We start from the raw sequence: 144,179 nt of genomic DNA, 5'->3' as shown, positions 1-144,179 counted from the left end.
AACATGCATCCCTAACCCTAATAATACTGAATTAAATTCCTACACTGATGTTCATGATGTTGTAATCAGGGCTCGATTTAGATGTTTAAAAGAGGCGCCAGTGCAACCTATTTTTGAAAAAAGGCATCCTAATATTTATGTCTACATGCATCAAGTGCATGTCAATTGTTTTCAAATGTGTGTCTAACCCTTACACATCCACACAACATTGACCATTGAACACATTCAGTACCTCTAAGCTTGATTTCCGTACTAAGTCAGTAAGCCCCTGTGATGTGTAATTGTCTTGCCTTCTTGTGCTTGATGTACCCCGGGTAGTCCAAATGTGGTACTTCAAGATTATGTGCACGTTTCAACTTTGATAAATTTATTAAGACAGAGTGCAACCTGTTTTTCTTCTTCTGGTGCAACATGGTTTGCATGTTAACATGCAGTTAACATGTCCCTTAGTTGAGCCCTGAGTAATTTTATTAACAGTAATACATGTATCATGATGATAATGTTGTTGGCAGTATATGATGCTATCCAGAATTCACTGATGTTTGTTTTTTTCATCCTGACTGGTGTGTTGATCCTATTGATGGTGCTGTGTTTCAGGGAGGGCTATGTCCAGACACATCTCAAGAATGTGTACAGTAGCCTGGCCATCGGGATGATCTCGGCGGCTGTCGGAGCCTATGTCCACCTGTTTACAGGCCTCATGCAGGTATGCCATCAGGAATGCAGTTTCCAGTGTTATTATTCCAGATGAGGCATATGGTACCTTATACAACCTGTAATTTGGCTGTATATTATGTATATGTGTTATATATGTATGTATATTCTTTATGCATTTGCTTATTCAGTGTTCTTTCTAGAGTGTGCTATCACAGCTTTGTCATGTTTCCATTATATTTATACTGCAAGAATTATCACTTGCATACAGCTTTTTAGTTCATGGTTTCTAGTTCACTGGAGACCCGTAAAGGTCCGGATTAGAATAGGTCATCAGCAACCCATGCATGTAGTAAAAGGTGACTACGCTTGTCATGAGAGGCGACTAAAGGGATTGGGTGGTCAGGCTTGCTGACTTGGTTGATCCATTTTCCATAGACCGATGCTGATGACACGAATCACTGGATTGTCTGGTCCAGACTCAATAATTTTCAGACCGCCCGTCATATAGCTGGAATATTGCTGAGTGCGGCGTTAAACATCAAACAAAAGTTCATTCGAGTCTTGTATCATAAACATAACATGTACTTGTAACACAAATTTCAGACAAAATGCTTTTCTTTCCAGAGTGTTTACATCAGAAATAATTATTGAACATATGACATGTTGCGAGTATCAAGCTTCATACCATTAAAGGGACACGCTGATCCCCCTTTCTGATAATGACTCTACCTTTCTGTCATTAGCAGGCCCAAAAGGCTCTGCGCTTTTTGATGAACACTTTTTATCATTCTTTTTGTAAGTAGTTGGGGCAGAATAGATATTAAACAATTTCCATGCTGAACACAGCGACAGGGTAAGATAAGCATGATTAGGTCCCAGCATTATATTACAGGTTGTAATGGAGACTAAACTGAATCTGATGCAATATGTTTCAAGTGGTCGAAACTAAGGGATGTCCTGTGGTTCTTGAGACTTGATGCTATAGTATTTGAATAAAGACCACCTGGGGCCCCGGAATCTTTAACTTTTAACATGGGGTTTACAAGGACCCTTGTGTTCCGTGCTTGATTGGGGAGACTGATGTCAATCATGGCTGTGTTTCCCCCGACAGGCTGGCCTGATGACAATGCTGGGCTCCATTGGTCTGATGCTGTGGCTGGCCTTCACCAAACATGAGAAAGGGAACCAGGGCAAGAGGCTGGCCATTTTCTCTGGCTTCACCTTCTGCAGTGGTAATATTTAAATTTCAGTTTATCTATTTTCAATCATTGTGTAATTTTATATCCGATGGTCCGTTTGTTTTGTCAGTGTTGACACATCGATTATTAACCCTTCTGTGATTGCCAATCATTGTTTGTTCTTTTTGATATTGTAATTTGTTCCTTGGCTTATCCACCCCATGCTCATGAGTATCACCAGAGTTGTAAACATCTAGAACCTGCATCATTTCAGGATTCCTCTACATTAAGCTGACATTCTGTGTTATCACTGAAATACTCTTCAAAGTAGCATTTAGCATGTTAAGCCAAACGTACTCACTTACTCTTTTGGTTATGCCAGAAATGGAATTCTGGGCCAAATATTGCAATATTGCTGACTGAGACTCACTATTTGTATTATTGTCAGGCTCTTGTACAATTCCTATGCTGATTCGACCGCCTCCGTGGTCTAGTGGTAGAGCGTCCGCCCGGAGAGTGGAAGGTCCGGGGTTCGATCCCTGACCGCGTCATACCAAAAGACGTTAAAAGATGGTACTTGTTGTTACCCTTGCGCTCGTCATTAAGGGGCTAAAACAAGGACTGGTCGGCTTGGAGTCAGTATACTGTGTCTGAGTTGGGTATTCATGTTAAACTGCGGCATGGTATCTCAGTGAGCTAGCACTATAAATCGGCATCACTCCGGACTAGAATAAGCAGCAGCAGCAGACACACACACACACACACACACACACACGTACATGCATGTCGCTATATAAGTGCAATAATCTTGAATGCGACGTTAAACCCCATTTCACCTCACCTTCTATACTGATTCACACCCTTCATCATGTTCAGTCACTCATGTTCAGAGAGGAAGCCATATGCTGATTAATATAATGAGTGTCTTCACATTTCAAGTGTTATATAAAAGGAATGTTGTTCCCGTCAGGTATGTCCCTGGGTCCTCTCCTGGACATGGTCATTGCCCTGGAGCCAAGGTAAGTCGGCCATGTGGCTGGAGCACTAGACATGATAATGTAATTGTCCTTGGCTTACTGCACTTCTGCCTTCTTTCTGTCTATGATGTATGATGTACAGTCCATCCCTGTGGCCATTCTACATTTCACTTTGTTGATGTCATGTAGCTGGAATATTGCTGACTGCAGTGTTCATAATAAGATGTTTGGCAGATGTTGCCTGCCCATCTTCAAAGTTACCGGCCTGCATTCACACATTATAAATTTTGACAAGTTGCTTTTGATTCAGTTGAAATAATGCAAAACAATTACTTTAGAATCTACGAGGAGTTATGATAAAACTGAATGTGTAAGTTGTCTCAAAGTTATCTGCCAGACAGTCGCGCAGGTGGAGGAAAACTTCAGAAAGGTGACAAGCCATGGGCCGGCGGGCAGGCAGTTATTTTGAACACTGGTGTTAAGCAATAATCAAGCATGTCAAGCCATTGGTATCAGGCGCCACAGTGGTATTTGGATGTAAGAGAGTGCCCTGAAACACTTATTGCAGATGAAGACTGTTACTACATGCTAAATGTATTAAGTTTAAGAGGATGTGATTATTTCGAGTACATTAAATAAATAACTGCATGCATGACTATACCCATAAACCTGCTGCTACCTTATGTAGACCAGTGAAATAAGTTGGATGTACTGAGTGTGTTGACAGATTGTTGTGTTAACAAGTAAGGGTTGGTCAGACACATATTTGAATTGTTTTTACTTGTACTTGGTGCATGTAGACATAAATATCAGATTGCACTTTTCAATAATAGTTTGCTCTGGTGCATGTTTTATGTAATTAAGTTGAGCCCTGGCAGTTCAGAGACTTGTTCATGCCATCTTTCTCCCCCTTCAGCATCATACCGACTGCTCTGATGGGAACGTTCGTCGTGTTCATCAGTTTCTCCCTGGCCTCGCTCTACAGTGCCCGGGACAGGACATTCCTCTACATGGGAGGTGAGCACACTGTTTTCTCAAATGAATTTTGGATGTTAAAAGTGGAAGCAGTGCTTCAGATTTCAAAGGGCCTTGGTCTTCGACCTAATGGACTCTCCATTTTGAGTGAAATGACCCTTGACTCTGTTGCTAAAGTACTCACGGAAATGATGAAAAAAAACCTGTTTTTTCGACCTCAGATCTTAAATTATTGCAGTTAATATACAAAATATGTAAATATTCAAACAACTAAATTAGTACTAATTGGGCCGTGGCACAAATACAGCGTATCAAATGTTTTTATGCCTTTTTACACGTAAAAATGTGAATAAAAGAGACTATTGTGAAACAGGGCATAACCAGGTGTAAGTAGATCAAGGTGACCTATGACACCTTGACGACAGGTGAGAACAGGTGCATAATGCCTATAGTCTGTTTCTGCTATGTCAATTTGGACTTAGTTTTATTTTTGAATGTTGAAAGTGCCGACAAATTACCTCCTGTAAAGTACATTTTGTATTGTTCACTGAGATCAAACTAGCAAATCCAGACTAGTACTTTTCGAGTCGTTTTGTTATTTCGTATTTACAGCTACGTAACACCTTGTGTTGATTTTTAAATTGAGAAAAAGTTTTTTTTCCATTTCCATGAGTACTTTAATTCTTGGCCCTAACACCATAATGCCCAGTACAGACCTAGCACTGCATGCTCTTTGTGAAATGGGAACCGAAGTATACACATCTAAGCCTCTCTATAATAATAATATAATAACGTTTTGAGATGCATTTGATTTTTAGTCTTATGTTAACAATATTTATATGTAAGGCTGTTTGAGGTAAGCCCCCAGTATCCTGGATGTCTGAAGCATCTGAAGAATCACCTGTTGATAAACATAGTCTTATTTATGTCAGTACAGTCCAATGATGTTATTTATGAATGTCCATGGTCTTCCAGGATTCCTGATGTCTGCCCTGTCCTGGATGTTGATGCTGGGTTTTGCTAACATCTTCTTTGGCTCCACCCTGCTGTACGAGGTAGGTGTGAGAAGCTGCTGTCAAATATACATGTAAACACTTAGGGAATGTACAAATGTCATGTTGGATTTACAATATGTCATGTTGGTGTTTACAAAATATTATTTTGGAATTTACAAGATATTATTTGCAATATTATTAATTTGTGTAACATGTTAGACAAAACAATTGATAATAGCGGTATTTGTATGCATTCCTATCATGCCTATATATGTTACTGTTTGTCTTCAGATAAATCTGTACGTTGGCCTGGCCATCTTCTGTGCCTTCATCCTGTACGACACACAGCTCATCATTGAGAAGCGTCGCCGTGGAGATGATGACTACATCTGGTCAGTTCCTATGTTTTTTAAAGGAAACTACAAAGATTGAATGCAAAAGACTTGATTGCAAGATATTATTGGAACTTTGAGAGAACAGAACCAACTCCCATGGGCACCTGAGTTACCTGGTTACCTTTGCCTGTAAAGTTGTTGAAAGATGTGACCAGATTGGATCATGTGGTCTACTCTGTGACTTGCTTGCTCATATGTCCTCATACTGTAGCAGGGCATGGAGTCACCCCACAGCTCTTACTCGGTCGCCTTGCTCACAGGGTCTTTTGTCATGTGCAAATGGCATTCTGCCTCAGATCAGGAGGTCCGTGGTTTGAATCACACCGGGATTATGGCTGCTACAATACCCTGATAGTGGGGACATTGCTCGTACTATCAACCACTGTTTGGACTTGATTAGTAACAGGCCAAAGTGACTTAGGTAAAATATTTCAAGTTAACCAATCATTTTAGCTGCACTGGTACTGCTAGCCTGAAGTACACAAGGTGACACTTTTCCCTGGCTTCACCAGTTGTGTAGCTGTGAGGCATGAAGCTCCAGACATCTACATAACAACTGAACTGCCTCATCAGAAAAACATTTATCTATAGCATGCCATCGTCGACTGCTCCAGTGTATTCTGTCCCCATTATATTATGATACATACCCCGAATCCATTAGCCAAACTCAGCACAGGATTTTCTTCCCTCTTGGGTTCAATATGGATGGCTAATTTTAGCAGTGTGTCTTTTGAATTCAAAAGAAAATGTGGTAGCCAAGGAGTACAAAGGATATTGTATGTCATAGTGTGTGTTTTTTAAATGTATATTTCATATTATTTGCTATATTTTTCTTGTTTCTTTTCCTCGAGACTGGTTTAAGACTTATGCTTTACAGGTATTCCAGTCATGTTACAGGAGTATTGCCCGACGTTGTTACAAACTGAAAGATGTCAATGTTATGATCACACATCCAACTGGTTATATGTCATGTTCATCCTTGTATAATTGCAGGCACAGTGTTGATCTGTTCTTGGACTTCATCCAGGTTTTCCGCAGGCTCCTTATTATCCTCTCCAAAAAGGTGAGTGAAATTTATAGGAATCCACATCAGTAGCCACCATACCCTCCTTTCATGACCTACTGATCCACAATGAGAGGTGCACAGTTTGTGGTCCATTAATATCGAGGGTGGGATGTGTTCTTCCCATAATTCCCTGGTAGGGGCAGGTCCATGATGGTGATGGCATTTAATGGTGTATTCTCTGAAATTACATGTTGACTCTCAGCTCACTGGGGAGCATACAACCCAAGCAGACTGGGCACAAAAAGTTTAACAGTTGCATCTCCTACTGGGTACCCATTCAGTGCTGGTTGAACATAGACATATTTTGAATACAGTCCCATGTCGACAGGGACACCGCATGTGTTACAATTTGCTTCAGTATGGGGCAGGATTGAAGCCCTAGAGACTCAAGGTGCCAAGCTCAGACACACATCCACTCGCCACAACTGACATTGCTTAACTTCACCTGATTTGTGCACTGTACACAGGACCATGTGCTATTTGCCTCTTCTTCATTATTAGGGGGGGGGCATGGGTGGCCCAGTCGTCTAAGGCGCCGCGATTCGCTGTGCAACCTATGATTGTGGGTTCAAATCCCCGTTCGCCCCAATTATGTGTCTAGGTTTGTCAGCACCATACCCGTGCTCATGGGTTTCACTGAAGATGTAAACGTCTGAGACCTGCATCACTTCGGGCTTTCCTCCCACATTAAGCTGACACGCAGTGATATAACTGAAATATTGTTAAAAGCGGCGTTAAATCCAACTCACTCACTCACTGATTGATCAGGGCGCACAGGAGGCATAGTCGTCTAAGGCAGTTGGGCACACCAGAAACCTATGATTGTGGGTTCAAATCCAAGTTCACCCCAATGATGTTTCTAGGTTTGTCAGCACCATACCCATGGGTTTCACCGAAGAGGTAAATGTCTGAGACCTGCACCACTTCTGCCTTTCTGCCAACATTAAGCTGACATGCAGTGATACACTGGAATACTGTTCAAAGCAGCGTTAAGACACAACTCACTCACTCTCTATGATCGGTTGGGATTCCGGGGCAGATAGTCCACACTGTTTGTTGACAATAATAAAATAAGAAACATACGGTCACAAGGTGCTGATTGTTATTTTAACCTAGCCGTGTTGATCATTGCTCATTTAACATGTTTAATCAAACACTCACCCGTGAAGATCCTGGGTAGAATTGGTCTTCAGCAACCCATGCTTGCCGTAAGAGGCGATGAACCGGATCGGGTGGTTAGGCTCGTTGACTTGGTTGATGCATGTCATCGTATCCCAATTAGGTTGATCGATGCTCATGTCAATCTCTGGATTGTCTGGTCCCACCTTGATTATTTACAGGCCGTGGTCATATAGCTGGAATATTACTGAGTGCGGCGTTGAAACGTGACACAAGGGAGTTATCTCTGAAGTTGTATGTTTTATGGCAATTAGTTTTTAGATAACCCTGCACCAAGCTAATTATGGCTCTTTGTTTTCAGGAGGGAAATAAGAAGAAGGAGAGGAACTAATTTTGGTGATGAAAGAGACAGAATCACATCTTTCATGTTAAATGTGGAGGTTCTTGAAAGGAACACACCTATTTGTTTTTATTATTATTCTATTTCTCTTTAGTAATATAAAATAGTTTATTGAAGAAAAAAACTAAGAAGAAGAAAATATTCATCAGAAGAAATATTATCAGGAACAATATTTGAAGGTACATTTCAAAAGACAACTCATTTACATACAAAAAAGAAGCCATTTCCAACAGAAATAAGCATGGTTATGAGAAGTGATGAGTGATTTGACTGAAAGTGTTTTTGAGACAAACCGCCATTGAGAAGTGTGCCTTTGAATTATTTGTAACATTTACTCCAGTCTCGTGATTCATGTATTCTTCGTCTGAGAAAGCAGCTTTCAAATGCTGAATGGAATAATGTATCTTTTACAAGTACCCTCAGAGTAGATGTTGGCATGCCCTTATTGTCATGTAATATTGCACTTGGATTGCAGCTGGATTGTATCACTGGATAATGATATTATTATTTGTGACACCACTAAGGCAACTCTTGTCCAACCCGTTTGTGTCTTTGAATCATCTTGTCCAAGGGTAATGGAGTACAGGATATGTACATGTTGCAATAATATTAACCCCATCTTGATCATAGAGATTTGAATGTTTTTGCCAACCTAATTTCACTGGGAAGTGGGAAAGTGATAGTATCTGCTTTTCACATGGTACACGTCATGCTTGTTAATATTTTGTATCCAATTTGGACGCTCAGTATATGTCAAAGTCACACAAAGAAGAAAATCTTACTCAAATTACCAATCTGTAATTTAGATATGTATTCTGGGTTGTCCTACATGTTAAACACACATTTTCATTCCACGCTGTTCTTTTTAAGTAAGCGATGTTGGTTCACTTCTTTCCTGTTTTTGATGGTGTTCCTTACTGAATATCCCCCCGAAATCTGTTAGTTCATTATTTACATCCGTTTGATGTGTTGGGTATTTAGGTTTTTTTAAAATTCAATTTCTTTTTTAAATCTAGATGTTGTTCCCAATTTGTTGTTTGCAATAATATTATATATATATATATAGCAATGTCAGTTACCTTGGCTAGCTTCACTGATGTGTTTAATCAGTTTTAGTACTATATAGATTTGTGTTAAAGCATCATTGTATGTAAGCAAATAACCAGTTATTAGGAAGCTGACATTTTTGGATGATGAATAAGTTTGCAAGATGTCTGAAACATCACTTTCAATCTTAAGATGACTGAGCAAGTTGTAAATTCTTTATTGAAGCGAATGATTGTTATTATATATTAAATTGTGATCAGTTTGTATGTTTTTGTGTCATAATAGAGAGTAGTCAGCATGCCTGAACTGTTCCATTGTCCCAAGTTTGTAACCTTGTGTTGTTACTCTCATTGTATGTGTGAAATATGAACCAATAAACTTTATTCTATCGTATGAATTTGGGGATGTAATAATACACTTTGTTGTGATACGATACATTCGATGGTCGTGAGAGTCTCTGCCTGGAGAGCAGAAGGTCTGGGATCCGTCTCCCGGACGTGTCATACCAAAAGAAATTACAAGATGGTACTGTGCATTAATGGGCTAAGACAATGACTGGTTGGCCAAGTGGGGTATTCATGTCAACTGCGTCATAGTATCTCAGTGGCCTAACCAAAATGTATTTAGAAGATTTCAGTTAACAAAAGAGGTTTGAGACCTTGTCTACACAAGCAGAAAAGAGTAGTTTACCATTTTTGTCCTATGTTCCTCTTGTATGAATATAAGACCTGCAGATAGGATACTGAATACTCAGTGCACAGTATTGGCATGCCCTGAACACATTTGTGTACTGTTATACAGATGTATGCTTTGCAGACAAGTTGTTAGTTTGTGGACATAAGATGGAAGGTGTCTGGGTTAGAATTCCTGATACCCAGCAGGTACCTAACAACCTTTCCTGGTTGTTTGGTTTGGGTGATCAGACAAGTGACTTGGTATATTGCGTGTCATCATACCGTGACTGTATGGATTGTTGCTCATGACATCAATCACTGGATTGTCTGCTCCAGACTATTATTTACAGACCACCATGTAGCTGGAATATTGCTACCTCAGTGGTCATTAAACAACAAACCAAATATGATATAGTTAGAAAGTGCAGTTACAGGATTGTGAAGATAAGAGTAAATATTAGTGCTAGATTGTTCTTATCAATTTCAGGAGCTGTCATCGATCATAAATTGATTGTAATCAGTTTAAATCTCATCAGGGTCACAAATTGCCAAGTCATCGAAGGCAGGGTTTTTGGACATTGTTTCTAGGTTTGTCAGCACCATTCCCCTACTGGTGGGTTTCTCCAAAGTGGTAAACCTTTAAGACCAGTACCACATCTGGCTTTCCTCCCACATCAAGCTGACACGCCCGGATAAAACTGAAATACTGTTCGAAGTGGCGTAAAATCTCAACTCACTTTAATTATCATCATTGTTACATAACAATTAAGTGAGGTTTGACATCCGCTCACAAGTGAGGTAAGCCTGACATGAGGACGGAGTAAAACTGAAGAGATTAAGTATGCATAAAGCAATATCAACACCCACCCGTGAAAGAAAGTTGATTGCAGGTGTTAGATCTCCTTATGGTAATTGAAGTAACAATGATTGGATGTGTTGTGGCTAGGTGTACAGCACGCCATTCAATCCATGAAGACAGAATCAACAAGTTTGAATAACCACCAACACTCATCCTGCTGAACCATTTGAGAAGGAAGTAGCAGCATTCAAGGCCAAAAGACCTGGCACCACAAGATCAACCGGCTAGCCACCACAACATCGAGGTGGTGCAGCTGTTACAGAGACCAAGTCCGCGTCCTGAGATCGGACGACAACAACCCATATCTGAGGATTTTACGACGCATCATTTACCTGACACTACACTTAATATCAAACGCAGTCACATTCGACATTCACAATTAATTGAATATAATATTTAAATATGAAGAAGTGCACTATGTGAGGGATGAAGCTCAAAACAAACATTCATCAAAGTGGACGACGGAGACTGCTCCACCACGAAAAGCTTTGATTACTATGTCTTCCCACATAGATTCCGTTTAGAGTTGGTCTTCAGCAACCGATGCTCATCGTTAGAGGAGACTAACGGAATAGGGTGGTCAGAATCGCTGACAAGTTGATGCATGACTCGTTGATGCATGACACGTTGATGCATGTCATCGTACCCCATTTGCTTAGATCGATGCTCATGATGTCAATCACTGGATTGGCTGGTCCAGACTCGATTATTTTCAGACCAGTCATGCAAGGAATATTGCTTAGTGCAAAGTCAAATAAAAACACGCTATGTCCATACGTTTCCACTTGCATTTATGTGGGATAGGTCATGGTAGTCAGTTGCTATGCAATCCAAGTTTACCGTTTACTTCCCCAACTACCATTTCAGTCATTGGTGGCACTTGAAGTGGAAGGACCTATCTGACCACAATTATCTTGCAGAACTTACAACACTTTTGATAAGAGACCAGCCACCAGTGCGTAATGTTATGGTGCATGGTAAGACCTGTACAGACATACACACACTTCTCTTTTAGATGTTCTATTTCATGAGAGTCTACCGACTGAATATGATCTGTATTCATGGTCTGAAACCTCTCGCAGAGACCCGTGAAGGTTCGGGGTAGAATAGATCTTCAGCAACCCATGTTTGCCGTAAAAGATGACTATGCTTGTCGTCGGAGGGTACTGATGAATGGGATCGGATGGTGAGGTTTGCTTAGTTGATGCATGTCATCGTATCCCGATGATCGATGCTCATTATGTCAATCACTGGATTGTCTGGTCCAGACTTGATTATTTACAGACTGCCGCCATACAGCTGGAATATTGCTGAGTGCGGCCTTAAACAACATACAAACAAACAATACCTTTTGCAGAAACATCATTTCGGTGTCAGATGATCTCATGTTAACCTTGCATATACCACTCTCACATCATCTGGGTATTCGGAATTATTCCACAATTGGCCACCCTTAAGGTATTGTTAATCTCGTATACACTACAATGCAAAAGTTTGTTATCGTGTTCTGTAAAAGTGCGAATAATCCGCGGAAAAGTTGCAAATAATTCGCGAATAATTTGCAAATAATTCGCAAATGATCCGCGGATGTCTGCGAAAACTAATTATTGTTTTATGGCACTAATTAGGAGTTTTATTGGAATACCACACAGTTTTATTGGACTACCACGTCCCCGTGAAGATTCCGGGGTAGAATAGGTCTTCAGCAACCCATACTTGCCGTAAAAGGCGACTATGCTTGTCGTAAAAGGCGACTAACGTGATCGGGTGGTCAGGCTCGCTGACTTGGTTGATGCATGTCATCGATCCCAATTGCGTGGGTCGATGCTCATGATGTCAATCACTGGATTGTCTGGTCCAGACTCGATTATTTTACAGACCGCCGTCATATAGCTGGAATATTGCTGAGTGCGGCGTTAAACAACAAACAAACAAACAAACAATTGGACTACCACGCCATCTCTGCGTGGCAGGCCATGGCAATACCCCCCCTACATGTTCAGTGTATACTATGGTGCTACGCTGTGAATGGATTGCAGGTACATTTGATAAATACATGAGAACACCAGTTTGTAAAATATTCCTGCTATGATAATGTTGTCATTAAATATTCTTTTTGACATGAATATTTCATTTATGATCAACACGCATTGTATCTCTTGTCTTGTACACATCTACATAAATACATGCAAGTATACTAGCATATACTTATGTAGTGGTTTGATAAATACCACTTTGACACTGGTTTTATTACAGTTGATGTACATTTACTTTGTTAAGTTAAAAAACACAAGGTACATATATGGAGGGACGTAATCAGAGTTAACGTTGATGACGTAGAAGTGGTGGTAGTGGTAGTGGTAGTGGTAGTGGTAGTGGTAGTGGTAGTTGTAGTTGTAGTTGTAGTTGTAGTTGTAGTTGTAGTTGTAGTTGTAGTTGTTGTAGTAGTAGTAGTAGTAGTAAAATGTTTTTTAAAGTGTCACACGCACAACATGTACAATATAAAATCGATGCACATAAGATAAAAGGTGTATGGAGTGCATCAAGCCAACAATTGGCATATGAGATACTATATACAATATAAACAAAATATATACATAATATATATAATGTGAGAGGTGGGTAATTTAGCTACGAAATCAGAAGACTCACATGAAACAATAACAAACTCCTCGATTCAACAACGAAAGAAAACGAAAGGATAGGTAGAGATAGAGGGGTAATTTAATAATCATAGCGACGACTCTCGTCTCTTAAACATTTTAAAACGCGTTGCGGCAAGCAATTTTTGTAAAACGTTTGAATTCATTAAGTAAATATATTTCTCTTCTTCGCATATCACATTAAAATTTCGGTTGTTTTCTTCAGCGGCACAATGTAAATCATGCCGTAAATCTTCATAAAAACTGCATTGTAGTAAAAGAATGACATTCATCTTCCACCAAATCACAATCGCAATATTTACATAACCTCTCCGATAGCGGTATAAGAGGCCTGGAATATCTGCCTGTCTCAACAACAAAAGTAAAACTTCACATCTAAACTTGGCTAAAATACGGCGGTGGTCTCCATACAATATATTTTTACCATAGAAATCAACAGAAGGTGTACACTTATATTTTCTGTAGGTACGTAACTTATTTCTATCCACATTACCCGTAACATTCCAAAGCGAAGTGTGCCAATTAACTGCATCGTCTTGAAATGATACGTTTTTGATATACCTAACACAGCGTTTAACACGCCATCTGATTTCCAGTAAGCGAGTACAATTATACTGGTTCAAAAGGTTCATTATTTTACTATCCCAAGATGTGGTAAAACATACAGACCATCAGGGAATAATATTAGGCAGGCGCTCTTGCTGCATAGATTTAAGTCTGAAGATATCTGAAACATTCCATTTTCTGAGTTACCAAAACTGAGCACCAGCCCATCTCCCCTCTACTTGCAAGAACAGGAGCATATTTATTTAAACCAAGAAACATCCTGGCAGCCTTATTTTGCATAACCTCAACTTCTTTAACACTATGTAAGCCCCATATACTGGTACCATAAAACAAAACTGGTTCAACCAGCGATTTATACAACTTCGTTAAAACATCATATGGCATTTCACCAGCATAAATATACTTAGTGTACTGAGCAGATAACGTTCTACTACCAATATGAAGTGCATTGCATGGACTCCTACAAAACCGATTATTATATACACAATTGCACATATATTTCAATTCCCATGTTATTAAAATTAAAACCAACTATGGATTTTCTGTGTATAAGTGCCCGTGTCATTGTGATATAACAGTAAACCTTGTACATTTGAGCACGCTTTGCACGTACTGTACATGATATTACAATCAGACAGACGGTCAACATGACAGCTAATTATCTTGTATTTGTTTGTAATTACTCGTCAGTGCACCCCAGTAGTTTCCTACACCTTGACATACCCTTTCCACTGTATGTTTGGTCACGTGTGCCAACAAACAATGTTTGTTATAATTGATGCCTTATCTGCCTGTATCATATGTTTTTGCAAATACGCCTTTCAAGATTTTCCATATTTCCCCTGTGCTGTGTGATACCAGGGTCAGGTAATTATCCTCAGTCGCTCCTATCACATGACATATGTCACATATTGTCTATTAAGCTGTATACAAGGGTCAGATGAATAATCTTTGTGGTTTTCTCTAGGTATTAAACATCGCAGTATGTTTAGAATGATCAGTTCAGTGTGGCGAAAACAACACAATGTACATGTATGTGTACAACTTACAAGCGAAAATATTGTATACTGGTTGTAGTTAAATGTGTGAGCAAATATTGTTAGTTTATTGTAATCAAATAACTAGGTTTGGGTTGTCTGATCTTTGGTATTTACGAATTGTGCCTACAAAAAATACATGTAGTTATTACACTCGTGTGACAAATCGCAACCCCCTTTATATTCCGCGTTGGGATAAGCTTTTGAACTTGTTTTGTGATTCAGTTATCATCACGTCCCATATATATTAATTTTGATTTCCATCCATGTTCATTGTTCTGAAGAAATTGTGTACTAATCATTTGTCACAGAAACAGATGATAAACTCCAACAGCATGTTGGCTGGGGTTTTGAGGAGTTGTGAAATGTAGAACCCTCAATTTAATGTACCATGTACATCGGTAATGTTTGTGTGCGGGATGCTCGAAAATGGGTGATATGATATTCCGCCAGTTGATGAAAACGTGAGTGAATATTTTGACGGTTTGAAATTGGGAACAGTTCGGAAAAACAACGACAACCTTCTCATGATAATTCCAATATTCACACAAGTACGTCGTGTAACGTCTAATCCGTATATACCATGTTGCTATTAGAGCATATAGAAACATGCTCATTAAGTGAGATCCTTAAGAGTCGATATTGTCTATAGTTTGTTTTTAAATTTGGTTAACGATTATTCAATTTGTTTATGAATACACGCACATGTTGTTAGTAATAGCAAGTCATTTTAACTGTCTCCTTTTATGGGGATTGACTAATACCTTCAGTAAAATCTCTTCTAATCAGGTCAGTTTATTCTTAACTACACATTGTCAAGATTCAAGAGTCTTTATTTCAGTATTGGAGGCCTCGTGGCCCAGAGTACAATACATTTACATCTAATTTATTTGTGGATCTCACACAGTTGACTTACAATGTTTCCATGATATGTGACATAATACATAATTATGTTTGTTTGTTTCTTGTGTTTTTCAAATTTCTCTTTAGGTACAAAGCAAGACCTTTGATTATTGAATGTGTTGTAGGGGACATTAGTTCAATTAATTTTTGACGAGAAGGATGTTTATGGTTATATTGTGGAATAAATGTATTTCTACTTTGCTTATAGTATGAACAGACTAGTACAAAATGGTACTCGTCCTCAACAACTAATTCATCACAATGGTCACAGTATAGTATCAACTGATCAACATTTGTTTTCGCATTATTTTTACTATAATGCAGTTTTTGTATTTTCAAACTATGCGAAAGAGTGCGGAACTTAGCTAATACACAGATCAAGCCTTTTTTAAAACACCCGATGTGATATACAATGCAACTCGCCTACGAGAAAGTTGTATCTAATTACAGAGTCGGCCCTATTTACAGGTCAATGAACAATACCTGCTCTCGTAATCATAATGTTCAGTTTCAAACTGCCACACCACGCGTGAATAAACAGTCGAACATGTGTTTCTGTGGGCAAACATGTTGTTGAAATCAGTCACTGACATGAACAATATGATTAAGCAGCATACACATACATAAATGGGTATATAGAGTTTAGTGCAAACAAATTTAAATAGATTTTGTTGTAATTTATGACAACTAAAATGAGAGCATGATACTTCATTAGAATTACATATTATTTTATATGTCTATAGTATATGTGTAGGTTACGCTGTAGTCTATATATATGTTTACGTATTTAATTGGAAACATACCTTGACAGTGAAAACTCTGTAAAACGTGCCCACTTGCTGTCGCCTGTCAGTGACTTGTCTGTGTGGTGACTGAGGTGCAAGTGAGGGGTAAAAAGCATGCAAAGCTGACCCCAAGGAGAACAATAGGGCCAGCCAACATTTGCCCTGGCTAACACAATGGAGCTGATAGGGTAGTGACTGACCCAAGCTTGACTAAGTTATAAGGTGTAGTAGCAGCACCTCTTCATTAAAATCCTTGAAACCCATACTGCAAACTAATACTAAATACTAATATTAATAATAATACTAATAACTAATGCTAATATTAATACTAATACCAACTACACTATGTACTATATACACTGTATACTTACACTGACACTAATAACTAATACTGATATTAATACTAATACTAACTACACTATGTACTATATACACTATATACTTATACTTACACTAATAGCTAATGCTAATATTAAGACTAATACTAACTACACTATGTCCTCTATACACTGTATACTTACACTGACACTAATAACTAATGCTAATATTAAGACTAATACTAACTACACTATGTACTATATACACTGTATACTTACACTGACACTAATAACTAATGCTAATATTAAGACTAATACTAACTACACTATGTACTATATACACTGTATACTTACACTGACACTGACACTAATAACTAATGCTAATATTAAGACTAATACTAACTACACTATGTCCTATATACACTGTATACTTACACTGACACTAATAACTAATGCTAATATTAAGACTAATACTAACTACACTATGTACTATATACACTGTATACTTACACTGACACTAATAACTAATGCTAATATTAAGACTAATACTAACTACACTATGTACTATATACACTGTATACTTACACTGACACTAATAACTAATGCTAATATTAAGACTAATACCAACTACACTATGTACTATATACACTGTATACTTACACTGACACTAATAACTAATGCTAATATTAAGACTAATACTAACTACACTATGTACTATATACACTGTATACTTACACTGACACTAATAACTAATGCTAATATTAAGACTAATACTAACTACACTATATACTATATACACTGTATACTTACACTGACACTAATAACTAATGCTAATATTAAGACTAATACTAACTACACTATGTACTATATACACTGTATACTTACACTGACACTGACACTAATAACTAATGCTAATATTAAGACTAATACTAACTACACTATGTCCTATATACACTGTATACTTACACTGACACTAATAACTAATGCTAATATTAAGACTAATACTAACTACACTATGTACTATATACACTGTATACTTACACTGACACTAATAACTAATGCTAATATTAAGACTAATACCAACTACACTATGTACTATATACACTGTATACTTACACTGACACTAATAACTAATGCTAATATTAAGACTAATACTAACTACACTATGTACTATATACACTGTATACTTACACTGACACTAATAACTAATGCTAATATTAAGACTTATACTAACTACACTATATACTATATACACTGTATACTTACACTGACACTAATAACTAATGCTAATATTAAGACTAATACTAACTACACTATGTACTATATACACTGTATACTTACACTGACACTGACACTAATAACTAATGCTGATATTAATACTAATACTAACTACACTATGTACTATATACACTGTATACTTACACTGACACTAATAACTAATGCTAATATTAAGACTAATACTAACTACACTATGTACTATATACACTGTATACTTACACTGACACTAATAACTAATGCTAATATTAATACTGATACTAACTACACTATGTCCTATATACACTGTATACTTACACTGACACTAATAACTAATGCTAATATTAAGACTAATACTAACTACACTATGTACTATATACACTGTATACTTACACTGACACTAATAACTAATGCTAATACTAATACTAACTACACTATGTACTATATACACTCTATACTAATACTGACACTAATTACTGGTTAGTTGACACAATCAAATAAAATCTGTGTTTGCCACATGTGCACTAGCGCTTACCAAGGATAGGATATTGGATCACAGACATGTTTGACTGTTTTGAGTTGTGTACACTGACGAATAGCAAGTGTTTTTCATGCTATATGTATACGTATGCATTGTTACAACCGTTAATGTAAGTGGTTGAGTTCGGAGTCCCATAACATGTCAATATACAATATTTGAACGAAGTCGGACATTTTCTAAATTTCGACCAATCAGAGGCCTCCGTTCTGTTGCCATGGTACCACAATGGTAATGGAAATGAAGGCATGTCGTACTTTGTGCGTAACTACACCTATGTACATATCTGAAAGACATCGATGTCGTAGTTTAGAAGTTGTCCAGACAAATTGAAATGCCGAAATGAAACAGTAATTGCAATGTACCCAGCTTCATGTTGAAGTGGTCACGTACAAAGTTTAATTGAAATCAGTCAATAGGTTTAGAAGGAATTGTCCGGAAAGTTATTTTATGCGGATAGACCGACAGACAGGCGGACACGCTGATTCCATTATATCCCCTCACTTCGTTGCGTGGTACAGTAAACTAATAATCTACTGAAATTATATTCACGAGGGTTTCCAAAAGGACTTCATAAATAGATATTTACTCATTTAGATGTTTGGGACCTGTAAATTCCAAAATGGCGACTGTGAGACCTTCTTGGATTTCTGAATGAGGCTATATTACTGGACCTTGTGCTGATCATCCACACCTAGTTTCATACAGAGCACTTATTAGTATTGTCTTAAATAGGGTTAACTATCTAAATTTGGACCAATCAGAGGACATCATTCCGTAATAAAATGTGCTTTGTGTGCAAAAATATATCTAAATATCTTTTAACGAAATCGAACAACTAAATTAATCAGATGCCTCGGTAACATTGCCATGGGGGTAAGAAAAGCTATTCGGCTGAGTCCTGAAATACATTGTACCTACATACCAAAGTTGAACGAAATCTCTGAATATCAATCAGCTCTTCAGATGCCGCTTTCCGTTCCCATGGAAGCAAGCTAGTAACGTAAATAAAGCCATATTGTTTGGTGTCTCTAGATACACCTTTGTACCAAGATGGAACAAATTCGGTAAATGACATTCCAGTATGGTGCAGTGCATTTACACAAGTTCCATGGCTCTACTATATGTTGTTCCTGAAAAAAACCCGGGAAAAGTTGAAGGAAGAATATATTCTATTACGAATAATTATAAGAAACCGAGGGGCGGTCGGGTAGCCTAGTGGTTAAAGCATTAACTCGTCACGCCGAAGACCCGGGTTCCATTCCCGACATGGGTACAATGTGTGAAGCCCATTTCTGGTGTCCCCCCGCCGTGATATTGCTGGAATATTGCTTAAAGCGGCGTAAAACCTCACTCACTCACTATAAGAAACCGAGGAAAAATATGAAAATAGCAAAAAGTACCATATATTTCCAATCAAACTTTGTTTATAATATTTTTTTACAATAAGCTGCGATGTGTACGATATTAACCCTTAAAGTAAAAAAAATAATTTTTACATTAAGGGTTGCGGGTTGTTACTATTAATGTAATTTAAACGGTTCCATCAGTGTCACCTGACCAGGACAAAAATCAATGCCTCCAACAACTTCATGAATGTAACAGATACCTGTGGACTTTAAAACGGAAAGGAGTTCAGTTACCTAATGCACCGTTAACAGTAAATCATGAAATGCTAAATACATAATTTTATTTAATAGACAAGGTTCTAAAAATGTTATGAATTTTATGTTATTAAATAAATGTGATACAATGTTATCAATTGAATGCTATGAAGTGATCACTGCTAATAAAAGTCAATGCTGCAATTACGTGTATTGTGTTTTGTTTAATCCAAGTTGGCGGACGTTTCCGAGCGTTAACGTATATAACGAACAATGTATATAACGAACTGATTTCTCCGGGCCCCTGTAGTACGTTATATCCATGTTCTACTGTACTATTGAATACAATTTGATTACTAAAACTGGTTGCCTCCTATTAATATGATTGACACTTTATTGAAAGCTTTTTGCAGAGAATTGTAGTACTATTGGATATAACTTGATTACTAACACTGGTTGCCTATCTATTGATATGATTGACAGTTTACTGACAGCTTTGATTTACATGTAGTCACTTTCTCTAATTTATCTGCTTGTTAGAATTGTCAGTTGTCATGTTATAGCACTGTTACAAAAGAAAAAATAATCGGTTATGAATAGTTGGTTCGTCTAGTCATACATTTTACAATTCATATCCTATCGAATAATTGGCACCACATAAATTAGCAGAGAGTTTACTTCTTTTACTTTTTTACCTACATGTATTGTTAATTGTGGTAGATACTTACATCACTGTATCTCAGAATGCAGAACTGATGACATCCCAGCATGTAATTAGTACACAGAGAATTGTTGCATAGCCTATCCTGTCTATTCCTGCTGGAACAAAGTGCCGACACGTCAGCTGTAATCGGTGCAGCGTGTGTCCACATGCACAGTCTCAGCTGGCTAGCGTCACATAACTTCTCAAGCATGTTATTTCCGAAGACATTTTGAATGAAAGGAATTAAAAAGAAATTCGTTTTATAATCATATTATTTTGTATAATCAATTAAGACCTGGACGTGTTGCCGTAAAGTGAAGCGTTCGTAGAATCAACACATTTTCCTCACATATCGGAACGTCTACATGTTTTATATTGCGACCAGTACAGCTGGCAAAGTAAAGCGACATCTTAATCGATATCGATATTTATTAAAAAACAAATGCTGGGTTATATATTCAGTGTCAGGTTTTTAAGTGTTGTGTGCGTGTTAACTTATTTATCCTTGTTTGCAGTGGGTAGTCGGTCCAGATGTAGCTTGTTGTTTCTGGGGCGGTCGGGTAGCCTTGTAGTTAAAGCGTTCGCTCGTCACGCCGAAGACCCGGGTTCGATTCCCGACATGGGTACAATGTGTGAAGCCCATTTCTGTTGTCCCCCGCCGTGATATTGCTGGAATATCACTCACTTGTTTCTCGTCGCACTCAATGAGAACGTCTGTACAAAGTCATTTATTTACAATGTATACAAAATCCGCGACGCCAGTATAGTGTGGCTCTGGTAAACACGCTCACGTGCAGCCAGGCACCACGAGGACTAACGACGCACTCAGCAACAGTCCAGTTGTATAACGGCCGTCTGTGTATAATCATTCAAACCAGACAAAACAGTAATAGTCATTGATATCATGGGAAATGGTACACACTGTCTGTGTGCGACGTCACGCAATCAACCAAGTCATCAAACCTGGTCGTCCGATCCATTGAGTCCGACAAGCATAGGTTCCAGGTCAGGTGAGATGAAATGGGGTTTAGAGTCACGGCCAAGATTATTGTACTTATATAGCGACGTGCATGCACGTGTGTGTGTGGCTGCTTGTACTAGTCCGGACTGATGCCGATTTATAGTGCTAGCCCACTGAGATACCATGCCGCAGTTTAACATGAATATCCCACTCAGACACAGTATACTGACTCCGAGCCGACCAGTCCTTGTTTTAGCCCCTTAATGCCGAGCCCTAGACAGGGTAACAACAAGTACCATCTTTTAACGTCTTTTGGTATGACGCGGCCGGGAATCGAACCCCGGACCTTCCGCTCTCCGGGCGGACGTTCTACCACTAGACCACGGAGGCGGTCCATAGGTTCCTGGACCAAAATGAAGACGAAGAGTATCGATAATAATGAATGTATGTCAGTCAGTGAGCATGGCTGTGCACCGCTTTTAACAATATTCCAACAATATCACGGAGAGGGATGTCAGGCATGGCTTCACAATGCATGGAATCGAATTCGGGCCTACGGCGTGATGAGCGATCGTTTTGAACCACAATCGTGAATGCATGTCCTATCTACACGTTGAAACTGGCAAACATATATGCTTCATCACAATAAGGTGTCCGGCCCGTGAAGATCTGGGGTAGAATAGGTCTTCAGCAACCCATTCATGCCGTAAAAGGCGACTATGCTTGTCGTAAGAGGCGACTAACGGGATCGAGTGGTCAATCTCGCTGACTTGACTGATGCATGTCATTGTATCCCAATTGCGTGGATCGATGCTCATGATGTCAATCACTGGATTGTCTGGTCCAGACTCGATTATTTACACATTGCTAAGTGCGGCGTTAAAAACAAACAAACAAACAATAAGGTGTCCGTTGAAGTGGTGTTGCCAAAACAATATGCAAGTACTAAAAGTAACAATTTCTTGAACCCTATTTGTTTGGGTAGATATGGTATATTACTAACTTCTTACGCACATTCGCATCATTTACGCGATCTAGTAATCAGATAATTGGGTTTAATGTAGCAATTCCCAGCGGAGTAGAGTGAACGGGTTTACGATTGACAAGATGAATAATTGTGAGCGAGTTAATGGCACTTGCGCAGTGAAATAGCGCCTTTATTATAGGCTTGCAAATTGTTTCCATGCCTGTAACAGATATTATCTAAACCAGTGGTCGATAGGTGAACATCGATCCCTGCCACTCAAATACCCACAGTCAATCACACCACGGTCTTCTGTGTGAGTGCAGGCTTCTTGTAGGCCACAGTCAGCAACATTTGAACCTTAATGTGAAGAATAGATGCTGTAGGCCACAGTCAGTAACATTGGAACCTCAATGTGAGAATAGATGCTGTAGGCCACAGTCAGTAACATTTGAACCTCAATGTGAGAATGGATCTTGTAGGCCACAGTCGGTAACATTTCAATCTGAATGTGAGAATGGATCTTGTAGGCCACAGTCAGTAACATTTCAATCTGAATGTGAGAATATATGTTGTAGGCCACAGTCAGTAACATTTCAATCTGAATGTGAGAATAGATGTTGTAGGCCACAGTCAGTAACATTTCAATCTGAATGTGAGAATAGATGTTGTAGGCCACAGTCAGTAACATTTCAATCTGAATGTCAGAATAGATGTTGTAGGCCACAGTCAGTAACATTTCAATCTGAATGTCAGAATGGATGTTGTAGGCCACAGTCAGTAACATTTCAATCTGAATGTGAGAATAGATGTTGTAGGCCACAGTCGGTAACATTTCAATCTGAATTTGAGAATAGATGTTGTAGGCCACAGTCAGTAACATTTCAATCTGAATGTGAGAATAGATGTTGTAGGCCACAGTCAGTAACATTGGAACCTCAATGTGAGAGTAGATGCTGTAGGCCACAGTCAGTAACATTTGAACCTCAATGTGAGAATGGATCTTGTAGGCCACAGTCGGTAACATTTCAATCTGAATGTGAGAATGGATCTTGTAGGCCACAGTCAGTAACATTTCAATCTGAATGTGAGAATAGATGTTGTAGGCCACAGTCTTCATGTGAGAATGAACGCCATTGTGCACCACAGTCAGAAACATCCCAGCCTTTCATGTGAGAATGAACGTCATTGTACACCACAGTCAGAAACATCCCAGTCTTCATGTGAGAATGAACGTCATTGTACACCACAGTCAGAATCATCCCAGCCTTCATGTGAGAATGAACGTCATTGTACACCACAGTCAGAAACATCACTCTTAATCACGACCAAATGAGTGACTGTTTCACACAATTTATGCTGTAAATTTGGTAATTTGTGATGATGTGAATTCTCATTTTCACTCCGTGACCACAGTTACAAGACAAAGTCACGTTTTGTAACCACCCGACAAGAAGGACTGGGTCTCAGCTCTTAGCTCTAGGATGATCATAACTCCAATACTTAAACACAGACTTCCAACAATCGTAGCGCTAAGATCGCTTTGTGGAACAAGACCCATGTTATGTAATCATTATGCAAATACTTATTAAAGGTGCTACAACTGAGTTTGCTCAACAAAACAAATATCAAAGGTTGGATAGAGAAAACATAAACATCATACTACATGTATAAAGGGACACGTGTGGCCCAGTCGTCTAAGGCACCGCGATTCGCTGTGCAGAGTTGCGTCCATGGGCACGCCAGAAACCTATGATTGTCGGTTCGAATCCCGGTTCGCCCAGATTATGTTTTCTAGGTTTGTCAGCACCATACCCGTGCTTGTGGGTTTCACCGAAGTGGTAAACGTCTGAGACCTGCATTACATCGGGCTTTCCTCCCACATTAAGCTCACACGCCGTGATATAACTGGAATACTGTTAAAAGTGGCGTTAAAAACCCAACTCGCTCGCTACTACATGCATATTCTGAATTAAAAAAAAGATATATTGTAGAATTAGTAAGGTTGGTTGGTTTGTTATTTAACGCTGCACTCTTAACAAATCTTCCAGCTATATGACGGCGGTCTGTAAATAATCGAGCCTGATTAATATCATGAGCATCGATCCACGTAATTGGGAGTTGTCGTTAGTCGCCTCATACGACAAGCACAGTCGCCTTTTACGGCAAGCATGGATTGCTGAAGACCTATTCTAACCCGGATCTTCACGGGTCAAATTAGTAAGAATATGGCCTGGTTGTTGTATGAGGGAATACAATTACAGAATGATATTGTCATCGAGCCACTTCTCAAGGGTAACACTGAAAGCGAAATAATGCCAAATGTGAAAGGTATGACGTGAATAAACTACAATAGAATATAATCAGAGTAAAGAGATAGTAGCCCTTGGACGTCAACGCCTCCTACGTACACAGGATATTTTGTATGCCTTGTCCCAACAATGAGAACTTTAGTGTTATCTGAAACAGCTGTCTCTTAGAATCATTGCGATTAGCATATATGAAACCAACTCTGAACTGTGAATTGTAGCACTGGTCCAACAGTGCCTCCTTGAAAATAGTCTAGATCTGATCATTCACGCAGGAAATGCTCATTGAACAGTCCAGCAAAAGAGTATGTTATCAACCGTTTGTAGTGTATTGTAGTGTAGATAAAGAACTACCTCTCCCAAACCATTTCGTGAGGTAAGTGTGTGTGTGAGTGTGTGTGTGTTTGCGCACGCACGCACGCACGCACGCACGCACGCACGCACGCACGCACGCACGCACGCACGCACGCACGCACGCACGCACGCACGCAAGCACACACAAAATTAAATGAACGATCCAGTGTTCTTGATGCCTTTTGCTTTATATGTATTTTATTTATATGTGTGTGTTTTTATAACACCAGAGTTAGTATTCGAAGCCGTCTATACACAGCGTTGTCCTTTGTGGCTATATCTTTTGGAACGATGAACATCTTTGAATTGTACATGAATATGAGCAGTGAACTGAAATCCCGATTACTGTTAATCCTATATAGGTTTTTCTACGTTTTTTGTACCTTTTCATGAAACTATGCGTGATACATAGATGTTGATTTTGAACTTCTCTAAGGCTGTAAAATAGTGCTATTTATGAATACACCGGGGCGCGAAAATGACAATCATAAGTGCACAAAGTCTTCAGGTAGTCCTGTTTGGCTTCCACACGTGTAGTTTTTTAACAACATGTTCCCAAAATGCCATCCATGCCTCCTGACAAATCAGAAAGAAGCGAGATAAACATAACAGAATTCATGCAAAGAAGAGTCTCTGAAATAAATTATGTCTAAGGTTAAGGTTATATGTACAAGGTTAAATCAAATAATCCTGTTAAAGAACCCTCCAGTACTTAGTATCTTAAGTTCAAGAGCTAGTATGACTGTGAGGGATGAGTAATGGCTGTTTTCTCTCTGTCCTAGTTATTGTTTGTTTGTTGCTGTATGACGGCAGTCTGTAAATAATCGTGTCTGGACGAGACAATCTAGTGACTGACATCATAGGCATCGATCCACTCAATTGGGATACGACGACATGTATCAACCAAGTCAGCTTCGAATCCCGGTTCGCCCCGATTATGTTTCTGGATTTGTCAGCACCATACTCGTGCTCGTGGGTTTCACCGAAGTGGTAAACGTCTGAGACCTGCATTACATCGGGCTTTCCTCCCACATTAAGCTGGCACGTCGTGATATAACTGGAATACTGTTAAACGCGACGTTAAACTCAACTCACTCACTCATACAACAACCAACGAGGTTGGAACCGAAAGTAATGCCGTGCGTGGGGCGCAGGGATGGGCTGTGCAGATTTATAGGAAATGAATATGCTAGTTTGACTTGGTGAACCCTAACCACTTTGCCATCTTAGTTAGTTGATCGTATTTTATCCCAAATTCAACAAAGCATTTCAACAAAAAACAAAAACTGTAGGTTTTTAGAACCTTGTATTTATAACCCTTGTGTTTTTAACTTCTGAAAAGATTTGTCGACACGGTGAAGTAAAGAAAAAAATAGGTCAAAGGGTCACTTCGCTGCCTATATGGAGAACATAAACGTATTTTTTTCATCACTGAAATTATTTAACTTATTATAAGAAACAAGACATTTATTAATTTTGGGTTGGCCGATCATAAATCCAAAGCACCCACCTAATAACAATTATCTTTTAGCCTGTTAAGAGGGCGGTGTGGTAGCCTAGTGGTTAAAGCGTTCGCACGTCACGCCGAAGACCCTATTTCGATTTCCCACATGGGTAGAATGTGTAAAGTCCATTTCTTGTGTCCTCCGACGTGGAATATTGCTAAAAGCGGCGTCAAACTATACTCACTAAAGCCTATTGAAAATAATCAAATGACAGTACTACTCGTGTAATTCATAGTTTATATGTGCCAAGCCCGAAAGTTTCAGAGTAGGATAATATTTTCTCAGTAGTATAACAGAGGGCCGTGATACAGCAGCAGATCAATTATTGAAACTTTGCATCATTCAAGTCCCCGTCATCATCCTCCCTGTCGTCAGTTGACACGAGCTGCTAATCGAACACGCCTCCTTGCTGAGTCGGAAATCCCATTGTAGTCTGGGTGGTGGTCTTGGTGGCTGTGATTTGTACAGGCCTAGTTGAGGGAGCACGATATGATTGAGATTACTGACTGATCGATACTTTGTTATGTGGGCATGGTCAGCGAGAACTACTTAAGTGACCACGGCAAAATGGCCTGTTGATACTTGATCAAGGAAGCGAGTTGCGCGCATCAGATCAGAAATCTCACCATGAGATGCGACATGTCAGAAGTTTTCACCCGTGGAACTTTGGAGATATTTCTTTTGGACTAACAATGTGATTACATTAATTCTTGAGGAAATAGTCATGACACGGTATCAAATATGCAAGAATTTTATTCAGTAGTGTCTGATTTGATCATATCTGGTTCCAGACAGTTTGGAGACATTCTATAAAGATGCTCCTGAAAAGTTTGGAATCATTTGCATAACGGAGTTTTGATCAGACATTCTTTTACAAGATCGACCGAGAAACGCCACAAACTATCATCTTTTTATCTTTTGACCAAGATGTATTTTGAATTACAACTGATAGTTTTGACTACTGATCGGTTCAGCATGTATGTGCGGTCAACAATGTACAGCTGACTGATCTTTTTACATTTTTGGGGGAAAAAATGAAATAAACACTTGGATCGGAAACTTACTAATCAAAGACGAAAAAAGAGTTCCCTCTTGAATACTCGAACCAGAGGGCAATATCTCTGATCATCAAAGGACGACACGCAGAGAAAATATTAGCGAACCATTTTTTTCTATGACTAAACATCACGTCACGATACCTTTTTTCTTCTCCTATGAGAAACTACCTTGTTTAGAACTGCTCAGAAACATCTTGAAAGGGAGATGACAAGTATTATGAAAGGTGCGAAAATGTTTCATCACAGGTGAAAATAACATTAGTCCTGTTCTATGACACACTTGATTCCTGATCTCGTGCATCAGAGCAACAGCTGCATAGCATGTGATCAGCCTTGTGCAATATTACATGGATTGGTGAGGATTTCGGAGGTCAGCTGAAAACATCCCTTAGAAATATAATTTTCCCATATCCAAAGTGCGTCGCGAAGTTCCTTGGGGAACATCGTAGGAATCCAACATCTTTCAGAATTGCTGTTGACGAGCGTCTACGAAAGAGGATAAAATCGTATTTCTTTAAGGAGTTCATTGTTTGAAAGGTAAGCATCTTTGTTTTTCTTATTTCTGGTGTTGAAGATTTACGCGTATTTGTCTTATTGAGTGGTTATATTAGACTGAAGTTCATAGCATAGTTTACGCTGCACTGTTTGGCATTTTGATAGCGGCATAGGTACAATTTAGCTCCACAATATGAACGTTACAAAAGTATAACAAGAATCGTAACCAGCATTCTCTTTCATTCACACACACACGGCGCTATACGCCATGTTAATGACTTTGTTATGCATTTGAAAGATGTGAGGCTTAAAGATATTAATCCTCACCAAGCCTTCCTTCATTTTCATTCTGTATAAGGTAAACATAAATCGTATAATTGTCTCCATCTTGTGATGATGAACATAGAGATGTATTTTCATATATTTCAGTATTGTTCCGGTTGTGATAAGAACAATGTACTCTACGCCCCTTTCCTTCTCATGTTTCAAATATTTTTGAAAGGGATATTGAAAAAAAATGTCACCTTATTATCTATTGATCGGGGAGAAAAAAGGATGATTGAACATGGCTACTTTCCCGCGCCTTTGCATTACGTTTCCATTAGCAACACAGCTTCGCTTAATTTTGTGGGTTTTTTTCGTTTCGATTTGAGTGATACTTTTTAAAAGTAACCTTCTTCTCTGAGTATGAAGCAGTTACACACAGACGGATTGTTTAAAGGTTTTGCTTGATATATCTTTAATATCCGCCGCTGCATTAACACATTTGAACATGACGAAGTGTTGAGAAATATAAAGGATATGTTATTCTGGTTGTTTTTAGCCGAAGCGAACGTTTTTAACATACCTAAAATTTAACTCAAAGGTTAAGGTCATTTTAAAAGTCATACCCTTGGAATGTTCTTTCCGGAGGAAAACGCCAGTTCTGTGACGTCCAAAACGTTATACATCACCATTGCGGTTGGTTTCGAACTGTGTTGTTGAACTGATTGTCGATGACATTCGTATTGGGTCAAGTCACCATGAAGGTCGTTCGAAGGGTGGCCGATAGAGTTACTTTTCTTGTGTGAGTATTAGTCCTATACATCTATACAACCTAGACTAGTTGTTTGTTTGTTGTTTAACGCCGAACTCAGCAATATTCCAGCTTATATGACGGCGGCCTGTAAATAATCGAGTCTGGACCAGACAATCCAGTGAGTGATATCATGACCATCGATCCACGCAATTGTGACCGATGACATGTCGGTCATCAACCATGTCGTATTTCCTGACCACCCAATCCCGTTAGTCGCCTCGTATAACAAGCATAGTCGCCGTTTACGGCAAGCATGGGTTTTGCTGAAGACTTATTCTACCCTGGACTTTCACGGGTACCTATATAGTAGAAAAAAAGCGTTCGTTCGTTCGTTCGTTCGTCACAATGCCCAACTTTGATTTCCACATGAATACAATGTGCTGTCCATTTCTGGTGTCTCGAACCATGATATTGCTGAAATATTTATTTGCTATAGTGGTACCCACTTACCATATCCACTGATGCATTCAATATGTTTCCCTTACAGTTTTGGGATTTGCAAAATCAGTATGGTAGTGAATTATCTTAATCCCAGGTTTATTTTATTCGAATTTTAATCATTATGCCCATATCATAACACACGCAACTTCCGTCTGTTCTTTACAGTTTACATTTTACACACTGTTTCGTCACTGTATAGACCTACCGGTGATGAATATGAACATCTTCATATTGCTTCTAAATTAAGGGGGCGCTCGTGGTTAAAGCGCTCGCTCGTCAAGCCGAAGACCTGGGTTCGATTCCCGACATGAGTACAATATGTGAAGCCCATTTCTGGTGTCCTCCGCCGTGATATTGCTGGAATATTGCTAAAAGCGGCGTAAAACTCACTCACTCTAAATTATGATGACGAAAGACATTTCCAGTTCCAAAAATGTTTACTTACCTCATCATAAGTATTCGAATCGCATTATAGTTATTTGTAGGGTATTGAACCATTACTTAACTGTACCAGTGAAAACCTGCAATTTTGTAGCTGCAAGAGGTTGCGTGATATCGATCTTGTTCAGACACCGCAGACCATCTTCAGATGAACTTGGTATATGTGAATTTGGACTGTCATACAGCATATCATATTGATTACCATAAGGTCTAAGTATAATTTCAAAAGTAAACGGCCTTTTGTCGAAGCCCCAATCGAAAAGGCGCACACTTTTATGCGAAAACATTGTAAACTCATCAGCTGGGGAATATTTTAGTTCCAGATATTTTTTTCAACGAAACAGATGCATTTTACCCCCTTGTTCCGGAACCTCATGACTACGGAAACAACGCCTACCGAGCTATAACTGCAGATAAATCTATATCAATAAGGGCACAGTCCAACATATCTATTATTCATTATTCAGGACATTTGTTAAACCGAGCGATCTAACATGGGACTGTAACGTCCTGGTTTTCTGGTTTTCACTTTATGTGATTGTCGCTACACTAAATTCTAAAAAGGGCTATAAAATCCCATATCTCTTATACATGAAAGATTTTCAGGCACAGGAGAGATGTGTATGTCATACAAGCTAAACTGCCGGTCGCACGAAACTATACACCCATGTTTAATGATGGCGGTAAAAATAAAACAAACAATAAATGGTTGTACGGTGGTCATGTTTTGGTCCTTAAATTTGCAGTGTTTCAGCGACTGTTTCAGCCTAGTAATGTTTGGAAACGTTTGGCAGCGTTTGTAATTGTTTGGCAAATCAAAGTTTCTATTGCCTGGATATTTATTGTGTATGGGTTTGTGTCGCTGGAGGTGTGTACGGGCTTGTGTCGCTGGAGGTGTGTACGGGTTTCTGTTGCTGGAGGTGTGTACGGGTTTGTGTCGCTGGAGGTGTGTACGAGTTTGTATCGCTAGAGGTGTGTACGGATTTGTGTCTTTGGAATTGTGTACGGGTTTGTGTCGCTGGTGGTGTGTACGGGTTTGTGTCTTTGGACTTGTGTACGGGTTTGTGTCGCTGGTGGTGTGTACGGGTTTGTATCGCTGAAGGTGTGTATGTGTTTGTGTCGCTGGAGGTGTGTATGTGTTTGTGTCGCTGGTGGTGTGTATGTGTTTGTGTCGCTGGAGGTGTGTATGTGTTTCTGTTGCTGGAGGTGTGTACGGGTTTGTGTCGCTGGAGGTGTGTACGAGTTTGTATCGCTAGTGGTGTGTACGGGTTTGTGTCTTTGGACTTGTGTACGGGTTTGTGTCGCTGGTGGTGTGTACGGGTTTGTATCGCTGAAGGTGTGTATGTGTTTGTGTCGCTGAAGGTGTGTATGTGTTTGTGTCGCTGGTGGTGTGTATGTGTTTGTGTCGCTGGAGGTGTGTATGTGTTTGTGTCGCTGGAGGTGTGTACGGGTTTGTATCGCTGGAGGTGTGTATGTGTTTGTGTCGCTGAAGGTGTGTATGTGTTTGTGTCGCTGGAGGTGTGTACGGGTTTGTATCGCTGGAGGTGTGTATGTGTTTGTATCGCTGGAGGTGTGTACGGGTTTGTGTCGTTGGACTTGTGTACGGGTTTGTGTCGCTGGAGGTGTGTACGGGTTTGTGTCGCTGGAGGTGTGTACGGGTTTGTGTCGCTGGTGGTGTGTACGGGTTTGGGTCGTTGGACTTGTGTACGGGTTTGTGTCGCTGGAGGTGTGTACGGGTTTGTATCGCTGAAGGTGTGTATGTGTTTGTGTCGCTGGAGGTGTGTATGGGTTTGTGTCGCTGGAGGTGTGTACGGGTTTGTGCCGCTGGTGGTGTGTACGGGTTTTTGTCGCTGGAGGTGTGTACGGGTTTGTATCGCTAGAGGTGTGTATGGGTTTGTATCGCTGGAGGTGTGTACGGGCTTGTGTCGCTGGAGGTGTGTATGGGTTTGTGTCGCTGGAGGTGTGTACGGGTTTGTATCGCTGGAGGTGTGTATGGGTTTGTGTCGCTGGAGGTGTGTACGGGTTTGGGTCGCTGGAGGTGTGTACGGGTTTGGGTCGCTGGAGGTGTGTATGGGTTTGTGTCGCTGGAGGTATGTACGGGTTTGGGTCGCTGGAGGTGTGTACGGGTTTGGGTCGCTGGAGGTGTGTACGGGTTTGGGTCGCTGGAGGTGTGTATGGGTTTGTGTCGCTGGAGGTGTGTACGGGTTTGGGTCGCTGGAGGCGTGTACGGGTTTGGGTCGCTGGAGGTGTGTACGGGTTTGGGTCGCTAGAGGCGTGTACGGGTTTTTTATTATGTGATCAGTAACAGGAATGGACACCAGATAACATCACTTTTAAGTTTCTATTTCTGAGAATTACGGTCATCTATATATTTCTAACTTTGTCAGTGAACTATGTCTATCAAAAGAAAAGAATTGGAGGACAGTTTCAAATGTCCTCAGTGACAAAAATGATGATACAATTTCCTATTTTGTCTTGAACCACATCTTCCCGGGTTTTTTTCAGGTGAATAATTGCATGTGTGTGTGATGGGTGGTACCAGTGGGCAGGATACGCTCAGCTTTTGCGAACACCCGGTTTCATCTCTTTTTGATAGTGATTCATAAACAAATGCTCATGATATAGTCGAAATCGAACAATGGACACTGCTTTTAGCAGAGATTTCCTATGTTTTGGGAGAGGATTTTGTCGCTTTTAGCCTATACTATCGTAGTCCCGCCGTTATCTTAGTATAATGAATAAAATGGAAAACGAATGGGACAAATTTAATATGAACACCTGCCGTAAGGCTTTTTTTAACTGAAGATATAGGTTCTCATACGAGAGGATGTAATGATGGTATATCCTGAAAGCAAAACCATCGATGATTTTGGCTCATGTTGATAATACATTTACTACCACATAAACGCTTTTTGATCTCATATTGAAATGTCCATTAAAATTGATGAAATCTTTCCAGCCATCTCAAACAATCATAATTTGATCTTACCGTCGATGTTGCAAATGATGTTGATGGACAGAAACAGGGCTTTGTATTTCGCCCGAACAATTAAATTAATATTGATTACACACGAGGCTATTAAGAACGTTATCATTGTGAGATTAGGTTACAAGACATTTACGACGAGTTAATAATTCGTGATCTTTCAAAAAGGCAATGACATTTACATTTGTGTTTCATTTAAATATTGTTTATGAATCAATATCAATCAACTTCCATTTATGATCTAAAACAATATTTTATCAATATTTTGAGTGACTTCAGTTCTGTGGTGTCTTCATTACTGTGTTTGCGATGAAACAGAAGCAAAACAGTCAACTTGCACCAAAATATTATGTTTCTCAAAGGAACCAAACCATATGCCTATCTGGGACTTTTCTCGATCTTAGTATTGAACGAAATGAGTCGTTAGCGTTATCCTTGTTCGCATAATGCGACATACTGCAGGCTCCTCGTGGGGACGACCGCCTCACGTGTTCCTCGCTATTCACTGTAGAAGATGGATGAGGTCTGCGTGGCCGAATCGTCCAAGGCGCTGACCAACGTTGTGTCCCTTCAGCGAGCCAGAAAAATATGATCGGGGAGTGGATATTTGAATTCGTCCTGATTATGATTCTAGGTTTGACAGCGCCACACCCGTGTTCATGCGTTTCGTCAAAGTGGTAAAATCTTCATCACTTCGGGCTTTCCTCCCACACCAAGCTAACACGCTAATATAAATGAAAAATACTCACTCACTCACATAGAAGTAGATTGTAAATGAATTTCTTTTGTGCAAGTTAAACCAAACAATACAAACACCTAAAATTACCTAAAATATCTTTAAATGTAAATACTGTGTATGTAAATATATTGTATTGTTTAGTTTAACTTGCCCAAAAGAAATTCATAGACAAACAACTACTATGTGAGTGAGAGCGTGAGTGAGTGAGTGAGTGAGTGAGTGAGTGAGTGAGTGAGTGTATGGGTGAGTGTATGGGTGAGTTAGTGAGTGAGTGACTGTATGCGTGAGTGAATGAGTATATTTGTATAATGAACGCTGAACCGATGTCTTCGAATATGAATATGTGTTTAATTTACACCAAGAGAGATGGCGACATGGATGAGCAAGAAGAAATTACCAGTCGTATTAAATTACCTGCACTGTATGATGAATAAGTTCTACTTGCCATCATAGGGTTAATAGACTGGTCGTGGTGGTCACATCCATCTAAACTGGGAAATCTAATTAAGTCCTCGTTGTCATTAGTTGTTGACGTTTACCAGTCCCTATGGTGATTGTGACACACAGCTTACTCTATTTAAGTTGACCGTGTAAGTTGCCACCAGCGAATACAGCCGTTGGGGAGATACAAAAATACGACTCCACATGGGGACACACAGAGCCGAGCCTCGGTCACATACGGTACAATGTACACGTCCTCTTGGTCGTGAGCGGCGCCTCGCTGAGTGGCCGACGTCTGTAGTCTCTTGCAGTTGACCTTGGGGACATCATGTCAATGTCAGTTTCCCACAGCGTTATCCCTGAAGCTTTAGTTAAACTTCTTGGCCAAATCCCCTTGTTTTGATTTTGTCAATCCGAGCAGATATTCCGATTCATTGCATACATAACCCCAGATCAGCAAGACGGGGAGCACAAATAATGCCCATGAAGATGCCTTCGTTCTGACTTAAAGGCATATCCCCAAGTTTCACATTGGTGTTATCTTTGAAGAAACCCAGCACTTCATGTAATTTTTATTTTGTTTCTTAGTAAACTTATAATGACATTTACTTTCATGTTTTGACAAATTGTCCTGAACTTTTGAAGAAATATATGTAACTGTGTCTATGGTCACCACGTACAGTGACAAATACCCCATGGGTTAATGAATGAAGCTTTTCCTTCAGTGTATAATGTGGGATAGTGGTGAACAAATATCAAATGGTTTGACATAATTGAACTTGGTTCTGTCCTGAGATTGCAACAATCCAAGCAAATCCTCTTGAGCTTTTGACAATCCACATGGTATTAATTCTACTTGTCTCAAATACGTTCTGTGGCTATAACGAAACCTCTTCTTTGCTTCGTTGTACGAATGATTATGGTAAATCTTTGCGATGGGGATTTGGTGGTACATTTGCTGGACCCAGCAACATGTATATCTCTTTTGGGGGATATTTATGGATCTTTGGAATACAGTACAAAAGGGGAATGGACACGCCTTCAGGTTTTAGAGTTTAGCTTAAAGTTCTATATCACCAGTTGATTGTAAGACGCGATACCCAGCCATGCGACTATCAAACTCGAATCGACCATGATTGCATCTCTTGATTGACCATAGACTGGCAAACCAATAACTGTTCCTGTCCAAAGCCGATTCATACTAAACCAATTCCAAAGTAATCTTTGATATTGTCGTCAATAATCCGAAACAATCTGAATTCACATCCTTACCCATATCCACATCCAAATTAGCACCCACATCCACATTCCAAGCCACATCCACATACCAATTTACATCCACATCCGCATACAAATCAACACCTATATCCATATTCGCATCCACCTCTAAAGGACGCATCTTAATACATAAAACTTCCCTTTTTAGTGGCATTCAAAAGACGTATTCTAAGTACGATAATTGAAAACTCAAATTCATTTTCGGTTTAAATGCGGCAGAATTATAGTTGTTATCGGGTCTTGACCACCCATGCAGGGACCATGACCCTTGGAGCGCAATGTCAATAATGATCGTTTTATATGCCTCATTAACAACCTGATTAAATCCTCTCCTAAATTCTGGAGAATAGCAATAATAACTACATGCATTATCAATGTATTTAGATACATGTAATTGGCTCAACCGTATTGTCGTATTTCAACCATTGTGCAAGATTATCAAGTTTTTGTCATGTACAAGTAAACATCTTCGCCATAGCTACTACAATTCAATGCTGGGTCTATTTTAAAGCACAGGATTTGTGGAATTTGACTTCAGTTACAAAAAGTACAACAATGTAACCATGTTTTAAAGCGGTACAGTTCATTCTTGTGTAGCATACAAAAACAGATCCATGTGTTTAAATTGATTTGCACGGTAGTTCATTGTAATGTTAAAATCATTAAAAGACGCTTAGTAGTTGCCCGAGTGATAAACATACAGACCTTTACACAGCTACATTGGTAAAACATAATGGGTGTTTATCAAGTATAAATTTGTGATACATTGTTTTTGTACGTTTCACAAAATCCTCATAAAATCGATTGACCTTACAATTCTACATTGTAGTCAAAGGTTGAGGACACGGTCCCATTAGAGATGTCGATAGCAACATAACAGTTAATATCATGTGCACAAGGTATGATGAAAGGAGTTTTCTTTTAGAAATGTAACACAACCCTATACAACGTAACGTGATGTACATATATTGACATTTACTGGTACAGTTGGAACGAACGTAGTGTTATTCTTAGAGGCGTTTATTTAGTAGTCTTGTGCTCTACCAAGCACGCATATGTATTGAAAACTTTCAGAAATGTACAAAAAATGTTACGCGTTTTAGGTATTGTTTCATTGACAACAGTCTTTCACATGCAAAGCCAACATTACTCAATATATTGACAATATGGGTTCGCGGGGTCTTCACGTAAGTGCAAAAACCCGGTTCTATGAAAGCTATAGCAGGAAAAAAAGGCATTATCTCGGTTAAACTCTGTTGACCAAAACGTTCAAAGTTAACCCATAGGTTTTTAGATGTACACACATGCTGGTATTTTAATGCACCCCTACCATATAAACATATAACACAATCGTATGAAATCGCTTTACTATATCTTAAGCATGTGTTCATGAATCACTATCACATAGTGATGATACCAGGTGTTCGTGTATCCTGCCCCACCCGTGGCACCCATCCTAAACACACGGCAAGGCAAGTCAATTGTCAAAATAGGGAATTACATCAGACATAAGTTTTGACACTGATGTATGAACTTTGGAAATACCCTCCACATGTCTAGTCTACAATAAATTGTTTTGAAAGCTTATCTGAGGACATGCATGTTGAGAGCCCGATCAAACAATTTTTAGCAAGAGATGCACTTTTAATTCTTATAAGAACTGCTCGACTAGTTATGATATATGGACACCAAAGGCCGGACCTGCTGGAATAATGCTCGACATAAAAGGAAGTTGACTTTTGGAAAGTTATCCCTTTTGTCAAAGTCACCCCTCTTGTCATACAGTCTTGTGGATAGTTTTACGTTTCCCTATTTTTTTTTTATGTACAGCTCTAATAACTGATGATGGGTCACGGGTGGCCCAGTCGACTAAGGCACCGCGATTCGCTGTGCAGAGTTGCGTCCCTTGGGCACGCCAGAAACCTATGATTGTGGGTTCGAATCCCGGTTCGCCCCGATTATGTTTCAAGGTTTGTCAGCACCATACCCGTGCTCGTGGGTTTAACCGAAGTGGTAAACGTTTGAGACTTGTATCACTTCGCGCTTTCCTCCCACATTAAGCTGACATGCCGTGATATAACTGGAATAATGTTAAAAGCGGCGTTAAACCCAACTCACTCACTCACTAATAACAGATGAGGCGCTTTCATTGGCCTCTTTTATTTCTAGTTCCGGTACGTGAATAGGTGGAAGGTATTTGGCTATAATTACACGACGAAGTACTTGAATGTATGTCTATATTCTAACCGTAACATTATACAAGAGATAATCTCATTATTGTGCTTCTGCAATGTGTGCTTGATGGACCGCTCATATAACTCCAAATACCTAAAAATGTATGACAAAATTATTCGAAAATACTAAGTTCATATGAGTGCAAATGGTAACGAACTAAATCTTCACCATTATCTGAACACTTGATTATCAGCTGATTAAATCACTTCACACTGAGGTCAATAGCAGCCGTCACTCTCTTGACCGCTTCTACATTCTGTAATGATATTTCAGTCATTCCCATTCATTCCCTCCAGATCAATGTTGAATAGAGTTGCATACGTGTATCTATAGTTCATGTTAAGACGGTCGTTGGAGGCTGGTCCATGCGTGGTCAAGTGGTGTTTTCGTATATTCGGTGGTGATTCCTCCAGTTTTCTTTGCCCAGAAATCATGAAAATGTTTTTTCAATATTTTTTGGCCCTTATTATTTCTAGGTCGTGTCTGCTCGAGGATCATGTTCGTGGGTTTCACCGAAGTGGTAACATCTAAGACTTGCATGACAGGTTTGATACAACTGAAATATTCTTCAAAGCCGCGTTGCACTGAACTTACTCACTCACTCACTCACGATAACTCGTTGGTATAACGTCATTGCACTTATTGTCAGGATTAGGTATAATGTGAGGTTAAACAGTTCAAGAAAAGTGATTCAGAGTTCATGTTGTGATCAATAGTTGAACAATAAGGAGGAATAATTTGTTTGTGATGGATTTCTATACATAGGCAATACTGATAGTTCAAGACTCTTTCATTATTTTGGCAAGATTCAGTTTCCCCTTATAAGAAGAAACTCATGTTGAAATAATAACCAGAGCGACCCTGGGATTCGAACCCACCGTTGTAGTATCTCAGTAAGCCCAAGGAGTGCAACACAGCGAAATGCGCTGCCGTACCCACTTTAATCACAAAAACGTGAACCCTTTATATACGTTGCAGTTTGCAAAGTACAGACATTGTTGGTTCCTAATTCCAGGATAATTATATACTCGCCCAGGATGCGATACACAAAACCTGTTCATACCTTCAGAAACATTGCCTTATCAGTTTTTATACAGTTAACTACACTAATGAAATAGATACATTTAGTAAAAATGTTAATAACAATAACAATAATATCAACCAAGCGAACTGCCATATCAAATCGGCACAGACTCACGGAGAGTATCTGAACGACCACTGCATCGAGTTTATGTGCAGTGTGTTGAGAAGATCAGCAACCCTGCAAAGTCCTCCGCTTGGATGAAGTCGGCTGACATGAAAAGTGAAATAGAAGGCTTTCTGTTTGCTGCTCAGGACCAGTCACTTCCCACTCGAAATCGTCAATGTGTGATTTTGCATCAAACTGTAAATATGAAATGTAGATTATGTAATGAATGTAATGAGACTGTCCAACACATTATCAGTAGATGCCCAGCTTTAGCACAAACACAGTATCTTAAGCGACATGACGGAGTGACTTGATCATTTTATTACCGTCTTCCCCATGCTTGTGGTTTTGACACAGAGGTCCATTCATGGTACGACCAAGACGGTCATCATTGAAATTGATAAATACAAAAGTCTTTGGAATAGGCCCGTATACAGCCTCTTCCCTATCCAGGCCAACAAACCTTGTTTATTTTGACAAATCCAAAAAAATCATTTATATTATTGAATTTTCTGTCCCTTTTGACACTAATGTTGTTGACAGGAACGTGGCAAATATGCACAGCTCGCTTTAGAAATGTCACGCTTGCATCCCAAGTACCAAGTTGTCCGACTCCCCATTGTTCTCGGTGCCTTAGGTTTGATACCTCCCAATCTGTTGACTGACATTGGGAGAGTACCCGGGTTTTCTACCAGGAATACAGCCCTTCTGCCAATCTAGGTAATGCAGAAGGCTGCACTGTTGGGGAGTCTTCACATACACCAAAAAGTTCTGGGTGGGTTTGACGAGGCAGAGTTTCCTGGTAAAAGTCCCATTCACTGTCTGGGCGGCGTGTGGGGGCAATGGCCCTGAGCTGATGACGAGCCAAACCAGCCTGACTTGTGTCAGGATCACCCAAACCCTCTTTGCTGCATTTGTTATTTTAATCTACTACTACTACTACTACTACTACTACTACTACTACTACTACTACTACTACTACGACTACTACTAATGGCGATGCTGCTGCTGCTGATGATGATAATGATTCTGATGATGCTGATGATGCTGATGACGTGATAATAATAATTTAAGAATATCACTTTCTGTAATTGAATATACCAGAATATTACCGGGTCAAAGTAAAATATGTATTACACCTCTTCTATGAAATCTATTATTTTATTAACTAATATCCCTTGTCCGCCAAGACGAGATTTTCATTATGAGACACATACATCCTGTCTTGTCCTGTCTGATGTCACAGTTGGGATCACGTTTCACATTAAAGTCATATATATTTCATCTATTTTTCAGGGACCTGTCAGGAGTCCCCCGCACAGCAGACTCGTATGTTGCGTCTCTTCACCTCACAGCAGCACAAGGTATTACAGTTGTGGAGCGGCTAGAAAAGGATATCCGCTCGTGTCTATAGAAGCAGTTGCATCCACCGAGCATCTTTCAATCTTATAAAAGCCTCCCGAAAACTGATTATTTTTCACGGACTTTTCACAACCAAGAATATCACAATATCGTTGTCTTTTGTCACTCCTGGTCATATTTTACAGAGATTTCCTTGGCGTGCCGGAGAACAATTACCAGCTGTTAAACCTCTGAATGTATGCCCAATTTAGCGAAGTGTCAGGAACCAGGCTTCTCCATGCCTCGGCCTCTGAAGTGTAATATGGTCTCATTCATTACTTTCATCACACGCCCCTCTGTTTATTGCACTGCGGATGAGACTTCTCCAGCCTTTGCTAATATACTCGGGATTTTATTAAGATGCTAAACGTATTTCTTCTTGCATTTAGGGCGCCAGCAGTACAACAGTGAGTGGTGTGAAATGGTGATGGATTAGAGACTTCAAATTGGAGGATTTTTACTGTGAAAAAATATTGTGCCAGTGTTTCTATAGACTCGATGCCAACAATCCAGTTGCTTCTCTGAATTCAAAGGGTCTTTTGGGTTTGCCGCTTTCATCGAATTATTGACAATAAAAACAGTAACAAATTCCAAACAATAACATTTCTCCCGAACTGTCCAAGGATCAAAGGACCTTCAAGTGACCATCGATTCGCCCGTGTTACGTCAATCCTTTGCTGTTGAGCTGAGATTTACTGTAGGACGTCGCAAACGAAGACATTTTGGAATTATTTGTGATTTCTGAGCGGAATTATCCTGCTAAAATGACGACACCATTATCAGCAACGATGGTGTATGACACCGGCGTCAACCACAGTAACGTTCCAACATCAACGAACGCTACGCCAACTGACGTTTTTTACTTTTACAAGGTATGTATCGAACCTATTATATTGTAAAATATTTGTATTCAAACATTTTTGCAATTGTTGCCAGTAACTTTATAAAAGATGAAAACCATTTTAACCCAATCCAGTGATCGACATCATGAACATCGATCCAAAGCAATTGGAACGATGCCATGCAATCATCGAAGCCACCAAGCAGGATCACCAGATCCATATAGTTGCCCATTACGACAAGCATGGGTTCCTGGGGCCTATAATTCTAACCCGGTATCCCTAATGGTCTGCGTCACTTTATCTTACGTTGGTTGCTGTAAACCCCAGATCAAATAATGTTCTTATGAAGACGAAATGAGGTTTGCGTGAATCGGCATAACAGACATTTACTCACGGCTTCTCAAGCGCAAAGTGTGAGATGAAAGCTAGATATAGAACATCTTCCTTGCTAATTTGATCATTAGAAAAGTCATTTTTGTGAAAATATTTCTGTTGATGGATGAATATATTACACTGATTCTCTGGATTCTGATATTTGTTTTTCTCTCTCTAAATCGTTTAGTTATATTATTCAAATGAAATACATTTTTGAATCGGAATGCGATTTGAGGTGAGCTGTGAGTAAATCCACGTAACTAATTTAACATTGTACACACATGTTAAATGCCATTCTAACTTTTATAGCTATTACTGTGTGAATGAACACATGACAGTGTCTCAGGTAACAGTTAATAATATCTACAGTTTTCTGCAGTCTTCCACCGTACCTTATGCACACAACATAATACTCGTACTTACTGTGTAATCTGAAGTCTGAAGATGAGGATGTATACGCGAGATTACAAAGCATCTAAATTGCTCATATGCTGTATGATATGGTTTGATTCAGTTTAGTTTAGTTATTGTGTGTTTAGTTAGGTCCTACGACGTCACAGAGAAGGGTGGCCTTTGATGGTTCTATCGTATAGTTTGAATACCTAACCAATATATAGATAGATTATTAACCGAGTGTGTTTCCGTGCCGTAAAAAAATAGAAATTAGAAATAAGACTGTATTATGTGCGCAAAATGCATATTTTATATTCCTATTATATGATATTTACGATTCGGATTCGAGTAATAGTGTCATTACCTTATACTGTCATGTTTAAATTAATACATAATATCACCTAATCTAGCAGTTTACAAATACTTGGTTTGAGTTAATTGCCCAATTTATCATGTAGTGTCGAATGACTTGCAGCTATTTTTGTCTACAGGAACAGGGTGACACGTTAGAAAACCTCCATCTAAGCATATTGATATTGTAAGTCAACAGTTTATTGAGAAAGAAAGCATCGATGAATGTGTTTTGAAATTAGTTCTTGCTTGGCGACCTCACCGGATGGTGATACCAAGTTTATCGGATTTATTTATCGCACCAATAACACTAGCCATTCTAGGACAAAATGTTTTTCCATCTTCTGTCCTTTTGATTATAGTCCTTTGATGTGCATATAGGAATCGTTTACGATAGTACAGAAATAACAATGTGACACCTTCCCCACAAGGGCTCACAAACGCCTGACCTCGGTTAATATGCTGTCACGTTTCCAATGTGTGTGCTTGAAGATAATAATCGTTTCACGATTCATGTAACTGAAAGTGGATATTTTACAACACTTTACCTTCCTCACATCAAGGATTTTGTGCACATTGGTTTTGGTCGAATTTTGTTCTGATGATGAATCTTTGAATATATGTCCATTTATGGCCGATCTATTTGTCCCAAGGGACAAGGGACCTCTCCTTCGCCAGCCCAATTTGGTTCTCTGTTATATTTGCGCGGCCACAGCTTGTGACATGTTGAGACACTACTAAAACAGTTGTTTAGTATCGAATATCCTGAACGAGCACATGTTTCGTAGTAATTGATAGTTCAGAATAGCAACATATGTTAGGTCTGCAACAAGAACATGAAAAACCCATAAAAAAAATTCTACCCCAGAAAACAACTGGGTTAACATCGAATTAATGCAAACTCACTTCATTTATCAATCTTTAATCATTGCAGCATTCAAACCTAACTAATAGTTTTCATTCTATCGTGGGCTTCAATGTATTAAGTCGAAGATAGTCCTACACCCATACGAACATCCCTTGACAGGCTTCTCCACGGATCTATAGTTATTATTAGACCTCCATGCCTTTACTAATAATTTAAGACGATATAACGTGCAGCATAAAGTAACTAACTTTCGTTTGTATCAACATTACCTCTTTATTCTGATTCATAAGAACAATTCTGACCATAGTTAGAAATGCAAATCTCCTATGCATCTATCACCCAATCAGTTGCTCAGTTGCAATATACATACCAATCATCGTAGTTTAAGAAATATAAGATCTACCTCATTACTCTGTCCCTTATAAAATGTGTCCATCATTAAATTTAGTGACATGCATCATCACAGGTGTTAGTTATTTAACAAAATGCTGATACTCGTGCTCTTAAAATGGCACTAAATCACGGAATTTGTCCCAACGTAATAGGAATGATAATTACTTCTCTAGAAGGTGTGTATGTACCTAAATATATGCAAAGACATGTGTATGCGTAGCTTCGTCTGGTTTTGGTGACGCATGATGCTTCGTGAGGCTGAGCGGATCACTTTCGATCAGTTAACCATCAACATGTACGCTGGGTACAAAACAATATATCGAGTTGTACCCAGATTTCAAGATTTTAATCAAATATTTTTGAACATTAATGCAAATGCAACCCCAAAAGAATTTCTTGTGGATATTTATAAATGCTGTATCTATTTATATGTTATTATGTTTAATAGAATACGTTATACTCCTGAAAGACCATGCATGTGTAATGCAATATGCACAATTATACTTTATAATTATTTTATTTATGACTTTATGCTATGCAAATATATGTTGAAGTACAGAGAATAAACAATTACATTATTGATTTGTTTTTGTGGGAATTCCTAAAACCATCATTTTAGAATAAGGAAAAAATAAAGGCTAAGGTCTTGTGAATTTCAAAAGGAGGTTTTTCCATCGTAATCAACTCAACATTAAGTCTTTGAATGACATTTAGAAGTGATGCACATAAGGAAGAGAATTTATTAATGTCAACTATTATGAGGAACACAACGTTTCGGAGTATATACTTTCACTTAATGAAGGAGTAAGTATATACTCCGAAACGTTGTGTTCCTCATAATAGTTGATAGCCACAAATTCTCTTTCTCATATATGCATTGTCAAAGCAGACTGGATGTAAACACTGTCAGTCAGTTCAATGTAAATCTTTTAATACCATCATCATCATGATGGTGATTGAAATTAAGTATAATTTGTCTTTAATTTATAAGATGAAAACGTTCAGGTGGTAAGTACCCTTGAATTTGTATCTAACTATATCAAGGCACTTCTGTGCCTTGGCAAATATGATTCAAATATTCAAAATACATCTTTGCCACAGTAATATCTACCTTTTACTTATCATACCTGAGATATAATCATGATAACAGGCAACAGGCAGCCATAAACCATTCACACAATCGTTTTATACACCATGCACAAACTATGTTACAAATACCAAAATGGCTTTCAGTCACTGTGATTTTCATCTCTTTAAGGTTGAACATTATAATTATAATGATTTGTCGTTACATGGTCAGTAAACGTTCTTGACCATACTTTTTAGCACCTATCCCACAATACCCACGAAATACTTACATATTGCTGTCAATATTCACAATTTTCTGACCAACTTTACATGCATCAAGAGACCTTCACCTTTCCCGTTCCATCACCTACAGCGTTATACTGAACTGCATGCATATGGTCTGATCAGCGATAATACGACATGCATATGGATACAGAACTATCATTAAATATGTGGAATTCAAATATCAAGAAACGTCAACACTTGATGTACCGATCGCAAAACGTGGACAAGACAACCTTGAATGAACGATCAGTTGATACGGCCGTCTCGCTTCGGACATTGGTGGTTTAATGCAGTCGTGGTCATCCCTGATGTATCACTGAATCACGCGATATATATTGCAGGACATGACAATAGATAAATTGTTTTAGAGAATATACTGACCATACACCAGCGTTAACGTTACCGTTAAAGGTGAAGGTTGGACTGGTTAGCCGTCTAAGTGTCAGAGTTACATGTACCGCTCGTATCACATGTGTTAGGTTGTACTGGATGGATCAGAACACCTGGTGACGGGAAGTTGAAATAGATATCCTATTGCTTAAACTTTGAATTTGATATTTAACAAAATATTTTGATGAGGGTTTTTAGGAAAGGATTAAAACAGTAGTATTTCTCGTGGTTCTCTTATTATCATGTTGTTACTTCACTACTTCACCTGTGACGATCTGGGTTAGAAAAGGTCTTCAGCAACCCACGCTTGCCCGAAATAGCGACTATTCTTGTCGTAAGAGGCGACTAACGGGATCGGGTAGTAAGGCTCGCTGACATGATTGATGCATGTCATCTTAACCCAAATGCGTAGATCGAAGCACATCATTTCGATCACTGGATTGCCTGGTCCAGACTTGATTATTTACAGACGGCTGTCCGTAGCTTGAATTATTGCTGAGCTTGGCGTTAAAACAAACAAACAAAGAACAGCCTTTACGCACCCAGCAACTGTTCAAAATATATTAACTCAGCACATGGTTTGAAACTTGGTGTTAAAACTTACAGTGGGATTAATGAAAACTTCTGGCGGGATCCGATTGTTCCTGGTTCGACCAAATGCTTGGATTGTCACCAACATTGTATGTCTCCGGTCAGCGTCACATTTGCTCCCATATTACACTGATGGAAGATGGCATAATCGAACTACTGTTCTAAACTTCACACTTCCTGTGTGAAAGTCTCATTGATCCATTAGAAGATTATCCTTGGAAAATATTGACAGTTGTGTTCTACGAAGCATAAGTTCATTGAATGAAATCGATTGTGAAAGTTGTGTGAGAAACCATTCCTTCAGCTTCACTTTGATGTGTTAGTGTGTGCGTGCCAGATGGGCGTTGTAAACTTTAGGTCCACAAAGGTATCATATAAATATGGATTGAAAAAATATATATATGGTACATGTGTTGGTCTTGTGTTACTGTTGCGAAGTCTCATGCTGACCATTGTCTGTCACTGGACATATTGATGCCAAAAAGGAAATTTGATCATACAACAAAGTTTTAGACGATATAAAGCTTACGCTTGTATGGATACGTTGATAAACATATGCATGGACGTGTATGTGTGTGTGTGTGTGTGTGTGTGTGTGTGTGTGTGTGTGTGTGTGTGTGTGTGTGTGTGTGTGTGTGTGTGTGTGTGTGTGTGTGTGTGTGTGTGTGTGTGTGTGCTGGTTTTATAGTGCTGGCCACTGAGATACCCTTCCGCAGTTTAACATGAATACCCAACTGAAACTCAGACTCCGAGCCAACCATTCCTTGTTTCTCCTCGTAATGCAGAACATGAGGCGGGGTATCAACAAGTACCATTTCTTAATGTTTTTGGGTATGACGCCTCGGAGATCAAACCATCGACTTTCCGCTCTCCGGGCAGACACTCCATCCATTAGACAACGGAGGCGGACTTGTGTATAAACAGAAATAAGGCTATTATTACAAACTTTGCATATGAACAGAGAGAGAGAGAGCACTCAATTGTGATTGTTACGTCCATGCTATGACATGACGCATGCAGGAATGTGAGACATCGTCTCTATGTGAGTGGTTGAATGACTTGGATGTTCAATAATACCACGGTGCGGCAGCTTAACGTAGGAGGAGAGCCCAAAGCGATGCAGATCATTGATGTTGTGTCCATAAAAGTAATTTGCCGAATATAGTGGTTGTTTAACCCGATTCAAACATTACAAGAACTGTCAGTTCTCGTGAGCATAATCCCGACTTTAAAATGACTTACAATAGCTTTGTTCAAACAAATGCGGTACTGTAAGAATTTAGGCGCTTTCACTGGAGGCATAAAAAAGATAAGAGCCAGCAATTCCGAAGGGACGAACACTTTCGCGTGTAAATATCATTCAAGGCTTCCCCCGTGATACCAGCGTTGTGTCGATAGCGTCGCGTTCTATATCTTCTCCAGAAAATCGCCCACACGTTAATAAATGATGGATCCAATACGATGAAATCACAATCGGCAAGACGTAAACTTTGTGGTCACTACAGAAGATACCACAAAATAACACCACCCAAGGCTGTTGCTTATTGGCATACACTTCATTACGCGTTCATTAATCACAAAAAGAAAAAAAATATTTTATGTGTCTCTGGTTTTTTGATTGTGCAGAGTTGCTGAGGGGCGCACCATAAGAATTAAACATCTGTTATTATTTCCCCGTATGTTTTTGTTTGTTTGTTGATTTACGCCGCAGTCAGCATCATTCCAGTTGTATAGCTACTACCTGTAAATGAGAAAGTCTGGGCTAGAAAAACCAGTGGTTTACATTACATTCAACATTACACGACGTCGAGGCACGATAACATGCAATCAACCACGTCACAGAGTTTGATCACCCAATTCATATAAGTCGCATCTAACGACAAGTTACTGGATACCAATTCTATCCCGAAACGAGACAACGCTAAAAGTCATGAAAGCTGTACGTTGTTGACGTAAGTTACCATACATCAACGTCAAACAGTAGTTCTTGACGTGTGAAGGTCGCGGTGACGCCACCAGTACCCCTGTCACAGAAATAGAAGGAGTCTCTCGTTCGATAGCGTTCGGCCATTAAGTGTCACGTTAATGTCACATTTGTTAATGATGCGCATTTAAAATAGTTTGGTTTTCGATTAAGCTCAACAGTGTGATTACTTAGTCGTCAGCATATATCCTCACAGCACGAACGTCTGGCAATATATTTGAATAATGATGATCAGTATGGGTTAAGGCATGTATGTCCGCTGGGAGAGCCTCCACTGGCGTCAGCGTTAATATTTCTTTCACTGTTTCCCATCAAGATATACAGATTGTTTTCCAAATTCACACGAAGCCTCAGCTTTGGTGAAAGTATAACAATTTGATAATAACGTTTATGTTAAAATATTTCTATCCCAACAATCGCATTGCGCAAGAGAGCTCAGCATCTTCAGCTTGACAAGCATGTAGACCAGAATTGAAGCTTTGGATATCTCCAGTAACACTTCAGTGGTTAGATTATCATAGTTAAGGAAACACTGAATTCTTATTTTCCTTATTTCAATCGTTTCTTCTAAACGTGATATTTGAATTCTAATAAATTGTTGAATGGAAAGGAATTAAAAGTAGCGTGTCCAAATGCAAATAACATCATGCTGTCTTTCCTGTATGATTGTGTCTTTACCCTTCACGAAGCCCAAGACAAATCTTGGATGCTCGCTGGCGTCTACCAGATAATCAATCAAACTTCTTTCCTGAAATACAACATATCACACAAGCTGGGTTATTTGCACAAGTCTCGCAACTTAAGAAGTTTTGTGACCTTCCAGAATAAACCGAAGTCCAGATATTTCCAAATGAGGCTTTTGAGGTCATAAGACACCAGACATGGGAAAGTGGTGATTGTCCTCCATGGAGTTGTTCATTTTCGTGTGGGTGTTGGGGTAGCCTAGTGATTAAAGCGTTTTCTTATCACGCCAAACACCAAGGTTCGATTCCCCATATGGGTACATTGTGTGAAGCCCATTTCTGCTGTCCCCTGCCGTGTTATTGCTGGAATATTGCTAAACGCGGCGTAAAACCATACTCGCTCACTCTCATTGATGCATTGATATCACCAGTTTTGTTTGGCACACATGATACAAACAGAACAATAACAACATGTGTCACATATATGGGTGAAGTGACGGAACTGTTCGAGCTTTGTAACAGTAGACAGCTGAGAAGGCTGTCAGAAGTTCTGTCAGTCTATTTACAGATATTGATATGGCGACGTTTGAAGAACGTATTTTGCTGCTTTTGAATGGTGTGCATGGAGATACATTTATGGAAAATGAACATTAACAGCTCGAAACATAACGCCCTCCAAGGTGCTACACGTAATTTGACTTCCCTCAGCATTCATACACTTAGTGCTATAAGTACAATAAATGTAAGTTTCCAATGTGTAACGGTTCGTTCATCCTTGTTTTCGTCACAGATACTACTCGTTTGCGGTGCTTGGGAACCGCGAGTGCATGGTTTTTTCATTTGTTGTGACGGGTACCACAGGTGGGGCAGGGTACGCTCACCTGATCACGAACACCTGGTGTCATCACTGTTTGATAGTGATTCATAAACATGCTCATGATATAGTCGGATTCGTGTAATCGACTCTGACTTTGGCAGAGATTTCTTATGAATACGGAAAGGGTTTTGTCGCTTACAATTAACCAAAATGATAACGTTTAATGCCCTATGCCATTTGTGGCTTTTCTCCCAATAAAGCTGACACGTCGTGATATAACTGAAGTGCTTTTCAAAGTAGCCTTAAACGCAACTCAGTCGCTTCATTCCAGAGCAAGTATTTAGTTGATTTATCTTATACCATTCGAAGTAGTTTAGATTATCACATTATATTATAAATGATAGAGAAGAACATCAAATTGAAATTGTCATAACTCGATGAATGGTATCAGGAGTTCTTCTGTACACCAGACCAAAGTTGTCAGTTTGTATCTCAGGCTCCCGCCGTGAGTACATTTTATCCTGTGGAAACTCCGCGGGCTAATTGTGTAAGCGTTGAACTTCCTAATGACGATGATCACTGGGGCGTTGAATGTTCATTGATTCAGATCAAACATAACGATCTCACTAAGGCGTTAACTATATATGTATTCGTGTCGTACATCAATGAGTCGAACAGAGAATCACATTCTAATATCTCTTCCCAGTATCGTTTGGATGAATGCTGCATTAGATGCACTTTGATTCTCATGAATTATTATAACACGATTACGGTTAATGAATATGAACTTGATGCTACACGGCAAACCTTTGTTGTGTTCTTGGTGCCAAACCAGGGTGAAAAAAAATTATATTATCAGTGGGGTATTCAGTTATTGCCTACCGTTCGACAAACTTTCACAAACCTTTGCGAGCTAATAATTATTTACAGATTAAAATATAATAATGCAGCAAAGAGGGTTTGGGTGATCCTGGCACGGTCAGGCTGGTTAGGCTCACCATCAGCTCAGGGCCCTTGCCCCCTCTACACGCATGGGATTTGTCCCATGAAGCGCTGCCTAGTCAAACCCACCCAGAACGTTTCGGAGAATCTGAAGACTCACCAACACTGCAGCCTTCTGCATTACCGAGATTGTCAGACGGGTTGTATTCCTGGTAGAAAACCCGGGTACTCTCCAAATGTCGGTCAACAGATTGGGAGGTATCAAACCTAAGGCACCGTGAACAATGGGGAGTCGGACAACTTGGTACTTGGGATGCAAGCGTGACATTTCGAAAGCGAGGTCGTTTTATTTGCTATGTTTTTCCCGAATCTTGTCAATCACAGTTATGTCAAAAGGGACAGAATATTCAATAATATAAATGATTTCATTGGATTTATAAAAAAGGACAAGATCAGTTTTGTTGGTCTGGACACGTCTGAGGCTGTAAACGGGCCTATTCCAAAGAATTTTGTATTTATCATTTTTCATGACGCCCTCTACATATTCTGGGTCCTACCATGGGTGGAGCTCTGTGTCAAAACCACAATCATGGCTAAGACGGTAATAAAATGATCGAGCTACACCATCATGTCGCTTAAGATACTGTATTTGTGCCAAAGCTGGGCATCCACTGACAATGTATTTAACTGTCTCATTGATATCATTGCATAATCTACATTTCATATTTACATTTTGATGCAAAATCACACATTAACGGTTTCGAATGGGACGTAACTGGTCCTGAGCAGCAAACAGAAAACCTTCTATTTCACTTTTCCGACCAGCCGACATCATCAAAACGAAGGAATCTGCAGGGTTGGTGATCTTCTGAACATACCGCACATACACTCGATGCAGTGGTCGTTTAGAAAGCCTCTCCTTGTAAAACTTGAGTCTGTAAGTCCTTGAGTCTGGGCCGAATTGATATGGAAACTTCGCTTGGTTGACACTCATTTCTGTACCGTCCAGCAGTACAGAACCATCAGCATAATCAACACTGACATTGAGACTATGTCCCACATCCTTGGCTCGTTTCAGAAAACCGTGGAATGCCTTGTTTTCACCATGAGTCTTGACATTCTTCACAGGAGGATCATCATAGAAATATATGTGTGCAAAAGTGCACAAAACAATTCTATCATGAAGACTCTCCCCATAAATTAAACCACGCGCTCCAATCATAATTGGTAAATATAAGCGATAATGATGTACAGATTAAAATTAAAGAATGTAGCAAACAGGGTTTGGGAGATCCTGGCACAGTCAGGCTGAATATATTATTCTGAATAGAAGATATAAACGCACACACTTTACACATATACTTTGTCAAGTAAAAACTTCGACGATCGATTGACGGTTGTGACTTGTTTTTAAAGTGTTAGAATATTCTAATATTAGAATATTCTTTTTCTATTTCATATACAAATCAACTTGATTCTATTTTATTGATTTCCAGCCTTCCGTCATCAATTTGAACAAATAAGATATTTTGCTTGGGGTCTTTCTGATTTAAAATGTCATTAAAACTACAATGAAAAACAAAACTACAAGAGAAAGGTTCAGAATAGAAACAATCATGTTTCTTTTATCTTTTCAATAAAGTTCTGAGGTATGAGAACATGTTTTTATGACAAGAAAACATAACTCAATAAATAGATTAACATTGTCTATTATACCTGATTTTCCATTGCATGATCGATTAGACAAATAACTGACGACAGCAACTATTTTTGTCAAACCATGTAAATCATCTCAATCTACTCTTTGTATGTAATTTGTATTGATAAATGATTTTCATAAATTTTGTATGTTTTCTGCTATGGATTTTTTGTAACGGTGTCACTAATTCTGTGGTCCTTTAAACTGTTATCTACGGAAATTGTATTGAGCAGAGACATGATTAGCTTCATTACTTCGAAATGTTCAGTGGCTTTAATCATCAAAGGCACCATTGTTTGGTTTGTATTGATTCCATTAGAGAAATTGTACGTACACCATAAGATGCTGGTGGCTCGAAGCCACGCGGAGAACGACGTGGTCAGCAACAGCCTGATTTCGCGCCCATACCAATCCAGGTCCGCAATAATCGTTGTTAGACAGATGCAAGAACATGATTAACTTACAAATGGCCAGATAAGACCTAGCACTGCCGCAAAATAGCCATAAATATTTCAAAGACATGATATTACAAACCCTTATCTGACTATGTTAATTCCTTTGGGACATTACACTTGGGCTTTGAATGAGAAGTATCTTTTTATCATGAACACAAATGACTTTATATCTGTATTATTTGATGTGAATTCTTACTTTTGAAAAATAACACTTAAATAATTTTATTACATACATAAATGTATTTAAAATCGTTGAATATGTTGGTCAGATGCAAGGTTGAGGGAAAATGATATGTGATGACTGTCTGGAATATGCACATATCTATCTGAGTGCCATTGGATTTGTGTTACTATAATTCTTTGGTGACATTTCATGTTCTTGTAAATAAAGATTTTCAAAATTTCAAATTAGTATTCTTTCATTAAAGGACTGCTTGATAACATTCAAGCCTAGATCAGTATGAGAGGCCGCATGATTCTCAACCCATGTGCTATAATGAACATTTGATTAAATGAAAGAAAACAATATGCTGCATACGTTCTTGTACATGTATATTTGCGTTTTAGAAGATATAGTCAGGAATATCACGTTGCGCTTTCTGAGGATGTAAAATGAAAAATAGCAGACATTACCTTCTTATAACATAAAATTAAATTGTTATTGGAATAATATATTCAACCTTTCACGATTTCATTTAGAGGATTGAAATTGTGGATGTTCTTCAGCATCAGTATCCAGATCCTTTATTTGGATTATTGCCAAGTTATCTCGATATCTTCAGTACATATTGGGAGATTAATGTAATTGTTTGCACTAACTGCATCTTTGCACAACTAATAGTAATGTCATTTCCTCATCTGTGGTCATAAAAATAGACAGTCACATACCACAGTTTGATGTCTTAATTTGGCATTAATGTCAATAAAAGTTACACTGAAAACATCTGAACTAGTCATAGAGTCTGAAGCAAGGTCCTCTGTGCATTCAATTATATTAACGTAAGCGTTGCAGTAATATTGAAATTCCGATTTCCCTCAAATGTATTAGGGTTCTATTACAAATTAACATTCGTAGGTTGATTGGGTTTGCAGATTGCTGCTCAAACATGAAAAATAGTCCTTCCCTTGTATTCACTAGCGTCAGTCGGGTGTAAGCTTATTATAAGATGGTTTATGGAGAAAATGATGTATTATACTTCAAATATGGCACAATAGCTTTGTTAGATTGAACAATGAATCAGAGGAATATGAAACCATCCATAGGTACATTGAGGAACTACTAATTGATAGTGACAGCTTGTGACTGATGTCTTCTGGGCACTGAAAGCTTACCAACAGAGATATTTCATTAGCTTGACTTGTCTCATGGTGATATTTGTGACAGGGTTATTTTGAATCCCCTGACCCAATCCTATTTTATGAACCTACTGCCATTTGTGTCTTTTGTATTGTAGATATCGTGCTATTTCATTGTTACCTTGTGAGATGTACAACTTTCAGGTGAGACCTGCTGAGATGATTCACATTTCAATTGTCAGACCTACTTTGAGGTTTTTAAATTGAATTGTCAGACCTGCTTGACGGTTTTACAATAAATTATATAAACATCCTTTTAATATGCATAAAATGTTGATTTTGTACTGGTAAAAAGTAACCATTTCTTTCACATGAAACTTTCATGATGAAAATCAAACCTGCAACCTCACATATCATGTTTAGTATTGCAGACCACCGGTTTCCCACTGAGCACCCGGGGCTGGTTGTGAAAGGGTGTTCACTCGTACATGTCATGACTTCAGTTTTTGCGTGCTGCATATGATCTTTCGCACGACCGCTGTCGAATTCGTTTTATACTGTGATTACCGATTCTTTCACAATAATGATTCCGATGTTGTATTTCTTTCTTGTATTTTTTGCCAAAATCTCGGAGCCATTAAAACATTTAATTATGACGTAACAGTTCAAAGGTAACACAAATGGACAAACGATTCAATTGACATTGAACAGGACAAATTAACTGATGATACTCGAATGTTATATCGAGACATCGCTTATTTTATGTATTGAATCGCAGATGAGTAAGTGAAACATTTGATAACAACTGCGCTGTTGTGTTGACGCGTGTTAAACTTCTTAAAATGGTATTTAGAGAAACATCACTTGCTTGATAACGGTGTTAGAATCTACACAGAAACATCGCCTTTTTTGTAATAAGTTGTATAGCCATAGAACTATTTCCCTTGTTTGGCGTCTATTGTTGAGATCAGGTCAGAACAAGCCCAGTGAACATAGAGAATAGTATATCATAGTTATGTTTCAGTGTTTTTAAATTTTTGTTGTGTTTTCACGCTGCATATAAATTTGGGACAATTTATATTTATCGTTCACTCTCCACTTTAACTGCCGTGGTCCATTACAAAACTAATATATTTATTAGGTTTCAGACATGCGTATAAATCATTAGAAAGGTTTGTCGTTTAAACATTCCAACGATTCCTGTGCCGTCAATCATTTAAATGCTTGTTAGGCTTGTGGAAATTATTTGAGTTTGACCTTTTTCTTGTCAGGTCTGGAATGCATTCATCTATTATTTGGAATACGTCCATTTGTAAATTTGAATATCATTCGGTTTGTTACTTTTGAGTGTTTTTGTTCCCATCGTTTATTATGGATGAACGAGTATTTACTGCCTTTTGACGTTTGTGAACATGTACATTTATAACTGAATTGAGGTTACAAATTAATAACAATCAACCATACAAAATATTCATGAACTATTTTGACAATATGGTTTTGCTTTACAAACAAGAAAAGGATGAAATGCAAAGCAATTAGTCAGTAGTCAATTAGTCAGTATAATTCCCGTGAACATTCCTCATCTTTTAAGTAACTACACATAAAAGCTTATGAATGTTGACAAGTTGACATTTTTGTAGTGAATGAATGTTGTTTAAAGACACATCCAGCAATATTCCTGGCATATTATTGCGGCTTGTAGATATTCCTCTATACTAGACAACCCAGTGGTTGATATTATGAGCAGCATCCCATGATGCCGGGGTTCAATGACATCAATCAACCAAGTCCCCGATACCTGTTTATCGCCTCAGAAGACAAGCATTGGCACCCTTGAACCTGTTCTACCCTGACATCTCTTGGAATCAGAAACTCAACTGTCTTGCTTGCAATTAGCATTCGTATGTCTTTGTTATGAAGATCCATTAGAGACAACAACGAAACAAAGAAACATATATAAACATACATACTATTTTATCAAACAATATGTGTCTTTCGAATAGTGTATGATTGGTGACACCATATGCATGTAGTGATGCAGACAACACACAGACAAATAACATATTTTCTACCTAATTTTGGACCTAATCAAGATCCAGCCTGGGCCACCAACATCCAATCTAAGCATCTAAATATATAACGCCGACCCCAGATACTAATCAGTCTTGATTGTCTGCCGAAACAGATTCAATTTGGTGTGAAGGCAAAATAGCGGTGCAAATAACATGAATGGATCACCGAAATTCAGATATGACACCAGGTGTTTGAAAAAAGGGTTCGCATGTCCTGCATTACACTGTCTTTCTTCCCCTAAAGAATACTTTGCCTAATGACCATTAAAGGTGTTCTATGCACTATAATCCGATGTTCATTTTTGGGCTTTTAATTAGTTACTTGAGTCTAACTACGTTGCTTGTATGCAGCTTGGGTAATCATCAACTATCAGACAGATATACAAAATATTAATTGTGTTTTGAATGACTTCAAACAAATGTGCTAGTACTGCCAATTGAGCCGAACCTAGTGCCACTTGAATATGAATGTGAGAAACTGTTGTAAGCTTTTTCTAGAACCAGTTTTTAATTGGAAAGTTGATAAATGATGTTTGTATAATTGTTCTCTATTCATAAAGGAACAAAATATGAACTGAAAATTATATTAATTCAGCTCTATAAATCATAGAGAAGAGACGAATATTTCATAACGTCAGATCAACACCCACGGGTCAAATTAGATCTCACAGAAACAGTCATCCGAACTAAGTACAACAATATTGTTTTTGACCCAATCTGTTTATTCATGAAGGATTATTCTATGAATTACTGGTGAAGATTTTGACTACAAAAACAATTTAAAATCTGCATCCCATGACCCACTTGAGTCATTATATTGATACATTGATGTCGTACTATAGATTACACAAGACGCAATACAGTTTGTAAAGGTCAGAAGATGAATGAGAATCTGCGGTGCCGCCAGCTGTCATTACGGTCTCATCAAGGATGGCACACAAGGAGCTTCTGTTAGGTTGGAAATTATCTGAAAATGTCTTAGGAGGCCTCCCTTGCCTGTGTAAATTGAACTTGAGCTTACGTGACAAGTTGAGGTGAGGTGAAATGGGGTTTAACTTCGTGTCCAAGATTATTGCGCTTATACAGCGCACGTGTGTGTGTGTGTGTGTGTGTGTGTGTGTGTGTGTGTGTGTGTGTGTGTGTGTGTGTGTGTGTGTGTGTGTGTGTGTGTGTGTGTGTGTGTGTGTGTGTGTGGCTGTTTGTATTGTTCCGGACTAATGTCGATTTTGTAATGCTTGGCCGACCAGTCTTCCCTTGTGCTCCTGGATGTCGAGTGCCAGGCAGGGTAACGACAAGTACCATATTTTAATATCTTCTGGTATGACACGGCCGGACCAGGGATCGAACCCCGGGCCTTCCGCTCACCGGGCGGACACTCTACCACAAGATCATGGAGGAGGTCGCTAACGTGACAAACGTCATTTTCCAGACCATACCATTCTTACTTATGAAAGGCACGGGAAAGGGGAAATTATATTCTGTAGGTTCTTTTAAACCTATATTTTTATCTTTACGCAGATATTCCCCAAATGGGTACAATGTGCGAAGGTCATTTATAATGTCCACAGCCTTCACTCACTTGATGTGATCGTCACACATTCATGTTTCTATACTTTCTTACGGAAATAAAAGTGGGTGTTGTTTTATAATATGCAACTTACATATCAGTATAATTGATTATCTGTCTTTCTTGAGTGAGTTGGATGAAAGGTATTCCAGTTATATTAAGGCGCGTCAGCTTCATGTGGGAGGAAAGCCCGAAGTGATGCTGATCTTAGACGTTTACCAGTTTGGCGAAACCCACGAGCACTGGTATGGTGTTAAACCAAGAATCCTTAACAGGACGAATCTGGTATTCGTACCGACAATCACATGATTCTGTGGTGCCTAAGGGACGCAACTTTGCAGAACGAATTGCGAATTATGCTGCCTTTTATTAACAACAGATGTTTTGACTGCATAGTATGTGGCGTATATATTCAAGTGACTCCAAGTGACTGGCTGGCTTTCTTTAGAGATCTTCTTAATCCCTTACAAGGAACTGATAATAATGAGTTTGATTGTGTTGTGGAGGAGTTTCTGCTCTCTCATACATGTGATAACTGTAAAGATTTACCCTTTTCGGATGAACTCCTGTCAGATGAGATCACTGAAAAAGAGGTCGCGGACGCTATCAATAACCTGAATACGGGCAAGTCCGCGGGTGAAAATGGGATACCCCCTGAATTCTTTAAACTACCATCGAATCTCTTTGCACCATACTTGAAGCTATTGTTCAATAAGATTTTAGACATGGGTGTGTTTCCCGAATCTTGGAATATAAGTATGATTATTAGAGTATAGAGGCATTTCACTACTAAATGTTATGGGAAAAATCTTCACATCAATCATAGAAAAACGTTTGAGAATCTGGATGGAAGTAAATGATTTACTGTCCGAGTCTCAAGCAGGGTTCCGACCAAACTACTCTACTGTTGATAACCTGTTTGTTTTACAAGCTCTTTGTTCTAAATATTTGTGCAGAACCAGAGGTCGTTTTTATTGTGTATTTAGTGACTTTAAAAAAGCTTTTGACTATGTTAATAGAAAAAAATTGATGTATCTACTTATTACTAAGGGATGTCATGGTAAAATGTCTGTATTTTTAAAAAACATGTATGCATCAGTCAGCGCGTGTATAAAGATCAATAATGAACGTACGGACTGCTTTATAACATCCTCCGGTGTACGACAAGGTTGTGTTTTAAGTCCGTTATTGTTTATATTTTTCAAAAATGAACTTGCTATAGAGTTGCAAAATAGTTGTCAACATGGGATATTTGTAACACAAGAAATATTGGACATTATGCTCCTTCTCTATGCTGATGATGTATTTTTTATTCCCTATTCTATAAATGGCTTGCAAAAACAGTTAAATCTGTTACAGAGTTACTGTTCAAAATGGAGCCTTGAAGTAAATCTGAATAAAACCAATGTTGTAGTTTTTAGAAAAGTGGATTCTTGGTTCGTCTGCCTTGAATGTAGTATTTAGGTCTCATGTTCTCCTCTAGATTGTCATGGTCTATGGCGTGTAAGCAATTAGCTGCTCAGGCGTCGAAAGCCATTATGCCTCTGTATAATTTATTCAGGAAAAATAGTCTTTTTTTCACAGCATGTACTATTTTTGAAGGCAAAATTATGCCTACACTTTTGTATGGTTCTGAAATAGGGGGTACTAGGTATTACGCTGCAACTGAAAAAGTTTACACTTCATATTTCAAATGTTTCCCAGGTGTTGGTAAGTTTGCCTCAAATAAGGCAATCCTTGATGAAACAGGCCGTAGTAATATTTTTGTAGCCAGCCAATTAAGGGTAATTAAGTATTGGATTAAGTTAATTACAATGATGCCTGATAGATACCCATAACAGTGTTACAAAATGTTAAAGGTACTTGATGATAATGGAAAAAATAATTGAGTTTCAGATGTGCGAAATGTATTATTTGTTTGTGGCTTTTCATGTGTATGGATTTCTCAAGATGTGGGAGACCCACAGTTAATTTTATATTCATTTAAGCAAAGACTGAAGGATATATTTGGTCAACAGTGGCACCAAAGTATTTCTGAATCACTTTATCTCAGCAATTACAGCAAAGTAAAATCATTGTTACAAACTGAAATATATATTTAACTCGTTTAAATGATGAAAGTTTAATCAGAGCTTGTTGTAAACTTAGAATTTCATTGCATAATTTTAATGTAAATATATGTCGCAGGTCCAAAGACGGTGATATTGTGAACTGTTCATCCGGAGAAGTAGAAGATGAATACCATGTCTTTCTAACATGTGAAACGTATTCCCATTTAAGGTATAAATTTCTCCCCATGTTGCAAGGTACTTTTAAAGACCGTCAGTTAATGATAAATCTGCTAAACTCTGAAAATCCTGATATGATCCATGCTGTTTCTGTATTCTTAAAACATGTCTTTAAAATGAGGAATGTGTAACTAGATTTAAAATCTGTTCATGTACATCACATGTCAATGTTAATACTAGTATCTAATCTGCATTGTACTATGGGCCTTGATGTCTAAATACTGAATAAACTGTCTGTCTGTCTGTATATATTCAGAATTTGCCATTTAGGGCCGTCAGGGTAGAAGTGCTTTCACACGTCTGGACCAGGAAGGTCGAATACTCTTATGCCAAACGTACTATATTGTTCACGAAATTCAGTAGTCGCGATGCTAAACCAGAAGTAAAAGACATCACCAGAATAGTTTTCTTAGTCACTGATATGAGAATATTAGTATTTCTGAACCCGAAGGAGAAATCAACCACACATGAAATAAGCTAAGATTCTCGTAGAAACCGACATAAATACACTTCCGATCAACCGCCGTTGGAAGATTTAGTGAGGCTTTGCCTGTTTCCTTCTAATTCTGACGCCGGTTCGCATTTGTTAGCAACAACAAAACAGTTTGAAGAAATTGGAGGTTATAAGGGAAGAATCCTCACCGGAAGTGAAAGGTGTCTCGTGTAGTGAAGTACAGGAGATAAAATATGAAGGCGTGGATAGTTTTTGTCTCTTCCTCTCTTTTTCAAACTGTAAATAAACTGACAAAAGAAACAATACACTTCATGAATTGGTTTGACCAAAACATTTGATCAATATGTTACTTGTCTGAAAACAGTCGCCGAAACACTGCAAACATAAAGACTAAACACCACTTATGATACTAGTATCCACGGCATTATTAATAATAACCATTTCTTGTTTGTTTCATTTTAACAACCGTCAAACATAGGTCTACACTTTCCTTTGCCAAGCAGTTTATCACCACAATGAAACTTAAACCGTCTGGAGTAAAATGGCTTCACTGTAGCAATATGATCTTCATTCTCGTGGTACAGATGTATGATCTAATTCACAACGTTAACGTTTTAATCCAAATGCCGTCCATCGTATACGTTTTTCAAAACCAAACCAAAATAATAATTGATCACACACACGCCCGCTCTGAACAATATCCGCTGTCTTCTTAACTTTGACGACGCATATTCTCCCCAAGGGTATTCCAGAGAGCCATCTTTTTGCGTACAACGCAGGCCAAATTGCCTAAAAAATGCACCATATTTTGCAATAACGTTAAACAGGTTGTAAAATGTAATGTTCAATAACGTTGATGAATGGTGGCAAATCGTACATCGTTTGACGTTTATAGCAATTTCTTAATGCAGTATTGATTTTTATAAGAATTATGGCTTCAATATTATCGGTTGTTTGAGAAAATCATGAAAATTTAATTGAAACTGCCAGAGTATCTTACCATCCCAATGTTGCTTTTAAGGTGATGATTTAACTCCTGTTCGAAGTTGTGGAATTAAGTGTTCAGATCCTAGTCAGGACTGAGAAGAGTCTTATTTCTTGAGTTAATAATCCCTAACTTATGTGTCTAACCAGTATTGATACTGACAACAGGCATAACAGGTTCTTGAGTTTTAATCTTTTAGAATTATATATATTTTGTCGATTTTAAATAAAAGTTTTATTTTGGAATGAACGGAGGTATTATATGAAATATAATCAAATATGATTATTGGTGGATAATCTAGGTTGGTTGTTCTCTTGCATTGACAATTAATATATACAGCCGAACCCCGTTGTCTCGAACTAAGATGTTTCGAATTCCCGGTTGTGTCGAATTCACAGTCCGGTCCCGGCTATATCAGGTAATAATATGGTCGCATAGTATGAGTCGAAGCCCGCATATGTCGAACTGTTTCTCTAGTCCCCCAGGAGTTCGAGACAAAATAGTAGTACTGTAGATTTTATATTTAGACAGTTTGTCCATTATGGTATACAGAAGCGTCTCTGTAATATGAGTGCTAACATACTAATTTGAATTATTTAGGAGAAAAAGAATCCATTATTTTTCAGGATACATTACTGTGCTCGTCACGCACAAAGATATATCAGATTTTATAATAATAATAATGATAATAATAATAATAATAATAATAATAATAATAATAAGTGCATTTATAATGCGCCAGATTCCATTCACCAAGTGGATGCTCATAGCGCTACACTATTATTACCTCGGTCAATGGATCACTGAGCACTCGATTTTCATTCTCAGCAAGCTGGGGAGTATACAACCCAAGCTGCCTGTGAGGCGCTAGAAGGTTAACAGTCTTATCCTAATGGGTACCCACTGACTGCTGGGCACATTTCGAACAAAGTCACTTGCCTTCGGAGACACCACATGTAGTACATGTGCTTCAGTGTGGGGCAGGACCGAAGCCCTAGAAACTATCAGCGCTAAGCGTGGTCTAACAACTCTCCGAGTCTTCACCTGACTTGTGATCTGTGCGCTGTGCACATTACCACGTGCCACCATCTCAAATCTGCTACACATTTGCAAAAGTGCTTATTTAATGTCTCTGCTAAACCTGAAATGGTCAGTAAAACTGCCCAAAATAACTGACAATAAATTCGATGGCATATAAATTGCTTTTGTTGTATAAACTTCGTTCTTTGATGGTCACAACCTTTACTTTGCAAAAGCACGAATAAAGGACAATAGATATACTCGTTGATTTAATAATAACGTATCTCTAAATTACGTGAAAATAGTTGTACATGCTGAGGTCTGGACCAGATCGTGTGAATCGTGGCAATTCGCTTTGCAGAGGTGCGTCCCATTGGCGTGCCAGAATCGCATGATCGTGAGTTTAAATCCCACATCCCCTGATTAACATAATACCCATGTTCGTAGGTTTCACAAATGTGTTAAACGCCGAAGACCTGCATATGATCTGACTTACCACCGTGAAACAACTAAAATTATATCCCAAGTTAAAATCATTTTACACATTCAGGAATTATGGAAATAGGATAGAAGCAAGCCTGCTGAGGAAACCCTGAAACAAAATAAATACATCATCCAATACCAGAATGAAATAACTTCCCTGAAAGCAGTGAGTTTGAAATATATTACACAAGTGAAAAAGAATACACCACTTACGAGATAAACCTAGACAAAGGAAAACATGAAACTGAGCGTGATAGTTTCATTGTCCGGATTCGAATCATGGCACGAAAACATTGAATCTGATCCGCTTAAAAGGATCGCTTTTAGATATCGCAACTGGGACTTTCATAAAACAACATAACTAGAATCTAACCACGTTTAATGGCGTGAAAGATGTACACCATCGGCAAGCCTGGAGCAGTCAGACAGGAGAAAGATACCACCATGATGAATACGTATTTGATCTCTTAATGTACATGTAATAGATATTCCTCTCCGATCTAATCATCATCGACCTTCAGTGTGACTCACGGACAAGAATTTGATACGTGCAGGCATACTGCTTTTACGTACTAAAAAGTAAAACATAATAAAAGGTTTGTGTTGATCACATAGACACGATCATTGTATAAATGTTGGCACTCCATAATACAAACGTTCTTATCTTGTTGTGGTCAGTTTTCACTTGATGGAATTGCTTGATATATTCTTGTTCAATGTAATCAGTTTTTTATCCTTGTGACAGTTACTGTGACTACTCATTGTTAGTTGATATACCACCACCACAACCGATGTCGAAAATGTCGAACAATAATACACATTGCGTACCTCGAAAATCCTTTTCACACATTCTCATCTCAACTCGAACATGTGCTCGAACAATACAAAACTACTTTATACCAGTCCACCCTCCACCTCGAACACATATTTACATTAATAACTACTTTATACCAATCCACCCTCCACCTCGAACACATATTTACATTAATAACTACTTTATACCAGTCCACCCTCCACCTCGAACACATATTTACATTAATAATTACTTTATACCAGTTCACCCTCCACCTCGAACACATATTTACATTAATAACTACTTTATACCAGTCCACCCTCCACCTCGAACACATATTTACATTAATAACTACTTTATACCAGTCCACCCTCCACCACGAACACATGTTTACATTAATAACTACTTTATACCAATCCACCCTCCACCTCGAACACATATTTACATTAATGACTAGTTTATACTAGTCCACCATCCATCTTGAATATGTTTTTACATTAATAGCTACTTTATACCGGACCACCATCCATCTTGAACACATATTTACATCAATAACTAACCTGCACAAAGTCCGTCCTTCACCTCGAACATATGTGTTCATTAATATCTTCCTTACTCACAGTCAACCCTCCACCTCGAACACATATTTACATTAATAACTTACTTACTCTCCACACTAGAACTCCGTCATTAGACTTATCTAAAGCAGTATACAGTCTAATCCCACCTCTAAGAGGTCAGACATATACTATAAACTACCTAAAATTGAGTCAAAACTTGTATTGTACACAAACGTATACCGTATAAAGCTTGTGATTGGTCGCAGGCCATCGTCATACTTTCTTTTTAGTGAAGGTTGTGGTAGGGGTAGGACATGCTAACCCTTTTCGCAGACAACTGCTGTCGTCGCTCGTTTTCGGTGGTGCATTCGTCTAGTTTTCACCGCTGTTTTATCTTTGGCGCCCAGCGGATTGTGGTGTTTGGTTGTTCAATGGCGTTAACGTTTTATATTATTCTACATATGTATAAACTATTATATACACTGTTCAATACCCACCTCGAACATATCCCCAAACTATAGTATACATAGGTCAATACCCACCTCGAACATTTCTACAAACTATTGTATACACTGTCCAATACCCACCACGAACATATCCCCAAACTATAGTATACATAGGTCAATACCCACCTCGAACATTTCTACAAACTATTGTATACACTGTCCAATACCCACCACGAACATATCCCCAAACTATAGTATACATAGGTCAATACCCACCTCGAACATTTCTACAAACTATTGTATACACTGTCCAATACCCTACTCGTATATATTCACAAACTATAGTATACACAGTTGAATACCCACCTCGTAAGTATCCACAAACTATAGTTTACACAGTACATTACCCACCTCGAACATATCCCCAAACTATAGTATTCACAGTTCAATACCCACCTCGTAGGTATCCCCAAACTATAGTATACACAGGTCCATACCTACTTCGAACATATCCCGAAACTATAGTATACATAGGACAATACCCACTTCGAACATATCCCCAAACTATAGTATACACACGTCAATACCCACCTCGTAGGTATCCACAAACTAAAGTATACACAGGTCAATACCCACCTCGAACATATCCCCAAACTATAGTATACACACGTCAATACCCACCTCGTAGGTATCCACAAACTAAAGTATACACAGGTCAATACCCACCTCGAACATATTCACAAACTATAGCATACACAGGTCAATACCCACCTCGAACATATTCACAAACTATAGTATACACAGGTTAATACCCACTTCGAACATATTCACAAACTATAGTATACACAGGTCAATACCCACTTCGAACATATTCACAACTATAGTATACACAGATCAATACCCACCTCATAGGTATCCACAAATTAAAGTATACACAGGTCAATACCCACCTCGAACATATTCACAAACTATTGTATATACAAGTCAATACCCACTTCGAACATATTCACAATCTATGGTATACACAGTTCAATACCCACCTCGAACATATTCACAAACTATAGTATACACAGGTCAATACCCACCTCGAACATATTCACAAACTATAGTATACACAGTTCAATACCCACTTCGAACATATTCACAAACTATAGTATATACAGGTCAATACCCACCTCGAACATATTCACACACTATAGTATTCACAGGTCAATACCCACTTCGAACATATTCACAAACTATAGCATACACAATTCAATAACCATATTGAACATGTGCATTGATATTTCTATGATACATTTATTACACAATCCACACCAATCTGCCATATTTTCTACTTGTTTCAAAGTTTCTTTGTTCGTTTCGTGCGATAGTATATACTTTACTCACTGTCGCCTCTAAACTTACGGCAATACTTAATGAACAACGAACTCGACTCTATTTCCGTCGAACATGTATAGTGAGACCTGCCTGTGCTATTTTAATCTGGTCATCCTAAAATATTGATTCTGTTAACTTTGATAAAGATTACGTTAATATAAACAGACGGCGGTAAATTTCTCTCTGTTAGGATTAGGATGGTATTTCTGCGAAATATTTCATCCTGCTTTATCTGGCTTCTGCATCCCTGTAAGTGTTGTGTAATATCATTATCAATATCCGTGTATCTATAAATTTGAATAAAGAGATGCCTGAACTAATCCCTGTCAGGAATAAACAGACTTTAAATATATTAGTCTGTATAACAAAGATCAAAACAAAATAAGTGGATTTCGTATTTGTCAATAATTCCCCCACACTGCAAATGATACTTGCATGTCAAGCGTCTATAAAACTTGAAGTCATTGATACAGGTTATTATCCACTCTCTCTGCTAGTAATTAACAGTAGATGATTCTGTATTCAGTAGGAAGAAAGGGTTCATCCAAAGGACAAATACTGATTTCAATTGTCATGACATACATATATGATTGAACATCATGTATAATTGAAATTCACGTGCAGTTGAACACTACTTTGTATGCATCGAAATGGATCTTCCGCTATTCCCTATTCTTTTTCTTCCTCCATTCTGAACAATGTCGATGATTCCAAGCCAATGGTTGTCTATACAATATGCCTTCCATTGCATTCAATAAACCAAAGCCTAATGCTAATGAAGGGGATAATGACTTAAGGAAGGTGTTATTGCGAGCCACAGCAGGTAAGCCGCTAAGTTCAGGACACCACCATTATGGTCAAAGACTGGACAATGGTCACTTCAGTGGGGAGGCTGGACATTGATTAATATTGACCTATCACTTCGTACACATACCTCGATGAGTTATGGCTACTCAGCTCGTAATTCAAGTACACTTAATAGCTCTTTCTGGAGCAAATCCTTTTGTCCAGGTATTTGAAAGTAGAAATTGTGGTTTCCCTCCCATGTGTAAACTGCTAGCCATCTTCTTATAATGTGGAGTTCGTTGTAAGCTTAAACCACATTTGTTCAGGATACATCCTTTCGACTGAAACATAGGGACGTGCAATTATTTATGACACAAAACAGTGGTAACTTGAAAGTGCAGGCGTTTACTGTTTACATCAATTTAGTGTTTATAATGCAATATATTGACACAAGCAAACATTCTAAGGTTAATCATAACGCACAAACTTGTGTTTGATGCAACAAACATCAAGATATATTTGTGTTGCCAAGAATTCTATTCTTCCTAAAGATTGAACACATGTATATTATTAAAATATAAAACTAGATGCTGTTGCTAACTCAAAATAGTTATATGACAGAAAATAACGGACTGTAAATCAAGCCATTTTGAGATACGGTGTGTCTCTTCATAACTATCAATGTGTCTATACTGTTTGCTGTTTATAATAACTTATATAATCATAATAGTTTATTTCTGTAGGAGGTCCATTGGCGCATTATGTTTGACATGATGCAGATATGAAAGACAGAGAGAAAGTAACCTCAACATTGCATTTATTACAGAAATGGGAGGTTACCTTAACATTGCATTTCTAACAGAAACATAACCTCCACAAACGCAATTAATGAGAATAATCTTTGGCTTCAACAGCATATAATACTCTACTACATCTGGATATTTCCAGTAATAAAATTGCAGGATCATTTTCTTTAGAACAGATTGTACGCAACATTTTATGCATCTGCGCAATGTTATTCGAGTTCATGCGGAATTAACGACATCTCTACTTAAGAAAGAGTTTATTTCGCCCTAATATGATCAACATTATCTCTTTGTTAACATAAAATGTTTATTTGGCTCATAAATACCATTCAGTGTGTCATTTTACGACACTGGCCGATGATTTTAGACTTTGTAAGCTGCGATCAGCTGACGACAACCAGGGAAATGGCAAGGCCATGGAATTGATCAGAACGGGCCAAACATGAACAGCAATGTGCCTTTAGACGTGTCACCAATAAGAATTTTTCGGGGAATGTATTGCGACAAACAGAAAAATACGATTATACTGTGCCATATCCGGTTATAGTCAACTTGTTCACCCAAACAGCCGTACACACTAATCTCTTCACAATAGAGAACTGCATGTACATGTATATCTGTTGGCATCCACTATGCACGTTAAAACACATCAGTTACATTTATGACAACTTTCTACTTGATCTAGTCCCAGGTACGACATCTTTTCAAAGTGTAGTACGAAGGACGATTTTGGGTGACATATTTTCAAATAGTGTCTAGTCATCAGTAACCTGTGCAGATATACTTTCTATTTTCGCTTGAAATGGTCCTCTCGGGAACGCGCTGTTGTGTGAACTCATCGAGTAGAAAGTCAAGGACGGAAGTAACGGGCGTCATGATAATGATAATACCTTGGATCGAACAGCAGGCGTTCAAGTCTGCTATTTCGGTTTTTGTCAAAATACAATTTACATGTGAAAACACCAGCATTACACTCAAAGAACCACTGTTCAGGAAAGCGCACACACATGGGTATGTCATAATGTGAAGTTGGTGACTGTATTTTCTTATTTAGATATTCAGTTCCTTTCATTAAAAAAAATAAATCCCGCAAATATAATTATTTCCAGCTCGTTCATTTAGATCTTTTACAAACGTTTATATATATATATCGAGATCTATTCTTGTTAAAATTTAACTTTTGTTCACAAAAGGAGATAGTTGTGGCCATCCGCTAACACAACGACAATTAACGTGACTATATAAATGAAAGTTCCTCTTCTATGATTTTTAATTAAGTTTGATTTAAAATTTGTCTAAAATTTGTCTATGAATATATAACGTGTCAAGTCAATTTCCGAAAAGCTGTTCGATGACGTTCGGCTGTAGGATATCACTGCAAAGGGTCCTTTTCAATGGCTCCAATGTCTATAGTTTTGGCTGGTGACGACCATATTTTACAGCTGTATTACGGTCTCAAGTATCTACGTCTGGATGAAGAACCAATTCTAAATATATTTCAGTACACGCAAGTTTTGAAAATAGCATCATAATATCTTCCCATTTACTTTCAAAAACAGACCATTGAATACAACATAAGAAGATTATGAACAAAATATGTTTATACGCATGCATCAGTAAATTTCAATTACTAAACGTTTACAGCCTGAAAAAGGTGAATTGAAAATAGATTAGGATTTTGGACAAATTAATATATATATTATTTTGACACGATTTCCAAATGCGAAAAAACCCCATATATATGTCTAACTATTTTCATTTCTGAAAAGTATCTGTCCTTAATTAGTAAATCATGGACCATTATCTATAAATGGTGTATCAATTCCAACATCCTAATAAAAGCTTTACCTCAAACTATAGGTGCGACTGTGGCTGTATCTTCTTTTGTATGCTAAAGTGTAATCTTAGTCAAATGTCACTGGGTCCTCCTTCAGACAGTCCATTCAATTAGCTGTATTCGAGTGGGTAATTATGTCTATAGCATGTACAGATAGGGTATATCGGGCACATAATCTAGTCTATTGTAATGACTTGGAAATAAGTGATCTAAATTTGATTGACATTTATCTGCTATTGCCATGTCTATTGCGCTTGTATGTCTGAAGAGGTCCTATCTGACATACCTGTCACTTCCAACCCGAAATCATCACTTTCACAGACGTATTTCACAGACTGAGACTTATTCTTAGTGAGGGAAAGATGAAAAGTGGCGATTTAAACAATCAGGAAGAATTTCGGCAACGCAATCTTATATTTTTTAGTTAATGAAATAAAAAATGAAAATGAATTATGTGTTGTGAAGAGTTATAATATTTATGACGTTGGCATGGGCTATCTACACCTGACTACAAATGAAAAATCTGTGCGTTCAAAGTCAACAAACACTTACAAATAGACAATATGTTTCGATAATTTCATAGATAGATAGATAGATGGAAAGACGAATAGATAGAAAGATAGTTAGATAGAGAGATAGACAGATGGATGGATGATGGATGATGGACGGACGGACGGACGGACGGGCAGACAGACAGACAGACAGATGGATTTCCTCCAGAATATGAAGATTACGATAGATACATGTTATTGGTGTTATTACGGTACAAGAGCCAGCGTAATGGTCGTGGTAATCATCATCAGTCGTATATATGCATTGTTATAACAGTGACGTCCACGTTCTTACACTGCATCATTATAGTGAGGTGCCCCAGCAGGTGAGCAGGTATACACTCAAGCTATAGGGATAAAAATAGGTCGTCTCTTCATGTTTCCATGGCTCTAAACGTCAAGTAAATCACAAACTCTATTTAAAAAGTGGTATCTTTCTTGGAGGTTGATTTGACATGACAAAAAATACTCAACGTTATCAATGCCAACTATTGGCACATGCAATGTTTCAATATAATTTCAAGGCCGTTTTTGTGTGAAGTGTGAGAACGGTGTCCTAAACCAATCATGGCTGTTTTATGTGAAATATTTGATACACATTGTAAACTTTTTAACTGGATGTCAATCGTCAAAAAGTGTTCTTTTAAATGAGATAAGCTGGTTGTCGATATCACGTAATGTTGAAACAGATTTTGTCGGGACCATAAAGTTATGTCACTAAAAAACGATATTTCGAATTAACTGAATTCAATTGCGAACAGCAATATTCACTTACTCACACTTGGCCACACCAAAATGAACTGAAAGTAATAATAAATTAATAGAACGAAAAATAACCGACTTTATAAACACCCCTCATTCCTCGACAGTATTAGTCTTTGAACAAGACAAACTCCAAGACATTGATGAGTTTTTGAAATCATCATGTCAACGAATAACACCCGTGCCATAATCGCCCTTCGATAGACAAGGGCCTTATTCATGTATATGTAAATGACAGACTATTTCATGTTGATTGAAACAGTGATTTCTTTATCCATACAGAGATCGATTCCTTTCTGAAATCTAATTTCCGATCTGTCTGAATTCAGATTAATATGCAGGAAGCTGCAAAATGTATTAGTTCTGTGTTTTACTGGATTCGAGCTAATATCGCCGTATGACTGGGTGACTTGTAAATAAACTTGGGGGGTTGTCAGGGTACGATGACATGCAGCTAACGTAGTCGCCGTGTTATTCGCGAACTATTAAACATTTTGAGTGAATAAGTTGAGTTAAACGTCGATTTGAACAGTATTTTCATATACCAGCCTGTCAGTACAATTGATGCTATCCACTTTGTCCAGACGCTATTCCTTTAACTTCAAAACATGGGTGAGTGAGGTAGTTGGGTTTAGCGCCGCTTTGAACAGTATTCCAGTTATATCACGGCGTGTCAGCTTAACGTGGGAGGAAAGCCTGAAGTGATGCAGGTCTCAGACGTTTACCACTTCGGTGAAACCCACGAGCACGGCTATTGTGCTGACAAACAGAAAATCACAACCATATTCAGGACCCATGATCGCGGGTAATTGCAGCGGTTGGGCCACCCGTGTCTCCTTAATCATACCATGTATTGTTAATGTATGTCTTATTTGCCATACATAATCGTTATTATACTTGTGCCATCACAACGTCCAGAGTTGCCCACTACACATGGTCTCGCCATGGCAAATGTATACGACCGGCTTCAATTAGGGTTTTGCTCCAAGCTTAATCTGGATGTTGCTCAAGAGGCATTACATACAACTCAGGGAAATGAGTGACTCGACTTTAAGGACGCTTCGACAATATCCACCTGTACCACTGAAACGATTCACTCATTCTTTCCCCGTCCTTTCTATGAGGCACGTGTATTCCATTACATGTGAGATTAAGCTAAAAGTTGTTTAGCAAACATCATTAAGTCGTCAAAGTCAAAATGGAATTCGTAAATGGAAAAAAAAACTATTTCGTAAAAGGAAAAAAGTCTGATGAAAAGTATTCCTCTGTGGGAAAAAGTAATACCATTCGTTCCGAAATCCATTGTTTCAGTAATCACCACAGCAACTAATACTATGTATGTTGAAGGTAAATGATGAAGTGATATTGCAAGAAAAGGTATGTCGTCCTTTTTAGGCATCTACATAGAAACGTGTCAAATATTTTCCCCTCACATACACCATGGAACCGTATACCTAAGCCAACCCAACATTTTTATATTGTGTATTAATATGAACATAATAATGCAAAACCTTTATCACAATGTTTTCACTCGAAATGGTCTTAGTGACTTATGTTTACCTCAGTGACAGGTATCTAGCATACATCTATATTTCAAACATCACGATGTTATTTCATTTTATAAATATATGTGTCAGTTGATCCACCCATATTCAGTTCAACATAATATATGTTTGGAGGTGTCTAACTTTGATTCAGTAACCACCTTAAAACTGATGCGTGTGGATCAGTTCAACATAATATATGTTTGGAGGTGTCTAACTCTGATTCAGTAACCACCTTAAAACTGATGCGTGTGGATCAGTTCAACATAATCTATGTTTGGAGGTGTCTAACTTTGATTCAGTAACCACCTTAAAACTGATGCGTGTTGTTATTTGATACACTGCTCGGCATATTTGCTCATATGTTTCCTGAGTACAAGGCAACATTATAACTTGAGTCTTCAATCCATCAAGGCGATTTAATCCTGACCTTGTTAACAGGAGTGGCTGTATTCCATTCCACTGTTTTGTGTAGATTATTACTCCGAAGACAGAAAAATCGAAAGTTGTTAATCTGGATATTGAAAAGATACCAGGTTACACATCGACATTCTCTGTATTTTTAATGCATCCCATGTGCTTGTATCTGTTTTGCAATTCTCCACAAATTCACACAGGAGTTACAATTAACTTTTTAATAGAGCCAGTATAATGTTACCATCCTTGTCGTCACACGGGACAATAAACCAATGATTAATCAGAAGTTTTTATTAGTAAAGTAAATAAATGTGCTATCAAAGATTAATGATGCTACGACTCTTTCTGCTATGGAGATCGAATGTTTTTGCCAATTGTATAGCTGGTCAAAATCAGACACACTAAGATAAATGATAGCACAAAATGAAAATCGATTTAAATATTTTTTGACAAGTGATACATCCATATTGATTTGACAGCATATAAACGAGTGCATGGGTATACTATATTTCTTCATTCTTAACGTACAAAACATTGGGCAAACGAATTTCAATCGTAAATATAGTTGCCACTGTTTAATATCAAATTGATTCGTAAACCTCTTTCCGTGTAATGAACTGCTGTCTCACCTGTGAATAAGTGAAAAATCCTTAGAAATAGCAAAAAATATTTATTACCTTTTTTCATTATCCGTTTGCAATTTTGTCAGTTGTAAATCAGCAGCTTAAAGAGTCTTTGATTGTTGAAATAAGCCTTGCTGCTCTCCAATAAACGTTTGAGAGACCATTCCAACACTTAAAACCCCTTTAAGAGTGTCTGTTGTGCCTTCTGGCGTCACTTTTTAAACCACCTCTCACGAATAAACAGACGGTTTGGCAGAAAAACCTGTTTCTACTCTTCCTTGACATGATCTAGGATATTGTGGGATTGAATTAGGATGTCCAATTTCATCGCTTTGTGTGAGAAGCCCACTCCATGTGATTTAAGTTGAGTGTGGGAACAATTTTGAAATGAAATTGCGTTTTCAATTTCCCGGTGGCAGCCGTTGGTTCTCCCGTTATGAGGTTTTCGTTATATTTCTTTTTTTATCGTTAACCGTGTGTTTCTGACAGCGTTCGCAAAGACGGTGATACATCTCAGGTCATGTGACACGTCCATATGAAACTGTATATGTCAGATTGATTAAATATTGTAGACGCTAACCTGCAGTCGCTCAATTATTATTATAACTGAGCTATATATGCAAATGCGGACATAAATGCCAACATGCCAACATGCCAACATGCCAACATAAATTTTGTCTGATGCATGCATTATGAATCACGGTGTTCGTTCAAGTGAATAAGCTACACTGCAGATATCTCAAAAACCCTTCATCTTCTTGAAAGATTAGATCGGTAACTTTCTTGCTTGTGCTTTTAAGCAACTTTACATCACTCATCGGAGGGAGGGGGGTGGGAGAAGGGGGGGGGGGGGGGTGGGAGAGGGGTGGGGGTGGGGGGGGGGGGTGGGAGAGGGGGGGGTGGGGGTGGGGGTGGGGGGGGCGCACGGGTGGCCCAGCCGTCTCAGGCGCCGCGATTCGCTGTGCAGAGTTGCGTCCCTTGGGCACCCGGAAATCTATGATTGTGGGTTCGAATCCCGGTTCGCCCCGATTATGTTTCTAGGTTTGCCAGCACCATACCCGTGGTAGTGGGTTTCACCGATGTGGTAAACGTCTGAGACCTGCATCACGAGCTTTCCTCCCATATTAAGTTGACACGCCCTGATATAACTGGAATAATATTAAAAGTGGCGTCAAACCCAACTCACTAACTTATCATGTATTGTTAACATTTTACTTTGGCAGTTTGTTCGTTTTGAACCTGAAGATATTGACTTAAAGTATAGGCATCAGCAATATAATAAAACCATATGTGCATGGTAGAGAATATCCAGATTCAGATTTGCAATTTTTTATTGAATACTTATGTAAAGTATGGTTGTATTAGTGTGCATGGTGTGGAATTCATAGTTACGCTTCTTAAAAAGGTTTCGCAGATCAAATACAACACGAACCAGTCTAGCGAGAATCCCCAGATTACTGCACATGACATAAGTTCCCAACTCAGTAGGGAGCAAGATATACGTATGCGATTCGTATTCGAACGTATTCATGTTACATGATGTTGAAATTGCATGACATTCACTTTCTTCTCGCGTGTACATATAAAGTAGGAAGGGTATTTCTCATCCTTTTCATATTATGTCTAAATATATCAACCAGTGCTGTGGAACAAATATGAATCCTGTCATTATAGTCATTTATTGCTTTTGGCAGGCCTATTTAGTCTCTTCAATGCTTTTACTGCTACCTTGTTTTATTTTATGACAAACCCATTGTCCATTGTAGACCGAGAGGGACGTCATTAATTTTCTATCAAACCAAGACAGTTTCCTAACTCACCCGCTATAAACGTTGTGCGAGGCACCGTCGTTGTGTGCTACAACGGGGATTAGTACCCGTCACTTTCAGACTATTTCTCATTACATTAAGTTAATGTAAATAGATGTTATGTCTGAGGCTTTGTCTAGACTTAATGGCCGTAATCGCCTTTGACCAAGGACTAACGCATTTGAAAGCAGCTTATCCCTTCCATGACGTATTCCTGGTATTTTACTAAATTTGTTTTCAGCATAAGTTGTTCTATTCTTCTTTTCTTCATCTACACATGGAGGATATTCAAGGTCCTTTTTCAAAATTGATTTATATTCATATGTATATGCACGGCGCGATGTCTTTATGGCATCATATAAGGATGTTGTTGTTTTTAAAAGTTTTTCAACGAGCTCTACCTTTCGGGATGGTCAAATGTCTGAGGGACGGTTATTGAAAACGCTCTGACATTCTTGATCCAATTCAAAATAAGTATTGTTTCAACTATCACTCAAAAGACCGTGATTTCAACATTTGTCCAGTCATGTCTAGTAACCTCCTACCATAAGACTACTTACTGTACATGAGACAACAGTAACTTATTTCTGCTCATCCTGCGGGGCTGGACCCGTGAAGATCCGGGGTATCCGTAAGAGGCGGCTAAAGGGATCGGGTGGCCAGACCCGCTGACTTGATGCATGTCATCGATTCCAATTGTGTGGAGCGATGCTCATGATATTAATCACTGGATTGTCTGATCAAGAGTCGATTATTTACAGATCGCTGTCATATAACTGGAATATTGCTGAGTGCGGAATAAAACAACTAACCAACCAACCAAGCCTGTGGGGCTGTGTTGTTTGTTGTTGAACCCGCACTCAGCAATAGTACAGCCACATGACGGCGGTCTGTATATAATCTGGCCTCGGCCAGATGATCCCGTGATTGACATCATGAACATCGTTTCACGCAGTAGAGGTACGATGATATGCAGTCAAACAATCACTGAGCCTGATCACTGATTGGGTCGGCTCTTGCGATACGCATGGGTTGCTAGGGACCCATATTCTTAACTGGAATCCCCATGGGCTCCCTCAATATTTTTTATGTGATATGAGATCCTTCCTCTGTGCTTCTTTTGTATTTACAGCGAATATTAACTGAGCACCAGAACGTCAGAAGGTTGTATATCTGTTCCTGCAATAAATATTTCTGTCAGAATAAATGATAAAGTTCCCGTTCAGTTTTAACGATATGTGGATGAAAAACAAGATTTATCTCTTCATTTTCAACATATAACTTTCAATTTGATCTGAACATTATTGAACGTGGATTATCCTGCTCAGACACATAAAGGGTCCATGTCAAGAAAAGTATATGTGTGTCGGATCTATTTTAACGTTCACGATAAATAAGTCAGTGCTTGTAAATATGAATACGTATGTTCTATCCCGACGTCGTGGACCGTTGCCGCCGTCATGTAACGGAAGTGTTGTCGAGCTCAGCGTTAATCAAAGCATAACAATTAATGTTGTCAATTGAATCATTTTTCAATAAACCAAGTTTAAGCCCTCAGATATCTGCAGGTGGGAAGGTGGATAAGCCTCGTGGTTAAAATGTCAACTCGTTCTGCCTTAAGTGCTGGATCGATTCCCCACATACGCTAAGCTCATTTCTGGTGCCCCACGCAGTGATAATGCTGGAATATTGCTAAAAGTGGCATAAAACCTTACTCGTACACTATTCAACAAGCATAAACAGGTATTCTCTAACCATGTGTCATCGGTAATTGCAAAGGAAATAATCTCTATTCCAAATCTACATAGTAAATTAAATGTTTTCTCAAGGATTGCACAATTTCATAATTGGTATTCAACCTGTTGCTGTACATTCACACATGCATATGTAATGTACACTGTCAGTACTCCAGGTTGACAAGGTACAGAACTTAAACGCGAATGTAAATCGAAGAGCTACGTACCAAAACATTTACATAAAATTGTAATTTATAATACTGATATAAAGTTAGCAAGGACTACATTTGAACGTTCTTGTGTTGATTGTAGGGGCGGCTTTAGCTAATTCATGAATAATGTCAGACTGTATCGTATATCTGGCTAGCTGACGCTCAGAGTTAGTTGCAACTTAAATACCTACACAGTTATTAGAATTTGCATGAAGCAAGGGGATATAGCTGTTGGCAGTGACAAAATCCATGTAGTTCCTTTCAACGTGTCAGAGAGAAGGGACCATTAATATTGCAATGACACTCAATGTAGTTACTGTGCATGATCCAATCAGTAATATGTATTGATGGACTATTGATTTCATGAGCATCCTAAAATACTGCTTGTCAAAAGAATACAATATTAAGGGGCTAGTAAAATAAAACATGATGATATACATAAAAGTGCCGGATTCGTCTTCACAACCAACGCAACGTCCCCCACACAACTAATACAACGTCTTACACACAACCAATGCAACGTCCTCCACACAACTAATACAACGTCTTACACACAAACAATGCGACGTCCCCCACACAACTAATACAACGTCTTACACACAAACAATGCAACGTCCCCCACACAACTAATACAACGTCTTACACACAACCAATGCAACGTCCTCCACACAACTAATACAACGTCTTACACACAAACAATGCGACGTCCCCCACACAACTAATACAACGTCTTACACACAACCTATGCAACGTCCTCCACACAACTAATACAACGTCTTACACACAAACAATGCGACGTCCCCCACACAACTAATACAACGTCTTACACAGAAACAATGCGACGTCCCCCACACAACTAATACAACGTCTTACACAGAAACAATGCGACGTCCCCCACTCAACTAATACAACGTCTTACACACACACAATGCGACGTCCTCCACACAACTAATACAACGTCTTACACACAATCAATGCAAAGTCCTCCACACAACTAATACAACGTCTTACACACAATGCGACGTCCTCCACACAACTAATACAACGTCTTACTCACAAACAATGCGACGTCCTCCACACAATACAACAACTTACACACAAACAATGCGACGTCCCCCACACAATACAACGTCTTACACACAGACAATGCGACGTCCTCCACACGACTAACACAACGTCTTACACACAAACAATGCGACTTCCTCCACACAACTAATACAACGTCTTACACACAAACAAAGCGACGTCCTCCTTACAATACAACGTCTTACACACAAACAATGCGACGTCCTCCACACAACTAATACAACGTCTTACACACAAACAATGCGAAGCCCTCCGCACAACTAATGCAACGTCTTACACACAAACAATGCGACGTCCTCCACACAACTAATACAACGTCTTACACACAACCAATGCGACGTCCTCCACACAATACAACGTCTTACACACAAACAATGGGACGTCCTCCACACAACTAATACAACGTCAGACACACAAACAATGCGACGTCCTCCACACAATACAACGTCTTACACACAAACAATGCGACGTCCTCTGCACAACTAATACAACGCCTTACACACAAACAATGCGACGTCCTCCACACAACTAAGACAACGTCTTACACACAAACAATGCGACGCCCTCCGCGCAACTAATACAACGTCTGACACACAAACAATGCGACGTCCTCCACACAACTAATACAACGTCTTACACACAAACAATGCGACGTCCTCCGCACAACTAATACAACGCCTTACACACAAACAATGCGACGTCCTCCACACAACTAATACAACGTCTTACACACAAACAATGCCACGCCCTCCGCGCAACTAATACAACGTCTTACACACAAACAATGCGACGCCCTCCACACAACTATTGCAACTTCCTCCAAATAACCTCTACACAATGAACTCTACACAATCAATGCACTGTCTTCCACACAACCAATAATTTCAAATTTCCTCCACACAATCAGCGTTGTGTCTTCAACACAACCATTGCAAGTTCCTCCACACAACCAATGCAATGTCTTCCACACCATCAATTCAGTTTTCTCCTGACATTCAGTGCAATGGAAGTCCCTACTGACGTAGGCATATTGGCTCACATATCATTTTCAATTGAAAAGTACAAATTAGATATTTGATGCAATATAATTTGTATATATAGTTTTCGAACCACGGTATATAACTTACATATATTAAATGATTAAAGGGTTTCATGGATATTGATTTGAGTTCAGTGAGTTAATATTCTTGCAAACTATAAATTTCGTTGAGTTCGATAGGATTTTCAAGGCCCTGTATTTTAAAACGAACATTTTCAGACGCAATATCAGTATGATTCTCTACTCATGACCCTTGTTTTGCACCTTGTAATACAGGAGCAACTGCCCAGTTACAACTGCACGGTCCCTAGGCCTTCTCTGTGTTTCAAAGGAGAAAACACATCTGAGCTTCGTTTGCTCCAAACATATCAGTGTTAGTCCATGTGTTGTTTTGTTTTTCAGACTGAACAGATCAGCTTCCTGTGTGTCCTTTTCATATTCATCATTGTCGGCAACAGCATGGTCATCCTGACCATCACGCTGACCAAGAACAGACGATCCAGGATGAACTTCTTCATTCTCAACCTAGCTATTGCAGGTAATTTAAAACAATCGTCCTATGCCAGAAATATGTCAGTTTCATTTTTTGTATGTCGGTATCTCTGTCACTCTCTACCACGTCTCTTCTGTCTCTCACTTTCTCTCCAGCGATACACTCAGTGTGTCTGTCTGTCTTAGATGACGATTGTAACCGTCACAACATACAGTTGTTGGTCGTATCAGAATAAAATTCAACAGAATAACATTCTAATCCAACTGAAAAGTGTCCTACCAGCTGACCTACAAGCATATGAAAGGTGCATATGCTTTCTTGGTATAATTCTTTACCACCGACCCATACATAGGTGCTGAGACACATAAATGGCATTAATCACCTGAGAAGATTATCAGGCAATATTTGTGGCTATTTGTGGAGTGTGTATTGCATGATTTGACATTAGTGGCTGCGTTAATTTATCTGGGTCCTTATCGACATACTGACAGCTGTTCATATCGATGTTGATAATTGCATTCTGATCACTGAGACAGTCGGCTGTAAAGTACAGGATTGGGATCGCATCCAGTAATGGCCCATGAGATATAGGGCTGATAGGATTAAACTGGGTTTAGGTCACGACCTGTCACCTGTACAGATGGTTTATGTAAGAAACGGAGATGGCTTGATCAGTATATTTACGTAAAATGTTGTTTCGAGATGATTTCCATATTGAAACCCAGAGGGTAAGCTAGAACTTGGTTTGCACGGAACTATCTTGTGAAATCTGTAAATATCCACACAAGATCAATGAACAATCAAACCCTTATTTTGAAACACGCATTGTCAGGTTTGCAATACAAAAGGCAACACGATGGGGTTAAATGCGTGGCACAAACAACAAGTTACAAACCGCAGAATTAATGAAAGTGTACTTGCGAGGGTTCAGAACATTGTCACTGTTGATTGGCCTGTCTCCCTGCTTGAATCCAGGATAGTATTGGAAGATGACAGGAATTGGTATTTCTAAATAAGTATCCAAGCCGCAATTAGCAAGTAGATTGGAAACAAGTCAGGTTAATAAGGCCTCAAATCGCCGCCTTCTACATCCCCTCACATCCAGAAACTTCTCAAACGATCAAAAACCCATATTTATATGAGGGCTGGTCAAAAGGATCAACTATTGGCTATAACAAAGTGAGCAGTCAAAGCTGTACATTGTTTGAGTAGTTCATTGCAAGGGTATTTGTTCTGTTGAGGCCGTTTGTATATTAGTGATAGCCAGTTGCACGTGACAGGGGTCCAAACGTACACATAAATCTATAAGAAACAAGTTTTTGACTTTAGAGAAAAGTACTCTCGAAAACATTTATGACCGCATGTCACAAGTATGGGGATAGGTGTATTCAACTGTTAAACGTTGGGCAGCTGTGTTTAAGGCTAAGAGAAAAATCTGAATGAAGACCCTAGGTCTGGACGTCCCTCAACTTCCATCAATGAAGATTCAATAAAGAAGAAAAACTTGTACTGTCAGATAGACGTGTTACTATTGCTGAACTTGAGGAAGACACAGGTCTAAGCCATGGATCCATTAAAACTATTATTTCATGAACATTTACAGATGAATAAGATATCTGCTCGTTGGGTGCCAAATTTTCTAAGTTCTGTTCTTAAATAGAAAAGAACTGAAATTACCAGAGAAAATATAGAGCAAGTTGAGGAGGATTTCGTCAATTCAAAAAGAGATTAGTAACGGGTGATGAAACATGGGTTTACCACTATGATCCCGAGTCAAAACGTCATTTCATGGAGTGGGACCAATCCAGTTCTCTGGCACCAAAGAAATTCAAATCTTCAAGATCAGTGAAGAAAGTTATGACCACTGTATTCTGGGATGCAAAGGGTGTGATCCTTAAGGATTGCTCAGAAAGTCAAATGACGATTACCGGTCCCTGCTATGCCGATTTCCTACATCGGCTGAGAGATTCTATCAAAGAAACTGACTGCTGGAGTTCCCCTGCTTCATGACAGTACCTCTTTTCACACCTCTTGACTTGCAAAGGCTGCTGTCCGACAACGTGGAGTTCGAAGAGCTTCCTCACCCTTTATACTCGCCAGACCTGGCACCAAGTTTCCTAAACTGAAATAACACCTTCATGGAAAGGGCTATGACGACAACGATGACCACAAAGCTGCCGTGAATGGTTATATTTTTCAAGGTAGCTCCAGAAAACTTGTTTTTGACTGGAATTGACTTCACTATCGACAAGGGAAGTGTATTAAAAATCAGGGATATTATGTTGAAAAATAAAATTAAAAACACTTTCACAATTGTTGGTTTTGTTTGTTAGGTTTAGGACTTTTTGACCAGCAACCAGGTTGTATATACAACCAGGGTCAGATAACTCTAATCACAATTCAAAGCCACACAGAAACTTCCTGCCATCGACTGCGGTTTAAAGTTACGACGCCCTCCACACAATTAGTGTTATGTCGTTCACACAAGCATTTCTGGTGTCCCCCGCCCGAGAATATTGGAGAATATTGCTAAAAGCTGCGTAAAACCTTACTCACTCACTCACTCACTCTTCCACACAACAATTGAAACTAAAACACCTTCCGAACCTAGTTTTATTTAATACGAGACACATTTGTGTATTACGCTCCTGTACAGTATTCCTCTCAACGAGGAGTGCAATATACCCAGAAACTGACATACCAAAAGCCGTGACTACTATCTATCCCAATATCCATTCTTGCCTTTGTGTCTCCCTGGTGCCTTCAGAAATTCAGAAACTCACGTTAATTAAGCGTGTTAAAATGAGCGTTGCATTACAGTGCAATTTATCTGAGTACATTACGTTAATGACACATTGTAGCAATAATAATATAGATATAGCACATCTGGTTGTCATATAAAAACTATTATCATAACATCATGTTGTCGCTGTTTATGAGCTTGTTCATGTTTCATTGGAAATGTGTCAACAGGCGTTGTGTCATATGTATGATTTTCAGTAAACGCAAATGAAAATTAACCCATATATGGAGACAAAACAAGAAAGAATTATTGCAAGAACGTCTTTGACATGAGAGGCGGTCGGGTAGCCTAGTGGTTAAAGCGGTTGCTTGTCACACCGAAGACCCGGGTTCGATTACCGACATGGGTACAATGTGTGAAGCCCTTTTCTGGTATACCCTGTCGTGATATTACTGGAATATTGCTAAAAGCGGCGTAAAACCATACTCACTCACTCACGCTTTGACATGAGGATTAGGTCCTTTTCAACACAAGGTTCCTGTCATAAGTGCATCCGACAAAGAGAAACCTCTCTCAATGGAGGTTCTAGTCAAAACGATATTCCCAATCTAGAAGATATCAGAAATTGCTATCATACAACCATGAGGGCTGGCCTTGGAGATAGCTAGATGTCCCGGTGATATCTGCTGACCTTCTATGACCCTCCTCAAAGATAATGAGATGAAAGATTTTTTCATGTACAAGATGGTTAAGTTATGATAGGCTGGGATCATACAAAGGACTCTGCTTTTAGCAGATATTTTATCATTATGGAAAGGGTTTTGTGGCTTTAAATTTCCTGCACAAGATGGTTAAGCTGGATTATTGCGAAGCCATAATCTTCATTTGCGAAACCTTTGGCGTTTAGGTAACACCTTTCTTTCCCGTCCAACAACATACAGTAATCTACGGTTATAACGTACACGCTTATAACGAACTGACCGATATAACGAACTTATTTTTAGTCCCGACCATTTGTTGTATAAATGCTGTTTATATGCTTATAACGAACTGCGGTTATCACGAACTAAAATTAGTGGTCCTTTCGAGTTCGTTATAACCGTAGTTTACTGTACTTGCATGGGCGTGCAAGACAAACATTGTGTTTTGCACAGTTGAACCTAATTTACATACTAGTACTGTAGATATTAACATTTCGTATCAATATTGTTCAAAATAACGTAGTTAATGTATGTTCACATAGAGCACATTTGTAATACTGATTTCACGCGTTCTAGAGCATAGTTGATTTACTACAGGCAATATCATTGTTGACGTTATATCAAGTTTCAGGACATGGTTTAAGATATAGGAGACACACACATAATGTTTCTTCACGACGGCTATATTGTTACGTATGGATAATAAAGAGTCTATTTCATCAGTTCCCTATCCCTCGTGACTGAATTCAATTAATTGTTGTATGTTGTACATCATTATAAGGTCGCGTCAGTTGAAACACATTACCTACACCTGTAACGAGTGGTCCAGTTGTCTGTAGCGCTACAGTTCTCGGTTGCCTCCCTTAACCGTCAAGGAACCGCTTATAAAGGTTCAATTTGTTTCGATTATGGACCTTTGTCTGTAAGTCCCATAACCTGGAGGGTAACACCAAAGTGGTAAACGTCGGCAATAAGGGGCTAAAACAAGGACTGGTCGGCTCGGAGTCCGTATACTGTGTCTGAGTGGGGTGTTCATGCTAAACTGTGGCATGATATCACAGTGACCTACCACTATAAAATCGGCATTAGTCCGGACTAGTACAGCAGCCACACACACACACACACACACACACACACACACACACACACACACACACACACACACACACACACACACACACACACACACACACACACACACACACACACACACACACACTCACACACACACACTCACACACACACACACTAACAAACTAACACACACTAACTAACACACACATTAACTAACACACACACTAACACACTAAGGGTGAAACGATACACCGATATTCCGATGCATCGCGATACATGACCCACGATACGATAAACGTAGGCCCATTTATCGATACGCCACGATACGGAACGCAAATCTCAAGTACAGCGTTTCCGTAACGCATGGCTCCCAAAAACGTACTTACATTTTAGTAAGCTCAGGTTTTACACCGACAGATGTTTTTACCCATCTCATAAAACATTATCAGCTGATCACCGCAAGCACATAACACCGAAAATACCAGTCAGCAAATCCGAAAAAAATGTCATTATGATACTATCTTGTTATTAAAACGTGTTCATTGTATATCTAGACTTGTGTTTGTAATATATTTTATTAATTTTATTCAAAATTTCATTTAATATTGTTTTCATTAAGTTATGTGAAATCGTGTGTGAAGAGATACAGCAACCACGGTCAGATTACCGCTTTTGACACATTGAAACGAACTTTAGTTGCTAGAGAATGGATACATATATTAAAAATGTCATATTTGTGGCAATTTGGCTAATATATGTCAACATATTAACGTTTCCGCAATCGAAATACATGTACGGGAAGTCCCAAGGGTGACTGGTCAAATTGTTCCATACGTAAAAATATCCTGCAACAGCAATCACCAGTACCAAAATGCTACACTTGTGGTTCTTATAATTTTAAATATATATATATATATATAGTAAAAGCTGCAACTAAGGTAACACGATATTGGAATATATTATTCCTGATAAAACAATAATTTCAGATACAATTTCTTCAACCATTGCATCAAAATTCTTTGAAGTTGTATCACTGGTGGAGTACATTAATTATTTTCTGGTGTTTGAACTTTGAATTGTTTTGAAGGAAAGTTAGAGAAAGTTCAACTTTGAAGATGAACAATTTCAGTAATCTTGTTATTATAAAATAATTTTGACTGTTCCGAAATCATGAAAGGTTCAATCTTGACATGCTTTAAGTCGTGTTTTTTTATCATTGCGTATCGAGATACGTATCGTATCGTGACCTTCCTGTATCGTTGCAGCCCTAACACACACACACACACACGCACGCACGCACGCACGCACGCACACACGCACGCACGCACGCACGCACGCACACACACACACACACACACTAACACTAACACTAACACACTAACACTAACACTAACACTAAGGGTGAAACGATACACCGATATTCCGATGCATCGGGATACTTGACCCACGGTACGATATACGATAAACGTAGGCCCATTTATCGATACGCCACGATACCGAACGCAAATCTCAAGTACAGCGTTTCCTCGCTACCGTGCCTTTCAATAAATCGCTAACTTGGTTATAGCGCGCGTGCTAACGCATGACTCCCAAAAACGTACTTACATTTTTCATAAGATCAGGTTTTACACCGACAGATGTTTTTACCCATCTCATAAAACATTATCAGCTGATCACCGCAAGCACACAACACCGAAAATACCAGTCAGCAAATCCGAAAAAATACCATGATTATACTATCTTGTTATTAAAACGTGTTCATTGTATATCTGGACTTGTGTTTGTAATATATTTTATTAATTTTATTCAAAATTTCATTTGATATTGTTTTCATTAAGTTATGTGAAATCGTGTGTGAAGAGATACAGCAACCACGGTCAGATTACCGCTTTCGACGCATTGAAACGAATTTAAGTTGCTAGAGAATGGATACATATATTAAAAATGTCATATTTGTGGCAATTTGGCTAATATATGTCAACATATTAACGTTTCCGCAATCGAAATACATGTACGGGAAGTCCCAAGGGTGACTGGTCAAATTGTTCCATACGTAAAAATATCCTGCAACAGCAATCACCAGTACCAAAATGCTACACTTGTGGTTCTTATAATTTTAAATATATATATATATAGTAAAAGCTGCAACTAAGGTAACACGATATTGGAATATATTATTCCTGATAAAACAATAATTTCAGATACAATTTCTTCAACCATTGCATCAAAATTCTTTGAAGTTGTATCACTGGTGGAGTACATTAATTATTTTCTGGTGTTTGAACTTTGAATTGTTTTGAAGGAAAGTTAGAGAAAGTTCAACTTTGAAGATGAACAATTTCAGTAATCTTGTTATTATAAAATAATTTTGACTGTTCCGAAATCATGAAAGGTTCAATCTTGACATGCTTTTAGTCGTGTTTTTTTATCATTGCGTATCGAGATACGTATCGTATCGTGACCTTCCTGTATCGTTGCAGCCCTAACACACACACACACACACACGCACGCACGCACGCACGCACGCACACACGCACGCACGCACGCACACACACACACACACACTAACACTAACACTAACACACTAACACTAACACTAACACTAAGGGTGAAACGATACACCGATATTCCGATGCATCGGGATACTTGACCCACGGTACGATATACGATAAACGTAGGCCCATTTATCGATACGCCACGATACCGAACGCAAATCTCAAGTACAGCGTTTCCTCGCTACCGTGCCTTTCAATAAATCGCTAACTTGGTTATAGCGCGCGTGCTAACGCATGACTCCCAAAAACGTACTTACATTTTTCATAAGATCAGGTTTTACACCGACAGATGTTTTTACCCATCTCATAAAACATTATCAGCTGATCACCGCAAGCACACAACACCGAAAATACCAGTCAGCAAATCCGAAAAAATACCATGATTATACTATCTTGTTATTAAAACGTGTTCATTGTATATCTGGACTTGTGTTTGTAATATATTTTATTAATTTTATTCAAAATTTCATTTGATATTGTTTTCATTAAGTTATGTGAAATCGTGTGTGAAGAGATACAGCAACCACGGTCAGATTACCGCTTTCGACGCATTGAAACGAATTTAAGTTGCTAGAGAATGGATACATATATTAAAAATGCCATACTTTGACTCGTTAAAAGTCATATTTGTGGCAATTTGGCTAATATATGTCAACATAACGTTTTCGCAATCGAAATACATGTAGTACGGGAAGTCCCTAGGGTGACTGGTCAAATTGTTCCATACGTAAAAATATCCTGCAACAGCAATCACCAGTACCAAAATGCTACACTTGTGGTTCTTATAATTTTAAATATATATATAGTAAAAGCTGCAACTAAGGTAACACGATATTGGAATATATTATTCCTGATAAAACAATAACTTCAGATACAATTTCTTCAACCTTTGCATCAAAATTCTTTGAAGTTGTATCACTGGTGGAGTACATTAATTATTTTCTGGTGTTTGAACTTTGAATTGTTTTGAAGGAAAGTTAGAGAAAGTTCCACTTTGAAGATGAACAACTTCAGTAGTCTTGTCATCATAAAATAATTTTGACTGTTCCAAAATCATGAAAGGTTCAATCTTATTTTTTATCATTGCGTATTACGTCACGTATCGTGACCAGAATATCGAGATGCGTATCGTATCGTGACCTTCCTGTATCATTGCAGCCCTAACACACACACACGCACGCACGCACGCACGCACGCACGCACGCACGCACGCACATACATCCATACATACATACATACATACATACATACATACATTCATACATACGTACATGCACGTCGTTATATAAGTGTAATAATCTTGGACGCGACGTTAAACACCTGACCTCACCTCACCTTTTCACAATACTTAACGTTCTTGCATACATCACAAGCACTCCTTCACACTCTGCGGTCACAATACATCAACTGGATAACATCCAAGGTCCTTCATGACCACTGTATATGGCGTTCTGGAAAGCAGCGGATTCAGCTCTTGACACCAGAGACTTAAGAAGAAAAATAGTTTGTCAAAAAATGGATTTTATGTGTAACAGAAAGATATATCACGCAGTTGTGACTATAAATCAACGTCTATATGTAATCCTCAAAAGACCTGAAGTATAATGTATGCACGCGTTAATGTCAAATTGGCTGCAAAACTATCAGTAAAGTTTGAACGTGTCAAGGTTTATATTTATGAGTCTGCCTATCAGATTATGAAGAGGGCACAGTCGGCCAAGCTGCCAAAAGGCACGGCAATCGTCTGTACAGAGTCGCTTCCCTTAGCGGTGCCAGCATCTACTATATAAGCACCAAACTCGATTTTGTTTTACTGAAGTGGTAACCGTATACAAAGCTATACGAGTATGTAGCTGAAGCGCCGTGGTATAACGGCAATATTCTCAAGAGACCCATCAAATTGACTACACTCGGGCTATCAGTCATACTAACAATGGACACATTTGTTATAAATCTTCACTGTAAACAGCTTTCCATACACATATGTTTGCGAGATAGATCATGTATACTTTTTATAGTACACAAATTCTTATCTTAGTAACCTTGATGCCACTTTTTGCTTTCATGTCTGTTTGCCGTTTACGCCGCACTCAGCAATATTCCAGCTATATCACGGCGGTCTGTAAGTAATCAAGTCTGGAATTAGACAATCCAGTGATTGATATCATGAGCATCGGTCCACGCAGTTAGGATGCGATGACATGCATCATCCAAATCAGAGCGCCTGACAACCCGATCCCGTTAGTCGCCTATTACGGCAAGTATGGTTTGCTGAAGGCCCATTGTAACCCGGAACTTCATGGATCGGGTGTCCAGTACATAACATAGATTCACCTTATGTACCTCTGAATTATCAGAAGTTATATCCTAACTATGGTCGTATACAGATTTACTGACTTACTCACTGAATTTCAGTGATCCATTCATATTTGAGCACAGTTATTTTGCATGTTAAACGAAATGAAATCAGTTTCAGCGGATAGTTGAAGTTGGTTATTCTCTAGCGTTGTTTTTCATTTACCCTCCCGGTGTTTTAGATCTTTGCTATGAAGAACTTCACTTCTTTACAGTTATCAACTTTCTGAAAACTAAATTATTCTCGAAGCTTCCAAGGCAGCAGTTTCTGGACGTTCTGTATTGACACAGTAAGAACTCCAACTGTTTTGAGATTTATTGAAGAGCAGTTTTCTGGAAGTAATTTTACAATGGGCCTGTGTAGGCGCCATCATTAATCCAAGGTTATGTTCGGATCAACGTAACTTTCCTTGATGACAAAATAAATGACAGATAACGTACAATATGTTTAGGTTTTCACAAACAACGACACCTGCGCGGATCTGAGGAAAGCTGACACAGATCATTAGTAATAGTGTATAATGAGAATTACCAGACAATAAAACATGCATTACGGAGGATACATAAATATTGACACTGAAAAGAATGGAACATTGGGCATCAATTACAAAGCCAACCCCCCCGATGCCCCTGTTCATTTATTCCATCCAATAGAATCTTGTCGAGTTTAATAATACTAATGCACACAAATCAATATGTTCTGAGTGAAATTGTTGGAAAACAGTAGAACATATTCAAACAACACTCATTGCCTTTTCCTATCATATTTATCTTAGATTTTTGTCAGTTTGACAATAATGACATTGATGAATAGACCCTACACAGATGAAGAAACGGTTTTGTTGATAGTGTTTTCTTACAACAATCTCAATATCTTGCTACTCAGTATGCAAACCTAAGATCGACCCATCCATCAATCTTTATTCATATCATGGAGTGTTAGGGCAAAGGCAACGGAGGCTTGCCGCAGATCAACTGCTCACCATCAAATGCTATTCAAAACAAAAATTGCTGTTTTGGCGAATTAAGCTTATTCCTTTTTAATTTGACTTAATGTCACATTCATTGGTTATTGGGATGAGATAATTCACTTTCTATAACCCAGTATCAATGTATCAGTTTCTACATTCTGAAGTCTTCAAGTAAAAGCAATAGTTTGGTTTGAACATGTTTATGATTCTTAAAGTTAAAATGAAATAGGATGTGTGTGATATGTGTCGTGTGTTGTGTAACGATGTATATAGTTCGCATATTGTATTGAGCTTGTTTTTTGCCGCAGTCATCAAGTGTCAGGACCAGACAAACCAGTGGTTCATATTTAGTCCCATGTAGTGCAAATGTTACGGAGTTTCTCCGCCCGGTTTCTTAGTCATGGACTATTTGGGGCCTACTGTGATCCGGTATCCCCAAGGCGATTGAGTGAGTGAGTGAGTTGGGCTTTTCGCCGTTTTTTGCAATAGATATGGACGCTCATTATCATACCTCCAAGTCAGAATGATGGGATCTGATTGGTCCACGTGATCGTGATGAATTACTATGTATCCCGCCTTGGAGGGCAATAAATTTCTCAGCGGGAGAATAAATCCCTTATACCCTGCTTCGAAACAAAAAGCTAAATGATTTTTTCCGGTACGCATAAAACCACCTGTACCCTGAGTGATGCTCCTACAACTTATATCGTATACATGTGGAGAATGGAACCCAGGCTTTCGACACGACGAAGGAACGGTTAACCACTAAGCTACCCCACCGCCTTCCACACAAGGGCATAATTCTAGTAGTATGATTACCAATCTACATATTTTTGAACATGACAAACTTGGACATAACATATTATAGCTTACTCCCGTATAATAATGAATCTAATATAATCCTTGTTTAAATATATAAAATTATTTTGATTTATTTTGTTCATTAAATTTGACTGCGTGTCCATTTGAATTAATTATTTAACTGATACCGTTTTCGAGGAATAAGGCTACATCATTTTACACAAAGTAATGTATCTGGGCTCTGCATCACAAGTCGATCATCTTAGTTAATATCAAAGGATGGGAGTAACAACAGGCGTAACTAAGATCGGTTTGTGCAAAGAGATCGTAAGTTATGGACAACACTGTAGCCATATTTATCTTAAACGACCCCTCCAAAACTTATTCATGAATTTACATGAGATTTCTTTTATATCTGTTGAATCATTTGAAGGAAAGATAATTGAATTTCTAAAATCGTTTGATTACGATGCACTCTGAAACCACGTTAACGGTCCGTTATTTCAATGACAGTTGACAGTTAAATGGGAGGTGTGTATGAAAAGGCGCCTTGTCTCTTAATTTCTAGAATTGCATGAAAAAAAATAATGAACATGTCGGTCCATGTTTGCACGGGATTATAGTCGACTTAGAAAGCAGACACATGCAAGCAGTCCGCTACATGTTTTACAAAATGTTGTTTATTCAGCAATTACTGTCGGAACCAGCTATGGCTGGGGACTCGTTTCCAGGGTAGCATCAGTGAGCTCGTGTATTCTGCCATGTTTCCTAATGTTGTATGTTAAATCTCTTCAAAATACAGGGCACATGAACTATATTGTCTTTACAAAAACGAAGGCATAAAGTGCCTTTTGAGAACATCATTCCTGTGACCCTGTAGTTCTCGTGTGGCTAAATGCCACAGTTACCTTTTAAGTGTCTTCGTACATTTCGTGAAGACAAAATAAAACATAACATTGTCTTCTTTTATAAATGATTGTATTCTCATAAATGCATTTCACGGAGAAAAGTTTCCTTGGGCATGTCCGAAACCTATGATCGTGGGGTCCGAATATGTTTTGTCAGCACCGTATCCGTGCTGGTGGGTTTCTCAAAACTGGTAAACGTCTGAGAGCTGCATCATTTCGGGTTTTCTTTCACATTTATCTGACACGCCGCCACGGAATACGTCGAGTCCAGTGTCACTCTCTCACTATTCTCATTACTTTTTTTCAGATTTGTCGGCGGGACTCGTGAATGTGTTCACAGACATGATATGGAAGACGACAATCGACTGGCATGCTGGTCTTGTTGGGTGTAAGCTGGTGAGGTACTTCATGGGCGTGGTCACTTACGCATCAACGTACGCACTCGTAGCCCTTAGCATCGACCGGCTTGACGCAATCGCAAGACCACTTAGTTTCAGTGGAAGCCGTAGGTATTTTTCGACTTCACACTTGACTTCAAAACGTGTTACAAAAGGTTTTCATGAGTTGTTAAGTTCAGTTAAGTTTCCAGGGCAACATATGACGTCATCTATGTAACCTAAATAATTATGATCTTGTGGACCCATCGTGCGTTTCAACAACGTTGCAAACGTCCACGACGTGGGTTACTTCGGGATTCCCTCCCACCGAAAAATGGTACAAGATACCACACAACTCACGCACCAGCTGTTCAGTATTATGCACAAAAACACCAATCGTTGCAGTGAAACGTCTTTTTTAATTTGTTTTCTCGCTCAGTGATACATATTCACTTTTCTATTGTTTTCAGTACAAAGAACGAGGTATGATTAGTCCAGTTTTCAGTTTTCCTCAAATGTCAAATGAAGAAAACCTATCCAAATAGTTGAAATCAGAGTTATCGGATATGTCAATATGATTGAAAACTGACATATATCAATACTTGAATTAGCAACACTTGGGGAGCTTTTAACTGTCCACACGTTCCCTTACAGGTACCCGCCTCTTCAAAACGTATTCTGGCCTGGTCTAATGTTTATATGTCATATGCTATATATACACACATAGGATATAAGTATAAAATGATATAATTATACAAGTAACCCACAAATGTTGCTACCATAAATTCATCCGAGAAGAGGTGATTTTACAAACTCTTTCAAATTGAGTATCTTACGAAGTCTTCACCTGATTAGGTGATCGACAACTAATCTCAACCTTAATTGTAAAGTTAATTGATGAATTATGGGATCGGAAACCAATTTTCTAAGCATTACCTCTGGTAATATATGATACCCTTGCCCTTGCTTATTCCAACTCAAGTGCAGTGTTACTGTAACAAAGGCCACATAACAGCTCATGTCATCGAAGAGGTTGGCATATTATTGTAAACGAAGTAGCAGTTAGAGGCATTTTCACAAAACAGTCTTGCCTTTGGCGAACGCAAGAATACCTTCATGTATCACAGTGACTGACCTCTTTTATGAGGAAATGAAATTTCGATGTTGTTCGAATCTACTGCCTGTGTGCTGGTGTAGGACATCTGAACAGCATTCTGACATGACCTGTTTCATTTTATGGCCGATACATCATTCATCTGAAAGGTCAACTCTTGTTTCATGTGTATCATGTGAGCTTGTTCCCTTAATAGCCATCAAATTAATACCACAAACATGAGTATTGTAGAGATCATATAACAGAATTAGAAGAATTACTTCTGTATTCCACAAATACGATATACAATTATCGGAGGTTGACTAGGATATATCATGCTTCTGTTCGACAATGACATGTATCTATCTATACCTGTACGTTAATTTGCCAAAAATAATTGATTACCTTTCCAAGGTGTATGACGTAGGTCTTCGCAAGGACAAAAAGAGGGAGTTGGATTTCGCCGTTTCAAGAAAACTTCCAAAAATACCCAAACAGGAGACATCAGAGAGTCGTTGAATAGGACTGGTCTCTGACTGATGGCAGACCTCTTGACCATGCTACAGTATCCACATCGCGAAAATATATATTAATGCTTTAATGTAACTGTGATAATGTTCACATAGTTCATACTGTGATCGTTAAAATAAAAACGCGAAAAAAACATACCCATAATCATTAACAAATATGAGTCCATTGTACGATTCTGACTACAATGTATATCATTAGCTTGCGTCAATGACTCACTTGAAATGGAGACGAGACCAGGTGTTCAAGAAGCACTTAATCTAAAATATTCCTCACTTGTTGGGAAGATTCAAAGTATAATGATATCGAATTGAGATGAAAATAAAACCCTGGATGTTTTATTTTTTTTACACAAGCTATGGTGACATATTTCATTCTTTTCATTCCCTATTAGAGATTGCAGAATTAAAAGAAAAATATATTTTGAAACGTTCTTGGTATATCTCAACACGTGATTTGTTACGTATAGTTATAGGACTGGTCAATCTATGAAACCATACATTCCGTATCGGAATAATTCTTGTGAATTAAAAAAATATAACTTCAAGTACTTCGTATTCAATGCATCTGTTCTGAAGAGAAAGGCAATTTAAGAATATTAGTTATGGCTTTGCATAACGAGATTTTAAGCATAAATTGATCTAATGTAAATCGTGATGAACTCTCAATTCTGAAATATAATTATGAACTGCTTCGTATTCCGGCTTCGGCTGTGTAGCGTACGATATGTTACTGTTATGGTAAACATAAACGTAATTATATTTATCACACTATTTTACAAATTACCAAACTAAAGCATCTCCATCTGTTTTATGTGAGACATGCGTGGTTGGCCTCCAACAGATGAGCTACTTGTAGGTCCATCCAGTGAACGTCAACGGCGTTGTAATATTAACTTGGAAAATGAAAATCGATCATGGAGTTCTTTATAAGATCCGAAAAGTGACATCCCCTTTCTTTTCTGATGTCGGCGACACAAATGGATCTTACATTCTCGTCCCTGGCCTGTAATTGGACGGAAGTTTGTCACAGTAATCGCTCAAGCGCGGGATTTGATTTTCTCCGTATGGTTCGACGTCCTCGTACGCCTCGTAAACGTTGTGGGGAGCTCTTGTATAGGCATGGTTGTGATATTGAGCTAATTTTTCACTCCTTTGGATGTCCTTGGTTAGTACTTGTTGTTCAAAGTAGTTTTCCCTTATTTGCGGTCTCTTCCAATACCTGAAACACAATAGGATGTTTCTTAAATGCCTTCGTTAACATTTTGAGACAGTTTGAAAACCGTTGGTTCAGGAGCGCTATGTTCGATTTTAGAGGGCTGGATAAGAAAAAAACCTTTGCAGACTTAAAACTTTATTTGGGCGTATTCACAACGGTATTATATATACTGAAATCTAAATATTCACAAGAATTCTTCCAAGCTTCACTTTAGCAATGTATTGATCACCTAATGGCATTTAATCCACAGCAAGCATTTTATTGTTGTTTTACGCCGCAGTTAGCAAGTAACGGTGAGATGAGGTGAAATGGGGTTGAACGTCGCGTTCAATATTATTGCACTCATTAATATTGTCGGATTTTATAGTGCAAGGTCACTGAGATACCGTGCTGCATTTTATCATTAAAACCCCACTCAGACACAGTGTACGGACCCCGAGCCGGCCAGTCCTTGTTTTAGCCCATTATTGTCGAGAGCCAGGCAGGGTAACAACAAGTACCATCTGTTAACGTCTTTTCGTTTGACGCGGTCGGGTATCGAACCCACGACCTTCTGCTCTTCGGGCAGACGCTCTACCACTAGACCTAGAAGATGTAGTCTCCAAGTAATGGAATCCCGGACAGACAAATCATTGCTTCACAGAAATTATCAAGGGTCCTCGCTAGGCGATAACTACAAGAACACGCTACCAAGGGTTTTTTCATGAGATGGCTGAATGGGGTTTGACGTTGCGTACAAGATTATTGCGCTTATTATTAGCGTGCGCGCGTGTGTGTGTGTGTGTGTGTGTGTGTGTGTGTGTGTGTGTGTGTGTGTGTGTGTGTGTGTGTGTGTGTGTGTGTGTGTGTGTGTGTGTGTTTGTGCGTGTGTGTGTTTGTGCGTGCACGTGTGTGTGGCTACTTGTTGTAGTTTGGACTAATGCAGGTTTCATAGTGCCAGCGCAATGATATACGGTGTCACGGTAAGAACGGATATACGGTGTCACGGTGTCACGGTAAGAACAAGTGCGATACTTTTAACGTGTCATTGTGTGACGCGGCCCCCGACCTTTCGCCTTCAGGGCAGAGACGGTTTCCGTGCTCAGTACTAACCATGACGCGGTGTAGTTCATGGACATTATATTCGTTGGATTCGATCCCTCAATGTGTAAATCCCATTTCCACCACACACAAACCCCCTTCCCCCTTGTGATATGGCTGGAATATCGCTAAAGTACATTGACTCATCTATTGTTGATTTGTAATAGAACTCTAAGAGATCCAAGTTGTTATCTACATATCCTAATAATATCAGCTGATGACAGAGTGAATGAGTGTGTAAGTATGGTTCTGCGCCGCTTTTATCAATATTCCAGTAATATCACGGCGGGGGGCACCAGAAATGGGCTTCACACATTTTACACGTGTCGGGAATCGAACCCGGGTCTTCGGCGTGACGAGCGAACGCTTTAACCACTAGGCTACCCAACGCTCCTGATGACAAAGGTTTTCTCATGTTAAACTATTAGAAAAACACTTCATCAAAACCTTCCACAATCAGTCTTAGGGACATTATTTTAGCTTTAACTAATGTTGTGTTTTAATTCGCGAACACTTAAATAGGTTCATAATTATTTCTAAATGTCTCTCTATTTTGGTAAATTATGAAGATCTTGCAAGCCTAAATGACCTTGTATGCATATGTATAACATTACTAATGTTGTCTATAACACCAACAAAAGCTGAAAGAAACATTTTGTGTTCAGATCTTCGATCACGTGTCCTGGTTGGTCTCTCGTGGGCTTCTGCTATGCTGTTTTCCCTACCCATGCTGATTATCAACGAAACCAAAATTATAGACGGAAGTTGCCAATGTTGGATTGAGTTCCCAGAACCCTGGTTTTGGAAGGTAAGTTTGGATATTATCCTGAAAAGACGGTTTTGATAATATATTACATATCACTTTCAAGACACCAGACACAGTCAACAATTTAACCGAAAAAATACCTTATATCTGCATTTTGGTAATAGCTTTGAATAATTTCTAGCTCACCTGATTGAAGAGAGCTTAAGTCCTGTTTGCGTGCGTCGTCCGTTGAAACCATCTCCTCGGAGACCACTGAACCAATGAAGCTGAAGCGTCACACGCTTGTTTTAGCCAGTGATGACATCCCACTTTGTTCAAGAGGTTCGAATCCGATTATTAATATATCCGCGACGGCAGACATTTTCTATGGCCACTCCTCAGTATACGTGTTTTTGTAGTATTTTGCATGTTACGTTTTCGCGATATTTCATCTTTCTTTGACCCTGCTCTTAAATTGTCTCAAGCTGCATTTACTCATAAGGTAAACACATCTCCTCGGAAACACTGGACCAATGAAGAAGCTGCCACTGCCACAAGAGTGATGACACCGGCAGTTGTGCAATAGGTTCGAATCCGACTTTCAATGTGCAGTGAACAATTTGTTGATGGTCATATTGATTGATTAATGTCATAACATATAATTCAGAGTATTTGGTGAATATTAAACAGAACTAGGAGGTTTATTGGATTCAACAAAACTAAAAAAAGCACCTAAGGATTTATTGTGGATGTTTTAAAAAAAACATTGGATTTGAAACGCTGCACAAATCATGTTAATCCTTCAATGTTTATGAAATGGTGAGGTGAAAAGGGGTTTAACGTCGCGTCCAAGATTATTGCACTTATATAGCGACGTGTGTGTGTGCGTGTGTGCGTGCATGCGTGCGTGCGTGTGTGTGTGTGTGTGTGTGTGTGTGTGGCTGCTTGTACTAGTCCGGACTGATGCCGATTTATAGTGTAGCTCACTGAGATACCATGCCGCAGTTTAAAATGAATACCCCACTCAGACACAGTATACTGACTCCGAGCCGACCAGTCCTTGTTTTAGCCCCTTAATGCCGAGCGCCAGACAGGGTAACAACAAGTACCATCATTTAACGTCTTTTGGTATGACGCGGTCGGGGATCGAACCCCGGACGTTCCGCTCTAGACAACGGAGGCGGTCTTATGAAATCAAAAAATACAAATTGGCCATTTCAACATCAGAACAATGAGGGGCGTTCGGGTAGCCTATTGGTTAAAGCGTTCGCTTGTTACGCCGAAGACCCGGGTTCGATCCCCAACATGGGTACAATGTGTGAAGCCCATTTCTGGTGTCCCCCGCTGTGATATTGCTGGAATATTGCTAAAAGCGACGTAGAACCATACTCACTCACTCACTCAGAACAATGTTTTATACAGAAGCAACAGAGCAATCCGGTTCAAATGTGTCTCATTTTATTGTCTAGTCCAGGCTCGATTATTCATAGGTCGTTGTCAAATAGGTGTAATGTTGTTGATTGGGGCGTGAAACAACACACACAATGTGACAATTCAGATTCAAGGCAGTTAGTGAGTACTGAGCAGTTTCAGCCAGATTTTTTTTGAGTAATTTTATGTTGGATTGTCACACACATTCTCCTATCTGTCCTTCGTGAATCGATCTTTCGGTAATATAGGATACGCGATGCCTCCCAGACATATAATCCCTCCGAGATCTCAGCTTGTTAGCCATTTCCTAATTATCACGTCTGATTACAATGAACGCTCATGCAAAGACCATTTCATGACAACATTGTTGCTTTTTATATTCCTATTCATATGGGACGAAGTATCCTCTTTGTCCTCTTATCATCGGATGTATTAAGTATTAAATTTCACTGAAAGCACTCAGTACAAACAGACAGTCTTGGGCAATATGTAACACCTTCAGGCTCGAGAGAACAAAACATGTTGTGAGTCCCTTTTTCGTCAGCTTTAATTATCTCTCCTCTCGGACGCCTTCGGGCATTTCCGTTTCAGCTCGGCCCAAGCCGAGTGACATTAACGGAAAAGCTCGAGGTAACATCATCATTTCCCAACATCTTCTTGAACTACATATTGTGCAATATGTGTGATCGGGTAATTCATAATAATTTCGGTTTTCTCTTGAAACATTTAAAACGTTATATCTTTTATCTTTTTTTATTAATACCTTTGCTAAAGGAAACTGTATTCCGGTATAAAACCTAACGAGGGATAAAATACCTGTCCCCCAAGTGATACAGCTACAACGGAGTTTTCTTACCCACATGTTTCAATCTGCCTTTGTGAAATAATTAAACAGATTCTTCTTCGTGGCGGGGTATAAGGAATTTATTTTTCCGCTCAGATATGTTTTTCCCTCCCAGGTGGGATACATACTATTTAAGCAAGATCAAATGAACCAATAAGATTTCATGTTTCTGACTTGGGGTATGATAAATGATATTTATGCCATTATCGAGGTTCTGTCGAAACGTTCAGCAGCTTTGTTATCAGACTTTCATCATCTCTTTGTAAATTCATTCCTAGTGCCATGTAGTTTTCCTTTGGCTAATTGTACATTAATTATTAAACTTTAAAATAATTTTAAATGAAATGTGTACACTTCGCGTTTTCTTCTTAAAACCAGCCCGAGTCGATGTTTACTTTCTTTTGATCAGCAGTTTAGGTTGCTTACATATTAATTTATCAGGCATTATATACATGTTATCAGCATTATAGGCGTGTTATCAGGCATTATCTACGTGGAAACGAAATTGACCAAATGTGGATATCATTATCAAAAGGGCGCTAACTACGCGTCCATCTAAAGAATGCCGGTGAAAGAATATTTAAAATGTTCAAAAAACTATAAATGACCCTATCATTCGTTACAAGGACAGTATTCGCCGCATCGTTCATATTGTCAAATAAAATAATGAAAATACATTTTTTTAAATCTCTGTGTAATAGTCTTGCGGTTAACGCCCGATGGCCACACGATTGTATTTGTTATAATTCAAGAAACATTAGTTTCATGTCAAATTTTAGTGGCCTGCTTGTCCCGAACACCTGTGAATCGAGTGAACCAGGATTCAGTGAAGGTTCAAGCGCGTATTGCAACAGTTCAGCTTTTAAACAGAACGACTTCAGCCAAGTGATACTGAAGATTCAAAAACGCGTTAACTGTACATTTCCCGAGGGAACTTAACATTTAAACAGGGGAAACGGGTGGCCCAGTCGTCTAAGGCGCCGCGATTCGTTGTGCAGAGTTGCGTCCCTTGGGCATGCCAGAGAGCTAGGATTGTGGGTTCGAATCCCGGTTCGACCCGATTATGTTTCTAGGTTTGTCAGCACTAACCCGTGCTCGTGCGTTTCACCGAAGTGGAGACCTGCATCAGTTCGGGCTTTCCTCCCACATTAAGCTGACACGCCGCGATATAACTGGAATACTGTTAAAAGCGGCGTGAAACCCAGCTCACTCACTCACTCACTAACATTTAAACAAATTTTTGACAGATCTAACGGGAGAACTATTCATGAAATCCGCTTCAACAGTGCCCCTTTAAATGTCTCTAAAGTTTCTTAAGTGGGATAAGTATATATTCGTTCATCCTTTTCTCACACCTTTTACATTTTTTGAAGATTCCAGATTAGAATGGGCCTTCGGTAACCTATGCTGTAAGGGTGGTCTGATCGCTGACTGGGTCATTGTATGGTATCCCAATTGTATAGATCGATGCTCATGATGTCAATCACTGTATTGCCTTATCCAGACTCGATTATGTACAGACCGTCGTCACATACCTGAAATATTGTTGAGTGCGGCTTTAAGGAACAAACAAACAAAAATTACAGTTTATAAACAATATGTTCGGTTGGTTTGCAGATGTTTGGGTCACAATAATAGAATATGTGTTTCATGATTCAGATATTGTTGATGTTTATTTTGTTATCATATGAATAAGATAATTTGTGCTTCAGAAAATAACGGCCTTCGCCACTATGCTAGCGTGTTCTTTACACCGTCGATTACATCATGTGTGTTTTGGTCTGACGCGACCTGGTTGTACGATATTGCTAAATAGACTGTGACCTTTAACTTACAGCCAACGCCTCGGGCAGTCCCTCTGAAAACAAGGCCTTGAAAGGCCAGGCTTAAGCGAAGTGTACTCTCGAGTGTTTGCACTGCACATTTTTGCGACAACCGTGCCGATTTCTGGTGACTGAGTCTCTGAAATGGTAATGGCATTTGCTGGGGCAGTTAATGTTATTTGTCACTAGGTCTCGCGAGATTGCAGCATCTCTAGTCAATAACTATTCTGCCATTCTTGGATAGATATTATTCATCTGTATGTACACAACGATTGGAATTAATAGTGGAGAAATATTATGATAACTAAACGTTGAGAACTGTCCATTTCCTTTATGTCTGTGTACCTCTTTACAAATATGATTGGTATTCTTGTTATGCAAAGTTTTTAAGTGGAATCAAAGACTTTAGTACCAGGAACCGCGTGGAGCATAAGATGAGTTAAAGGAAGCTTTATTGTTTGTGCGTATAATACAATCAAGTTTCTAAACATCCATTCATTGTCATATATTCACGCTGTTATCATAAAAGTGATTTAACGTTGGTTGTTTAGTGGATTTAAATCATATCAACGGTTTCATTATGGATGTTTAAAGAACAGCAGAAATTTAAAGCACCGCAAACAACATGTAAATATTCCAATGTTTTTAAATGGAAATATGCAAATTCAATTTTAATTAAGTTATCCGAATATTATTGATTAAATTCATAACAAATAATGATCAGTCATTGTCAGTATTAGAGCTGTGTTGGAGCACTGTTGTGAATATGTTTTATACAGAAACAATGGAACAATACTTGTCGAATCTTTCTCTTGCTGGGACACATCGATTTCCGCTAGCATGTTTGACAGGTTTTCTCACCACATTCCAACAACTTCCATAACAAATTTGAAGGAAAAGTATTTCTCTTTTCTATGTCTGAACAGTGACACCAACGCTTATAGTTCCACTACAAAGTATGTATATATATTGAGAATATACACGAGGAAACAAACACCATGTTAGTTCCTAGTTTCTTTAACTTTGTTTGTTTTTGTGTTGTTTAACGTCACACTCAGCAATATTACAGCTATATGACAACGGTCTGTAAATAATCGTGTATGGACCAGACAATCCAGTGATATCATGACCATAGATCTACGCAATTGGGATAAAATGTCATGCAGCAACCAAGTCAGCGGGCCTGGTCACCCAATCCCGTAAGTCGCCTCTTACGACAAGCATAGTCACCTTTCCCAGCAAACATGGGTTACTAACCAGGATCTTCACGGGTTCGTCCATTTAACTTGCTAAGATTGTATAAAGGTCAGAAGCTCTGGCAAAACGCAAATAAAAAATCCGACTACAAAAACAGTAACTAACACATTTGCATTCAATTATTCCCATCCCACTTTTTCTGCTGTGTAGTTTATCAGTTTTATCTCGGGCGGGTTAGTTTTTTTATGTTTCTTCTTTTTTTGAAAATATCTTACACTTATCACGAATCGCGTCAATAACTAAAAGAAAAGGTTAAATGGCGCCTGTCATTCGGTAAAAAGACAATGATATTAGACTTTGAAGAGGAATTATTGCATTGGCAATATATTGTATTGTACTCAATTATGAGGGAAGGTGTTATCATTTCAAGGTTTCCTCACAAAAGAACTCAGGTCGATATATAATGTATGTCATAGGAAGCCATCAATATATCAGCAGAATTAAGTCGTCAAAAAAGAGTTGTAAGGAAAGTATTTCCTATAAACTGACCTCCTTTTCGATCGATCCTGACAGAGAGATACCTAAACATCATTTGGTGCGCCAATGTAATTACCTTTCCTTGTTAGCAGTTGTCTGACAAGCAGTATGCCAAAATCGATACGACTTTCCAGTCAATTGATCCTAACCCTAAGATTACGGATTTCATTCAAAACTAGTTTTTCAGACTGATTTGGGCCAACAGTGCTGGCTTACTTTTCACATTTGAGGGCGTGGGCCACGTAAAAGTGTGCAAAATTGACTGAAGACTGTTATGCTACCAAAGATGGTGGCAAATTGGAGCCGCGATTTGATAACCCTCGCTGTAATCTTGAAATCCCTTCCTTATTTGTTGAGAATTTTGCCAATTATTCCAATATTTTCGCACGGAATACCAACAGGGGTGCCAGTTAGGTGCCAATTTCCTATCTACTTTGTGTCTTCACACTTCAGGACACCAGATTCCTGGACGTTTGCCCTGTTGAAAGCGTGCAAAAACATCTTTCCTTTTCAGTATTCTGTCTGGTGGGCGATATTCAAGCATTTTCTGGGAATCGTAGAAAGTCGATTAATTCCTTTATTTATGCACCAACGTAATTAAATCATTTACTTAAATAGAAACGTAAATAGAATTATAATTTCTTTTTGTTGAACATCCCTTTTTCTTTTCTGAAGCGTAGTTTTTCGGGGATAACAATAGGACAGGGTGTAAATCAATTACAGCTGATTGCTTTTCATTTTTCCTATTGTAAAAAAATAATTGGATTGCTATTGAAAGATTAATCTGCACTGATGCAGCAAAAAAATTATTTTTTACGCTAAAGGGTTTGTCAATCTTACTGGTAGTTTATGCTCTGATCTTAAAAATATTCGTGAAAGCATAAATACTTTATTAAGATGTTATGTTTCTTCCTGAATAATGTTAACATGGTAAAATGTGATTTTTTAGAAAAGTATTTAATTTCGTACCTGTCATAATGTAGCACTTGCTTATGGCTCAGGGTTGGGTACAATGTTTTTTCTATAAATGTAATGGGCATATTATTGGTCGTAATTTTATTTCCACCCTTACGGCAAATAGATACAGAACAATACACGTACCAATTTTGATCGCCTTTCGTATCACCTATTAATAATGTGTTTATTCGGAAATAAGAATCGTTTTAAAAGTTCCTTTACCTTTACCATTCCAACGTTAATACTCCTTTGACTCCAACTTAACTACCCATTAACTTGAATGCCATGGGGCGTTGTCTCATAGACATTCCCCTTTCCTCTGAGGCTACACGAATAATTACACTGAATATTTGTACGGATGATTCCATCGAGGGTGTATTTAATCGTATTAACAACTTGAAATCTTATTACTTAACATAGACCAATCGTGTTGCAAGTATCAAAATATTCAGGTGGTCCGCAGAACATTATGTCTTCATGGTTTTATTGATATGTTTTAATTTTATTTGTCATTTTTGTTCATGCAACGTCGTAGTTGTCTTATCTCCTATATACATGCATCTTTGTTTACGATGTAAGCTAGGTCTGGGTGAGCGAACATGTACCTTCCTCGGTGTGGACTAGCAACTATAATACGTGTCATAAAACAGTCTGTCTCGAGTCATCGGTATCCAGAGTATATACTTCCAATTTAATCACGCCATTTTATGAGATTGTTATGGGTACGGTAAGCGATCTTATTGCTGTCTATGGTATACATGGCGCTGGCTTGATGTATTAAATTATACTTTTGAAATAAGTGCCAATCTTCCAAGATATATGCTTCCCATCACCAAAGTACTTTCCCGAAACTGAATGCTTTTAAGTGTGCAATCGTCCACAAGATTATCCAGATTAAATGTAGCCTTATTAAGCAATCGAATAGAGTGAGTGAGTGATTATTGCTTAACGCTTATCAGCAATTTTGCAGCTGTCTCGCGGCGACAATTGCATATAGAGAGAATGACGGTTTGATAGTATATACTGAGACTACATTGCAAGCTTTTGTGGGCATCATTCTATGCGGTTTAAAGTTTCTGCACAATTATTTGCCAAGATAACGGTTATAAAGTGAAACCTCGTTAATCCGACATGCGACGTTCCTGGTCTCGATCAATGAATCATGGTATAGGAGAAGGTTGTTCAGACATCGTGAGCAAGTGTCCGGATAAACGGGTCCGCATCAAGGTTTCACTGTACTTCTACATCCAGGATTTTTTCCTTGTGTACAAACGCAATCCTTCGATCTCATTGATGGATAATATAAAAGGATGTTCATATATTTTTCAGCCCTACATCACGATAATTGCTATCGTCCTCTTCTTCATTCCCGCCGTCATCATCGCAGTGTGTTACATCATCATCGTCGTCATCATATGGACCAAAACAACACTACAAGTCTCAGCACCAAAAGGCAAGCACCGATATATTAAAAATGGTAAAAAACATATTTTTTACCCTCATTACTCAATTACAGGCGACGAGTGCACGGCTTCCATGGTCGAAAGCTATGAATGAACACACAGAGGGGTACACAAAGTACGTGATCTAGACTACCAGTTATCGGACTTTCATTTTTGTTGAAGCCTCGGTGGCTGTGTGGGTTAGATCGCTGACTTTGTGCTGGCGATTAGATGCCTCACTCTGGCAGTGTGGGTTCGAATCACAGATGGGACTCAACCCCTAAAAGTACTAGAATCTTTACTTTACTTGTGTTTAATGTGTTATCCAAAATAACATTTGTTATATTTAACCACTTTCTAAATGACAATGTGTGTTCATAAACCATTTATTGTTGGAGATTTTGTACCAGCGAAGACGAGAAATACTTTGGCTTCTCGTGCATCCCTGGGAAGAACTGGTCCCTTGTCAATGCAATATATTTCAGTCCACTGGCATGACACATTGTATGGCCAAATAAAGACATTTACGTGTGTGTCTCTAAGCCATGTACACTAAGAATACTCGTGTGGAACTTGACACAACGTTCCGTATTTTAACTTGTGTGTTGCCTACTTGGGTTGAATACTCCCCAGGGAGCTGAGAATGAAAACCGAGTGCACCCTGATCCATTGACCGGGGTAATAATGTCAGCGTTTCGAGCATGGACCTTGTATATGGAGTCTAGCGCAATATAAGTACACACATTATTGTTATTAAGTGTTCAAGGACTGTTGCTCTAAACATCGTTAGTGGTAGAGTACTCTGGTTAACGACTTAGGCAAACAATAAACACAATTATACAATAATCCTTAATTTACTAAAGTGCCACATCTATCATGAGCCGCAAGATCTGTTGAAGCAACTTTATTGACTATTACATTTTCGCTCGTGGCGATTGGGAGCGTGGCGTGGCCTGTTTAACCTATTATGCATCGTACTCAGACGCTGTGGCGTGGCCAGACTGACCTACTATGCATCGCACCTAGACGGTGTCGCGTGGCCTGTTTAAACTTCTATGATTCGTACTCAGACGCTGTGGCGTTGCTAGACTGACCTCCTATGCATCGCACCTAGACGGTGTGGCGTGGCCTGTTTGATCTACTATGCATCGCACCTAGACGCTGTTGCGTGGCCTGTTTGTCCAACCATGCATCGTACCTTGACGCTGTGGCGTGGCCAGACTGACCTACTATGCATCACAACTGGACGCTGTGGCGTGACCAGACTGACCTATTATGCATCGAACCTTGGCGCTTTGGCGTGGCATGTTTGACCTATTATGCATCGTACCTTGATGCTGTGGCGTGGCCAGACCGACCAACTATGCATCGCACCCAGATGCTGCGGTGTGGCCCGATTAACCTGCTTTTTATCGCACCCAGATGGTGTGGCGTGCTTCTGTCGATCACCAGATATAGTATTTTAAAGCACGGTATACTTACTGACGTCATGAAGCTGCAAGATCTATCACTTTTGTATATTTCACGTAAATCAGTCATGCAGCCTACACTATCACCAGTACATGCCCACGTGGTCGTAGCGCTACGGTTGCCAATACGTCAACGTTCCATTATTGGAGTTTCCATGATGGTGACGCTGCGATCGGTTATTTATGTGGACACTGAAGTAATGTTTTCCTTCAAAGGTAGCAGCATCCGAGCCAGAACTATTATGGACTAGGAATGGTATATTAAAACAGTTTATACATGTGCCACCCCAAAATTACGACTTTCAAAGTCGTCTCGGGGACGTCCAGAAGGGCTGCTGTATCCGGTTTGAATGTCGTCTGATGGCGTTGATAATGATTTCCGACAAGAATAGAGGTTTTTCTCAAGATTGTAACTTCTTTTGACTGAGACTTGACTGATGGTTCCACACATGTGCTGGCTAATCAGGATTTCGATGCATGTCTTCTCCTGTAGTTCATGGATCTGATTTAGTGATAGCACTGGGTAGTATTTTTTTAAAAAGAGGGTTAGAGATCTTAGATAAACAGCAACATAGAAGTCATTTGTTTTCATTACTCCTCCTCCTCCTCCTCCTCCTCCTCAATTACATATTTTTTAATAAACAAGGTGAAACCTGAAAATGCAGATAACGAACGAAGTCTAAATGTCACCCAACACGATATCCGGCAGCCGTTATGGTACAAAATACAGTAACACAACACACGTTGACATTCATGTGCACAGTGTTGTTCGCAGTATTAAACACTCTCACCCAGATTGAAAGTGAAAAAGAATTCTGACATGAATTGTCCTACATTTCGATTTTTTCAAAGTGTTTGTTTCCATGTAAAAATCTATTTGGGAAGTTACAGCGCCCACAGATCTCAACGCACGTCTGCTGAAATCCCCCAATGTAAACACATTTTCTTTCAATAATACTCAGAGCTGATCGAATCGTGTTTTTATCCAAAAAGCTTTTTCAAAAGCATTCAGAACTAAATCAATAATTGCAATAGGCGTACGGCGGATCAACAGGTGTTGTGAAGTTTTCAGAGATCAAAAGTTGCTTTTGATTAGGGGACAGTGTTGTTCTTACATGCGGTAGCCTAGCAAGCACACTGATCAATCGGGTAATGGGGGCTTTCATTTAGTTTTCCATCCTTGCTCCCACATGAGATATCATTCAATGACATTCCGTGGAGCATATTACATTCTTGATTATCCATTGGTGGAGCATTAGCATGAAGTCTCATGTTCAAGTCTAACTCGTGTTGTTCTTGCTTAGACTACCTTTAACTAAAAATTACATTTTCGCGAATTTTAAGAACTGCATTGAAATAATTGTCACCATACCAAATTCTTTGCTTAGTGAGAACGTAATGGACTGCAATCTGGTGGCATAGCATCCATGGTAAACTTACAATTTGAAGTCACGTTTAAAATATGATGTCAAGAGAGGAACGCTAACGCCTTAGATTGAACGATAAACGAGAAGTATACTGGAAAAAATACGTTAGAAATCATGCCTATTTGGGGGGATATTTCTGTAGTGAAGGCTGAGCACACACTTTCATGAATACTATCGTCAAAATATGAATGATCCCCAACTTGTTTTGTTCAGTATATTCTGATGAACGCTGTTTCCAATTTATAGTCACAAAAGTAAGGGAACACAAGTTGCAATGACACTTATCTGTTTTATGGCCGCAAAAGTTTGGCTTTTTGATATTTCTCACTCACTCACTCACTCACAATAGCTTCAAGTTGAGGTCAAACATAAATGAAAGTCAATTAATGTTTTCCACAAAGAAGCCTTTGACTGTAAATTTAAAACAAAACGTTTCTTGGTATTTTGTTGATGTTGTATTTATTGATTTTACATTTGCGTTACTTACACTGATATACACTGGTTAAAATTTCATTTTTTATAGTTTAGCTGAAACTTTTATAGATTGCATTTTATGATATTTTCGACTCAATCTCTAGGATATCTCTTGGATATTATATATGTCCACCGTTATATCAAAGTTCATATCTGCCTTGAAGTATTATAAATGAATATAATACTTCAAGGCAGACATGAACATTGATTTAACGGTTAGGGCGTATGAACTAAAACGAAATGTCGAATACGTGGTGTACAGCTGTAATATTCAATATGAACAACATTGGAAATGTTAACAACGATAGAGCACAAATACAGCGAAATACCAACGCAGGACATGACCGTGTACGTGTACTTTGCTGTGCAATAATGTCCTTGATCAATTATTTGAAAAGATATACACCTGTTTTGCAAAATCACCCTTATATTCAGTGTGGAATTGGAAGCAACGAATTATCGATGGATGATCACAATCCTATTTTCCTAATAGCAATACATCGACACGTTCATATATCAATATAAAAATAATTGAAAAAGCTTTATGTTAATTATTTATTTTCGTATTCGTTTTTTTGTATTTCGTAACAACTACACCTTGTTTGAAGAGACACAGCTATAGAGGCGGTGGGGTAGCCTAGTGGTTGAAGCGTTCGCTCGTCATGCTAAGGCCTGGGTTCGATTCCCAACATGGGTACAATGTGTGAAGCCCTTTTCTAATGTCCCTAGCCGTGATATGGCTGGAATATTGCTAAAATTGGCGTAAAACAATGCTCTCTCGCATGAGCGAAATTTAGAAATTTAAGGTTTTGTTTAAGGACATACATGCATTATACGGTTCCTTTGGCCACGGGATCTGCATTAAGTAAGAAATAGACAAAACCTTTGGAAGTACCAAGAAAGTTAACAGAGGTGTTTATATGGAAGGACACTGGACCCTATAAATGTTTGGGCGTTGCATGTATAACAACACTAGTTTTCTTGCAGTGATTTTCTACTCCGTGAACATGAGTCTCTACCCAAAGCTGAGGGTAGCCAGCCATCCAGCCATGAGGATGTATTTGACCATGTCAGAAGTCCTAATTTGGAAAACTTAGTGTAAGAAAGGGAAAAGTTGCAATTCCAATGGGCCCAAAAGAACCTCTGTACTACCTCCTTCATATCAGACACATTCATAAATACGCTCTGTAACACCTAATCTGATATATCTAGGACCTGACTGACGTTGAATTTAAGGAAATTGATGCTGCTACACAATATTTAAGATAGAAAGCAATGATATTTTCCTTGAAAGTATTTCACGTCAAAGCCAGAAAATAACCAACCTCGATAACCAACTATGACGAAACAGAATCATTGGGCGTAAGCGTAGCAAAGTAGCGGTGGAAATTATATGGACAGATCACTGGAAATAAAGGTAAGCATGTCCTGCCCTACAGGTTAGAAATGTCCTCAATACTTATCCCTAGGGGTACATTTGCAAAGGCTCCATGACCTGTTTATAGTCATTCCATCATTCTCGAGGTCACGTTGTTAAAGGAAGGGCATCCACTGGCCGGATTAAATATCTCGTAGTTAGTCTAAAGTTCACCTTTGAAAAGGTTCTCACATGCTGATAATTACAGCGAAGCCGACTTGAATGCTATCACGATCAAGATGCGGCCAGTGTTTAATCTGGAACAGCAGCGCATTGCTAATTAAATTCTGTCTGCAATATGAAAGAAATGTTGTCAACTTGCAAGTAACATCCTGAGCGGCTTAAGTCTAAGCTGTCGTCTTTATTTTTATGATGTCAACAGTTTATGTTCGGAAATAAGGATTTCGTATTGTTTGCTGATTGGAGTCCCCTCAAAGCATACAACACTACCCACATCATTACGTGCGTAAAACGCTACAAAAAGCATCCCAAAACATGTGTCTTATTTTCAAATAAGTTGGTATCCTCGTGTTACGGTCAACTGATGAGACATTAATGGAATACTGTTCAAAGAAGCGTTAAACCCAAACCTGATGTGATGTCAACAATGTTCTTTGGTACTGGGATAGTCAACTGAAGTTAAAGGTTCACTCGTCCCACCGAAAGTCTGTGATCGATTCCCAGCATGCGTGAAGCCCTTTTCTATGTCCCCATGCCGTGATATTACTGGCATATTGCAACCGAAGGCGTCAAACGTTTCTATCACACTCACTCCAACGTTGAGTAACACACAAGACAAAACTTTAGTTTTCCAACACAAACAATACAGGAAAAAACCTGACATATACGGTTTCCCGGAATTATCTTGTTAAGGAACATGAAATACTAGAAGTAACGATGCTTTAGGAAAAGACAAGGATATAAGTTTGTTTCACTATTTTTTAATGCCGGTTCAGCCTTTGATTGATCTTATCAAAAACCTCTTGTAAGCGTGTCCATGGTAATGCTACATACCAAGTTTTTTATAAAACCATTATTAAGTTTTCACAAAATCTAAGATTGCTTACTGCGACGTTAAACAAGATTTGCTTACTCACATTTATATCAATTATCTGTGTGTGGTTTGAAAGAGAAATGGCACCGACGATTGACAAATTCTGACAGAAGGTGAATCAGTCCTGCACGATGGTGCTTAATAAATTCTTACCCTATGGTAATGAATCTTTAAAAAAATAATATATTCAAAACGGTTCTGTTGAATAGTGACAACTAACTTAAAACATCCAGCACCACCACAGCCACTATCCCTTTTTATGCTGCATGTCAAACGGAGAAACATTTAGATGACCCCATATGTCATCTCGGCCAGTATTGGATGTGGATTCACTAGTCTCACTAGTTCACATGACTATCACAGTACACAAAACAACCTGGCGGCGGTCGTGATACTTAAATAAATGTTGCTCGAATCGAATTGAATATGTACTTAACAAAATACATTTAGGATCATGAGTATTTTGGGGGATATTTTTATGACATTGTGTGGTCAGTCTTCACTACAAAAAATATCCCCCGAAATATTCATGATCCCTAAATGTTTTGTTCAGTATATAATTAATATTAATAAGGACGCTATTTAATTAGTCCGACGAAATGTTGGAGAGCCATGTGTGGAGGGATCAGTCGGTATGCGTTTTACAATAAAATCTTACAATCTTACGACTGCATTGGCTGCTGAACTTATAATGTATATACGGGAATAAGTAGAATGGACCAGAATGTCAGAGAAAATAGGAACATATCGAGGAAAAATGATGAATAGGAATGCACTCCGCATTCTGTTTCGCTTCCAAACGAAGACATCTGGCGAATACCTTCATAGCAATACCTTTAAGACGAGTTGTGCGATATACCAAGCCACAGTCTCTCCAATAGTTAATGACCTTTTCGTGTGACTCGCTTGTGAGATATTCATTGGGAACTTTGTCGAATTAATTGCGGGTGATGCGTCTAGCGGTTGGCACAGAAGCTGGTTCTCATTTGACCGAGTCCATGGCCGCATCATCTCATCCATGCAAACTTGTTTTGTCAGTGGAATAGAAGCCTAGTGATGATATTGAATAAGATTAATGTTTATATTGGTCTCGTGCCTCGAATATTTTGGTAATGAAGCCATGATAATTTGCGATATAATGAAATGGCAGACCCAGCACTGGATGTTAACTGCAGAGGCAGAATTTACGGTCATTTCGACACGGCTTATTGTTTAAAGGGCCAAAGATGATTTGATTAACCATGGGTTATGAATGAACAGGGTGTTTTGAAGTATGTATCGACGCACAAGGGCATCTTAACTATATCAGTAAGGGTTTGTTCTGGCTTTCGCAAGGTCGCTGAAAGCCAAACAATCGATATCACAGCCTTGAAGATAGTGGTGCCACCATAAGCGTTGGTCACTGCAGTTGGGTGCTAAATTTATATGTAGTCCGGAAGGAAAGCTCAGATGGTAAGATTCTTAATTTACTTACACAGTTTGAAATAAAGAAACATACTTTAATGAGTAAACGTGGTGAGTTTGTTGTCTGTCATATGATGGTTCTGTTTGACCAACATCGTTACATTCCCAAGTTGCGCAACCTGGTAGCAGGGGATACTTTCAATTGTTTCAGCGTTCAGCAGTCTATAGAATTTAGCTTAGCGCCTCTTTGATGTTGGAAGAAAGTCCTAAATGATGGACGTAGTATTGACCCTGGGCATGGTGCTATCAGACTATAGTTCGCAATCAATTCAAATCTGGAATTTGAACCCACTGTAATCGCACCATGGCACGAATAAGAGAGCCTAGAATTCTCAAAGGGTGTAGTAACATCATCAACAAGACATGGTTAACATGGTACAACTGTTGTCCAGTGGTTGCATGATGACCATTGTCCATGTTGTGGTTATGGCCGCTGCAAAAGTGCTAAAAGTGGTTAAACCCACACCGACCCGTCTGTTGCTGCACTGTGGTGGTCAAACTATGTGTCCCAAATTTAATAGATCCGGGTTCTGGCGTTACCGAATGAATGGCAGAACCTTTCCGAATGGTTTCTTCTGGGAATCATTCCGTTAAGGTCGGCGATGTCAAATCGTCACCACCGCTCGCGGATGTCATTCGACGTTAGGGCCAATGTAGGGAAGAAGCAGCACTACTTTGCTTTTCCAAACCAAACATTCATACTTGGCAACTTTATACTTTCACTCCATAAATGCCACAGTGATATGCCAGGTACTACCTGCATTGTTTCCTATAGCGTGGGCGCCCTTTCCTCCGTCGACTCAATCAGAGAAAATGTATGGCTGAGGGATTGTGCTATTATGGATACCTGTCTTTGAAAAGGACACCAATAACTTCAGTTGGTTTTATATCCCGTTTGACATTACAAGGCAAATGTCGATAGGGACAGAGTTTTATCACTGTTAATTCCACCTTAGCCATCACGTAAGCGGCACATGTATAACTTCCCATCTCTCCTCTATGAAGCCTCGTAATATCATTTGGTATCTTCAGCTCCAAATCTTATGCTTAGATGTATAAATCTTTGGCTTTTCGTCCGCGAAACACAAATTACGTAAGCACCTTCTATCTGCCATGGCACAATATACATAATTTATAGTGTTCACTCGCCGTGCTATTCGTTGCGTCCTTTCGCCATAATTTTCGCGTTCGCCGCTGTACAAAGCGTTCCCTAAAGCGGAGATTATTGAAGGGCAACACAGTAGTATTGCGAATGAACCCGATGGCATAGGGAGGAATGATATAGCACAGCGAGGAAATGATATACATTAAAAGACATGACAGACAGGACTTTGCCTTCTAATATACTGTAGGTATTAAAGTGAAATAAAGAAACATTATGTGCTTATTCTTTGCACACTGAAATCAAAGAGAGGTATGATGATCAAGAGTTGCCAATTTAACCACTCACAGTGTGTCGCAATATTTGCATGGAATAGACCCATCACTTGTGTTGATATCACATCTTCGAATGTATGGAAGCTGTGAGTTGTTGCCTTGGTTGGGTTACCTACCTGGACACAATTGTCTCATTAATGTACGACAGCTCTAATCTACATTTCGCCACTGGTTGTCTCATCTCACTTAATTTAATTTCACTGACATGATGAATGTCTGTATTCTGTCCTCTCATTTTACACTATTGATTTGTTCAGCGAGTTGGCCATGTCTAATGTTCGCGGTAAAAGTCAGAGGTTTGCTCAAGGAAAAACTAATTGATATGATTTTTATCCCCGTAGGTGTACTCGCCCGCAAATGAATTCAAGAGAAATAACTGATTGTTTTGTCATATTATGTTCTCTGCATGTAAGAGAGATGAAAAATGATACAATAATGCATCCTGCAAAAAACATTTCGGCATCAAAGGCGTGCATATTGCTATTTTATTATTATTACGTTGAATACCAAAGCTTTTAGTATCCATATTTATCTAGAAACTGAACGATTTAAACAGATTGTGAAAATGAAAGCAAAGCGACAAAACCCCTTCCATAATCATACGACATAAGCCGTGAGCTGATAAGGCCACATGGAAGTTTAAATTAATATGTCAGGCGCAATTTAAAGTTATTGAATAGTATGGCATGTGACTTTGATCCTCTTTCCCTCCTTCCTCGTTTTTCAACCAAGTGGCAGAATGTCCCTGTTTCCAACGCGACAAGAACTCTGATATTCATGGGCAGTTCTAGAAGAATTGAACTTTCATTGGTAGCTCTTTTCCTCTAACTAGGGAAACGGACAAAAATAAACCTCGCACATCGATTGCTCGGACCAAAAACAAATAGCCTTTCATGACAGCCTCGCATTAACAAAGTATCATGCTCCGACCTCTTTTCATCGTGTCTTTTCAAAACTTCTGAAACACTGTTTGTGTGCATGCAAAATATTTTTCTCACGTTACATTCGACAGGCGATACCAAGCGATTAATCCGCATTCACCTGTTCCAAATATAGGTCACCAGCCATCAGATTCATTTACGATTAAAACCACTCCTGTGTGCCAATCTGCAAGTCGCATCATTGCCATGCATGTTTTATGGAAGCCAGTTTCGTGTTCCTTTTCCACAACGTTAAGCTTTTTAACACCACCGGCTTCTAAAACGCACTCGGATCAATGAAACGATGGCCTTTGCTAGTGAAGCGTCACATATTGGCTAAGATCTGTTGGCATCATTGGCTTCATTTAGCTAATGACAACTATCCTCGCGCAATGCCCCTTTAATGTTAGGAAACATCGCAGCAAAGTGCCAGAATATGTGTTTCCAATGTAAGTAAGGAAGCAGAAGGTAAGGAAGTCTTGTTTGCAACATATTGCAGGTTTGACAAGAACAATATTATCATAACAAACGATGTTTAAACATTGTTTAAAGGGAAAATGTATTTGTCAACGTTTGATGCACTATCGTGATCTTGTATTGTAATATTGACAAAAAGCAATTGATGAAGATAGCATCTTGTTAAAACTGACCACGTATTAATTTCTCAATACTTTGGTTAGCACAAAGGTACATTTTCACAAAATATATCATCACTGGAGATCTTATCACGTCTCCAAATACATCAGCTTTTTAAAAATAACCGCAATTTAATATTTGCATTTTCAATTGAATTCTTCTAAAAATGAAATCAATATCAATGAAAACAAGAAACGAAACATGTTCATTTCCCAATTCATATAAAAACGCAGCTCAGTGATGGATCGAATGCCATCTCTTCCCAGCTCAAGTTACGATTAATTCAGGGGTAATAGAAACTGGCGCCTGGACACACAGCCGTTTCTCCGCCTGATTTAGCATATTTACGTTGCCCATCCTGGCCTTGCGTGTGAACGAACCCTTATGGGTTGTTATATTTGGTTATCGGAAGGTAGGAAGACTGATAAATAACGAATGGGCAATAAACGGAGATTTTTCGCATTTAGTAGTAGTTTGTGTGGGGGATTACAAGCATCAAAAGACTTCAGATCCGAGTTAGAATTCTCGGTTCTAACGCTGAGTCCCCGGTGGGCATTTATGACTATCCTATCAAAGGGTGGGCGATGTACGAAATTAAGTGACAGTGTCAATATTTCAACTTAGGCAATAAGTTGGTGTGTATGGGCTTTGTAGATATGACGTGTCATCACAGCAGTTGCTGTAGGCTCAAATGCCTTCAGCGCCGAATGCTCATAAAACATCATGGTTGTAGAAGGATTACAAAGAGAATATTATATGTGTGGCTAAGCCAGACCATGTTTACGACACGAGTGCCTGAAATAGCTTGCTTTCGCCATGCTGTTATACATAAAGGCAGAGGATATTTTGTCTGTGTTAGTTGTTTTCACACAAATATTATTTGTAGTGAGTAAAAGGATTGACGCCAATTTAAGCGAATTACAGCCATATCACGGCGGAGACTCTGTAGTATTATTTTGCATTGGCAGTGACATTTCTACTGTCATAATTATATAAATAAAAGCGAAAACTCCCTTTCTGTAATCATAAGAAACTTTCATTGTACGATTCCGACTATATCATCAGTATGTGTTTGGTATTAATTATCAAGTAGTGATGGTACCATGTGTTCGCGAAAAGTGAGCGTATCCTGCCCCACTGGTGGCACTCATCACAAACACACGCAAAGACAAGCAAGTGTTCACCTGAAAAATACACGGGAACATATGGTACAATTCATGAAAGGGAATTGCATCGGACAGCAATTAAGTCACTGAAATGTCCACCATATGTCTACCATAAAATGTCTGGACATCTTCGTGGAAAGAGATGTACCTCAAAGTTAACCCGTGAACCCATGCTTGCCATGCCTGTTATAAGAAAGCCAATGGGATAAATTTTGTGCAAACTTAAACATCAGTAATCTTTTACATCTTCAAATGAAGAGGCTTTATGTACTCCCAATTTATGAATAAGAACATGATCACGATTATTGTTGGCGTTGAGAATATATGGTAAAATCTCATGACTTTATCACAAGTTTTCTATTGACATGTGTGTGAATTATGTCCCAGCTACTGTCACAGGATGTATTCATGCTGACATTTACGCGAAACCCGGACGGTTTTAATTCCATCACTTGAACACAGGACAGGTTTAAATAAATCTGAATCCACCATATAGAGGAGTCTGCTCATGCGCATTTGCAGCTTGACAAATTTCCTCTTGTTTGAAGGTCAAGGTTTGGAGCAAGTCAATCTGAAAGTTGGAAGACCGTTAAAACGGATCCAGATCTTAGTGAAATAAGAATATCGTTTCACCAAAAGAGGATGTCGATTCGTTTAATTCAAAATTGGAAGTAAGGTCAGATCGGAACCGGATTTATGTGGAACATGAGTGCCTGAGAAATAGTGAGATGGAGCTTTTATACCACTCCATAAATGAACCTTGATCAATTTGGGAAAGTGGGAAATGCTCCATTCAGGACGACGTGTGTAATTAAGCCTATCTTCACGAGGGTCACAATTTGTTTGCATTATATTTGTGGCATATTTTTTTTCATGCAGTATAATACGGTCTGCATTTGCAGTCTGATGAAGGATAATTCCAATGAACATTGTTAGACGAACCTTGAGAAAGTGAGCTGAGAAGAAATTGGTCCCACAGATGACTTTCTAATGATTGACACTTTCGTCAAAAACAGAGGACGAGCCTCGGGCGTACTCATTGCTGGAAAGAAACATCGATAACCTATATATAAGAAATTTCTATTAGAGCCCTGCTGGATGGTTAAAAAGGAGTAAAAAGAGACGTAGCCTATCCGAGAAGCGACACACTCCAATTCTTATATGGCAGATCAACCCTAGACTGATGTTGCTTTCTGAAACAAATGAAGTACATAAAGCTTTCTAGAACAATTAATATAGTTTGAAGGCTGTTTGTACAAAAACACGGTTTGTAATCTGATATTTTCGGGAAGGAAGAACCTGTTATCATTATAGCTGCTTTAAAATAAGTTTTTGCTTTGTCTGTAATCAGATGATACTGAAATTCGTATTTCAACAAGTGTCCTTTTTTAATATGAAGTCAATAGACAATGCTCACCAACACAACGGAGAAGGTCCGTCATTACACTTATCTCGGCGATGTCACTTGCCGATGTCACTTGGCAATGTATGCCAGAGATATTTTAAGTGCAAAATAAATTGTGTTTTCCTTTTGCAGAAATGTTAAAGGGTACAGTGTAGCCAACTGTTTTCCCTGGGAATCAATTCTATCCAGCAAAGAAATACTCACTGGCCAGATTAGGAGTCGACGAAAGAAATGTGATTTTTACCAGAAATGAAACACTATTGCTTCTCACGGGTATTGAAACAAAAACTGTTTTACATCAAACACTAACTACGTTTGTTCATTCTGTGTCAATGAATGCAAATTAATGTTGATTAAATTATGACAAGAGAGATGAAATGCGACTCTCGTTACACACAATGTACACTGACAAATGCAATATTTCAGAGAGGCTGATGGACGCAATACAGACAACTACTGTGAAAAGTTTGTGTTTTGCAATTTGAATAATTGTTAGATGAATAGTTACTGACGGAATGTAAAATAACATTTGATTTGTCAACTATGCATGTCTTTCAAACCATTTGTGTGAATAGACTGAGGGAGAACTAAAGAAACTACAACCTACAACCAACAACATCTGTTGAAAGGACAACGTATGGTAAAGGCACTTTCTGAACAATTGGATATGCAAGGAATGAGCACAGCGATCCCTACATCATCATACAAACTATCAGATGTGTTCATATCAACGAGCACTTTGTACATTTAAAAACTTGCACGTTTAGGACTTAATGTGAAAGTAAAGCTAAATTGTGTCAAAAAGGTTGAATTTAGAGGATTTCAAGTATACGAACATGATCAAGTAGTTTACCCATGCTGATCTTCCTAGGAGATGTAGATAAAGGTAGAAAATTCATCTGGGGTCACGGAGTTGTTCTGTGGTTTGTCACAAGAAGAATACGACAGAAGAGTTCATGATCTGCCATAACAGGGTTACACCAGACGCATTCGTGGTCTGTCTCAACAGGCTTAAGACAGAAACTTTCATGTTCTGTCCTAACAGGGATACGGCAGAAACATTCGTGGTCTGTCACAACAGGCATAAGACAAAAACGTTGACAAGAATACGATAGTCATTCCATTGTCTGTCACAACAAGAATACGGAACGTCCCACGCATGTTTAATATGGCAGAGTTAGTACACCTTTAGTATCTTTCCCCAAAATAACGTGACCCCTATCCCATAGTTTCGACGTCAGCATCTTTGCAACGAAGTCCATGGTAGAGTCCTGACAATACCCTCATATTTTAACAGACTTTGTTCCCTGGCGACAATCTTCTGTGATCGCGAATATTTGTCATCTTTGATGTCCATGTTGGCTCGCAAAGATTAGAATAGGCAATTCCTCAGCACGCCTTCAAAGAAACCGAGAAATAGTAAATACATTTGATAGCTGCAGATTCAGTTTGGCGATAAGTATGGGTATTGCCAAAGATTAAGTGTACTTTGTTGTGTATCAGATTCAGATTGGCGCTGGGTTTTTTGTCGTTTCCAGAAAAGCCGCAAAGCAATACCTAGGTGTCATTTAACAGGGATGACCTATTCTGTGTGTCGGAGACGAGAGTCAAAGATTGAGTGGACACATTCTAAAAGAAGTAGGGGATTATGTGGTAAATACATCCTTTAAGAAGGCGTTGGAGGTACATTTCATATTTACTTTGGTTTCTCATAATGTATGCATACGTCAGTATGAATTTAGCACAGGGACTGAAATAGAGTCATTTTTGTGAAGATTACCCTGGCATACTCAAAGGACATGCACCACGAGACGACTTTCAACAAGAACTGTAACTGAAAATGACTATAATACAAATAGGACATCAATAATTGATTCTCACATATTGGACATACTTAACATTTCGCTTGAAGTTAGAGTAAAATCGCAATGTAGAACTCACAAACACTGGTGAGTCAAAACTCCTTATCAACTAATAAAGGGCAAAATTCGGTTCTCTCTTGTCTACGCTCTCTTGTGTACTCACAAAAGCTGTGGTTGGAAATTGTATTCGTGTCATATATACTAGAGACAGAGGAAAGTAAATACATGGTCTATGCCACGCATCGATGCAGGCACGACCTCTTCTGAGTAGACTAAATATCAGACTCTGGATTGTCTCCCATGGTATCCTTTGTCATTCTTCTTGTAAGGTTTACCCAAGCGGGGAAAGCTGTTCTTCGGCCTAGAACACCCCAAACGTGTTCAATCGGTGAAATGTCTGGAGACTTGCCTGGCCGGGACAATGATGTGACACCTTGCTGCATCGACTGCAACGACAGCTCTGTGAAAACGTGGGTTATCACCTTGGAACTCCATGTCCTGACACACTCGCTGGGCAAATGGGGCTTGACTTAATATTTGGTCATTGTCCTTTGCATGATCATCAGATCCGACCTTTTGTTGTATGTTGTGCCAGGCGAATCCATGGTGCTGCCATCTATCAAGCTATTGGACTGCTGTCCGATAGCACATCTCTCCATGCCGTCTCCAAACACGTTGGCTATCATCTGTAAAGCGTAAACAGAATCTTGATTCATCAGAAAACATGTTGATTCTCCAATGCCGCTGATGACGACCTCCAAACGGCTGTGCCCACTTTTGTTTGACGTGCCCTTATGCCTCACTTATACGCATTCCTCTTGATTAACGTAGAAGTCGGATTCCTGTGCCAGGCCTGAAGTTGTACCTCAATTCTGTTGCAGAAATTCTGTTCCTCAAAGCAGTGGCGCATACATATCGATCCTGCCTGGGAATACTCTTTCTAGGCATTCCTCTACCCAACCTAATCTTAACCCAACACATTTGCCGATATCGTTCCATCAGTCGGGATGCCACATTTTAGATGTACCAAAGTGTCTGGCAACTGCCTTTTGTCATTGGCCAGCTTCAATCATGCCACTTGCGCATGTTCTGTCATGTACCTTTTGGACGCATTTTTATCCCCCCCCCCCCCCCCCCCCCCCACACACACACGGCATATAATGCGGGGGGATATAGCGATCAGCCAGTCTGTCTGTCTGTCTGTCCGTCCATCTGTCCGTCCGTAATCATTTCCTTTTCTGGGGCAGAACTCGAAAACAATTCAGTGTATTTGATTAAAACTTTGCAAATCTATCAGTCACATACTGAAGTTGTGCCTTTTACTATTAAGGAATTTTAGAAAGTTTTATATTTTTTACGTTTCCATGGCAACAAGTTTGACTTAGGTTCTTGAAGGGCGGTGTTCGTGGTATGTCATCTTTCTGATGACTCTTGTTTTCTTTGAATCCGATCAATGAACCATGTGGTTGTGGCGTTAATTGCCATATGCCAGTAACAAGAATGTGTCACAGTGGAAGACATGTATTACATGTGCAATGTTCAATGTACAATGCAGTTTGAGCGAGACCGCTATCCGCGTTCATTTGCTGTATCTGGTGCAACAAAGATGGTAATTTCATTACATATAGCTGGAATGAACCGCCTACCTGGTCGAGTGGTATAGCATCCCTGTCGTGAGCGGAAAGTCGGGTGTACGATCCCCGACCGCGTTACGCCAAAAGACGTGAAAAGATGGTATTTGATGTTACCCTGCCTGACGCGACGTTAAACCCCATTTCACCTCACCTTACAGCTGAAATGACAAGGGTTAACTTAAATATTATTCCTAGTATACATACAAATCGGGTAGGTGAACAGGTGAACATGCTAAAATACACGATACAGATTATTGAAACAATAACATTTCGATTCAGACTAGTGTAATAAAACAACCAATAGATTACTGTTTTTTTAATTATTGCGTTTGTCCTCAGTGATGTTAAAATTTATAACTGCCCAAATATACGACGACTATGAAATAAGTTCATGAATATACATGAAAAGATTATATTCATAATTTCAGATAGATATCACTTGTGTATCTAAACGTCGTGTCCTTACGGCAAGAAAACCAATACAATTAGAATAATGTGTATCAGAAAACACTGTGATAATTCCTTCTTGAACTCTCGTTCTAAAATATTCAAGACGAGATATTATCATATCAAGATATATATTTTTATATATTCTTTATCATTTATGCCATTTATATTCCTTTCTAATTTGGCTATTTCTTACCTAATCGACACTTTATTCGAAACTTGAGAGGGAATAACCTGACCTTGTCTCTGTAGGTCAGTTGAAATGCCGGCTGGATTGTCTGATGCCACTAAGCGCCACTGTTCCACAGTTAAAAGCGTGAGTGTCCCCAGCCATTATGTCCCAATTTCCTGTTTGGTGGTAACCACTGATGTACAGAACCGTAGGGGTAATCAGAATGGAAATTATTAATAACCTTCTATTCCGACACCGGAAGATGTGAGATCACATCCACGCTTCGGTTTCAAAGATTGCCCGGTAGTATGACCAGGAAGACGTAAGAGGGTAACGGTTTGACATTTTCACGATGCTTTCATTCACGTTACGCTTAGCTTGTTTATTGAACACATAATTGATATGCTGTCTATGGTAGAGGTTATTTCAGCAAGTTATAGGTTCATTCTTCGCGTTAAAACCCCATTCATCACAGCATGTCAAGCAAGATGAGCTTCCAGGTCTGAAGATCCTGTTATTACACGGGTTAGGTGCTCCAGTTTCACTAATGCTGTCCTTATAACAGTTGTGTCATCTGTTTCTGAGATAGGAAGACATGTGTGGCCGAACGTGGAATATGTCCATGAGTTTATTCTAGAGTTGACATGGGTCATATTAGTCTATTCAAGCAGTTTCCGAATGCAAGGGTGACTGATATTAATAACTGTTGCGCTGACGACGATCGATTACAGTTAAACAGCTGAGCGCATCTTGGCTCTCGACTACCGGCACGTATCATTACATGATAAGGAAGAGAATATATGTTTTTTGTTCTTCAGGATGTGTTCGGAAATAGCGAATTTCAGGTCGAGTTTGTTAACAGACGTCCGATTTTGTTGTCCTTACATGTACATATATATATTCTCTGCCTCATGGCATTCATTCACCTGATGAAGGGGTAAGCATATTCTCCGAGACGTTGTGTTCCTCATAATAAAGAAGTTGACATCCATATATTCTCTTCCTTATGTGTATCACTTCTAAATGCCTTTCAAAGACCTGATTACTATGATACCTTGTATTCCGCCGCTTTTAGTCCAAGGCTAAAGAGACACAACACAGAGAAAGGTATTAAGTCAAAACGAAACACTACTCGCTTTGCTGGTATGCTATATCTCGTATCAGCAAGGTTCGCCTACCAGACACACTTGTATATTGAATATCAACAAAAAAAAACGTTTTTAAGGATTCTGTACAATTACAGGTCTTCGGTATTGATCAATATCAACTATGCAAGGAAGGGTATTATATCTATGCGTTTCGTTTTTTCTCATTGTTTAAGGCCCACGATATTATAATTATTTCGGCAAAATGCTAATAACTTGTTATACAATGCGATTTTATTTCTGAAGACTGTTTTCACATGAATCGAAACTATTGGTCAAGTCTGTCGTACAAGCATAATAAAAGATGTTTCCATCCATCGCAGCTACTTGAAGGATCTGTGGTTGTTACGGCGTGCAGCGATGAGAACTTGATGCAAGGTGTTATCTGTAATGGGCGGCCTCTTGCTGCAGGCGATATATTAGGACCGGGCCTAGACAGGGTTTTATTTAGTTGTTGGGTCACGATTTTACGCGGTACAAGTGCATGACCTTATACTATCGTCGTAACACCTATGGCTAGGCCGCTTTTGAAGACAGTTGTAGCTGTTCAAATAGGTCCATTTCATTTCGCGCCTCATATGATCGAGATTGGAGAATTTTCGTAACCTTGAAGAGAAAGAAAAGTTTGCCCTGAACGTTCATTTCGTGGCTTATAGTGTTTCTTTCGATTTGATGCCACCATGAATAAGAGTTTTGCTGTTGTTTGCTTTACAATAGTCCTATAATATAAAGGCGAACTGTGAAAAAAATATCGATTTGGGGGTTGCCAATATGGGGTACGATAACATGCAGTAAACCGAATGACCGAGACTTACCACCCGGTAACTCGTTTTATTAGACTTCTACGACAAAATAGGTTATTGGTGACCAAATATGTATTCGTGATTCCCACGGAGTCTTGAGAGAATGACACTAATTTTTTCTAGGGCTAATGAATAACATAGCTTAACTAAATTACTTTTAGAAAATGAACAAGGGACTAAATCATTGTAAATGCCATTCCCACTATACTTTACCTGTCAATTTAGATTCCAGAGCTTTAGCCGTTCTCAGAAAAAATATAATGTAAAATCCATAAACTGTTTCGTTTCTGTGGTTCTTTTGAAAAGTGGTGAATCTGAATGTAAACCACGTGTGTGAAGTTTAGCAGAGGCCATCCATCTTCTTCATTCCTCTTCATTAGACACAGCCTATAAACAGCCATTTGCATTCACGCTTCAGGGAATAATTTAAACTAAGAACTATAAGGTTTTCTCTAAATACTGGTACCATAGAATGCCTGTTGTTTAAAGGTCTTCGGTACTTTAGTATCACCGACGACTTTATCGAAAAGATAATTTATATTTATTTTTTTCGAGTGAACAATTGACTTAAACAATGAGCTGTTGGAACTGTGCCTCTAACTGAACCACAAAAGCAGGGTGTATTACCTGTCGGACATATGGAAATCTTATTATATGCTATGACAGCCGTCCAGCCAGCAGGAGCACACAGATCGCGGACACGTAATGGCCAGTAACCATATTGCAATGACTAAATCTCTCCATTCGCGCCGACCACGTCATCACTATATGTACAAATCAAGGCGGAAGAATAGGGAAGCGAGTGTACATAACCAGCGTCTGTATGCGGCATCGACGCTCGGGGTAGACCGCATCCTGTAGGTCATTACCAGCAAATCAGTCAGGCTCAAAGTGCAAGCAGTTTCTTGTTCTTCGCAGTATCGAATTGAAGATAAGTTATGCGTGCAAAACCGCACTCTTTCTTTTTCCGAACAAAACTGTAGGAACACCACATTAATGAAATAATTATTCAATATTTCAGTTCCAGCTGTGGATAAGGAAGATAATGGCCTCTCGCTGAGCATTCAGCACCTTTTATTTCACATTTTCCTACTCCTGTTGTAAGACGATTCTGACTCATTATAGTCCGAGTATTCTTGAATTTGCGTTTTCACCTTTCATATTGGTCGTATACACCTCTTTGCTATAATAACAGACCACGGGCATTGAGGATCATGAGAAGCAGTGGATCCTGGCACGACAAATGGACGCAACACTGCAGACCTGATACTAACGAACAAGTTGACTGAGCCGTATGGGTACCTCGTTAAGTCTCTGAATACATCGAGACAACATTATGTGCAGTTTCAAAACAAACAACTCTTACTTCGCTCACCACCGTTGCCACCGTCCGATTATTTGTGCCTCGATCGTGAACGAGAGGACATTTGTTTTCAATATCACCGTCGCATAGCTATTACTGATTCATCTAAGATGATGATATATGAACCATATGCTGCCGTGCGGGTGTACGTCATGTTATGTCTATGATGATTTAACGAGGAAAGGAGTGGCCGATGTGATCATTCTTACGATGTGTAACTAAGACTAAATATACCAAAATAGATAACCCTTTTATCAACTCTATTATCATCAATGATTTATGATTTTGAACATATGAGGAATACGAATTCAATCATGGAGATGTGATATGATTATAGGTCAAAGGAGGCTGCCAAGATGACTAACCAATCCGCTATTATTTAGATCAGGGAACACACTTTGGTTGACAGTGCGGTTTGACACATGGCAATATTTGGAGATGATGATGGTTATTCTGCCTGGTAAAATATATTGTACGCTGCGAAAAAGGCAATTCATCACATTCTGACATGATGGATCAGCCATATAGATTGATGATGTGGTCGTATGTGCTATATGTTTAAGGGTCTCGCTAAGCCATGGTCTATGACACTCTTGATACCGTGCAAAACTTTGTACTATTTAACTTCTTTTAGTGTTCTAGTGAATATCTAATATACTCCACAGGTTAGGTAATATTCAGGCACAACGATGGTTTAATTTGGAAATGTGATATTTTGATTGGCGAAAACATATTGATTACTCGCTCTTCGGGTAATTTTACCAAAGAGTGGATTCGAAGGACGAATTGTGTTTTTTTAACCTTGTTCCAACTGCTTTCTGTAAATCTGTTTAAATATGTTCTCTTAACGATGATGTTAATATTTCATTGAACTCTTTGAAACTTGGCAGACATTTTATTATTTCCCCAAACCCGTATGCATTCACATTTGGCAATTAAATACCATATGACAGCAAAAAACGACAATACAGGATTCAATCCCTTTTCTAGAAAATACGATGAAAATACCAAGACTAAATAATTTCCTTTTTGTGGCCTTGTTTGTTGTTCATGATCAAAAGTGAACCATGAGCGTTTGTTGTGTACTATAAGAAGGATAGGTTTGGGACAACTTTCATTCAACTAAACTGACCACCAGACATGGTTCCTAGCATTTCATTTGGATTAGTTTCCTGAGGTGACCTTCATTAGTCGGTACTTCGAACGTTAGTAGATGTAATCAGTCTGTATGACACTTTCAGTGGGAGTTATTGCATGGGGCGTTATTAGTTCATGTTAGTGAATACTAAGTTATATGTGACTGGACGTTAATGCCAGTAAACAATTCCTCTAGGTCTCATCGATCCCCCATTGGTAAAAAAACTGATTCCAATTGTTGCCTCCTATTCTGACAAGTCGACTTGTTGTGGAGAGAATTACATCGAAATCAGGAGATTGAAAACGTATAAAAGACGAAATGGTGCTAATGTGAGACACAGAATCATTCAAGTGGTGCTTATAACGGAATCGATTCACCAGAGCTAGACCTTTAAGGCGTCACGATGTATAGAGATAGCGCTGCGTGTGTGTAAGCTTAATTCCTACAGTGCTAAACTTCTTGAGCCTTATCTCACTGTGTAACAAGCCATGACTATTTAAAGCTCTAGACGTTAAACTTCAGCTCCTACTAACCTTCTTATCGTCATGTTAAATGTCCTTTGAGATATTACAGTCAATGTTATGCGTTATATTAGAAACAAAACGACAACAATTTAATCCGTTTGGATTTTGTTTGCACGCTTCAATTACTTGCTACGTTAACTCAACGATTTATCAAAAAAGTTCAAAAGGTTCACATGTACTAAATGTTGACTTAACTAATACACAAATATAACACTGCACGTGCCAGACGTTTAATGACCTAAAGTAGTATCATAATGTCTGGATGGCAAGATGCATTTTATGTCTTGCGAAAACTCCTTTGAGCCTCTGGTGTATTCCCATCCTACTCGATGCCCTTTCACAACTAGGTTATAAAATCAATTAAAGCCATTTGCTAACTGCTAACAGGTAACGCTTGTAAATTAATACTGGAACAAGATACTCAATAACGAGAATTTCCATTTTTTTATCACACCAGTTTTCCTAAATACATCGAGACGTGTGTCATAAGGTTTTTTTCGTAATCTTACGAAGAAATCACCGGCACGTTTTAACAATATTTCAGTATTAAATTTACTGGATTCAATATGGAAAATCTTTTATTTCCAGATTTCAAAGTTGTTTATCCGACAAACCTAAGTTTCAGTTCTAGATCTCAAACTATAACATCTTCCAAACACGTAAAGATCCGTCTTAAATTAATCTTCAGCAACCCACGCTTGGCGTGACTTGGTTGATGCTTGTTATCATATCCCAATCGCGATGATGCATATCACTGGATTGCCTGGTCCAGACTGGATTAATTAACAGGCCGCCGTTATATAGCTTGAATTTTGCTGAGAGCGGCGTTAAACAACAAACAAAAACACAATGATGTGCGGCTTTCTGTCAGCGTTGCGTCCCTTAGTACTACACGAACCTGTTATATTAGGTTTTTCCAAATCACAAGGAGTTTTCTTCCCACGTGAAACAGACATGGCGTGATATAATTAAAATAATGTCATCACTCACTCATTCTAACCATCTTCCAAAACATCATTAAAACCCTCCTGCTATCATCTCTTACGCGCGTCTTTTGAAACATTCACTGACGTTAAATTGTGGCCATCAGTTGTTTACGCTAACCTGACTTCTGAGGCTGCCTAACGAAATCATTAATGCTGCCACTGACTCTGAGACCAACTAGCATCACTTCAGCTGTCAATAAGACCCGCCGTGGAGTCAGATTGTGTTTGCAGATGAAGTAGGTCTGACGCTTGCTCTGTTCCAAGGTTAGAACAGCAATTTATGTCGACAAGATAAAACAAACATTGTCTTAAAATATTGACCCAGTTGGTAGTTTTACTTGCAGATGTGTGTGTGTGTGTGTGTGTGTGTGTGTGTGTGTGTGTGTGTGTGTGTGTGTGTGTGTGTGTGTGTGTGTGTGTGTGTGCGTGTGTGTGTGTGTGTGCAAACCCTACTCAAACTAAAGTTTTATGTGTATCCACTGAAATTCATGAATTAAATAATATGTGACCAAAAAAAAGCGCGATCCGGCTCTGGAGAAAGAGCATACCATTTCTTTTCTTGTAGGGAAATTAACAAAAAAACAAAGTGTTGCGTAAGGTGGCTTGGTCATTTGCAATTGGGTTTCAGTGTAGGACACTTTTGAACTTTTGAAGATAAGTATAGTTGTAGTTCTCAGAACGAAATCCACTTGATTAGTGTCATGCATGGTCGTATTACTCACTGTTGCATATTTGTAAGAAGCAGATATATACAACACGTCTTAGATATAGCATGTACAACACGTCTTAGATATAGCATGTACAACACGTCTTAGATATAGCATGTACAACACGTCTTCTTAGATATAGCATGTACAACACGTCTTAGATATAGCATGTACAACACGTCTTGTGCAACTGAGACGAGACACAGACATATTTGACGTAACCCTATGTATGTGTTATGATGGAACTGCCAGTTCCCATTAGGAACTGATATTACAAAAAAACATTAAATTGGAGAGAAGCGGGAAATGCGTGACATGGTGTCAACTATTTCGATGCAGTTGCCAAGACTGAGACACATGTCATTAGCAGTAATCTGAAGGAAATTACCTCCATAGAAGACACCACAATAGCGTACATAGATACATGTGTCCTTCAGAATTCTGAAAAAAGGTAGAATCACTTAGGCATCTGACATTATTCAAACTATAGGTCGATGATACAGGATCCATCACTCTATAACCACTACATGTAGCTCGGTACCACACTGCCCACCTGATTGCCATGCTTAGCTATTAGACGGAAGGGAATGTGACTTATGTATTTAACAGATATGTGTAATTCAGTCCAAATGAACTAAAAATGTAATCAGTAGATTAATCTGGATGGTTTTTTTACACTAATGAGTCTTTCTCCAATATGCTTGGAAAATAACGTGCATGCTTAACAACCTAGAGCACAAGCAATTAACTTGACTGTTCCGAACTGTCATTACTACACGATCAACAGATTAAGCATGAGCTCATTGGGCTCTTGCTGGACAATTACAAATGGTCAGTTCATCCAGTGGGGTCATTTCGTGACTGACCAATGCCCATGGTCTCGTGCAGACCGATGCCCCATCTTCCTAGGACATCACATCAAACAATGTTTTCTTTGCCAACGATCAGATAATAAGATTATTGAGACGGTTTAATTCAATGCGAAAGGGTTGGGACCTACTCTAATTGCACTGGGGATGTCTTAAGAGTGATGTTACTAAAGAAGCAGTCAAATTTCCTGGGACTGTTATTGATGTTTGTGGTAATTGTTGAAATCCAGTTTTCGGATGAGTGCGGAATGTGATCTTATATGTGAACACAAATTACAGTCTCGTGAATGACATCAAAGAACCTAATTATAACGTAGATTGTGTACTATACAGAGTACACAAGTTACTTGGAAACATGTACACATTGATGTGAATAGAAAAACGTCGTTTGGCATATGAAATGATCCTTTACTGTTTTTGGAAGCTACTTTCTATATAACTCCCAAAGTGTATATGCCACGGCGCTTCATTCCGACATTTTAATAAGCACGGTGTTATATAATGTACAATGTACGTTATATCTGTTATCCGTGTTATCAACTTTGACGTATCTCTCCAAGTCGTTTCCAAAGGTTCCAGTAAATAGTAATCATGGTAAATCACTGCTTCGGTTGCTCGGAACTTATAGCGAGTTTCGACAACCACTTTATGCCAATAATGGACTGAAAAGAGAATATGTGGTTACCCAGTGTTTACCTTCGCACTTACCGAACGCTTCTTAAAGGAGGTCGTTGATTGCTTCTCGGTTGACCAACATAAGTGATCTCGTGAGACGTCACTCTGTAAGATCGTTAACCTTTCCACAGGGCATGTACAAATATATCTGTGTAAAATACATATTCATTATCTATACAATACATTCCTTCGAATACATAAAATACTTGCTTACATTTGAATAGAGGTTATCCATTATGACGTTCCGCAAGCTGTCTTATAACCAAGTTTATCTTTGGATTATTTTCGGTAACTCAATCTTGCTAAGGTCCTGACGGAACCCCATAATGACAAATTGCATGTGATAATACGAGATTCAGGTTTATTAAAACACAGAACGACAGTACTCCGTCAAAGTTGATTGTAATATGTGTTTCTATTGGTTGTTGTAGGAGGTCATGTGTATGCGGCAGCCAATAACGCACGATTTAAGGACAGTGCCACCAGTTCCAGGGGACTTATTCCAAAAGCAAAGATCAAAACCATCAAGATGACATTGGTGATTGTGCTCGGTAAGCCTTCAGATGATTTTAGGCATGGACAAAATACAAAACATGGTTTAACTGATTACTGTCGAAGAGATGATTCAGCATTAAATTAAATTGTAACATATCGTTTATGCACAATAATATATTAATAAATTTATCATATATTCAAAGTTGAAATCGCCATGTGCGGCGTTAAACAACAAAACAAACCAATGGTTGTCGTGTCTTCCGTGTCATTAACATATTAAACACACATTTTTGTGTATTATCTTAGAAATTCCACACAGCGATTCCAGCAATGTGCTGACATATTGCCTTTCTTGGATAATAAAAATGTTCGATGAAAGCTAAAAGGTGCAATTTGCTTCAGGCAAAAGAAACTTTCACTGATAATCAATCAGAATTATCCCACAGCAACAAAGACATAATTAGACAGCAAAAATATGCTTTTCAAACAGATGATTGAATTCAAAAGGTTTTCTCTTTGATGTAAAAAAAAGTTCTGACATCGAGTCAGCTTCCCAGAGCTTGAAAATATCATCAAGATCTTAAAACCGTTTGATAATCATTTATTAAAATTTATATGAACGAAGGGGATATTATACTTAAACTGACACGATTGTCAAAATAAACTACTTTGTTTTCACAAGTGATACCTAGTCGTTAATATAAAATCATTATATCTAGTGCTGATTTTTATAAGACATCTAAAACATGAGAGATATAAATTACTTTGACATCTAAATAATCTATAAATGATCTTCAAAGAGACTTCAAACAACACTAAAAACAACGTTCGCCTTGATTTGTCAATATTTTGTTTCAATTCCTTCTATATATAAATTCTGCTCCCTTTCACCATCCTAAAACCCTCGTTTGTTATGTTAAATTAAGGAATAATACCTAAACGAACCGAAAAAATACAGTCAATGCTTATGATTAAATTCGACAACCTAAAACATGTTTTATCTACAATAGTTAACCAAAAACAGTGCTCCCTTCCACCATCATAAAACCTTCGTTTGTTATGTTAAATTAAGGATTAACTGTGTATTTTTTTCCAGTTCATTGAGGTATGAATCGAAAAACCAATGTGCAAACTATATGAATCCGCGTAGCGGATTCTTTCAAAAGTTTGCCCATTGTTTTTCGATTCATACCTCAACGAACCGAAAAAATACACAGTCAATGCTTGTGATTAAATTCGACAACCTAAAACATGTTTTATCTACAATAGTTTAACCAAAAACAGTTGTATATATCAAAACAGAAAAAAATGACGAGATTGATAAACATTCCAGGTGTAGGAATACATACTGTGGCGTGACATGAATCAGGTGATCGTTTAATCTATGCACATAACTTGACATGCGTAAACAGTCAGTAGCCAATCAACGGAGAGCAGGATCAAAACAATGTTCATTGGGCATGTCAATTAAGACAAGAGGCGAAAAGAACTGAAACAGTCAGACTGTAACGAACCGGAAGAAATATGTCCGGGTGAAGGCGGCTGTTTCAAGTTACATGGTCAGTTACCGCCAGATTAAAACATTACTTCCCTGATTACGGTAAAACACAGTTGGACAAATGCTAGTTAGAAATGAAACCCGAAGAATGAAAGTTGAACCGACTGTAATATTTGGATTCACTGACATTAAGAAGTAATAAAAGTAGTGCGCCTCGATGGGCGTGGCTTAATTTTTTACATTCATTGGGAAATGAATGCAATAACACGTGACCAATTCAGCTAATCAGAATACAGGAATTTCAATGAACACAACGAAAATTTATTGTAAATTGAATTTGCTCGGAAATTATCTATATACAAACTAATACTGTTTTCTGGTTAAGTGGCGAAAATAACGTCTTAGCAGTATTTTATTTGGACTTTCGATGTTGAGGTAGATCGTGGAAGTTTACCACTTTGGTGGAACCAAGGAGTACGGCGCATTACTGATCGTAATCATAATTGTGGACTCTAAAGACATTCATAGTTGGTCTACGTATAATTATATATCTCGAAAATCGATTATCTGCAAACTTGCCTGTTATGTCAACTGTAACTTATAACTTTATGTCAATCCTTTTGGAAAATCGGTTATATCGAAGTTTACAATTGGTCGCTTTAGCTTCGAGGTAAAGTATGTCTTCGTATCAGTATCCATGTATTATCTCAGATTGGGATCTAAAAAACGTAATAATAAATGGTAGAGTGTAGTGGCTTTTTCAGCCCTGCTATTGTCTGTATGGGTGTGTTTGGTGGCTCCGACAAAGGCTATTTTTCTATGATGTGAAAGATAAATAAGAAAATTAGATATAAATCTCACGTCGCAAAATGTAACAAAACAAACATGTAGCTTGTCTTTCATCATCTGAATAAACAGAGGCAACACATTCAGCCGCCTACATTATGTTACAGAGGGAGGATTCCGTGCAAACTATGTAGTCATTATCCGAAGTACATCACAATGCGTTTTTTATATCACACCTCGCGAAAAGTTGTTATTTGTTTATGATGATTTTTATTGTCCATTCGAATTCGTCTCAATTTTCTTCTTCCACATATTTCATTTCCAATCCATTTATGTAATCTACATTTGAAGTTTTTTTCCAATCATTGTCGCGATATCATACCCCGACTCACTGAATCGATCAGTGTTTACTTTACTTGGGAAACCGGCGCCCTCAGTCATTTCGCTGCTGTTGTGTCTTGAACTGAGGAGTCAGTGGAGACATATTTAGTGCAATGGGCGATTTAGGATGTAGTGTCGTGAAGGGAAAGCTTTAGATAAAAAGTGAAAGGTTTACACTGGCAATGCTGTATAAAATAGTTCGAATTTATCAAGATACATCGGGTGAAAGTCAAGTTTTCAACTTACCAAATCGGAGTTAAATTTCAATCTAAAAAATTATCAATACCTTCCTCGTACAGGCAGGGAAAATGAAGAAAGAACGAATTATTTGTGTAAGGTGGTGAGGCCCTTTGGGTTTTAGTGTAGAAAATGATTGGGAATTACCTGGAAGAAGTATAGCGCAATTGCTGGTAAAATAAATAAACGACCTCTAAATTATTTGTGTGATTGACACATAATTTGACAAATTGGATATATATTCTGAAAGATCGTTCTTTAATGTAAGCCATAATTAAATAAACCCAGCATTTCTTCCAACTTGAGAAAAGAAGTGTGTCTTGGCTTGTTATCTTTTAATAATCGAATTCCCATCCTGAAGCCAGTGGTGTTCCCTTTTAACAAAACAGAAGAAATACAAAATGCCAAAGATCACGTCAAGTAATTTAAACGTGATAAATACATGCATTTTGACATAACTGAAGCAATAGATGGCACTTGCGATGATATATGTACATAATGAAAGTGAGGTAGAAGCAATAATATTGTAGAAATAGTGTAACCTTTCAAAGTGAATTGTATCGTGTATTCATCATGTACACCTAATTCTGAATCACTGTAGAAATCGTGTGATGTTATCTGATATGACACACAAAAATAGTAAACACCGTTTAGGTACTATGTAACAGAGGTAAAATGATGAACAAATGCATCTAAAGTGAAAGGAGTATAATATCTCAATATCAGTAATGTTTGTGAAAGGTTCAATGGGGCTAAATGGGAAACATGTATTGTTATTTATGCAAAGCGTTTTTTATCTTTTGATTTAACAAAATTCTATACATGAAATATAATTATAAAATATACCAGGTGTATCTTTAAACATAAGCGATAAAAACATTTCCACACTCTTTAGAAATGTCTTCTAAAAACAGCGTCCATTGTACGTGATTCCGATTATGTTATGTTTTTTATCGCCATCAAATAGTGACGATAACAGGTGTTTGCGAAATGGTGAGCGAATCCTGCCATCCTTGAATTCTAGCGTTGATGTCAGACACGTCGCTACACAAAAGGGGACGGGTTTCAATAGGGCAAGAACCGGTAATACAACGTATATCCACGTGACGCACAATTATCTCAACTTAGCCTTTTCACACACACATTATATTGGTACTGTTGATGGCAACAGTTCTAGCTTGGCATTTGTCTGCATCTGGGACACAAACCAATTGTTTTTTAACATTGGCATTGGCGTCGTGTTGATGCATGGCATCAGTGTTTTCTTGTATTGATGTTAAATCATGTTGGTATCCGTCTTTTGCAGTATTCATCATCTGCTGGAGCCCCTACTTTGTGTTTGATCTGGTCGACGTCTACCTCAATGTACCGAGAACACAAGACATGGTCGCCGCCAGCACATTTATTCAGAGCCTCGCGCCCCTGAACAGCGCTGCCAATCCAATAATTTACTTTGGTTTCAACGCCAAAATGTGCATAGGAATCTTAAAGAAAGGTTGGAAGCACAATTCGCCAACGTCTCAATCTCAGCTCACAAGTATATGACCTTTCAACCTTGACCTACAAGGACAGAAAAAGGGGCCATGGCATACTGCCACCATACTGTCACTCAATGCCTAATGTAACGCATGTACAACAAGAGAACACCAATGGTTTCAAATGAGATTGAAAATGGCCCCCATTAATTATATTGGTGTACGTCTTAAATTGTATTCATGATCATGGCATTAAGGTTACCTTGGTGACTAAGTTTCAGTGTCATGATGGATGTGATTGTTTGGTGTGAAACTATCAAGGCAGGCAGACTACATGCACTTCACTCCTTGATGCAGGCGAGTTCACGGTTACAGCACTGAATCTCAAGCTGGAGAAATGAACCCGTTCTCTGGTGTTTTGCTGTGGATGTTGGATGTCATTTGACAAACCGTTGATCAGTTGATTATGAAATATTTAAGTGAGGTGGCAATGTTGTTTTGTCAACTTTGTATGGTCTGTCATTTGCATATGTATCAGGCATAAGACTAAATGGTCACTTCAGCATACTAATCAAATACCACACAAACTCTCAACCAGATGTTATTTCATCGTTGATTAATATTACACTTCCTGTCTCCTTAGCTTCAACGTTGTGGACCTCTTTTCAGGAATGACAAAGTAATACGACTCAAAATAAGTTAAAGAACACATGATTCGTTCATTTTATAGTTCACTTTCATAGCATGAGAGGTTAACTATTAAAATATGATGTAATAACTTATTTTGAGCAGTATATGACAAAATAAAACGTTTTAAAATAACGCAGTAAGTTTAACTCATTTAATACTTGTTACGACAGTTGACAATGCTCTGCCTATACAATAATTTAAGCAAAGGTCATAAAAAAGGTTTTCATAATTTTTCTGAAGCTGCCATGTCGATGTAAGCCATACTGATATAGTTTCGCTTAGTAGTTTCAACACCATGGCCAGAGCGTATGGTCTTATGCTCAGTATATTGTCAGCCACGTTATTTTTGTTATGTAAGTGTTAGCACATGATTGTGAGAAGTATGTTTGTTTATTAAATCTCTCATCTTATTATTTTCAGTTAATATTATTTTGATATATACATAAGCATATATGGCTGAAATTAATCAATGTTTTTTTCAAAACATTTTCCGTCTTATTTGTAAATCATTCATTTTAAACTGAAAATATCATTTTAAGTATTTGGGCCCCCATTTCATATTTCTTAAAATTTAGCTCTCTGGATTATTTCTTTCTTCTAACAGAATATCTATCTGACATATTATCTGTAATTGTAATAAGATATGTGATATATGTGCACATAGTGTGAATTTATTTCTCTATTTTCTCTATCTCCATTCTCCTATTAACATGCTTGTTATAATAACATCTTCAATGTTTGTTTGTTTTCTGAAATAAAGCAATGTTAAAGAGTACTATTCTTGTTTGTACTGACTATTGTCATTTCAATGTTCGTAAGTTCATGTGATGCAAGTTCGTAAGTTCATGTTCATAGCACCTGTACCGAAACATTGCATTGAAAGAATAAAGAAGTTGAAATCCATTTCCTTTATATCAAATAACGATTGACGTATTCTTGTGCGGGATACCACTCGTTATGTAAGTTGAAAATTCCAAACCAGTGACAAATTGTTTGTCAACCTATACTGAATAATCTACGCAAAGCTTTGTTTTAGTGTGCCCTTTCATGGAATACCTACGTCCCGATCATCCTAACGTTATTACACTATTATTAACACGGTCCTAACATGATCCTTGAGTCAGGATCATGTGGCTCGCTCACCCCATATGTCGTTGGTTAGATCTTTTCAGTGATCGTATCTATACCCACTGTAGGGGTATGCCTAAATGGTTCAGATTCCATTTTCAAGTTGACGTTGAATGTCGTGAACACTGACTGTTTCCTCAAACTATAAGGACAGTACGTGGTCTGTGGGCATGCACAGTTTAGTTTCATCGTGTTCAGACGAACGTCCATTCTGTTGGTTGAGTAATACGATAGGTCATATCCTGCGTTCATGTCTGCTTCATTATGCCCCAGTATTATACCGCGGCGATGTTGTTTCAACATAACCATGGCCTCTGATTCCATCATGTATCTCTTCTTGGATCAGGGAAAAGAATGGCTCATTCGCTCCCAAATTCGCATTGATAATGATTCTCGGTTTGTCACCGTACTCTAGCATCACTTTCCAGTTGTCCGCCTACATTATGCTGACACGTCGTGATACAACTGAAATAATGTTCAAAGTGGCGTTAAGCCCAGCCTACACAATCCCACACACACTACTTGTATTGTTTGAGCTGTGTCCCTCCATTCTGCATCCGAAAACTGGAGTGTATATCATTTTCCTGATGTCAGTGAAGATAAAGCAATTTCCTTGAAAGGTTTTTCATCGGAAAATTATCGCAGATATTTGCATGTAAGTAATTAAATCGATATCAACTGACATGGATATATTCTAAATGGGAACGATCCCTGTTAAAGTCAGCATATTTCTTTGTAGCTTGGACGTAATCCAACATTCTTACTGTCTGAGATTTGAATTGCGCTGATTGCCGCAGCCGAAAAAGAACACTTTCAGTTATTCCAAATAGGCTGAGAGTAAAACAACATGTTCGTTGATTGTTTCATTCGACAAGAAGATAACAATTCAAGTGGTTTCAAAAAGTGATGTGGAATGTTAAGCATGCTGTATTAACTTCGGTTTCTGTAAAAACTTTCATGAAAATGCATCTTCTGTTTAATCGTAACTGCTTTGACTTGCCATTTGTAAGAGAAGTCAGGGATTTTATTGATGATTTCTCAAATGTATCTGAATGCCTAGATTTTTATTTAGGTATCAAAATATTTTCATCCATGTTTAAAATTAATGAATAAAACGGTATCGCCTACTCTGATCCTAGAAAAAACAGCATGTAATTTAACAACAATCCTGTCTGCAGTCGGTTTGGGGTTATTTTGTAGAGGCTTAGTTCTTATTCTAATAAATCTGCCAACACACTTTCGCAGGAATCTACATTTGCGTTGGCGGTGATGCCGTTTTTTTTTATAAATGCGATTCAGAACAGAGTTTTGTCATCGGAAGAGGACGTGACTGAATGTTGCCTAAAGCCTCTGTCAGCATAATTGCAGTGGCATTAAAGGCCCGTCTTGGATAGGTAACCAGCTGGGATGCACAATGCTTGTCAGTGTTCTGGTTTGGTTTGTTTGTTTGTTTGTTTGTTGTTTAACGCCGCACTCAGCAATATTACAGCTATATGACAGCGGTCTCTAAATAAACGAATCTGGACAAGACAATCCAGTGATTGATATCATGAGCATCGACCCACGCAATTGGGATACGGTGACATACATCAACCAAGTCAGCGAGCCTGACCACCCGATCCCGTTAGTCGTCTCTTTCGACAAGCAATGACCTTTTACGGCTAGCATGGGTTGCTGAAGAGCTATTCTACCCCGGTTTCTTCACGGGTCGCTTGTCAGGATTCGATAACTCATAATCAAGTGCGATAAGCCTAAAAAAAATCCATAAGAAGACATCTACTACTGGATTCTAACTTTGGAATGTCCCTGTGGCACTGCACATGGTAACAGGTTCATGAGTAAGTACATAATTCCCATGGAGAATTTCATCTTGTATCTGACACCAAACAATCATCTTGTGTTGAATTGCAGAAATGTACGCATTACAGGTAACTCATGAAGCTAGTATCGTCATCAATAACGTGAAATCAGGAATGTACACTGTATCTTTATCATTTGTATGCGGAAGTAGTTTCCACCCAGTGTAGGCACGATTATCGTAAACAGTATCACTGTGCTTAGGACACACCGCCACAAGGCCATTTTCACATTTGGTCTGTGCAAAGTCTACATACTATGATTCATTGCCCACAGCATGTAATGGGGTGGCAGGTCTGAGAGGGCCATAATTTTCAGTATTTTTGGTATTGGAGCAATCGAAGATAAAGTGGCATTCGTGTACCATCTTGGAGGTGCAGTCTAGCTGAATGTGGTTGAAAACACGTACAGCATGGCATTAACAGATGGCATTAACACAATTATCGGCATAATACCTCCGACAAATCTCTCTGTCGTTTGGGAGAAATGGACCTGTGGGTCTTCCGATACTCTTAGGCTCATGAACATGCACATGTGGACGATAAAGTGCCCCATTCAAAGCCGTTCTCCGCCTGTTTACGCCTGTACGTCACAAACAGGCACACATTTCCAGCGGTACGTTATTCCAACCTGCAGCTCTATGCCTTGTATTTAAGATACCGTTGATTTGCTTTGACCCGTTTCTGACCTTCTATAATCTTACAGTTGGCATCACCTCATCCTTCAAGTGTTATCATTTGCTCACTAAGAATACTTCGTGGTCGAAAAGGTGGCATATTTGCTGTACCCTGTTTGACCCTGTTCGCAGGTTTAATCCATTGCTACCATTAAGGGTTTAAATTATTTGCTTGAATGACCAGAGGGCAAAATGCCTGGTTTTACATTTAGCGTTGAATTTTAGTGGGCTCTTACCACAAACAAGGGGCCAATTGTACCTTAGAAGTCCAAAACCGCTTCCATGCCAGTCTTGTTAAGGTAACCAGAACAGAGATGTTAGAAACAGGAAAAAACATGATTGCCCTTAAAGTACGATGACACAGTGGAGTCAAAACTATGATACTAATGTTCGTCATCTTACGACAAGCATGAGGTGCCAGTGACCTGTTCTGATTGTGAGTGGCTGTAATAAAACAGACAAAGCATAGATACTTAGAGATAAACAACGTTGTGGTTAAGGTAAGACATTACAATGTGGGTTACTTTATGACAGGAGACCCGTGAAGATCCGGGGTAGAATAGGACATCAGCAACCCATGCTGGCTGTAAAAGGCGACTATGCTTGTTGTATAAGGCGACTAACGGGATCGGGTGGTCAGTTTCGCTGACTTGGCTGATGCATGTCATCGATCCCAATTGAGTGGATCGATGCTCATGATGTCAATCACTGGATTGTCTTGTCCAGATTCAATGATTTACAGACCGCCATCATATAGCTGGAATATTGCCAAGTGCGGCGTTAAACAACAACCAACTGTCCAACGACAAAACTGGAACAATCTTTCACAAATGTAAACTTTGAAGAAAAGGCGATACACAGTTTTTCGTGGCGTTTCCCCCATTTCCTTCAATCGTGTCAGTTGTTTTAGTAGTACCTTCAAGATATGTACGGAAACAAATGTCTATACCCCGCGACAGTATGCCATACTGGGTATTGATACAGATAGGTACGTAAAATTTTACGATTGATATCAAACATCAAACACCAGTGATAACATATTAAATTCCAATTCCATAACGTCATAAGAGCAGTTGCCGCTATAGGTGAGGGTGGCAATGGATAACTGTCTAAAAATGTTACAGTTAAACGTACTGCTCGCACGACCCACGCGCTTCGTTTTAAAGTTGGGCCGACTTCGTCAGCGCACCTAGGGGGTTAGTGAAGGGAAGACAAAATGAGAAATGAACTCGGGAAGGAAGAGTTTAGATACACTCGCGCGACAAAAGAAATATGAATATGAAAGGCAATATACAGTTGATTTGGCAATAGATGTGATTAATTGCGACGTTACGGCACAAAACAGTGGTTGACAAAACGAGTCACGGTTCACCCTATGGAAGAGCACACGCGGCCAGCTATGCAAAACATTTTAACCACACGATTCTAGTCGGATCAAACGACAAGCATCGGATAACGGGAGCTTATTCCGCCCTGCCTACGCATCCCAATGAGGTAAACAAGTTTGCAAAGGTTCATAAACTTGAAAACTCATCTTTGTTTTCAGTGAGAGCTGCCCTTGGGTTAAATGTAGATCGATGCCCTTGCTAAAACAGATTACTTTTTGTAAGATGTATGTATTTGCCAAGCATGGATGTAACTGCATCAAATCATAGTTGAATGACGTCTAGAGGTATCACGGAGCGGTGACCGATACACAATGCCACTATTAGGATCAAAGAGAACAGGAGAGTTACTAGACAGAGGAAGGAATCAAATTAGTTTGGCGTGAAAAGTCTGAAATTGTACATACCACGCCAGACAAATTCGATATTTGTGTTGGAGGTCGCCCTGGATCTTTGTCTCTTCAATGTGAAATATGTGTGCTCTCTAATTTCGAATATTTATGAAGCCAAATGTGAGTAAACTTCAAAAGTATGCAGACACAAAAGAGAAAATGATGGCTGACCTCTACTCTTAGTTGAATAGTAACTCAAACCTTTGAATACTTTGTTCTGTGGGGACGCCTGCAGTTGCACGCTACAGTGCGACAGAACGGACCGACAGTTGCACGTTACTGTACGACAGCAAGGACCGACAGTTGCACGCTACAGTACGACAGCACGGACCGACAGGTGCACGCTACAGTACGACAGTTGCACGCTACAGTACGACAGTACGGACCAACAGTTGCACGCTACGGTACAACAGAACGGACCGACAGTTGCACGCTACAGTACGACAGTAAGGACCGACAGTTGCACGCTACAGTACGACAGAACGGACCGACAGTTGCAAGCTACAGTACGACAGTACGGACCGACAGTTGCACGCTACAGTACGACAGCACGACCATGTGGGCCGAAAGTAGCCCAACATGTGGGTCGATAGTTGAACGCCAGCATGGCAATGTGCTGGTCAACACAGAAAAGAGGAGTCGATCCACTTTGTTACCCAACAAATGAATGAATGCCACTGTACAATATATTTGCAGTTACGGTCATGCCTAGAAACAGCAGTGTGTGAGTTCAATATGAATATGAAATAAAATATAATAAAATAAAATAAGCGTTAACATACTTTTAAGTACGAGTAACATCCAATATAAGAAAACACGTGCTAAACACTTAATGCTATCAGATGCTTACAGCAATACAGGAACCAACCAGTAGTAATCTTGATATTAAAATGTGTCATTGTCTCTCTACTCCGATTCTGAATCACTAAGCCCAGTAGAACAACGATGTTTTCAGTCTTCTCCTTCACTGCTAGCTCACGCCGTCGGTTCCCATATTCTATCTCGCGAACATGTCAGCCACAATCTGACCACTCGTTTCCCCAATAGCATGAAAGGCTCTACACAAAGTTGCTTGACTCTCGTTATCTTAAATACGTTCTGACTGGCGACCCGACATTTTACGTTATCCCAAATTAGCTCAATAGGGTGGAAGTCAGTGTCAGCATGACAGGGGGCAGTCGAAGGACACTATGACCATGTTCTCTACGAACAGTGTCTACATGGTCTCCTCGGGCCTGCGTAATTTGGAGCTCCGCCTTGAATATGGTATCTATCCCTTCTTTGAAACAATGCCTTGATGTCATCCTTGTTAAAACAACTGTAAAAAACAACTGTGAAAACAACGGAATTAAATAACGTTACCTTTTCCTGCAGTAATATTGCTGCGTGATTTAAAGCTCATTCTATTATGGAAGATGCTTCTCTTAGTTTTGGACATAAAATAAGAAGGCTATTTGATATGAAACCTTTCTCAGATACCCATGTACAATTGTCAACATCGTACAGCCCCTGAGTTGGGCCTGTTCCCTCCAACTGCCACCTCTCCTGCATCCCCGGAGGTCGGCCTGTCGCAACCAACTGCCCCCTCACCTGCAGCCCCGGAGGTCGGCCTGTCGCAACCAACTGCCACCTCACCTGCAGTCCCGGAGGTCGGCCTGTCGCAACCAACTGCCCCCTCACCTGCAGCCCCGGAGGTCGGCCTGTCGCAACCAACTGCCACCGCACCTGCAACCCGGAGGTCGGCCTGTCGCAACCAACTGCCACCTCACCTGCAGCCCCGGAGGTCGGCCTGTCGCAACCAACTGCCACCTCACCTGCAGCCCCGGAGGTCGGCCTGTCGCAATCAACTGCCACCTCACCTGGAGGTCAGGCTGACCCCATCAACTGCTCACTCCTAGGCAACAAAAGGACGCTTTGGTTCGACAGCATGGCAATCCTGGTTGACAGTACACGCTTTGCTGTGTCAAAGTACAAAAAGACAACACCTGCAATTGTAGGATATTTTTAAAAGAATTATCCTTTCTCCTTTTCATGTACTGAAATACTTAGAAAAGGCATTTTCCTCATATTTGTGTATTTAGACATGAGATACTCAAATACAACAATGTCCTTTTTTCACACATGCATCACAAATATTTTAATGCTGAAATCGTTTTCTTGTCATTCGAGTTAAAGTTGATTATGCATTTTCTTTGTGAGTCAATTGTTCAACTGTGCGTGATGTCATGTTTTACCTTCCGTCGTAATTAAAGAAAGGAAAGATTCCGAGAAGTTCCATAATAAGTCACAATAACAGTGGTCTTGGATTCCTCCTACCACACGTCACCTTTCCTGGATCTCAGCCTCGGCTCTGAAGACGCCAGAACATGAACGTTTCACATACACTGCATCAAACCAGCGTTTGCCTGGAATGTTAGATTGAACTATTTCTCTGGAGAACAAACTTTCTGAATATTTTCTTATTTGGTCAAATTAATTCAAGGCTCCGTGAATACATTTTTAAGTGGATCACATTATGAGGGTGACAATTGATGTACACATTGGTTTGAGATCTCATTCAGGTTAATAGTTATGCAAATCAACTCTAACCAACCTTTCTACATATCGAGGGGAGGCTGGACAGCCTAGAGCTGCGTGCATTTGCCTGTCACGCACAGGACCTTGGGTCAATTCTACATGGCTACAAAACGTAAAGACCATTTTTCATGTTCCGTTTTGTTAAGCTATGTGATTGCTGAAATGACCCTGCCAAAGCACCAATTCCTTGACACTATTAAATTTGTGGAGGCACCCGTGAAGATCCGGGTTAGAATTGGTCTTCAGCAAGCCATTCTTTT

At 38.8% G+C, this 144,179-nt stretch overlaps 2 protein-coding genes across 3 annotated transcripts in view; both read left to right on the top strand.

Moving 5' to 3' along the window:
- LOC139463792 (probable Bax inhibitor 1) overlaps nucleotides 1–9,202 on the top strand; it is a 15,049-nt gene extending 5,847 nt beyond the window's left edge. The window contains exons 2-9 of the mRNA XM_071245101.1: nucleotides 598–706; nucleotides 1,769–1,889; nucleotides 2,806–2,854; nucleotides 3,729–3,829; nucleotides 4,763–4,842; nucleotides 5,074–5,174; nucleotides 6,171–6,240; nucleotides 7,724–9,202. Of these exons, the coding sequence (XP_071101202.1) occupies nucleotides 598–706; nucleotides 1,769–1,889; nucleotides 2,806–2,854; nucleotides 3,729–3,829; nucleotides 4,763–4,842; nucleotides 5,074–5,174; nucleotides 6,171–6,240; nucleotides 7,724–7,753 (661 nt within the window). The 3' untranslated portion in view covers nucleotides 7,754–9,202. The remainder of the gene's footprint in view (nucleotides 1–597; nucleotides 707–1,768; nucleotides 1,890–2,805; nucleotides 2,855–3,728; nucleotides 3,830–4,762; nucleotides 4,843–5,073; nucleotides 5,175–6,170; nucleotides 6,241–7,723) is intronic.
- An 18,051-nt stretch (nucleotides 9,203–27,253) lies between these two features.
- LOC139463362 (cardioacceleratory peptide receptor-like) lies at nucleotides 27,254–136,302 on the top strand. 2 transcript variants are annotated; one of them, XM_071244616.1, is made up of 9 exons: nucleotides 27,254–28,401; nucleotides 40,484–40,551; nucleotides 40,978–41,460; nucleotides 79,678–79,813; nucleotides 92,184–92,381; nucleotides 96,838–96,980; nucleotides 105,036–105,183; nucleotides 130,774–130,893; nucleotides 135,046–136,302. In XM_071244616.1, exons 3-9 carry the CDS (start codon nucleotides 41,353–41,355, stop codon nucleotides 135,282–135,284), a joined length of 1,092 nt encoding a protein of 363 aa, XP_071100717.1. In that variant the 5' UTR covers nucleotides 27,254–28,401; nucleotides 40,484–40,551; nucleotides 40,978–41,352; the 3' UTR covers nucleotides 135,285–136,302. The 2 variants fall into 2 exon arrangements, with proteins under 2 accessions (XP_071100717.1, XP_071100718.1); XM_071244617.1 differs by having other exon boundaries at nucleotides 40,484–41,460; nucleotides 105,036–105,159.
- The last annotated feature ends 7,877 nt before the right edge of the window (nucleotides 136,303–144,179 follow it).

Source organism: Haliotis cracherodii, unplaced genomic scaffold (assembly GCF_022045235.1).
Source record: "Haliotis cracherodii isolate W230 unplaced genomic scaffold, xgHalCrac1.p SCAF_16, whole genome shotgun sequence".
In the NCBI taxonomy this organism is placed as follows: Eukaryota; Metazoa; Mollusca; class Gastropoda; order Lepetellida; family Haliotidae; genus Haliotis; species Haliotis cracherodii.
Note: the sequence above shows the minus strand (reverse complement) of the source record. Positions and strands in the feature narration are given on the sequence as shown.

Bases quoted from the DNA above. Each gene is read 5' to 3' on its own strand.
- LOC139463362 (XM_071244616.1), top strand. From the start codon at position 41,353: ATGACGACACCATTATCAGCAACGATGGTGTATGACACCGGCGTCAAC. The intron at 79,814-92,183 runs GTAATTTAAAAC...ACTTTTTTTCAG, and splicing joins TCTCAACCTAGCTATTGCAG to ATTTGTCGGCGGGACTCGTG. The intron at 130,894-135,045 runs GTAAGCCTTCAG...CGTCTTTTGCAG, and splicing joins GACATTGGTGATTGTGCTCG to TATTCATCATCTGCTGGAGC.